Raw genomic sequence first — 121896 nt, 5'->3', positions numbered from 1 at the left:
TCTTGCACGGTACCAATATTGTGGTGAAAAATAACAATCGATATCCTCCTTCATTCTGTTAATTTCTGAGAAATTGTAAAAATAACCTCGTGGACTCGACAAACATTAAAACTAATCTCGCCTCGCCTTTATGGTTGGACTGTACATGGCTTCAGGTGATGTACGAGCTCAGCTGTCAGGGGTGACTTGGGGCAGGACAATACGTACTGCTGTTTATCTTGTCAGTTGCAGCTTGCTAGTGTGCAAACACAATTTGAACCCATAACGGAACTTTCTCCATGTGATGCATGCATAGGACAGATGGGATGACAGGCAAAATCGCATATATATTCTAGACTCCCTGGGATCTCCTCTGCCCCTCGTGGGGTATCACCACATATACACCTATCAGTATTCCTGTTGTTCGAAGGGATTTATTTTTAAATTTTAGCTCACCTGACTGAAATAGTTGGTCCAAAACTGCTGAAAGTTCGATTGATGACCAATCTGTTAAAGAGTCTGTTTACCCGATTTCAGTATGTCCGTTAAAACCCATATTGAAAAGCCTTTTTTGTGTCCATAACTCGGCTTCTGAGAGGCAAACTGTAATCATAATGGCATATTGTGGGTTCATGTGTCAGCAGTTGGACACTACACACATGGTACGTATTTTGCGAGGTTTTCATTTTTTATTCGATCTTCGCATTTATTCTTAAATATTCTTGAATGCATTTTGGCTTTGGAACCATCATGTCCCTAATGGGCAAGTGAAGCTAAAAGTTCAGTTTTTTCGTCAAATGAAGGCAACTGAATTTGACTTGCCATATGGTTACCACATCCTATGTATCGTATCATCGTGATTTAAAGTTGTTTTGAGTATTTGTTAGACACGTTTTTAAAATTTCAACGCTGTTTGTATTTGTAAGTGTTAACTGCATATCAACGTGCTATAAGTGGCATAACACTAGGCGTTATCGTATTTCTACTGGAGGATACAAATCTTTAAATGTTAACTTTTGAATCATACCCCCTGCGGCTCAGAGCCGATGTATGAAGAGAGGCAATGATCAGTAGCCATGGTGACAGCGGCAAGGCTCCCCATCAAATCTGAGACACAATGGATGGTAAACTGTGTCAGAATAGGAAACCAGGCGGGTGAACAAACCTAATTTCAGTGCTTTGAACGTGATTAGTGCGGGTGACAGAATTAGGACCATTTATTAGTACAATAAAGAGCGTATTAAAAATTTGCATAACAAACTGCATCTTATGAAATAGGTTACTAAGTCAAGTGATCGAGTGAGCGAGTGAGTATGGTTTTACGCCGCTTTTAGTAATATTCCAGCAATATCACGGCGGGTCTAGTAATTGAACTATATTTTAGTATATTGTATTATGATTGTGGTGGGGTGGTCTGAAATATGTATCAGTAACTGGTTTAAAACGTGAATTTCTTTCTGTGAAAGTTTACTTTCATAAAACTTTTTGTCACGACATCCAGAATATCCAGTGAAATGTTATTAAATACTGGACTGTATTATTTCAAGTGTTTTTTATCGCTGGAAAACTGTTTAAAGGGATAAGGGGAACCGTGTTTGACCGGTGCTGACTGAACAGTTGGTAATGTTAATGGTAAAGAATTCTAAATATTTATTCAACGGATTTCTTTACACCCAATCCACAAGAGATCCAAACCTTCGAATACTTTCATGTATTACAAAGTGTTATTGTATGAATATGCAGACGCAACTGGGCTCTTCAAAAACGTTGAATTGCATGTATACGAGTGTGAGATTGTGTTAAACCCAGATGTATACATATACGCTTGTGAGTGAGTGAGTTGGGTTTAACGCCGAATTTAACACTCAGTATTCTTGTTTTATCACGGCGTGTCACCTTAATGTGCACGGAAAGCCAGACGTGATGCAGGTCTCAGAGGGATACCACTGGTCAAATTTCTACTATTATTCAAAGCGCCGCAACGCGACAATTGGCCAAAATTTGACGTTGTCGCATTGCCGAGCTTTGGTTAATTTTGACACATTTTTTCAGTTGTTTAAGGGCGACCACGCGACAATGCGGCAACGCGACAATGTCCCTTCTAGGATTCCATACTAAACTGTATATATAACTAAATATAAAAACGTGTAGCTGTTGGTGTCATATTTGGTTATTACTGAAATGCAAACTAAGCGCCCCGCGAGTATTGTTGACGTTGATGTAGTACATCCCATATCATCTTCTTCCTGTGCTTCATCCCTTACCTAATTCATGTATGACGTGAAAAAAAGAATATCTTCAAAATATTATACAGTTCAGTGTTAATACAACGATAAAAATGCAAAAATCATATGAAGACAAATGACAAGTACTCTGAAAAGTGACGCAAATGTTTTATAGTCCCACATGGTGCCCATTTTGATTTAGTTAGGCAAAATGTATGGTTACTCTCACCGACATATGTCCAATGCATGATCGACATGTGGTAATAATAATAACAATAATAATAATAATAATAATAATAATAATAATCGACCACTGCATCGAGTTTATGTGCAGTGTGTTGAGAAGATCAGCAATCTTGCAGAGTCCTTCGCTTGGATGAAGTCATCTGGCCTGAAAAGTGAAACAGAAGGCTTTGCTGCTCAGGACCAGTCACTTCCAACTCGAAACCGTGAATCCAAATGTGAATATGAAATGTAGATTATGTAATGAATTTAATGAGACTGTCCAACACATTGTGAGTGGATGCCCAGCTTTGGCGCAGACACAGTATCTTAAGCGACATGATGGGGTGGCTCGATCATTTTATTACCGTCTTCGCCATGCTTGTGGTTTTGACACAGAGGTCCATCCATGGTACGACTCGGAATATGTAGAATGCGTCATGGTAAATGATAAATACAAAATCCTTTTGAATAGGCCCGTATACAGCCTCAGACATATACAGGCCAACAAACCTCTTTGATAAATCCAATGAAATCATTTATGTCATTGAATTTTCTGTCCCTTTTGACACTAATGTGATTGACAAAATTGAGGAAAAACATGGCAAATATGCAGACCTCGCTTTCGAAATGTCACGCTTGCATCCCAAGTACCAAGTTGTCCGACTCCCCATGGTTCTCTGTGCCTTAGGTGTGGTACATCCCAATCTGCTGACTGACATCGGGGGACTACCTAGGTTGTTTGCTACCAGGAATACAGCCCTTCTGACAATCTGGGTAATGCAAAAGGCTGCAGTGTTGGGGAATCTTCACATTCTCCGAAAAGTTCTGGGTGGGTTTGACTCGATCGGCACTGCTTCCTGGGAGAAGTCCCATTCTCTGTCTGGGCTGCGTGTTTAGGGGCAAGGGTCCTGAGCTGATGATGAGCCTAATCAGCCTGACTGTGCCAGGATCACATAAACTCTGTTGCATTTTGTATTTTTATCCATAAATGATAATAATGCACTTACACAGTACCTGACTTCCAACGTTGGTTCCTCAGCGGCGCTACACAATATCCTTACCCCGTTCAATGGTAAGTATACACAGAATTTCATTCTCAGCTCCCTGGGGGGTATGCAACCCGACTGCCTATGTGGGACCTGAAGCTTAACGGTCGCATTGTCATTTCATCACTGCCGGGTGGTGAGAGGCATATTTCGAGCAAAGTTGCGTGCCTAAGGAGAGACCATATAAACGTGTGTATTAAGACCTTTTGGCTTCAGATCAGTCCTTCCTATTGTCATTTGCAAGGGGTTACAAAAGCCTTTTTATTCGTAAGCTAAAGGGTCCTCTGTCCCGGGTTTGAAATCAGGCGTTAACATCCACATCCGATATCCAGCACAACTGACCACGCGTTACCTGCTTAAAGAAACGTGCGCGGCGTAACCGACATGACGTTGCCCACTTACAGAAACCTGGAAGTTAATTGACAATGCATGTACATATCACAACCGTGTTTAAGATGTCTTATTTGAACACGTTACACTTGTTCCAGTTAGTTGAATTGTTAATGCCTCCTGAAGCTAACTTAGTGATTGTGTCTGTCGTCAACAGAAATGAATCAGGGGTTATATTTACAGAGTGTCTCAGACCCAGTTAGGCTCATACTCCCCAAAGTCCCGTTACACAGTCCTATATTACAAGGATATCAGCGTTATGAGTGTCGTAAGTTTGTGTGTTTGTTACTCGGCAATATCCCAACTATATGGCAGCGGCACACCAGTGATTGATATTATTCGCAACTTACCACCGGGTATGTCACCAGGTCGTAATACCAGTCTAGTCACGGTCTGGTGTCCGCACCACTTCCCTATCCCTCAGTTGTCCGGCTTCCGTCACCATTCGGCAAAATCCGGCGGTCGGCCTTCTCCGGTGACTTTACGTTCATTGTAGGAGAATTAGTGACCCGGAATTTATATTCTGTTGCAGTTTAGTTGCATTCTTTTATCATGTATTGATTTCATAAATATTATCTCGAAAGGTTTGTAAACTTATTCATGTATTGAGAATGTTTTTGTAACTTTGACTTTCACGCTGAGGCGCGATTATCTTGAACTTGTTGATATTTCTGGTGTATTTATGGTCATTGTAGCCACTTCGATGATTGAACATATCTGGTTGTAAATCTGTAGCGGTACTGTTGGATAGCTTTTGTTCAGCGCTTTATTATGTTACTTACATCTTCCGTATTGGTTTAGTAGTTAGTTTTGCTATTCGGGTTTTCCCCATGTTAGGAGACCAGGACAGGTTGTTCCCTACGACGTCCGCGCACACGTATATGCCCTAGGCGAAATCATGTGTCTTTATCGACAGGGATCGCTGGACCGTTTCCGGGTCGTCATAATACTGGGTGGTTATTCCGAACTCAGGTTTCAGTAATTACGGGCCAGGTTTTAATCTAGTACTGACTTACACTAAAACTAAAATTATTATCTAGGGTTTTTCTTACTCGATTTTTTCTCGTAATCCGTGGATAACCAACTTTCCCTCAATGTCAAGCTTAGGTCAGATACCTAGTAATTTGGGGAAATTTAGAATTTCTTTGCTCCGTTTAAGTGACTTTAGTCTTTAAGACTCGTTTGTTATTTAGGCGTTTTTTATCTATATTATTGTCCAAGAGACTTATTTTAGGGATAGACCCTCTGTGTTTACTTCTCCCTATATAACCCAATCGAGGTTTTTCCCTCGTTAGAGTGTTGAGTTAATTAAATCAGGTGTTAATTGGTCTCAGCCGACTTATTGACTGTCTATGCATCTTGTCAATATCTCGTCAAAGTGTTGATTTGGCTACACCCTTTGTATTGCGGTTCAGTCCCTTTGTGCCTACATCCCATTGTGCCTACATCCCAATTTACCCAAAAAATTAATGTAGGCAGATTGGGAACTCAGTTACATCCCTGACTTATTTGTTTGAGATACGCCTCAGGATAAATGTTTAAACTTAGTATGTCAATATCTGTTTCCCAATCAGGTTAATGTATGTCACTTCATTTATTTTAGTCCCATCACCTTGAAAAGTAACAAAAAATGATTTTGGCAAGACACTATATCACATCATGGCAAATATTCAACGAGCAGAGTATCTTACATCCAAGACAGCCGGTCAGCATGCGCAAGTGTTCCATGGTGGTTACCGTTTCCGGCTCAACGCGAGACGTCGGGTTACAAAACACTGGAAGGTCAGTGCACCACTGTTGGAGAGTTCTTCAGATCAGTATCAGAACACATCCATCCACCGGTGGAGTCAGAAGAGCAGCTACGTCTCCTTAGCAGACTGAGACAAGGTGTGCAAGCAGATGTAACACCAATCCAGTAGCATTATGAAGATGCGCAATCCGCAGTGCCTGTCCCAGCCATTAATTGCATCCTTTGCAAGAGTGAAATCAGGACTATACCGTCACAGACCACCCCAGACAATCCAGACAGCTATTGGCAGCTATTTGTGGAGTTGCAGAAGTGTATCCATATGCTGACATCCTTGGATGTTTCTTCCACTTCACCCAAGCCGTCTGAAGGAATGTAGCCGAGAGGGGCATTACTGTCGACTACAAAGATACCCCACAAGTCCAACCCCTTGTCAGGGGAGCTGCAACCATTCCCCTAATACACTTGACCAGGTTCATCACCCCTGGGTGAGTACCGGGAACTGGACAACAGGTTGATGAAACTGAAGGACCATCTCGACTCCGGAGAGAGACATCCATCCATGCAGTTCCTGGATGCCGCTGGTCACCTCAGTAACATAGGACAGTAACTTTCAATGTTATGCCTGTGGTTAATTGATTATATGTGAAAGTATTGCCAAATAATAAATATAATATTTCCGTGACTTTCATAATGTGCTATGTTTTTATTGCAAATGGTTCCTATTGTGTCTACATTGCTTCGTTGTCTCAGTATGGACTGTGATTGTAGGCACATTGGGGAGGCACATTGTTACACAGTTGCTTAGCTAATCAGCTGGCTTATTTGTTCTGGTTTAAGTAATCGGTGATCGTAAAATTGTTTGATCCTTTTTATTGTCATCTCTACTTACAACTTGCGGATAATAATAAACCTGTGAACATGTTACCACGGTTTCCTTATTACTTTATCCTTGTTTGATGCCACCCTAGTTTCTCGAACACAGCTCATTGGCATTAGGTCACGATGACGCGCAATGAACCAAGTAACCTAGCCTGATCATTAAGTCCCCTCGTACTGAAAGTATAGTATCTCGATGTGAATATAGGTTTGGGATATATGTTTGTCTTCAAATACATTAGAGTCCATCAATGGGCCAACATCACCGTTATTAAATGACGTTATAGATACATGATCATCACACGACAAGAAGCACATAATCGGACTGCAATGTCCAGTCGTGGGTCAGCCAACCTGCTTACTCGTTTTCCGAGTCCCAACTAACTAAAGAAACTCTACATTTAACCCTTAGGCAAATCACTGTAAGGCTGTCACGTGTCGTTCTACCTTACAGTCTGCTGTAGCGTGCACCTCATAAACATGCTATGCCTCAATGGTCAACCGACAATTCTCTGACTTTAACCCCAAAACAAGTGTCCCGCCAAATGACCTTCGATAATAGGTTATAACGAACTCAAAGGGATCCCTACTTTTAGTTCATTATCACCGAAGTTCGTTATAAGCATATTTGCAGCATATATAAAGCACATGGTCAGGACAAAAAAGTTCGTTATATCCGTCAGTTCGTTTAAGCGTGTTCGTTATAAACGTAATTTACTATGTACATAAATATATTTTATTTTAGCAATATTATCTATCCTTTGCTGGATAAAATAGTTTTAGTCTATCATATAGGCTGGCCATAACAAACTATCAATGTTAAAAGTCGCTTGAATAATATTTAAGATTTGCAACTGGAAAATAGTTAAGTACAATTTAATGTACTAAACGACAGAAGTTAGGGATATTTTTTTGCAGTGAAGATTGATCACGCAATTACATAAAACAACCCCCCCCCCCCACACACACACACACACACACACACAAATGCATGATCCCTAGCTGTTTTTGTTCAGTACATATATTTCTATATTTAATATCGTTTTCTTTTGACAAATCGTATTCTATATGTCTTTTCCGGAAGACACATACTTGGTTTGGGCTGCAAGGTGAGATATTACAATAAGAGGTGTCATGAAGGTGACGTCACGAAATTCAATGATCTATGCCCAACTGCTCACTCTCTTCCTTCTGAATGCCAAAGTTTTAATACATTTGTGTGTTTCTTAAGTTCTCAAGTGCTTAGAAATATGAGAATTTCAACATGTCGATGTTCTTTTGAAAGAAACACATTTGTTAGCATGTAAAAAGTCAAATCGACATTTCTACACCAAGATAGAGAATGTATGGAGAATGTATGTAAGTCTCCAAACACACGAAAAGTGGTTATCAAAAAGTTCATTGTTGGGTCAGCACGAGCAATATTTCAACAGAGGTTTGCTTTTAACGCTTGGTTTACGATAATTTGTCATCAAAATATTATTTTATCATTTCTTAATATTTAGAACAATCAAAAGCGTTTTGTTCAGATGTAATGATTCATTTTAAAAAAAACACAGTTAAATACCATCTGTATACATCGTTTAACTATCAACTTACTGTCTGGACATATGTATTCATTATAATATACATTTTTTTTATCTATGCAAAATGTCAGATTGGCCTGGTTTAAGATATTTGATAGTAAATAAAATGTCCGTTGAACGATCGACTACGGAAAACCCATTGTGAATCTTGAAAACAGCCCCGATGATGAATGCCATTTCATATTGATTTGTCTGTACTGAAACATTGAAGGATGACTCCACCAGAACGATACATATTCTTCAGTAACAAATGTATATATAAATATTAATGCTGTCCCAGAAAGACGAAATTACTCAATGTAACCTATGTATGCATCGGGCTCTTTGACATTTCACGCAATTGTAATAAATATGGATCACAAGAAACATGATACATTTTAAACAGGTAACTGCTAAAATATTACTGGTAAATGGATAACTCATTTCAACCGGAATTCCAGTGCTGTGCAGTAAGTGTATATTATTGATTGACTGACTGAACAAAATGAAGACTACAATAGCTCCCTTAACACACTTTCATATCAGAGGTAGGGGGCACAGTTCGTCAGGTTCGTCTACAGCATACTCGTGCTCGTGTGTTTTACCATAATGGGAAGCGTCGAAGACCTACAACACTTCGATCTTTCCTCCCACTTCAAAAAAGGTGAGGTGAGGTGTAATGGGGTATTACGTTGCTTTCAAGATTATTGCTCTTGTATAGCGACGTGCGAGATCGTATGTGTTTGAGGCTGCCTGTACTAGTCCGGACTAATGCCGATCTGATCGTACTAGTCCCCTGAGATACCATGCCGCAGTTTAACTTGAATACCCACTCAGACGCAGTATCGACCTGTCCTTGTTATAGACCCTTAATGCCGAGCGCCAGGCAGGGTAACAAGTACCATCTTTAAACGTCTGTTGGTATGACATGGCCAGGGATCGAACCTCGGAACTTCCAGACCACGGAAGTCACTTGGAAGATAGACTGTCATGTGTGCTCACGTAAACAGCGTTCGGACTCCGGGCGAACTCTCAGGGCGAACGCTCTACCACCATAGTGCCAGCCCGCTGAGATACCTTGCCGCAGTTTAACATGAATACCCCACTCAGACGCAGTATACTGACTACGAGCCGATCAGTCCTTGTTTTAGCACCGTAATGCCGAGAGCAAGGCAGGGTAACAACAAGTACCATCTTTCAACGTTTTCTGATGTGACGCGGCTGGGGATCGAAGCCCCGACGCTCCACTCTCCGGGCAGATGCTCTACCACTAACCCCACATCAAGCTGACACGACATTATATGACTGAAATAATGTTCAAAGCGATGTTAAACCAACTTACGTCAATGTCTGAACGCAACATAAACACTATTACACTATTTCCGCGTAGTAACGAAGCCGAGAAAAAGGTTAGCCAAGTGTTATAAGGCGCGACAGCTCGTAGTCCAGGTACGTCAATTAACTGCAAAGATCATGTGACCTTGGGTTCGAGCCCTATAATCTCAATGATTGTGATTATGGTTAGTGAGCACCATAACCGTTTATTCACCGAGGAGGCAAACGTTACTTGGCGATGACCTCGCCCATAAAGCTGCCACGCTGTCAGAAAGCGTCAACACCAACTTTCTCACTAACGTTACAGCATCGGGACATCGTCGTGAGCATCATGATGTAGTGGGTGTTGCATAAACTTTTATGACTTAAACGTTCAGTTCGTAAGTTATTAAGACCTGAATATAAAACTGACCCAATTGGACATTTTGTTTCTCCTGGTGGCCCGAACGAGTCATTTGGTAACCGAATATTGAAAGTCTTAAAAAGCGTAATGTTACGCTAATGGTGGAACTAAACACATAATCACCGTCTAGATGGAAGGACACTAAAGCCACTCCAGTAAATAGTTTACAATGTACCACGCGCCGTGTTAATATCTCGCGCTAATAAAGCATCTACATAGCCTCGACTCCATCAAAGTAGTCTGGTGTTCCTGAAACACATCATATCGGCTACGTATCATCAGTTTGATACGAAAGTGCTGAATCATTACAAATTGCCAGCGTTGTCAGTGATATAGGATTTAAGGCGTCATGCGGCCCGTAAAAACACGCTCTCATCTGTGCCCGACCATTACTGAACCGAATATTGGCCCTCAACCAGCCTCCTACTGCGGCAATGACGCTCAACTCGCCATAAGCAGACTCTCATACCACTGCAGCCGGGATGTATTCTGCGTCTTTCACGGGATTGTGTTTGCTTGGCAAATACCGCCGAGAAGTTAACAATGGGACAACGTGATTAAAGTGTGAAGGCGAAACCAGGAAGTTGGAGAGTTTTACAAGGGAGGCAATTCATGAGTGAAAGGGTATGACCCCTTACTCTGATCGCTGCACCCCGCGATCGATTTTCCAATGATCTAAGCAAATCGTACGATGTGATCAGAGTTTGTGAAGTTTAAGTGCACTGTCCGCTGGCCAGGAAGAAATAATATGCTTCCTAAACTTGGGCTTGCTTGATACTGCACTAATAAATTGAAAGGATAGATCGTTTATGCGGTTTTCCCTGATCATTTAGTCAATAAATCGTGGCAATCGTAGCTCAGATGAAAGTCATTACTCAACGCCTTGTCCAATCAGATATCGAGCAGTTTTTCCATCTAGTAGAAATCAAATGTTGTGATTACATTCTTCAGATAAGTGTTCTGGCATTTTACACTCTTGAACAATTTGAAAGTAAAACGTTTCAAGCTTCTAATGTATTTCGGCATCCCAGATGAATGTTGTGTGTTCGATTTCTAAGGAGATGAAAGACATACATGAACATTCGCGCCTTGCAACATTTCTCATGTTTAAAGACATATTTTCTGTTTGTGCTTTTGGTAGCGAAAACAAATGTATGTATTTCATGAAGTTTGTCTTTTGCGAGCTCGAACGATGTAGTTCCAATAATAGACGAGTTGGGGTTGTCGGGATTTGTATTGGGGAGCGTATACAATTAGTGGTACAAAATTAATGCAGCCCTGCAATCATCAACATATTTTTGTTATTGATTTTGAAAGTTCATTATCTTATGCCGCCGTTGGGATTCTGAAAGGAATTATCCTGAGTACACAACTGTCTGGATCTCACTAACGGTTCAACAAATGATGTAGCTGCTCCAATAAGCCATTTGCACAAAGCAGGTGCAATTTTTTACATTATCAAAAATTGAATGTAATTTTATTGAAATCTCACGACCTTCTTAGATCAAACATTTCCGTATTGATCATATATCTCATACTAATACAAACAACTTAAAGACGCCGTGTATCTTAATTGGTTCATACATTGTAGATGGACAACCCTACACTTGTTACTAACTTATATGTTCTTAATTCTAAGCGTCTGTTTGTAGATGTTGTAACCGACTAAGCTGTATATGCAGTGAAACCTTCTCAACACAAGTGACAAAGAAACATGTTCTAATCTCATTAAAATCAGATCGCTAAACAAAGATCTGAGGACATCATCACGTCAGAACGACCTTTCATCTCACCATTCAAAGCATCGCTTACCAGATCACGAAAGTAACCGTCGGAATGTGTTTTCTTATCATGCAACCACGAAAACGTTAACACGGTGTATTCCGAACGACAATTACGGCCCGTACGACTGATTCCGTCAAAATTACCGTCTATCTCTCGCTTCCGTGGGATAAGCATATGAACGGAGGAGGCGTTGCACAGTACGTGGGATTCACTGCCATACAATCTCAACCATATATTAGACATTCCGGAATGTTCGTTTGTTCAGTTTTCAAAATTTTAATCGAGAACTGTGTCAACACATTTTTCAAGCATAGTCTGAAATGGAAGTCGCCAGGTTGAAACGAGTGCCGTAAAGCTCGAGAAAGCTGCTTTCTAATTGGCGGATGTCGACTTCTTGTTAGTCATTTCAGTAGTAGGTCAAAGCTCGCGAAAGGTCGTTCTAATGTGACCGGGGATGGGATGTCCTCAGATCTTTGTTTAGCGGCAGCGAGAACTTAGATCTGATTTTAATGAGATTGAACATGTTCGAGACATCCGTAGTTTGCGACAACCAGACAATCGTAATAAGACAGGAATGCCGACATGGATGATGTCGGGAGCACAAATGTATCGTCTTAAAAGTTATATAGAGTTAACTGGATTCAAATGAATAAGGTTGCATTGTACACTTATCAACCATCCATATTGGCTTTTTTTTATAAATGAGTTAACAAAGGATAATGCAATGGATAAAACATATCAAGAAACGCATCATCAGCACAGACGGTTTTAACTATATACTGTTGTTGCTGTCTGGCATTTGCATTTGTCATTATTAGACAATGGAACATACCATCTCTAGATTTGGGGTCATAATGTCATTTCCTTCACTGGTATTTGAGACTTTATTGCAACTAATATCGACACAGATGTATATAAATAAGACAGACGGTTATAGTTAGATACAAGGGGATAAGGCAGACGTCCAGGAGTTATGGGTTTTGGTTTAGAGATTTGTTATTCCCGACCGTTGCAGTCTCCAATAGTTTATTTACCCATGGGGGTTGAAATGTGACAAGCAAGACAACTTCGTCCGCTGTATCAAATAAATAACAGAAGCCAGCGGCGATAGTCATTAATGATGAGTTGTTTCGACATACGTTTCTCGTATTAATAAACACATCTCCAGTAAAATGTGTTGGGACGAGGTAGAACACGATACATTATCATATTCACAACTTTGTATTTCTGAAGTTTGTAAAATCAGCATGTTAGACATTCGAACCGTTGCCACACACAAATGCATGTACAAGTTGAAAAATTAGAAATCTTCCTGACAACAGCGTACGCAGTACGTTTTATAAATGGCATTAGTCCAGATGAAACACGGCAAGTGGTAAATCTCTTTATTTGACATGCTCCTGGGCCATTCGTCAGTGAAACTCACGTATGCTTTGAGCGTTGAGCGCGGTTAAAGCCCTCTTCATATTTGTATGAACTATGTTTAGGTTTATACCCCTGACGTCTACGAAACTCAGGACAACAACCTTGCAGAAAGAAGAGTGAATGAATGAGTGAGTTTGGTTTAAGGCCGCTTTAAACACTAAAGGCTTGTTGGCTCAATGTGGGAGGAAAGTCCGAAGTGATGGGTCGAAACAAGTAACATATCATTTAAAGTTCGGGGCCTATCGTTTGAATATTACACATAGAAAAATGGCGAACCTTTGATTTGTTCTTTGATCAGCTTTCAAACAGGACATGGTTCCCGAAAATATATATAGTTTCAAATGTGAAATGATGATCTGAACTTGAATTTCGTTATTCCTACACGTGTACTTTATATTCCTACCTTAAGTCTCGTGACTACCGAAAACGTGGGTCACGGAATGACCCAAGACACTTCAAGTCGTTGTTTGCATCAAAGATTTATCCCTACTTTAGCCCTAGTAACCACATGCAGATTACACACTCTGACCTAGCTGGACACACTGACCGTTGTTGCAAACATGATAACATAGCACACAAATTCATTCCATACATACAGTGAATCATTTAGAGAAATCTACCGACATGTTAAATGTTAAATGGTATCACATTATCGTCTAGCATCGACTCGTATTGTTCTCCATCTCCCCAAATCGGAATACTGTTTATCACCCCACGACTCTATTCCGCATATTAATTACTGCAATTTGCACCCGCTATCTCATTCTTAGGTGACTCATATGAGATGATATGTGTACACTGTTGGTTGACGAATGCAACATGTGACGACAGCTAGGCTGTTATCTGCCTTTCCATTGGCCCAAAGTGCAGTCACAATCACATGATTTATAAACACATGCATGAAGACAGATCAATCATTGAATAGACCGTTGTTGTGATCGCATGGCTTTAAGGGCACAGACTATAGCCCATGCTCCACTGATAGTGGGGATTTCTTGCATAATGTACCAATTACGAGTCAATATTAACTGATTCGAAAAGTCGCATGTTCAGTCAATTACCTAAGGGTGTGAAATCTTCTGTATCAAGTGTTATTGACAGAATTTCAAGGAGTTCACAATTGCTGATTTACAACCCCGTAAATTCTCAACTTATAGGCCAAAATCGATAGAGGGCATTTACAGTTTCTCGTGCTCGTCAGTTACTTCAAGACGATTAGATACGGGGTACAGGGGGTAATTAACCGAGAGAACATTACATCTATACTAACTACCCTTCGTGACCATTGCCTTAGCCTTGTCCATCCTCTGTACTTGGTTTTATGTCGGCTGGAATAACCCATTGTCAGGAATGTCAAGGAAGCTTTGATCACTTCTCAGATTTGCCTAATCCAAGGCTTTGAATAATGTCTGATTTCGGCGGATGCAGAGCATTCCTGTGAACATAATAGTAAATCATGTCTGAAAGTTTTGTCCATCTTTCTGACGATGTTTGTGTGAGTTGTGGTTTGATCCCCGATCGATAGAGGCATCAGACTGTTCGTCTCTTCACGGTAACCCTGTGAGGAGTTTCTGCAGTCCAGCCTTGTATTGTCTGGCACGGGGCAAGCTGAGATGTGACCCCATGAAGTACACAAAGAGACAGATTAACGGATGGAAATAATCGTGATTCTTCTGTGACGTCAACCCATCTGTTTCATCTTACCCTGCTATTGTCTACGTGATGAAAGTAAATAGCTTCCCTATTCAGCTACGTCGTCTCTCACATTATTTTAAACGTAACATTTATGTGGTCAATACTGCGTGGTAGATTATCCAACTGGAAATAGATGATTTGAGTGGTGTGACACTCTGGCAACCTTGTGATGGGGCATACTTTGTAATAGGCCTGTTATTCCGCCAACAGACTTTTACGTGGTAATTTACGTGCGGCCGCATAACATTTACATTGGCTGATATTTAATTTTTTTATTACAAAATTCCGGATGATGCAGATGGAAAAAATAAAATGTGCCGTTTTTCAGCATATATCTCTAGTTTATTGTGTGGTTCCTTACTTTGATAACTACTTGAATGGGCCCAGTGGGAATTCCGGGTTTAAAGTGATCATCGACAACATACGCGTGTCACAAGACGCGACTCGTGGATCGGGTCAGACTCGGTGGCGTACAATTGGTGGCTAGCATGATCGTGATTGTACCCAGGCGACGTTGCTCATGCGATCTATCACTGGCTTGTGTCGTCCAGATCTTGACATATTGCTGAGTGTGGCATTAAACAACCAACAGACAAACTTGACTGGTATTTACGTATGTTGGCAGGTATCACGCGTGACTGATGTAGAGTTAACGTCGTTCAGAACTATATTGTACTTACATCAGCATGCTTCAGTTTAATGTTAGAGGAACGACCGAACCGAAATAGACCATAAGATAAAGATCTTTACCGTTTTGGTGAAACCCAAAGATCATAATTGGAGCGAAGCTGGGATTCGAATCCTCCATCGGCGTATCCTGGCACGTCTAAGGCTCATTTCAGCGAATCAACTTGAGGCGCCTCAGATCAATGGTCCACCTACTCTCCCGAAATGTATGACAGAAAAAAGTTTGTTTAACGCTGTTTTGAACTGTATTTTCTTTATATCATATGATGACAGCTTTGTCATAATCGTCACATTGGGCACATATGGCCCAGTCGTCTAAGGCGCCGCAATTAGCTGTGCAGAGTTGCGTCCCTTTGGCACGCCAGAAACCTATGATTGTGGGTTCGAATCCCGGTTCTCCCCGATTACGTTTCTAGGTTTGTCAGCACTATACCCGTGCTCGTGGGTTTCACCGAAGTGGTACACGTCTGAGACCTGCATCACTTCGGGCTTTCCTCCCACATCAAGCTGACACGCCGGGAATAGCAGCGTTAAACCCAACTCACTCACTCACTCATTGTATACGGATCTGGAGTTGGCTGTATGTGTCATACAAATATAGAGAATTCTTGTATATGGTATGGATGTTAAAATCGCTAAATTACAAACATCTCAAACTTCAGATGCACACTTCAGTCCTTAATTGCAAAGATTGACAACGATGAATAGCCATGTGTAGATATCACAAGCACAGGGATGGTTGTTTTCAAGTTCGGTAAACCTCTCAAACTGGTTCCGTTAGTATTAAGATATCCCCATCGGCACATGGATAATATATGATCAGTACTGTACTGTTTGCGAGTGTCCAACCGTCTGTTTTCTGTATGTGCATGGGTCATGGTTACATATGTACTGATTGTCATCATCCTAAAATCGCTCACATAAAGCATAACTAAAACTAGAACTCCCCTTCACAAATCCATTTAACACAATTATGTACGTGTGTTAAGTTCCGTAGTTGTTTGTGTCAGGGGCTTGGAAAACGGAGAAAAGTACAAACACGTCCCGATTTACAGGGGAGGTGGTGAAATTGGGTTTAACGTTGCGTTCAAGATTATTGCACTTACATAGCGACGTGCATGTACGTGTGTGTTTGTGGCTGCTTGTACTAGTCCGGACTGATGCCGATTTTATAGTGCTAGCCCACTGAGATACCATGCCGCAGTTTAACTTGAATACCCACTCAGACGCAGGATACTGACACCGAGCCGACAAGTCCTTGTTTTAGACCCTTAATGCCGAGCACCAGGCAGGGTAACAAGTACCAACTTTTAACGTCTTTTGGTATGACGTGGCCAGGGATCGAACCTCGGACCTTCCGCTCTCAGGGCGAACGCTCTACCACTAGACCACGGAGGCGGTGCCGATTTACAAGCATGCCACTCTAGTAAATGATAACTTTTATTCTTAATTACATTGGTATATGATGTTAATTCAATTATGGTAGATATGTACATCTTGACAGAGGGGAACACAATGGCTATTTAATACTTGAGAAAGTAAAAGGTGAAATGCGGAAACATAATGCACCTGATTAAAGTCATCATGTAAGTTTAACCCTAGCAGTGTGTATAAAAGGTTAAGCGTCTTTGTACCAAGATATTGTTTTCAAACAATTTTCGCTATAAGCATAACACAATTTCACTGTCCTACAAGTACGTATTGCACAGTGTAGTTTTCTTACTAATATATTCTATTATTTAAATTAACAGGAAGCACTGCACAAGAACAGCACACATTAACCACACAAACGTCACCCATAGCATTTCAGTGTAAACTACTAAATTAACATGTTTCGCGAAGTATACTAATCGTAATAGCTGTCGAACAGCATGGAATTGACAATAATTACACTGAGACAGGTGGAGGTGGATGTACCTTTCTTGAATGGAACAAAATTCTTATGTCCACTTAAAGATTAGCACATTTGACAGAAGTAAACACAGATGACCCATTACATATGTCTGTCAATAACAGCCATTAACAGTGAGCAGTCACCACTGTTTTCCCAAGGGATGTTGAAGGGTCTTCTATGAAGACATACAACATTCACAACTAATTACAATTATATGTACATGTAATATGCAACCTTTTCCACGTTCTACACTTGTTTTGCAGTTTATTGTCAGTAAAATGTTTTCAAACACAATTATGAACATAAAATATACAGTTGTCTTATTGTTAACATATATTTAGCATACGAAAACGATATGCAAACACATTGCTTCAAGCAGTGAATTATTAAATATGCTGTAATCCCTTGGGTGGTGTGATTATTCAGTATTTACAACTTAAGTTAACATGTGTGATAATACAATTGATAATATATTCATATTCATAATTCAATCACAGGAAACAAATGTAACCAAACAGACGAGACATATCCGAAAACCTAAACTCACGAATAGAATTACATTGAAATGACATCAGGTATTCGCGAAACGGACAAGCATGTCCCGTTCAACTCGCAGCACCCGTCTCATGCGATACAGATACAGTTCACCATTGCTTTGTTTGAATAGGTTTTTTGTACATATAAATACTCACCAAAATGCAGTCTACGCTTCAATATTCGAATAAATGTCATAATCTAACATCGAAAATTGATTATTTTACTCTCGTGGGTAACAACAGTTTTTGAGTAAACACATGTGACGCCAACTTAGTAAGAAACAGTTCGACACAATGACCGACGAAAGTACCCACATCAATGTGTAATATATAAAGCAGTAGATATATTGTTGTGACATACACACAGGAACACACGTTTGAACAGTTTCTTGAATTTGTCTAAATTTCTAGGGTATTAAGTCAGCACATTTTTCTACTATTGATATAAAGATGAAACGACAACTACTTTGCAGATTAAACCATTTTTGTTGCTCTAAAACAATGACTTATCGGCAATATGATATGAAAGGAGCAAAGCAATTATCTACAGATTTGCCAGATATATATGCATAAAAATAACATTATTATATACTTACATTGTGTCTATCTGACATGAAGCACCGACAACCTGTTCTGATATCTGATGTACATGATTATTATATGCATAAACAACTACCGGTTTCCGTCATCACAAACATGTAACATTTATACAACTTTAACAGTTTTAACACACGTTTGTTATGTCACATATTTCACAGAGCATGATAGGTGCAGTGACTGCCACACCACTGGTACAGTACAGTTCATAATGCATTTCCATCAAAGGTCAAACAGAAAGTAATCTTCGACACAAGTGTTTGTCCTCCTGACACATGTACACGGCGCACATGACACAATGAGCGTCTTGTTATAGGTCTACACATCGTAGTCGTGGAACAAACGACGTTTCGGTGTATTCTGGTGCTGGTTCCAAGTAATGCACGTAGCTCTACAATATTGTCACATGCTTGATACATATTTGTACAGTCCTGGACACATATCAGCAAACACGTCGTTCTGTTGGTGGTGAAGCAGTAAACACGGAGCAGGATATTGGTTGTTCAAATAGGTGCTGGAAGTCGATCAGGTTGAACCGTTTAGCGATATGTTATCGTATATTTAAATGAAAGGTTCACAAGTTAAATTTAAAAATATGAATAGCTGTTCTGTACTGCTTGTGCAGCGTGAGAACCGTTCGTCTCTTTGACGGCCGAACTTGCATCATGCATGAAGTATGAATGATCCACAGCTGACACATCATCAAACACTTTGTTTTGGGGTGAGGTTACAGACATTTGAATGAGCTGTTGTCGGTTTTGTTCCTGTGAGATGCCGATTTAATGTACGACCCTGTCTTAGACGATGATGTTATGTCGTGTCTTGTTCAACGTGTTCGCACTATTTTTTAGTTGTTACGCCTTCGGAGACATGCACTATCCTTTGTAATGCGAAAGTCACATGAACGAATGATTTCATTTTGATAACACATTCGGTTGAGCGATAGCGTCTTTCTTCCATTATGCATCATTTCGTTAGCATTGACAGATGTGTGTAATCAAATACATTTCAATGAAACATCATGAAACAACGACTCCCATGTGGTACAAAAATGTCAAGATGTTGGTTATCACAAGGAATGAAATAAAGAACTGGCAGCAGGATCCAGCATTTTTCGACGCCAAGGTATGACCGGAAGTGCCTGAAACAGTCAGAATGGTTAGCTTTAGCCTGGTTTCCTACGATCAGATGTGGATGGGTTTTCCGGATGTCGAACATGCAATCACGTTAACCCCCAAACCAAACTTAGGAGAATTTTTAACACCCCACTGACTCTGACCACCCAATCCTCTTAAAGTCAATCGTCGCCGAGGATACAAGGTTATTGCTATTTTAGCATCGTCGTCGTCCCGTAAAATGGACCTTAGAGTATATCTGTTCTTGGACATCTTTATGGCTTAAATATAGTCATCATTCACCAAAACAATTGCATGATTACTAACGATCAAAGAGGAGCCTCGATGAATTAACATAAACCATAATACTATGCAGGTGATTATATGAATAATTATTAAATACTTAGTAACATCAAAAAGTAACCATTTATGCTAATAACTATCGACAAATTATTCTTTGATCGACAAAGAAAATATGTATCCACGTCTTCGGTTTCACAAAAAGTAAACCAACAAAGACACAAGCCAATATCTCCAGGCACGACTATCCCAGATACAAGTTTTTGTTTCAAAAGACAAGAGGTTCACTAACATGATCTGTGGATTCTTTAACAAATACATCAGAGTGAGCAGATGTTAATAATAATTCTACTTGAATCGGACTTCTTGCAACAATGATTGGACAAAGCGAATTTGAAACTTGAAAGAGATTTTGAAGGTACAAAAAAGAAACCAAATTTTATGACCGCTTCTTTTAAGATTACAGTTGCAGTTCGATATCTTTAGGTTAATTTGAAGGAGTTCCCTCTGGGAATAAACCTTGGCCATATGTTCTACGACTGGAAAATTATCACACGGACGACTCTTTCACGAAATAGCGAAATTGCAATAAAGTGTACAGACTAGTCTAGGGCTACCAGCTACTGCTAGGCATGGAACTACGTGACGGCTGATAGTTTGGGACAAGACAACAGCAAAACACCTACAAACAGGCAGGAAACTGCCCGTGCACAAGCCGTTGGAGACACTGCTGTGTTGCTGGGGTATAAGGGGGTCTGAATGCTGATTACCCGTGGGTATTTGGTCTGTCTGGATCTGCGTGGGTCGAGGAAGGCTATCGGGCTGAATGATGACAGTATTCCCTGGGTTGGAGTCAACCTCAGGGGGGTAGGTTCTCGTGAACTTCCAGCTGACCGTTGTAACCTCTGACATCGAGGGTGTGGTTGACGGTGTCAGTGTTGTAGTGGGCTTCTTGGGATCTAGATACTCTGAAACATACAAATCCGCCTATGTATCTGTATGTTACCAACTCTTGTAAGCCATCCACCGTCGGGTTACACATATTTCTGTTTCTGAGAGTGAGAGAAGTTGGTATTACGCTGTTAACATCATTGTGTCACACATAAAGTTCCTGAGGAGAAAGAAACCCAAACTTTTAAACCACTGACCTACCTCAAAACCCCACAAGACAGAAAAAGGATGTACTGACATGTATTGATAAGTCTAAGTCAATAATGATTTTGAGGATATGTCCAAATGGCTTCACAGATGTACAACAACACAATAAACTGTTTTGAGAAGTGTAACTAAACATTAATTTGAGGCAAGTTTAATAACATATATAAGATAAGCCTATAGAGTCCCTCCGCCAGTGCGCCCTATATCTAATAAAATGTCAACAACATTATACATAAAATGACGACAGTTATTTTACCTTTGAGAAAATGTGACTGGTGCGAGCTGTGGGCAGGATACGCTCACATTTTCGCTAACATCTTTTATCATCACCTTTTCACGGTGATTCATAAAACACATGCTCATGATACAATCTAAATCGTACAATGGTCGATCGTACAAATATATTTTCTATATGGAAAGGGTTTTGTCGTTTTTATTCATCATGCATGTTGAAAAACGTTTTTGAGAACAAGGTTTGGTTTTTTGCTTACATGCTGTACTCACAGTATGAAAACTACAGGATATTTCATTGATAAAGTATAAAGCTATTTCAATTTTAAACATTCTATTTCTAAGGCTCACCCATAAAGACGCATGAATACTCGGTTTGTTTAGAATTTGTAAATTGAATTCCTCGCATACCCTACATTGTGAATGCGTTTCACACAAATCACGTATGTAGGAGATAGACAATATGGAACTGAAATTAAATCGGCCCCACTTCGTTTCCATTTCTGAAATAACATTTTCATGCAGTATTAAGTAAGATCTGGTCAGGTGACATGTGTCAACATCGGATATTCTAGAATAAGCAAATGTCAATACATTTAATACATACTATTCTCATAGCAACGAAATCTGATGCGAGTCGTGTTTTGCATTCATGTTTCAGCTTACAAGTCTTTCCTTACTTACCATATAAGTTCATTCTTTCTTCATCTTGCCCGAGTCTATTCGATGCTTTGCAGGTGTAGTCTCCGAAATCCCTGTAATCCAAGTCCCGTATCCTTAAACTGAGGATAATCGTGTGATCTTCCTCGGCATATATTTCCACACGATATTTGAAACTATTAGTTATCTGCACACCTTCTCTAGTCCATATAGTTATCTCCTGTGGGAATGCTGTTACTATACATTCCAGGATCGTCTCCTTGCGCAGCGCTTGGCCAATTCTTTTGTTGGGTAATCTGATTTCAGGGGGAACTGAAAATATGTTCAAATAGGATTTGACCATTACTACAAATCTATGTTTCGCTGCTCTAGGTATAAAGTCAATCATGAAACTGGCTTTGTGTGAGTGATTTGTGACTGAGCAATAATAAAACTATATCAGACCGACATGTACATTAAGGAGCCTTGGCTAGACAAACGAGTGGTTGATAGTACGAGCAACAAGTCACGAAGTTAAGGGATGTTTGCTCCAGCCTGGGCTAGGCGCCTTGTACGAAATATTGAGTCAAGTGCTACGACTGGTATTGGAAAGAAATACAGGTCAAGAAGAGGGTTGGTTTTCCCTATATGGTCACTCATCGAAGTACTGTTGCTATTCAACAGATATTACATTGTGAATCTATTTCCATATTAATCTCTCTTACTACATACATTTGGTTCTAACTGGTGTCCACAGTAATTACGGCTTGAAATGAAGCCTTAGTAGAAAGGAAACGCTATACATGTACGTTACTAATGCATTGTTGTCCAGTTCTGATATTACTGAAAAAGCGATAAAAGGAAAATATAAATTGTCAGTGCAGGATAATAACTAGTCTAGAATATTCCATTTGGCGTAAAGTGCAACATAGCCGTGAAAGTTATATTAATGGACCAGTGAAAATCAGTTATGACACCAGGTGTTCGCGAAAAGGTTGAGCACGACAGTCAAACCATTCTAAGTATATTCACATATTCTCCCAAGGTGAAATTGAATGCACAACTTATCATAGCGAATCGCGCGTGCAGTTGTTACTGCTAGGGCTGACATAGTAAAGTAAGGAATGTGCCATCCATGCATATTCTTGAAACTGCTTTGGAGAGGTTTAACGTTATTCCCACCATACGTTACGCTGACAGATCGCTGTGTGGTCATGCATGAGTTTAATTAATTAACACTTTTATATTTTGAAAGCATTATCGAGTCACCTGGACTAACACCAACAAAGTGCAATTAACACCAAAAAGTAACGCGCCTTACGTTTTCGCAGGTTAGGTAACTTCTCGATAGCAAGCTGCACGTGGAAGTATAATTGCCTAGCGCAAAAAGACGTTCAGCAAGTTCGCGGAATAAAGGGCACTAACTAGGTTTCCCATCTCGTTGGCAAGAACGGGCATTCAATGGCTCTTGAAAACAGCTGTCACACACCATCTTTGTGGGAAATCATAAAAAATACGACCAAGCTATCCAGCGGCATGGAAAGTATGAAGTAAAGAAGTTCATAGTTTAGCGAAAATTTCTTCAAGAGCCACCTGATCAACATGACTGATTCCATTACAATTTTTGCTCTCTCGAAAATCCTGCATGTCTTATGAATCATAACAAGATAAGGTGATGGAAATTAAGAGCGTTTCCATTGATTATTCACAACAGAGAAATTTAAGGTAAGTTTTGCTCCCGAACATGTGCACATTGTCTCTTAAAAGTTTCTAATACTTTGTGAGTTTTACCTTAACTTCATGCATATTATCATGCTACTCATTGTCACATTAGCCACATGTGAATTCCGGATCACGATAGGTCCCCAGTACGCCATGCTTACTGTAAGAGCCGTCTAATATTGTTATGGTGTTTGAAATGTGTAACCTGGATGGTTGTTTGCCATCATTCCCGGGTAATGTGTAGTGTTGATGATGCTACCAACATCTAAGTTGCAAATCGTCGTCACGGCATTCTTGTAATTTTGTTGAATGTGGTGTAAAGCAACATTCACTCACTAACTCATTATTTCTACAACACTACATACATACGTATTGATCATGCTCACATTTAAGTTCAACTTTGTATGAGCAGCTAATGCATAGATTTGTGACCCGTGAAGATCCGGGTTAGAATTGGTTTTCAGCAATCCATGCTTGTTGTAAGAGGCGCCTAATGGGATCGGGTGGTCAGGCTCGCTGACTTGGTTGATGCATGTCATCGTATCCCAGATGCGTGGATCGATCGATATCAGTCACTGGTTTGTATGGTCCAGACTCGATTATTGACAGACCGCCGACAAAAAGCTGGAATATTGCTGAGTGCGGCGTTAAGCAACAAACAAACAATACACAAATCAAACAGCATTAATTTCCCTTCATTCTAATCCCTGAAATCAATAAACATAAAATGAACGAATTGTCTGGGACTATTTGTAATCAGTTATTATAGCTGCATATGCATATGCCGAATGAAATGGGTGTTTTAGAATGGTGCCTCCAACGGTGAATTGTTTATATGCATAAGTTATACAAATTAAATCAAATCAATGAAATACAAATTTGAACCCTGCTACGAATTGCATTCTCTTCTTTTATCGCACAATATATGAAATTCACATGAGCCTGGTAAAGTAAGAAACAAAAGTGTCAACCGCTTTCAAGCAAATGCCGTTAAAGGTGACCGTCCAGTCATTTCACAAACGATTGGGGTGCAGACTTTGTGGTACAATAACAGACGGCACTGTACAATGTTTACTGAAATACAATCTCATTAAAATCAGATCCTAGTTTTCGCTACCGTTAAACAAAGATCTGAGGACATCCCATGACAGGATAGACTGAAATAAATCCTTGTTTTGAGGCATACGCCTGATCCTGATGTTGTAGTGCTGACGTGTACTGAGAATTGTGTATTTTGGGCCATGTGTTACTGAAGGACTTCCAGTTTTTTAGTACGGCTCGGAGACTATCTTTAATTCTGATCTAGATGCTTCTGACCAAACAACGACTGATGATTCTCCTGTTGATCTTCTCAACGAAATGTGGCAAGTGCTGTGAGTTCTTGGGAACTCTTCGGGATTATTTGTGAATACGTTTGCAATTTCTGTAAGTCTCCATGTGTATCTCTAGTTAACTAGAGTCATAAACTGTGTCGCTGAATCTTCGACCAGCACAGGGCTATCAATTATGATCCTTTATTGAGTAATTTTACCGTCGAAGATCAAACTGCCGCAGCGGTTATCTCGAAGATCTCCAGACTGGTTTTCTCGACCACGGAATCACATTAGTCCGTTGTCCATGTACTAAACTACGACAATGCTTCATCACGTTTGATATACGCCCAGCATGTAATATCCGCTCGCTTGTTTTTCATCTTTTCAGAAACACATGTGGCTAAAATGACAGATCGTCTGACATAAAAGGGCTATGATTTATACACTAAAGAGATTGAAGTTTTAGTAAATTATATATTACACATATACCTGCCAGTTATAAGTTAAAAGCACGCTCAAAAAAATCAATACTACCATTACGACACCTGAGCAAAACTACTTACATTCCACTGCTACGTTGATGTGGCGATTTACGGCAGGGGGGACGCCATTGAACGCTACACATTCGTAGGTGCCGCCACAGTATCGACTGACGTTATGGATGATGAGCACTTCTCCGCTTACGCCGATTCCTGAAACATCGGAAAATAACTCACATCTCAGCGTTTGAAGTTTATGGATTAAAAGATTCGTAAAGCCTTTCCGGAATAATAGGCTCTCGGTTCACATGTGCAAAATAAATTATGGTATTTAAATAAAAATGTTTCACACAAAACGATCTATATAGAATACATCCAATTATAACTTTGAAGTTTCTTTTCGTAAAAGTTTCAGCGTATATGACTTAGAACTAGTTTCAGAAGTTGGAAATAATTTACAAGGAAATTCAAGGCTGGGAGGCTCAGCAAAATATTTCAACATGCTAGTGTGCAATAGTATCAAAGCCCTGAACATTCTGACATAACCACAAAACAAAAATTATTCAGGGGCTATATTTTAACTTACATAATTATAATGGAGATATATTAAATTGTCCTTAATCCCTTAATGCCATATTCTGCACTGCACTACTTACTAAGCCTAAACATAAAAAGTGCCGATGTTTGCCGAAAACTCAGTTGTCCATTGCCATATCGAATATTGAACAACAGTTAAACTAAAACCCCTTAACTCGGAAATTCTACCTCCATCTACGAAATTGTGAAAAGAATGTTCATTGCTCATTATAATTGCTATTACCATTATTGTATTGTTTGTCTAAATTCCGAATTCTTGCATATTGATGCCATCGACATTTTTTATGTATAGAAATGTAACTTGATATGGATGCAGAAATAATAAAATGACTTGATGAGAAAACGCAACGCAAGATATCTTACTATTAGTGCCAGGGCAGAACTCACTCTCTTTCTCAACGTCATCTTTCTCTAACGACTTGTGACGGTGCCACGTGACCGTTGGCATAGGGATACCTGTCACGTTACATACCAACGTCACTGTATCTCCCTCCCGGGCCGTGACGTCATCGGAAGACAACTTGTTAATAATTTCGGCTGGTACTGAAATTAGAATGATACGAGTTACAGACTACAGACCTACGAGCATAGGTGCCTGAAAATGGCATCGACATACCACATGCAGGTGATGTTCAAAAAGCACCTAGTAGTAGATAAATAAAATAAGTAAAATGTGCAATGGATCTAGGTACTGATGAGCCATTGTAAAGTAATTATTAAAAGTAACAGCTTTGGAATCTGTTTAGGTGACAAACAACTGAGGTGTATAGAAACATACACCAGGAAAATATCAGCACCTCTTCCTAATATATTTCCGTAAGAGACAGCCACTTTTTAAAAATCGATTCCATTATTAATTCTTTTATATGAAAGACACTTGTTTCGAATTAAAATACTCAGATTGAAATATAGATACCGAAAGCGATTATCTAATGGCAAGATTTGTTACTGTTTCCTTGCCAATAGTTATTTCTTGTTGAGTACTTGCGACCATCTGGAGAAACATGCAAAGTTCTTGTACAAACATCATGTATCTGTGGTATCTCAGATTAATGAACATGTACATACATGTGTAGATACATAGAGACTCGGGTTATGACAATAAAGTAGTGGGTGGTGTTTAACTTGTTTTCCAGGTGTATAATATAAGCGCATAAGGACCATTCATATTTAAAATTGTTCATAAAACTTTTAAACAATTGGCAATATTGTATTGTAAATATACTTGACGTTAAGATTCTTCTTCTGTATCAAAAATGTGACTGTGCTGGCCTTGGGAAAACATTATATTTTGTACAGCTATTATGTGTACCGTGCTTTCATTTTCAAGCGAAAAAAGCTGTTTTCGTGTAGTGACAAGAAAATGAACAGACGATGTGACTCTAAATACCACCGTTGTGAGGCACGGAACCCTCGACAGTATTTAAGCTGAACTTAATTCCTACTACTGCCACATGAAAACATAACCGTTATAAATCCAAAATATTGATTGTCGGTGTTTTCTGTGTATACCCATAGTGGAATTGACACATGGTCGGTGATGATTAGCAATTAAAACTGATTGACACCACTCGCGCCCTCTCAAAATGTCCAGAGTGCAAGGTAATCACCAACCTAGGGTTAACCCTAACGGACAGGGAAGCCTACACAAGACTCAAATGTAAATGACAAGTTAATGAAATTGGCTTGGAATGGCAACCTTCTCCCCATCAGCTATTCATAGGCCACAGTAGTCAAAATAAATTTTCGTTGATCGGCTCGAATTTGTACAATGACTATGCTTGAGGGTCGTGCTTCATTAATCCCGTCTCGTTGAATCTGTAAGTATGGAATAATAGTGACTGGAATTAACTTACAACTTCTCAGATCTGAATGAGATTCTTCCCTGGGATGTGTATACTGATGCATGTGGATGGACAAGTATGTTCAGGGATAGAGTGTATACATTGATTGCAAGCACTGGTATCCTTTCGTATCCTTTGTCAACACTTAAATACCCTTGAACAGCTCAAAGGAAACTAATAACCTCACTCTAAATGACTAGACAACACGGCATTAACGTTATCAAATTCGGAGAAGACAAGACGGGCGACATATCCTGCGATCAGCTTTGCATGACATGCTCTATCAATCTTCGACAGTCTTGAAGTCTTTAAGAAATGTCATCCGTCACGCGCGCTTAATGTAGTGAGTGTGTCATGTTGATAAGCTTTGTACTGAAGTCGATTTGGCTTTTACTGCTTATATGCTTACGTTCCATGGCGCCTCTGCTGGCCGTTCAGAGTTGCATACCTTAGCTGTGTCAGGATTATTTTATCTTTGCTTCAGAATTTCATATTCGCCTGTATTATTCCTAGGCTGTCGGTCCTATAAAGTTAGGCGTTTGTTTCACCAAAGTGAAACGTCTACAATCTGTGTCACTTTGGGTTCCTCTCCCGCCCACTGCACACACAGAGACACACCACATGCACACACTATTAAGCTTACACACTGTGATATATGATGATATTTAGTCCGGAGTGGTGTTCCCCAAACTTTTAACCCACTTACTCACGTGGTTGTTGAAGCCTTCACCTCAACCATCGCCTCAGTGCATGTACAATAAAAGTCTAACCAGGATCTGAAAGCTTTTCCAATCACCTACTATTCAGAGTAGGTCGGGACACTTGACAGTGGGTACTGCGTCTGGGTACAGCAGGAAATACATTTCAGTCACTGCACTTCGTGTGACATGTTACCACTTAAGACCTTAAACGCTTTTCGAGAACTACTTCTGAATAGAGTTACCGCCCAGCACCATAGACAATATTGGATAATTTACAATGACTATCAGTGAGTGAGTGATTGTGGTTTTACGCCGCTTTTAGCAATTTTCAAGCAATATCAAGGCGGGGACACCAGAAATGGGTTTCACACATTGTGCCCCTGTAGGGAATCGAACCCGGGTCTTCAGCGTGACGAGCCAACGCTTTAACCACTAATATACCCCACCGCCCCTACAATGACTATCAGGTCACTCTCACCTACTGCGTTTATGATAAACTGTTGAAGTTTTGCGAAAAGCATATCAATCCCAAATGGACAAAGTCAACTATATGATATGCCACTCAGGCATATCAGTTGTTATCTCCATATCACATGTGACCTTCTCAAATAGTAAATAGGTAAATAGTAAATGTTTTAATGCTCTCTGTGACATTCGAAGGGGTTTGTTTTATTTCATCAGCATCACATGTAAAGTGTAACGGCCAGACCCTTCTGTGCCATTTCAGAACAGAGGACGTCTGTCCTATATAATCGTTTTTAACATAATAAACATGAGAAACTCGTATTGCTTATATGAAAAAACAAATTGTAAAGTGTGTATATAGTATAAACGCATGTAAATCCCATCTGCTTTCCATATTCTGTTTATCGTTTTTTGGTAATTGGGTGAGAATAAACAATCTGTTTGACTGTCTGTCTTCCTATTGCAAAAGAATGAATTAATGGGCATACCACAATGTATCTGTTGAAAAGAAAGGATAATAACGACTTATCGAATCAAACATGCAAAGTATCCATTGCAATTTAGAGGTATGCATTTTAACAGTTCATACCATAAGCTTTGCGTCCCGTGGCTGTGTCATGATCGTTGGTTCGAATTCAAGCATGATTCCGACCGTGACGCTTGGTTTGGAATGAACTATACCGTTGCGTGTTGGTTTCACAAATGTAGTAAATGTGTGCGACCTGCGTCACTGTGTGCTTCACTTCTTCAACAAATCGACGTTAGTGGAAAGTAACTCGAACTCACTCATAGTATTTCAGGGGACAATGGTGGCCCAGTCGTCTAAAGCGCCCCATTTCCCAATTGCAGAGTTGCGTCTCTTGGGTAGACCAAAAACCTATGACTGTGGGGTCGAATCCCGTTTCGCTCAGAATATATTTTTAGGATTGTCAGCACCATACCCATGCTCGCAGGTTTCAACGAAGCGGTAAACGGCTGAAACCTGCATCACTTCGTGTTTCCTCCCACGCAAAGCTGCCACGCCATGATATAACTGAAATAATGTAATAGTTTAAATCGGCGTTAAACCCAACTCAGTCCCTCACTCATAATACAACAAAAAAAGGAACGTTCGCGAAGGAATGATCTCTTGCCCAAGGACCAATCAGTCCCTGGCTGCAGCGCCCACTACTAACTTCATTACGTACGTCGTTTTTGTCAAGAGCTGTTCACACTCCCATGCTATCAATAGAAGGTCGAGATTAAATCTGCTGTCGTGTTACTAAACATCAGTTTAATTATTGATAAGAACCCTAATTGAATCTTGCACGTACACGACATCAACAAAGAAAGTGATCAACGCCCGGTCAGTACTTACAATTCTGAACTGGGGACACTGTCATGCCACAGAGGCGAGCAAGTCGACCCTTCATGGGTGCAGGTCAAATAGTCAAAATGACTAAGCTACCGCCCTTGATGTTGTTTGTTTGTTGTTTAACGCCGCACTCAGCAATATTCCAGCCATATGATTGCGGCCTGTAAATAATCGAGTCTGGACCAGACAATCCAGTGACTGACATCATGAGCATCGATCCAAGCAATTGCATCAACAAAGTCAGCGAGCCGGACCACCCGATCCAGTTGGTCGCCTCTTACGCCAAGCACATTATATATAGTCGCCTTTTATGGCAAGCATGGGTTGCTGAAGACCTATTCTACCCCGGATTATCACGGGTCTTCCCTTGATGTGAAGTTCACTACAGAAATCATATGTCCTTATAAAATCCAGATTATGAGGAAATTTTCATTATTTTGATTTATCAATAATGACTTTCATATAGTTACGAATGTGTGAAAGTGCGAAGCTGTCCGTATTCCCTTTTGTTCCAGTTATGTTAGATTACCCAAAGACTGGGATATTTAAAGTCAGGTAACGGTTATCGATAGAGTCGAATATCTGTCTGACTAAACATGACAAATATTTCCTATAACACATACCCTGGGGTTTCACCTTTTATGTAATATTCAAGTGAGCTTGTGATTAGGATGTTGCAGTTAGAAATCGTTATAAAAGTTGGCTATCAACTACATACAGTAAACTACGTTTATAACGAACACGCTTATAACGAACTGGCGGATATAACGAACTGTTTTTGGTCCCGGCCATTTGCTGTATATATGCTGCATATATGCTATATATATGCTTATAACGAACTACGGTTATAACGAACTAAAATTTGTTGTCCCTTTGAGTTCGTTATAACCGTAGTTTACTGTACATACATTTTCATATGAATGACAATTAGACTATATCCCTTTTATTACTTACACCGTATTCATACTTAGTTATACCCTATTCCAACTCCAAATGTAGAGGTTAGGCTAAAATGTATTAACATATGCCTATATTCACCAACAGTTTCGCTTATGGTGTGACTGGAGCTTGTCTCTGACCCAAACTGATTTACTTTGGAAATGAAACTTCACAATGGACAGATGTTGAAGGTAACTGTACTTTTTTCAATAGATAAAACTTTTTTTGTGAGCTTGATTTAGTCGCCACTGGAAAGTAGAAAGAAATAAGGCTAGACATTGTAAGCTTTACAAATTAACCTTTCAGCAGGTCAAACACATCATCATTATTCAGTCATCCTTTATATAGGAAATAAAATGAATTGTTTTTTACCATTCGACAGTATACATGACACGGGTTTTAACACATGCAGATGTATTTCCATGGTAATTTATCAAAATCCGAAATACTAACCAAAGCATGATTCTAGAGGGTTGTTTCAAGGTTTGGTGGGAAGATGTGAGGTGAGTGAAATGGGCTTCAGCGTCGTGTCCAAGATTAGTTTACTGATACAGCGAAATGTGTGCGTATGCGTGTGTGTGTGCTTGCGTGCGTGCGTACGAGCATGTGTGTGTGTGTGTGTGTGTGTGTGTGTGTGTGTGTGTGTGTGTGTGTGTGTGTGTGTGTGTGTGTGTGTGTGTTCGTGTGTGTCGGCTGCGTGTACTTTTCCGGATTATTGCTGGCGTTATAGTGCTAGCCCACTGAAAAACTGAAATACCGGAAGAGCCGACCAGTCCTTGTTTTATCCAATTAATACTGAGCACCAGGCAGGGTAGCAACAAACACCAACTTTTAATGTTTTTTTGTATGACGCGGCCAAGGATCGAACCATCGATCTTCCACTCACCGGAGTTTATATAAGCATGTACCGTGAAGTACAACATATCACTTCATCTCACCTTGTACTTTAAGATTCACAGTCTTAATTTTCACTGGACTTGTATTGACCTGACAGTTGTAAATCCCCTGATCGTTGTGTCTCACAGTTCTGATATGCAAATTCCAGTCTGTAGTATAGGGCCTCTCTACGCTTAAACGTTCATCGTCAATGATCCTTCGATCTTCAAAGGTCAGAAGCGTTGACCACTGGTCAGTCCACACAACCTGAAATGACATAAGAAAACTCAATCCATAGTTACAGAATCAATGCCTGATAAAGATGATAAATATCCTTCAAGGCGTTGTTTTTGTATAGATGTTTCTCAGTTGATATTGGAAAAAAATCGTTTTGTGTTTTAGGTTACCTTCGGGGTTGTATGTATCAAAGAGATCAGTTGTTTGTCGAACGATGGATATTAGTTTTCGTCAGGTCATCTTAACCAACGCACAACATAATGTCTTGATTTCTTGATTATATAGAGGAGAGGGAGAGGGAGTGCTGTATATTTATGAAATAGTGCGTGTGTGAACGTTTGAGTTATACAATCGATCGTTCAAATTGGAAAAAAGGCGACATCCACTGTACGATTCCGACTTTTTCATCAGCATGTGTTTTATGAATCACTGATAGTGATGACACCAGGTATTCTCAAAAAACGGGTTATCGTATCAAGCCCCACCGCTGGCACTAGTCATTCACGACTTGTACATTATGTGAGGCACCGATATGGGTCATCCTGCAAACCGTTTAAACAGTGTTTCACCCCCACTTTTTATTCAGACCATTCCTAATATCGACATCCAGCGTCCACGTTTATTCTTTAATGTAAGACCCGAGACCAGATTGATATATTTCATCATTTACTGGAACACATTATTTTTTTCCACTGAAAATCTTTCCCCCCTTCTCGAATATTAAATTGTTAACCCTAACTATACTACGTTCAAATTCAGCGGTTTATGGCGCCTTGTATGAACGTTACTGAGGCAACTAAACTAATGTTCATTTCCCGAAGACGCCAGCCACTCTCGGACAACCTTGGAAACAGCACATGTACATGTTCTTCAGAGCAATATCGAACGTCACTACAGAAAATAATCCATAGATACAAGTATCAGTCCCAACTTCGGGTATAGCCTGCATAAAGTTTCAGCAAAGATTCTTCTTTGAAGACTCTTCAGCAAGCATATATAAAGAAGGTGGGGTGAGGTGAAATGGGGTTTAACGTCGCGTCCAAGATTATTGCAGTTATATAGCGACGTGCATGTACGTGTGTGTGTTTGTGTGGCTGCTTGTACTAGTCCGGACTGATGCCGATTTATTGTGCTAGCTCACTGAAATACCATGACGCAGTTTAACATGAATATCCCACTCAGACACAGTACACTGACTCCGAGCCGACCAGTCCTTGTTTTAGCCCCTTAATGCCGAGCGCCATACAGGGTAACAACAAGTACCATCTTTTAACGTCTTTTGGTATGACGCGACCGGGGATCGAACCCCGGACCTTCCGCTGTCCGGGCGGACGCTCTACCAGTAGACCACGGAGGCGGTCCAAGCATAAAGATGGACAGAGGTTAGAGTAGCTTGATCTTCACCTTGCAGGCGGACAGTGTGCTGCAAAATTTGGTGTGCAGCAAAACACATAAAGGTGAGTGATGCGGTAAGTGACCAGTCGACCCCCAATTATGAATGTGGGACTCGAGGCAAAAGAGATTATGCTTACGTGTACATGTATGAAGAGAAAAGAAACGTGACCGGTCACTGTGCACTTTACGAGACCCAAATGTCAACGTCGCCATAGAAGATACCGTCTTGATCTCATATCTCCTACGAGCCTCTCTTAACAGAAAAGGTGCTTTGTTGACACAGCATTGCACCTGCGGTTCCAACTTGATTGCTTTCCGTTACCCATGAGTCCTTGCTTGGCGCCAAACTCTAATTTCACAGGCGGTGACCTTTATTCCATAAGACGGTCATACGGTCTAACGTGCGAACGTTAATAAGAGGTAGGTCTCTCTGGATAGAATGCTATGGGGCACGTCACCGCTAGATCCTGATTTACCCGTTCTCGTGGAGTTCCATATTTACGCTTATCAAAATTAAATGCGTTGTTTCGCAAAATGTTTAGTGTAGGTGTGCCTGTTTTAATAACTGTCAACATAATATGGCTGACGGTGGCCCTATTTCCCACAAATTATAGAATTTTCTGGCGTGAGCCACTGTCGAATAATGAACATCAACAAACAGAATCCTTAAAGGGACTCAGGGCGAATTTAAGTGCAGTTCTAGACGTTGTAATAACAGTTCCGTGTGGGATATTGACATTCCAGGACGTTCCAGTTATTCCACAATACAAATACGTGGGGTCACGGGGTCCCCAGCTGTCAAATGAGCCGGAAGTCTCACGTTTCTTAGACGTGGCAGCAGCTTCGAAACCGAGATTCGTAATGATTATGACCCTTGGTTTATCAGCATCGTGGTAAGTGGTTATCTATCTACGATCGGCGTCACATTGGTTGTTCCTCCAACAATGGGGGCGGTCGGGTAGCCTAGTGGTTAAAGCGTTCGCTCGTCACGCCGAAGACCCGGGTTCGAATCCTGACATGGGTACAATGTGTGAAGCCCATTTCTGGTGTCCCCCGCCGTGATATTGCTGGAATATTGCTAAAAGCGGCGTAAAACCATACTCACTCACTCCTCCAACAATGAACTGAGACTATTTGCTATATACTTATCAACGAGGCGAAAACCCATCTAACTCAAACACTGGTGGCGACGTTCTAACTAAAATATAATCACAATTGCTACATGAAATCAATCTAATAAAACGTAAGACATACCTGATGTTGACCCAGAAATTTTACAGAACAAGGCAAAATGGCAGTAGTACCCTGCTTGACGGTGACGTTCACCATGGGAACGTCAAAGCTTGGCTCAAAGGTCACGGCGTCTGTAAAAAGGAACATATGAAGCGATGTAACACATGTTGAAACATTTTTGTTGTTGTTTCACAGCTGTCCTAATCTCCTGTTGTAAATTTCAATTACATTGGACTAACCTTTTCAATATTCAGTATGAAATTGCTGATTGAATTGTATAACGACTGTGATCATAAATAGAATTAGATAATAAAGAATAACGTAATGATCTGTTTTAGATTAGAGTCGTTGGTTGCAATAATACATGTCAGTTATATTGAGGTATAAATACATTTGTGGACGATTATGCGAATATCGAAATAAAGCTTGATGAAAAAACTGGCATGTTTATTCAAGACAATTTCCAAGCATATTTAAAGAGGGGAAGTTCAGATTTTGCACATTGCAGTGGTTTGACAATCGCATGCAAGTGAAAGGCGGAACAATTCCTTTTCAAATTTCAGTGTTTCGATCAGTGAGATATGGCTGCCAAATATATCGATTTACAACCCGCTAACTTATTACTTATTATTGGAAAGCGGTTTTGAAAATAAACAGTATTAAGTTTATATAGCATCATTTGCACGATAAAGTTGCTCTGATCACTTTGCTTATTTGTGTTTTGCAATGAGAACTCTTTATTTCTTTATAATGTTAAAACGTTTGATATTTTCTCTGAGCTCATGTTAATAGTTTATAAACGGATGGTAAAAAAAATAAAAAATAAAATATACTTATTATAGATTTTCCCCTCACTGACCTTTATTATAGTCATATATATTTTTTCGAATATTCTTTTGTCAAAGTAGGTGCTAAATAGTATAAGCTATTCGTGATGATAAAGTGTCCATAAATAGAAGACACATGACTTTTCTCGCCTAGCTTGTTGTCTAAACCTTGATCGCGGTGTACCTCTAACACTACATCCACTCAGCATAACGCCACAGATAAGAATATTAATGAATGATGATGATAATACATAGTGACGTTCCAATTTTGTAAATAATTGTTAAGTCATGACTGGTGAGGTAGGATCAAATTACCAACCGCATTTACTGAAGGACAAGGGAACTATTGTCATCTGAGCAATGATCTATGTGGCGAACACAAGGAAATCCGACGTTTCTGTTCAGGAGAGGGGCAGTCGGGTAGCCTAGTGTTTAAAGCGTTCGCATGTCACGCCGAAGACCCGGGTTCGATTCCCGACATGGATACAATGTGTAAAGCCCATTTCTGGTATCCCCCGCCGTGATATTGCTGGAATATTGCTAAAAAAGTGGCGTAAACCCATATTCACTCACTGTTAAGGAGAAGCAAGGGGCAGTGGGGTAGCCTAGAGGTTAAAGAGTTCGCTCGTCACGCCGTAGACCGGGTTCGATTCCCGACATGGATACAATGTGTGAAGCCCATTTCTGGTGTCCCCCGCCGTGATATTGCTGGAATATTGCTAAAAGCGGCGTAAAACCATACTCACGTTAAGCGTTGAGCGTTAAGTAGGGGGAGGGTCGACTTCGTCAACACCAGAGATACTCAGTCTCGAATAACAGATACCTAATAACGTAGAAAGTTAAACAGTGAAGGAAATAAGTGTAAATGAATCACTGAAATACAGTGATGACACCAGGTATGACGTTTTTAGAATAATCGTAGTTATAGTTAACAACATTTTCTGAACGGTATGCAAAAGGTTGTTACATGTATGAGACTCAATGTGTTTTAGACCCATACGGATAACACAAGGAATCCCAAAGTGTCTGTTGTGAAGCATGTGAAACGTTGAGCCATCACATTGAACGAGGGTAGAAGGGAGGGGCAGTATGCAGGCATTCCACTGCGCTTAGCCTGTAATTATGAATGATTGTGTTTGAAACCCGCAGTCATCAATGGCTTTTACGAGAACAGTTCACGATAAGAAAACAATTAATTTATACCTACAGACAATAATTGGGGAAAGAACTACTTTTGTAATCGATTAGCGGATTTCCTTAAGTGGGTATTTAGTAATAGGTGGTATTCCTTTGGGAGCAACGCGTGTGCTTATGTAAAGGGAAATCGACATGGGACATATGTACAACCTTCAATCAATGTCAGTAATACATTTCAATTCTCATTTTTTCTTTGGCAGTCACGTCATTGGCAATAACCTATGATAGTAATCAGATTCACCTTTTAATTCATTTCAAATACCGTGAGTAGGGTTTGATGGAGAGCTAGAGGAATACTTAAAGCTTCTAAGCGTCGACTACGGGTCTGCGTTTTCTTAGCCTGTATCATGGGAATTGTAAGTAATACAAAAACAATACCAGGTCGCTCGGTTATGGATTAAGTTTGGCAATGTTTTACATTTTAAATACATTTGTATTTGGGTATGATTTGAAATATTTTCCCTTCCACTCGCTGCTGATTCATTGAAAGAAATACTTAATGAGTGACATTGGAACATTGATGACATATGTAAACATGTAAATTTCACAGTGTAAGATCTTGGGATGGATTGTTGTTATTAACTGGTCCCATGGACGGTTGTGTATGTGTGGTCTATTTCTGAATGTTAGGTACAAATGTTGTCTCTTGTGTGGCATCTCCAATCAATACTGTAACATCAATGGCTTAGTGGTAAAAATATTCATTATTAATAAATGAAATCATTTTTACAATTTGATCATCGGAGGTGAAGGTCTCTTAATGAAATGCTGTTCTGTTTGTATCAATAAACAACAACATCACCACATTGAATTGTGTCTGTGATCAATGAAATACAAGTATCTATATATCCTGTTTAAACAGTTTTCGTTGGCAGCAATAACATTATTGTTTTTACGCCTGCAGTAGTTGATGGATACTCCAAAGCTTCACAAAATGACGTGAGAGATGACGAGAGAGACTTGACGAGATTTGTGTCATTCAAACTACAGGTTGCCATATTACACATTTTAGGTTTTGGCAGAGAACACCATCAGTATGTTGCATCGTTCGATGTAGATCACGCCACCATGTGTACAATTACGTCGTTGACAGAGTTTAATATCGTTCAATGCATTTTGTAATAAGGAGTAAAAAAGGTTGCTTTATCTTTTAAAATATATTCCCATTTACTCTGTGAAAAGCTGCTTGCGACTGTCACTGTTCTATCCCAGATATAAACCATCTGCCTTTAGTGTCAGAAAAGGCCAAAGAAAAGGATTACTCTCAATTTTGTTGATTTTGTGTCAATAAACTGTCATTCGAAATAATTCCTTCTGCAAAAAGCACAGCTTTCTGTCTAATAACGCGTTGATAAATGGCTCACAATTTCACTGTTTTATTGAAATGAACACATTTCGAGAAAGCGTCTTAAGGCACTTGGTAATCAAGTCAGCGTTTGTGACAAGTTGGTTTATACCTAATTCAGTCGGATTGTCTTGTCTGACGTGGGCCAAAGTTCTCACTGTGATACTTTGTCAAATGATTTTGACGAAGTATGAGTAAAATGACATTTGCATCAAATGTACTAACATGAACCATGTTGATGTCTTTGCAGGTATGCAACCGAAGTATATCATTTCCAAATGTATAAAAAATGTCCTTGCATTCATATTCCTGTTCATGTAGTTGAACACTTTGCTTCTGCAATGTGATGGTTTGGGATCTCAAACACCGAGAATGCCATACCTCTTCTTTCTTAATATCTAAAAATATTCTATTAAATATCATTACTGTCCAATTAGTTTCAAATATCTATTGTAAAGAGAAATATGAGAATATTTATTGAATGTTGTGGTAATAAGGCAAAAACAAAACTCAACAGGGATGCATTTTAGGCTTTGATCAGCAATTCAACATAAAAACAGGAATGACATCACTGTTGAATCTGTTGGGTTGCGACTGTTTAGTATGCATCATCGCAACTCATCACTAGTTTTACAATAAACATGGTATAGAGTTGTGGACTTTACTGACTCAGATTATATATATGAATAATGGATTGTAGGCATTTCTAGATCTACGAGCATGACTCATACAAATGCATATCAAATAGTTAACGTTATTATTGACTTTCCGTTATACTCGGAGAGACACAATAAATAAATTCGGCCTCAGTGAACAAAAACATGACCGATAGTATGGAGTATTTGCGTTTGTATAAAATACTTGAAAGAACCAATGTCCTTTCACTATAAGGAAGAAGCGTTGTAGAAGGACATTTGAGAGGAAGCTTGAATTGTTGATATGATGTACTTGGTGTTATTATTTGTATCCTGGCGATATGTATATGTAAGGAGAGATGGAGTGTCAGACTGGTTCGGTCTCACATGTTGGATATATGATATTCGATTCAGCTATTAATTCAACTGTATGTGTTTCAATTTTTTCACTGGTTGTCAATGTCGATACTGGACCATTTTCTCAGTGCAGAAAATGCACATCGGCTCAGTGCATTTTCTTTAGAACCGAGATAGGGATTGTGCAGCAGATTTATACTTTATGTCAGGTATGATGTATGTTACGGTACGAAAAGCCTAAATCACTGTTAACATGACTGATGGCACATGTAGTGTTACAGTAGCTGTGAAAGAACGTTGGCGTTGTTGATAGAAACTGTGCCTCATATTATCAGCACACAGAAATATAAGGGATAAAACGTGTTTGTTATTTAAACATTCACCCATATCTGACTTGTCTCTTAGATCATAGTCAGGTTACAAAATTGGTCTGGATTTTTTGTGTTGATATTTTGAGTGTTAAATATTGTTACAAAATGTGAGAGCAATATAAAATTGAATGCTCAAAACGTATTGCCTCAGGCGCCGATTTGTTACTTACAGTTAGTTTGTTACATTTAAAACATGTATGTTAGTTTCTCTGTATACTGCCATTCACACTTGAAAGCCAGCAATTCATCGAAACCGTACGGTACATAATAGTTTATCATCAAGATAATTGGATGTTTAGTGTAGTTTGTAATAAGAAATTCAATAGTGTTATGGTTTTATTTTTCACTGTCGCAATATAAATATTTCATGTCAGAATCTAATTCCCTTCTTTAGACCAACTGCCTTTATATCTAATAATGTGAGATGAAGTATTGACATCTCACATTTTATCATTGTCTCTTATTGGCCATTTATAGGCATACACATTTTGATAAGATCCCGAGTACAAGAAAAACGCGAATGGGAGGTCTCATTTGTTATATCGATAGAGAGACTTTACAAGGACAACACGACGCCACGTGAATACCCGGGCAGACAAAGCAAAATAGCTAAGTATGACATCACTTGTAGAGTCCAATACAATTAATTTCGAAAGAAGCTTTACGATCGTGTCGGATTCGTGACAAAAAGGCAAGTAAATTCAGTGTTTTTGATACATCGGATAGGCTCTGTCTATATTTGGGATCAGCAAAAGTAATTAAGTGCTGATGTCTTCGCAACAACAAAGACTATCGAGACTGGTATTTACAAGACACTCTGTGATTTCCGCAAACGTGCTTACTGTATCTCTGCTGCCTATAACTCTGAGCCCGTTGTCACAATCCCCCGATCCTTGCTCGTGCCACTGTTAGCAATGGCTAAGTCTGATCAGAATCCCGATTATGTAGAACCCCAAAGCAACGCGAATACTCATTCTCCTGTGCTTGTAGCCATCCACTGACGTTTACCGTTCGTTAGCGAACACACTGAAGAACACGGCACCATAAAAATACCAACAATATTTGCTCTTTCAATCTCAGACTTGTACAGGAGACATTATTATGATAATGCAATACTGAAGTGAACAATCACATTAAGAATTAAAGACATAGCATTTAGAAATGATAAATAAATCTATTACATACACGATCATTCATGGTAGATATGTCTTTTGTTAAGGACATATGTTCACGATATTCCTTATCTGTATTGATTGTACTGTTACGAAATAATTCATAAGCTAAAATTGCATCTTTTCTTCCCATGACAAATATATGATATACATCTCTGCCTGACACAATCTCTGGCTAGGGTTCTAGAGAGTTATTCATGCATGGTTTTGGGACTCCTAACTTCAGCCACGATAATGTTATATAATCTATTATTCATAGAATAATAGAAAAGGGTTTTACGTTACGATATTTACATGATGTTATTAGATGTTCTGATATTATTTCATTTATTCTTGGCGACACATATCTATGAAACGATGATGTCACTATCGATTATCTGTATTACTATGTTTGGGACTCGTATGCATAATTCATATGTGTTGAGTCGTTATTGAGTTATCGTTTAATGGTACGGATATTATCAAGGAGAAAGCCAGTATTCTTACGCAGTTTGTGAATGATGGTCGTTCACGCATAATATTCTAGTGTTGATATCTCGCAATGTCTCTGCAGCACATACGCAATGAAATTGACACAAGCGTTTCTGTATGCACCTTATCTGCAGACATCGCATTGACACTCGTAGTGACTAAACACAGTGTAATATTTCACTTACTTGGTTAATGGTTTAACTATATATTTTAAAACAAATGTGTTTCAATGTGATTTATTATGCAATAAATGGGTTGAAAACAAATTACAGAAATACAATTATTGAATTTGATTTTTAAAATATATACAGAAAGCATTACACTGCATTGATGGTATAATAATAATTTTATTTTACCATTTCAAGTTCCTTTTCATGGCCATTGTATTAGCAATATTATTTTAGTCGTATTCAATTATTTCTTCGAAAAGAATTGATGAAATTCGTAAACCAAATATTAAAACATTGATAGTACACATAACAACAATCGTTCAGTCCTCACTATTCAACTTTGTGAGGGATTCTTATGGCGGTATTTTTGGATTTCCCCAGCGCTTGTACTAAACCAGCACGAACTGACATTACAGATTCAATACACACATTATATGGACACGTGGAGAACAGAGTATTCTAATTGTTCTTTCGCGTCTTCCACCCCAACGCCTACCCTTACGTCCCAGTCTGCTTTGGATATACGACCCACAGAAGCCAACACTTTAGCATTCATATGTGCATGTTTTATAAACCGATCATGGTCCGATTGAGAACAAAGTTAGCTATCTCACGTTACAACGTATATGGAACATGATGAACACAATAGAGCCCAAATGTAGCATACCATATTGACTTATTTTCATATCTCTCAGACATGGGTTTGGCACAATCGCTGGTAGTCTAGGGCGGGAAAACACTAATTTGTCTCCGTAAGCACCAGACAAGGAACGCGAGGTGAAAGGCTTGCCGCCATGGTAGACATGTTCCTGTGAAACAGTATCGCACATCTTACGAAGCGGACTGAGGCCAATAGTCTACGCATTATAGGATAAATATGTCCATTTTGTTTGATGGTACATGTCATAACCCCTCCAGATATTAAAGATCGTCATGCACTTTCGGTATGGTCTGATGTTTAAAACACTATTAGGAAGATAGCGTTAGTATGAACAAGGATTTGAGATACTGTATCTATACTTTGTTTGCAGACTATTGTAGACTGATTTATTGTGCTTAAGGATGAGCTATATATTACATTGTTAATATATGTGCAATAGTATCAGAATAATGCTGGCAATTACGCCAATAACACTTGAAATGATGGTCCGAATTGTCAGGGACACACATTTGTTGATAATATCAGCATCTTTATTGCCGAGGGTGCAAATAAACCCTTCAGTCACTTTCAGTTTCTGATTAGCCAAAGGTCAAATTAACCCCATGCTAATACCAGCCATCGCATGCCATCGTGATCACATTTACACTGGAATTTCCCATCAGGGTAACATGAATTATCTTTAAGACATCCGCCGTTCTAATTGACTGATAATAGTGATAGACATGCACTGGTTATCTCATGTATCATTAGTAGCCAGTAGTCAGTGGTCAAGAAGACACAAGTCTTGTACTGGACATCGGATCAATATACATTAACGCTCACACTCAACTTGACCCCCTGGAGTGAATACTTGGACGTGGTAATCCTACGAATACTTTGACTGAGCCATAGGGTTATCTTAGATCCACTTTAAATGAATTTTTCATGTCCAGAGAATAGATACAAACACACCAAATCTGATGTACGCTCTTTGTGTAATGGACATCGTTCAAGCCTATCGGCGTTTTTACGTTTTAATTAGTTCTTGTGTTGTGAACGTTAACGTCAGAAAACGCTTGTGCACAGTTCAACTGAATACCCACCTTACGGTGAGTGACACTGGTGGACCAGCGGTCACATTCGACAGAGTTGCGTTCTTTAACGGGGCGGGCATTGCTTTTTTTTTTTCGCGGGTACCTGGTGTCAGTACTGGTTCTCAGTGATCCATTCACACAATTGTCATTGCTGTTTTGCCTTTTCGGCCCAATGGAATCCTTTTCGGCGGGTAATTTAAACTGGTTGTTCTATGGCGTTGACATTTTATGTTATTGCCAAGATCTTGTAGTCGCGGGTTCGAATCCGATATTTGTTCCGATGACGATCTCTGGCTTATCAGCACTACATCCACGCATCTACGTTTCATCACAGTGTTAAACGTCTACAACCCACGTCACCTTGGGATTTCATCTCGCATTCTGCTGACAAGCACTGACATAGTTGAAAAATTGTGACACACCAAGCCGCTCACTGGCATAAATGTATCTATCACTCTTTGTGCTACACGAGAAATGCCGTTAAATCACTTGTATTGTTGCATGTTCACAAAGTGAGCGAAACCACAAAACATGTGCAGACCAATGAATGTTTAATTCTACCTAATTAGATTTCAGTACTTAACGGCTACTTGCATCCGATAAACTACATACCACATTTGACACCAATCAATACAACACCTTGCCACTTCAAGCAAATAAGCCCCAGGAGCAGTGGATCATCACAGTTGGTTCCGGCAGTGCCAGTGCGGTGATGCCAGATCGAAATGTCCGAAGGAGAATTTATGTGACTCTTACAGTTTCCATGCGTACACCCTTCTTGGGAAAGGTTGTGGGTGTAGCCAATCCTACTCTACACTTTGTGGCACGGGTATTTCATGTCTATAGCAGGTGGAAAAAGCACGAGGTTTTTATTTCGTTCTATAATCGTGAAGTCAACCGTATATAGTGTAATTGTTTCCCTTTACAAAAACAGTTGAGTGATTCAGTACACAGGATAAGTAGAGTACATGCACCGTGAGTTGATGAAGATAGTTTCACCACTTCAACTTCATAAACCAGTTATATTATAGGTTTGGAATTTTCCTCCACATGTCTATCATGAAACCTTTTGAAATTGAAACCTTTTTCCAAACTTTTTTCAAACGTTATGGAAACCCATGAAAGCAAGTATGTTGGAGACAGACCGCGGTTCATATGAGGGGCATATCTTGGATGCTCGGCTATATGCAGTTGTGGCAACATACACATGTAGACCGCCAGGTCATCATCACCCTTTATGAGTTCTAAAGTACATCATTTGAAACGTTATAAATACTTCAGTTTAACTCCCATTCGTTTTAAAAATCGATTTCCAAAGGCTGTTATAATAGAACGATATCGCAATAAGGCATATATAATATATTTCATCGCATGAAGAAAACTATTATCTGATCTCAATATGATCGTTTTGACAGAACACGATCACGTTTCCACGCGGATTAACAATCGCAGTTTTTCTTCTCTCTGAAAATAATGATCTGTATCTCTGAGACGTTACTCTTTTAGCTGTACAGAGAATCATAACCAGTCAAAATTGATAAATGGTTGTCTCTTCAGTCGTGAAATTAATGAGTCGTGCTCATACACATGTCCAGAGTGAAATGTTAATACCAATAGCAGTAACTATGATCGACCAACCTCAAACGATACATCAAAAGTTATGTACAACTGCAGACGAAAACAGTGATCCGTTTCTCTGGTAATTGAAAAACACAAGATTTGATTGTGTCCCATGAGGAAATTGAAAGTTAGGTTTACATTACTGACAAACTACGTATCGATATTCATACAACAGTTTCTCATCCCTTATACTCCTATGTTGGTATCAACCTTTTACTCATACAGAATCATATTCTACACGTCTGTGGATGCTGCCTGGTTTTGTAGATCTAATAGATAGAAGTATTATACTAAATAAAATAGAGAGCCTGTGCTATACATAACATTATTCTAAGTTACATGGTGGTTTTGTGACAGTATAAAATGCAATCCAGGAGAAAAAAAACGAATAGACCCCTGTGTTCACTGAGAGTTATTCATCAATGTATTTTTTATTCTTTTTAAGGCATCGGCGTATTTTATCACGATTTGGCACCAATAATCTTCAACCAACAGCCATGTCTCTTTCCTGGATTGATAAAGAAATAAACAGGCACGGTAGTTCTGATTAGGTTATGTTTTTTTCTTGAATTGATTAAATGAATGTGAGGAGTTGATTAAAGGAATGTGAATACCTACAATCTCGCGGAGGTCGGGATTCACAATTTATACTTGTCATTATGCCCAGCGTAACTATTATATACCAGGGAGCATTGTCACATTGGTTTAAATCTTTGTTCGGCCTTGCCCATGAATTGGAGGTAATTTAATATACTTGTACATATATCTGTATCAATTTGCTTCTCGCAATCTTACGGGAAATAAGAAGTTTCCTTCGTCTTTCTGAAGGCGGTTTCGTTAATATTACTTTTGACATTTATCAAATGTTGAATTTAATGTGGTTCTAAACTCGTAATCTATACATCATATATGGTTTTGGCATGTGAATATTTAGCATGTGAAGATCATAATTAATAATTACTTTTGATTCATTAATGTGTTCGTAAGTTCATTGTCGTTAACTGGTATTTTATTTATCGAGGTCTTATATACATAAAAAACACCATACCCCTAATTTCAATCATCACGAACCTCAGATTCCTTGTTATCATTACTCCATTTCTCCATAAATACGATTGCCTGCTACAACGATACACCATGGTGTGAAACTAGACAACAGTTACAATCGTATTACTCTTTCCATACATTCTCTCATCGTCGTCACATGTTTCCTGATTCCCTGATGTCTCAGTGACTTGGTCATAAAACCTTTACAGACTATGACACCCTACCAGCAAACTGCATCATGCATTAAACGATTTATAAATATGAAATAAATGGAATTGTGAAATTATTCAAGAGAAACACAAATCTCTTCCTTTGAACCTGTTATAAACACTGAAGCATATGTCATTTGATTGGGCAAATGAGCGACGCATATGGGTTTATAATAATGGTTGCCATTAATCATTTTCCAAGATGGCCAGAAGGCTAAAAAGAACTTTTCACTGACTTGAATTACAGAAAACATTGGATTGCCAGATAAAGAAAGTCATCGCTTACGGGGCTGTCTTTCCAAACACCAGCGATGTCTTGAAGATTGATATTAGAACGAATCCGTTTGGAAAAATCATTTTTCACTCGACCAACTTCAAATCATGTCGCTGATCTGCCTCAAATATCAATTGATGCCTTACGAATGTTCCTGGACTTGTAACGTGATCATCTGGACAGAGGCTAAGGAGGGGGCAGGGGATTTGCCCATAGAAAAACAGTCAAGAATCCATACGTCAATGTAACGTTAGAGGACTGGCAGCACTGCAGACTCCTTTCAGATTATCGCTGTTTTCGCTTGGGTTGATGATAGATCATTGATGGATGAATACAACTACCTGTTGAGCAACTACAGCTGCAGTCACTGAAGTCAGTCTAACACACTCATCTGACTTGTAGCATTTTAAGAAGTTTTCGTTTGATGTCACTCGAATGATATTCCTTGAACATATGAATTCAAATTGGTAATATATCGTTATTATGACTCTTGGATAGTATTACGTTCTTGACTTACAAATCACATTAAGCACACACATCTCTTGGTAGAGAATTAATGATGTTGATTTTATTTAGACATCCTTGTAGATCGATGAGGGATTCCTTTGTGAAATATGTTATCAGTTAGTCTCAGTTCCAGCTGACATGAAATCATGTAGTGGTGAATCATTTCATCTTGCGACGACGAAGGATATCTGATAGTAACGGCACAGGTACAAGATGGGTTGCATGGTTCATGTAGGTGTATAGTTCGCCTGTTGTAGAACTGTCACAAAACATTGGAGCATCAAGACCCGGAAGAGTGAGTAAACATCATCAACGAACCCGGATCTTCGGTGTGCCGAACTTACGCTACCACCACTAAGCTAGCCCCCGGAAATGAACGAGTAAGTGTTAGAATAGACTTTATCACTTTAAAAAAATGTATACAGTAATTGGTTTCGTATTTCAATGCGACTGAAATCTTATCGAGATTCGACCCTTGAATATTAAAATGATAAGAGAAGTTTGTAATTTTTGGGCCATGTCTTCTTTCCTCACGTAACCAATTAGTTTTACAGGGGCACTTTTAATGAGGGCCGAAAGATGCGTTATGACCAACAACAGTATATTCCTTATTAACTAACATACATTTCTTATTTATCTATTTATGAATCCTTTCGTGATCCTGTGATCGAAGGTATCACAATTCATTGGGCAGAATGCTGCCCATCGTCTGGCTAGGTGGTGTTGCTTGTGGGTTCGAATCCAAGATTCTCCACGGTTATTATCCGTGGTCTGTCAGCTTCTGGACTCTCTGGTTTTCCGTCAATACTAACCTGTCAGTCGGGCGGTCGGGTAGCCTAGTGGTAACAGCGTTCGCTTAGGTTCGACGTGGGTACAATGTGTGAAGCCCATTCCTGGTGTTCCCCGCCGTGATATTGCTGGAATATTGCTAAAAGCGGCGTAAGACCGCACTCACTTGATACAACTAGATAAGGTTCAAAACGGTTCAAGCCTCACTTTGTCGTAACACTTTGTATGTTCAGTGGAAGGCATCTGCATAACGTACGAGCGATGACTGAAAAGAACTGATCCTAACTACAAAGGATGTCTAATACACATTCTAACGAATCGCGTGTGTTAAGTACAATACTTTCCATGCTTACGTGTTTGAACCAAATACACAACCAGACAATATTTCTGCAGGCATCAAAGTGACTAGGTATTAGGCACATACAGGCATGACGGTTCCATCATCATTCCCAGGATACATATTAAAGGTTAACGTATACATAGTCACGAGCCCATACCCTCCCAAGTGAGGTATTAAAGGAATTAGCTAATTGTTCGTTCACTGTACTTGCACCGGAGGATAAATGTTCACAATAAATCAACCAGTGGTTAACGTGAGAAACCTTCAATAGAAACCACACACACACACTGAAAAAATGCAAATTTGGAATTTGATTACGACATGTGAATATACGCGTATACATTAAAACTAAACATGTTGAGTCTTTTCCTTTACATGTTATGATTTGTATATCCCAGTATTCCACATTTATCACCTATGGTAAACCCGTGTTTCACATGCACAATATGCACCTTCCGTGTATTGTAAGAGTCAACAAAACATTGCGAGAGGACGCAACGGGTAAGCGTGTAGCTATCTGACGTGGAGGCCTTCAGTTCTGACATGTGGTCCGTTGCTCTTACTGTCGACGATTCGTTGGTCTTCCCCGGGGTCATGATCAATTTCCTACAGTTATATCTCTGTACATTGCTGTCTGTAGCGTAAAGCAAGATCTGCTCACGCACTCAATACATTGAAACGCATATGCCGTCCATAGAATATTAACATGACAACTGCAACAGCATTCGATGCAAAGGAAAATACCATCACTAATGATTCATTACAGCGATTACACACAACCAGGAGTTCGCGAATAGGTTTAAGAGGTCCTTCCATCTATGTGAAACTCCATGCGTACTGTTTTTCTCTCGGGAATATTCTGTTTGTTTGTTTGTTTGGTGTTTAACGCCGAACTCAGCTATATTCAAGCTATATGACGTCGGTCTGTAAACATTCGAGTCTGGACTAGACAATCCAGTGATTGAAATCATGAGCATCGATCCACCTAATTGGGATTGATGACATGCATCAACCAAGTCAGCGAGCCTGACCACCCGATCCCGTTAGTCGCCTCTTACGACAAGAATAGTCGCCTTTAACGGCAAACGGGACTTGCTGAAGACCTATTCTTTTCCAGATCGGGTCGTTTGGAAATATAAACTTTTATAGCTGCATGTTCAGATTATGAGCTATGAGGAATTACGAAGATGTAAGAACATACACAGCATAACGTTGTTGATTGCTTGAATGCTGATTGCCATCTTAAAGATACGGCATGGGGCATAAGAAATTAATAATAACAACTAGGAGTTGCACAATTTCAAATGAAATGTCACTCAAAAAGCCAATGTGGTAAATCGCAGGAAATCGTTGTGGTAAGTGGCATTACACGTCTGCTTTGTGTTAACCACAACAAACTTTACAGTTTTCCCCGGTATCTCGAACCTAGCGGTATCCTGACATTGGAGATAATGAGGTTTGGAGAGCTAGACAGATCAACACAACACCGGTATTCGATAACAAATTGAAATTATATTATGCATTTCGAAAGCAATGATCAAAAATAATTACAAATGACAAATTGTGTTCATGAAGTACATGTATGATTGACAACACAACGTGTACAAGCATATACTTTAATGAGACACTCTTGTAATTCGGTGTGGGGATTCCTTTTTGGAATATGAAGGAAAAAGCGTTTCTGTTGCCAATTAGTAGCAATTCCTGTTGACGTGAAATACCTCTATCATGTGAATCTTTCGATGACGAAGGATGCATGGCAGTAACGCCACGGGAACAGGATTGATTATATCATTACTTTGTAGGACGCATGCCGTGAACACCTGTTTTCGAACTGTCACTTTGATCTCGGCATGAGCACCTGGAAGAGTGAGTATCATTTTACGCACTGCTCTTAACCAAATGTCCTAGTAATAGGACGGCGGGGACAAAAAAGAATGGGTTTTACGGTTTTCGGCGTAACGAACGAACTCTACAGCCACTTAGCTGATCTTGATTTCTCTCGATCAAGAATCACACAAGAGGAATTGTTATAACTTTTCAAATGAAACTAATCATTTCCCGATATGACAATATGAAAACTGCAACATGACAAAATGGTTCAACAGACTGCAACGTGAAATCCCATTACAAATAATCAGAATGACCACACACACCACATTTTATGCATGTCCGGTGCAGATCCTAACATTTTCATCAGACGTGTCCCGATGCAAATACTAGCACCTTAATCAGGCATGTCCCGATGTAAACTGAGCATCTTTATCGGGCATGTCCCGATGTAAACTGAGCATCTTTATCAGGTATGTCATGATGTAAACTCAGCATTTTTATCAGGCATGTCCCGATGTAAACTCAGCATCTTTATCAGGCATGTTCCGATGTAAATCGAGCATCTTTATCAGGCATGTCCTGATGCAAATACTAGCATCTTTATCAGGCGTGTCCCGATGCAAATATCGGCACCTTAATCCAGCATGTCCCGATGTAAATCGAGCATCTTTATCAGGCATGTCCCGATGCAAATACTAGCACCTTAATCTGGCATGTCCCGATGTAAACTGAGCATCTTTATCTGGCATGTCCCGATGTAAACTGAGCATCTTTGTCAGGCATGTCCCAATGTAAACTGAGCGCCTATATCAGGCATGTCCCGATGCAAATACTAGCATCTTTATCAGGCGTGTCCCGATGCAAATATCGGCACCTTAATCAAGCATGTCCCGATATAAATCGAGCATCTTTATCAGGCATGTCCCGATGTAAACCGAGCATCTTTATCATGCATGTCCCGATGTAAATCGAGCATCTTTATCAGGCATGTCCCGATGTAAACTGGGCATCTTTGTCATGCATGTCCCGATGTAAACTGAGCATCTTTATCATGCATGTCCCGATGTAAACTGAGCATCTTTGTCAGGCATGTCCCGATGTAAACTGGGCATCTTTGTCATGCATGTCCCGATGTAAACTGAGCATCTTTGTCATGCATGTCCCGATGTAAACTGAGCGCCTATATCAGGCATGTCCCGATGCAAATACTAGCATCTTTATCAGGCGTGTCCCGATGCAAATATCGGCACCTTAATCAAGCATGTCCCGATGTAAATCGAGCATCTTTATCAGGCATGTCCCGATGTAAACTCAGCATCTTTATCATGCATGTCCCGATGTAAACCGAGCATCTTTATCATGCATGTCCCGATGTAAATCGAGCATCTTTATCAGGCATGTCCCGATGTAAACTGGGCATCTTTGTCATGCATGTCCCGATGTAAACTGAGCATCTTTATCATGCATGTCCCGATGTAAACTGAGCATCTTTGTCAGGCATGTCCCGATGTAAACTGGGCATCTTTGTCATGCATGTCCCGATGTAAACTGAGCATCTTTATCTGGCATGTCCCGATGTAAACTGAGCATCTTTATCTGGCATGTCCCGATGTAAACTGAGCATCTTTATCAGGCATGTCCCGATGTAAATCGAGCATCTTTATCAGGCATGTTCCGGGGTGGGTACTTGTAGATTAATCAAGCATGTTCTGTTACAAATGCTAGCTATATAGCACCTTTATCATACATGTCCGGTGCACATACTAGCATCTTTATCAGACATCTTACGGTGCAGATACGTGTATGTTCCGGTGTGGTTAGTAGAACATATATATGTCAAGCATGCCCGGTGTGAGTACTACCACATTTATCAAGCAGACACTAGCAACTTTATCCGGCATGTTCCAGTGCAGATTCGCAACAAATTAAAAACAGTTGTCGTCTATGCAATTGCTTGTTTTCATAATTAAATTGTTCTGTTCATAGTTGAACATTATTATTGAACACAGTCCCTTGAGACCGTATGGAAAAACATGTACAAGTGCCGAGGGTACTGTTAGTAATCGTACAGGATATAGATCTATATCAACATATGTCGAAGTGACTCTCTCACAAAGCTGGCACTAAATAGTAAAATAACATTATAACTTGGCTATTCGATGTTTGTGACCGGACTCCGTCATTGTCAGATGTGCTTTTTAATACCAGAGAAATGTCAATGTCGTGACAAACAATATGGAGAATGGACATTAGCGCAAGATTCAGATATGCACAAAAGTATTTGATCATTAAATGAAATAAAAGAAGCGAGACGTAAATAATTATCTTTTCATCACGCCTAAAATATTACTAGCCGTGGCATAATTTCGGTTGACGTGAAGGGATACCAAGCCTTTGCAAAATGCGTGCGTCCTACAGACATGAAACAGACTATGGTCGTTGGTTCGAATTCCAGTTAATATTTCTATGTTTGTCAACACCATATCCATGCTCACCAAAGAAGTGAATATCTAAAACCCACCACTTCAGTCTTTGCTTCCACATCACGCTGACACCTAGTAGTGTAACTGAAATACTGACTGCTTCAAACTCATTCACCCCATTTAGTAAATATCTTCGTTTCAGATTTGTATTTGTGAATATTCATTACACTGTCACATAATAATTACTCAGAATCTGCTTACAACATACATGTAGCTCACACAATAAAGACCACTATAGTACTAAGGAATTCCTCATCTCTGACGATTTCAAAGTTTGCGCATTACAGCGAATATCACCACGACGTGGTGAATTTCCTAAGTTCAGTTTGTGGCATTAGCACAGCAGCGTGACTGAAATTCACAACTTCAGCTGCTTTGTCTGCCTGGAAGACTGGCGGATCATCTCTCGATATCATAAAATGATTGGTGCGGACGAATGGTTCCACTCGCAATTAACTTGATATAGCTTCTGGTCAAACAAGCACGCACGGACGATGAAAACTGGACAGTGAAATAGAAATGAAGTGAAATCAGAATCCCATGTACAAAATATCGCTGATATCAGGAGCAGTGCTCACATGTAATTTAATCAAGTATGACTCACAGAGGGTTACATTCCATTCATTAGCATGTCGCCCACTAACGCCGATAGGACGAAAAGTAATTGAGTGATGTAAATAGACTCACGTTATGAACTGTTTTATGCGTTAAAGCCTCTTTACGATGCAATAATTAATGACTGCCGTGTCCATTTGGACATGCAACACGTAACAATGGCTTCATGGCGTACATACAAGGATGCCTACATTTACCGTTATCGTGTCATTTACCGTTATCGTGTCACCGTCATTGTACATTTATCATATTATGTTTTCATAATTAAAATTTACCGATATATGCAGTTATATGATCGTTTGTGATGACTTAACAATAGTTTTACTCATTTCGAAATATCATTGTAATACATATTAAGCATATGCACTGGTCTGTTTTGAGAATATGAAACTTTTCACAAGTTAGCCATTTTAAAAATCTGGATGATTTAATCGAACTGTCCGAACCCCCCCCCCCCCCCCAACACACACACACACTTTAGTACAAGAGGCATTCAGGGTAATGATTTAGAATGAATGATAGTATCTAACGCTCTTATATATTTTAACCACATGTAGATCGAACATTCGTCTATAAGAAAAGGTCATACCTTGATTATGTACATGGTTAAAAATCTGCGCATTTACGTAAATCCCTATAACGTGCAGCAACAGCTCATTGATGACGTCATACAGCGCTTTGACAATATGACACGAGGTTAAAAGTGAAGTCATACTTCAGAATACGTTGCGGGGCTACTCTCATTCACGTTTGCGACATATGTCGTGTAATGGGAACAATTCACCTTTTGTTTTATATGTCACTCTGTATCTCTGACTAATGCTTTTCAGGTTATGATTCTCGGCAACATTTTTGTGATTCTTTGAATTAACATATGTCGTTAACTCACATCCGATACACGACAGTTCGAGTTGCGCATTGAACAGACATATGAAAACCAATATTATATGAGTCTGTCATCACATTATAGTGTCAAACAAAGTTTAAAACCTCCTTGACTTTTTGTATCTTTAGAAAACTTAAAATTCAATTGCTCATATACAGTAGACTACGTTTATAACGAACACGCTTATAAGGAACTGGTCTTTTTGCCCCTGCTATTTGCTGTTTATATGTTGTATATATGCCTATAACGAACTACGATTATACCGAACAAAAATTAGTGGTCCCTTTGAGTTCGTTATAACCGTAGTTTACTGAATTATGTACAATGTGTTGAATTACAATCCTTACTGTTTCAGTTTCTCATGAAATATTGGTCTATAATTGGTAAACATTCTATGTTATTCCATTTTGCGTATCGAAGGCCCAAATTGATTATTTCATGCCAAGTAAATGTTATATTTCCCCAAAACCAAATCTAGAGGGAGGAATAACGTGTATCCGTCCATTGAGCCGGTGTTTGGATATAGGGTGAGTCACGGCGATCTCACTCACTCCACTTCAACACGGATCACTTAAAAGGCAAAACGTTATAAGTTTCAAGAACCTATTACCAACGTCGAGGGTTCACCGTCCACGGAAATAATGGAGACGAGCAGTACAACGGTGGAAGGAGATTGTAGAAGTAATGGAAACAAGTCTTCCTTCTCAATATTCTAAATTCCTCGTGGAAGGAAATGACAGACTCGGTGCCAAATTCCACAAATCAATAGGCATCTACTTTGGCTAATCTTGGTTGCGACCGAGGGACTGACATTGGTAATATAAATCGGTAACTGGACGTCTGTTTTGTGAAAGGCAACTGTAATTTCGTTAATCTGACTGGGATCGATACGCGGGTTTCCCATATGTTTAGAGCGCCCTCTTGACAGTGACTTGTCGGGCCCCTGAGAGAGAAAAACGTGCTCTGGCCAATATGGGGCCTCTATCCAGTGACCTCTCATCGAGCCCTGGGCACAATGTCGGAGAAAATTAGATGTATTCCCTTACTGTGTCATCAGATGCTGTGATTATCTAGCGGTTTCCATGTCATTAATCCGCCAGGAAGTCCCAAGTAATAGTTGCTTTTGGTTACGGCTTTTGTAATGAAGACAATAAGGATACCAATCGCACCATCGGAATCTCATATGATCTTAGTAATAATAAAAACATAAACACCAAAATGGACCAGAAATTGGAGGATGTGATGCAAAGTCTTTGAATAATAATAGCGCATACACATCCTCTTGCAAACCAATGTTTCGTGAACAGTGCCTCAACAGAACCAATTCCACTCCATCGCCAGTTTAATCAAAAACTACTGGTATTATTCTATTCGTTAGCACTTTGGTATTAACTTGACATCTATTATATTTCTCAATTAAAGGCAAGACGCACGTAGCATGCATAAATCATGCATAAAGCCTTAGTAAAAACGTGTACCAAGGCATCTTTTAGTTTTCAATGTACAATTACACGTTGTTCTGTATAAATCAGGATGTAGATATAATGTACATGGGCAACTGAGAATCTCCATCTATGGCAGGTACCAAACTAAGGAAATGTGAAATTATCTTCCAGAATTTCCTGCACCCCAACACCAATGTTTGCAACCGTGTGACGCAGACGTTCAAGATAGCAATTTATTGCTCATAGAAAAGGCATAAATCACCGGACTAGCGACATTTTAAAACAATTGAATTTATCAGAAACACTGACTGCTAAATTCAGATATTACCCACTAATCACACATGGCGGAACAAGCGGCAATTACATGGTGAATAAAGCGACCAGTGTACGTAGATTTGTCACCCCGTGCCAATCACAAATGTAACTTATGATTGGTTTATTGAAAACTGCCGTGTTATCAGTGATGAGCCGTCTATCCCTGGGCGAGGTAACCGACAGTCAGGGGGTGATACGGAAGGTCAACACGGAGAACTAGATAATCAGGTAATTATACTCCTATTTACACGTAATTGAGCAATGTGAATTGCGGCAGCTGACTTGCTGTAATTGCGTCTTGACCAGAAATGGCTAACAACAGTAAACCAATGAGCTCGGTTCGCTTAATTGGTCAAGTGGAATAAATGAGCAGTTGTGATGTCGTATAAGCCATGAATTGCTCTATTAGGAATCCAACAGTTGTCAAGGGGGTTAGAGATTTGCCAATCCCGAAGAAAAAATGTTTAGGTAGGCATTCTTTATTACAGATCAATAACCTAATTTGGTTTCAGCAGGGATATAGTATGACCATCATGAATCATATTCTAATGTGATACCAAATGGGTATCTGATGAAAGTACTGATCATGACGCCAAGGACTACCCATTTGAGATATAAACGCTGGCGTGTATCACACATAACCACCCATTACTATTAACATTTCATAAGCGTCCAAACTCGTGAAGATCCTGGTTTGGATATGTCTTGAGCAACCCTTTTTTGTTGACATTGTTTGTTGTAAGAGGCAACTAACGGGGTCGTTCATCAATTGCGTAAATCGATGGCCATGATGTCAATCACTGGATTGTTTTGTCCAGACTCGATTATTTACAGACCCCCGTCAAATAGCTGGAATATTGCTGAGTGCGGCGTTGAAAACAAACAAACAGAATCAGAGGTGTTCAAATGAGCCGTCAACCATCAACAATGAGCACAAAATGATGGAACTAAACTAAATTATTTGCCCTCATGCTGTCTAACATAGTATCGTGGTAGAAGAATAGTGGGTGAGTATAGTTTTACGCCGCTGTTAGCAATGTTCCAGCAACATCAGGAGGGAGGACACCAGAAATGGGTTTCACATATTTTACCCATAGGGGAAGCACTTCTCACTGGTTCTTATCACGAAGCAAGTTATCTGCTATCTTTTTACATAATTTGTGTAGCACTTCGCACTCTTTTGAAAGTGAAAACATTTCAACATGTATGTTCTTATCACCAGGCAGCTGCACTAAGTGATCTTTTATCTTATATGGCACATGTAGCACTTCGCACTGACTTGAAAGTGAAGTCATTTTACATTTATGTTCTTATCACAAGACAGTTATATTCTTTCCCCGTATATTACATATAAAACACTTCTCCCTGGCTTGAAAATGAAAACATTTCTACATTTATGTTCTTATGACGAGGCAATTACACTAAGTAATATCCCATGTGAACGTTTGCACTCAGCCATGTGTACGTACCTACCACGAGACACTATTATTATTTTACTCAGTTATCATTTCATATCACCTTGAAAGTGAAACCAATATATCTGTGGCACGCCTTAAAAAATAAAGGTATCAATTCAATCTGTAATGTATCAAATATAGGATGCAGTATGTGTGAAGATGTTAACACATTCAACTGCAGCATCACCAAAAGCACTGCATCTAAATTGGAACATGGAGTTACTAATGATCTATGAAATTATAATTTGCCAAAGTGCTATTTCTGTTGGAATCTTATAACAATGGCAATCGGAAGTAATCCCATGCAGCCGAACTGTGGAGACTTTCTCCAATTTCCAATTAACTTGAATTTCACGCTGTGCGTGGAACCTTCTGACAACATATAATATATATATAACAAAAAGACGACTTATCGTATTACTCGATCATCATTATAACGTCACCTGCTTAAAATAAAATATAATCGGGAGGAACACGAGGAGACTGGTGTAATTTGTTATGTGGCTGATGGATGAATGACGTGTGCCAAGGTCATAGATACGAACTTCTATGTAAAGAGTAACCAGTAAATATGCTACTGTAAAAGAAGTTTGGTTCCGTGCTGCTATCACTGTTAAGTATAGAACCTGTATTGTGAAATTTTATGCACGGGCAAAAAAAACAACTCATTGGCATGGACACATATTTTCACGGATTAAATCCAACCAACAAAGTTTACTTTGACCAAATATCAATTTTCTTGAATTCCATTAGCGTGATTACCAGTAGTTGTAGACGTCAGTGTTCCCCCAGTGTTGAGGGATGAAGTATATGCTGGCGGAGGAGGATTTGCGGGACATATCCTATGATATCCTGATTGTTACAGTGCATACTCCTACCTCATCATATTTGTACCTACCGTGTGTGAGCCGACTTACATGATTTCGGAGGAACGGGTGGATCAGTAAGCTCCGGCGATGTGAATCTCTTGCAGAATTACTCCGCATAGATGTGCAAGTACCGCCAATATTGGGTTCGGGACACCAAACATTATGAATATGACAATTGGTCTGTTAGAACCATGCACGTACAGTGTATTTGTGGATTTCTATGTAACGATAAGATTTACATTTGTTTGTATTAATTATTTTTCACCAACAGGAGCTTCGCTATGAGATGACTTACATACCGTTCAAAGCGACGAAGAAATTCAGTTATTCACTGATACCATTTCGAGTTGGGGCGTTGGGGTAGCCCAGTGGTTAAGGCGTTTGCTTATCACGTCGAAGTCCCCCGTACCGCTCGAATATTGCTAAAAGCGGCCTAAAACCATACTCATTGCAATAAGCACGTTTCTACAGTAAGGACGTGTAGTTATTGATGTACTGGGACTCGGTCGTAATGACTGTATAAATGATAAGGGACAGGCGGGTGACTGGACAGACTGTGGGCGACGCCCGAGGTCTCATATTACTTGCCAACACATCAACCCTTGTCAAGATCGACACTGAAAGCAAGGTCGGGTGCATTCAAGCAAGTTGGCCTTAACCCAACCCAACGTGCACATGTACGTAAAGTCGGAGACAGTCAAAGCCACTGATTCATATATGTCTGTATCAAACAAGTTACCTATCAAATATCGTACAATAATAATAACTCGAAGGCGGAAAGGTCCAGAGCGTCAAGATCATGTCTAGAGCATATTCCCAACTGAAGATTGACATGCGGGTTTTTTCCAAGTCGCAAAACTCATTGACAAGTATTACAAAACAAAAATATCACATATTGGGTACAGGGTAGTGTCCTTTATGTATACTAAACGTTCCGAACAGAAATGGTTCGCAAAGCAGGGTTTTCGGACGAACGGGGTGAGAACAAATGGTGTTTCACTGCAGTCGAAATTCATTAGGTTTTTTCGATGTTAATGAAAATTAGCATGGACTATTTGTGGAGCACACACACGGCGTGACGCCTGTGTACCGAGGAAAGACCTGGTGAGAGGTCTTGCTGAGGCCGGAAGACCGGCATTTCCCCTTCAGTAAGACCGGGAATCATCTCAGTCAGAACTCCTGCAGAAGAAGGTACTTGACTTGCAGTTCCCCAAGGCCTTACAAGAAAGATACGTATATTGGTGACAACAATAGGATAATGGCACATAGCTCGTTTGCGTGAAGCTCCTACAATGTAGTTCGGATTTCCTGTGTTAACACATAAATTGTGTTGTGGCATTGACACCTGATACGTACCCAAATGTCACTGTCCAACCCTACAATAACACACGTAGAATTCTAAATAGCATCGCCATTAACCTGTGAGTGACCATTATCTGCATTACTACTTAACGAAACACACACACACTACGAGTTAGTAACAAGGTGTTGCCCTCTGACATCTGACAGCCAACTTCTATACACCAGCCATGTGGCCATGCCCTTGAGTTGATAAAGGGATTAGTTATAGTGAAGGCATACTTCAATACAAAGGAGGCATACGTCTGAGGTCACGTGCATGGGTCGTTCTTCATGACAGGGTGGGGCTGTTGAGAAACGACCTCTTCAGATGGCATTTGTCGAGGTTACTTCCTGTGCAGATATCCATCCCCAAATCCACAGTGTGTCCAATTGTTGAAAGTACCCATACCACTCATCAAGCCCCGTGACCCTGGTAGGATATCTCAAATATCTAAATTGCAGTGTCTTACCTAGGTAATATACATATCGAAATTGAGGGGTGAAATAGAAGCATGTCCTTCGGAACCTACATATGCCCTTAAGATAACCATGATTATTTGTTTGTTGGTTAACGCCGCTGTCAGCAATATTCTTTATGACGGCGGTCTGTAAATAATCGAGTCTGTACAAGACAATCCAGTGATTGACATCATGAGCATCAATCTACGCAATAGAGATACGATGACATACATCAACCAACCGCCGTCATGTAACTTGAATAATGCTGAGTGGGGCATTAAGAAACAAACAAAAACTGAAAAATAAAACAAAGACAGTGTAAAATGTGTATTGTACGAACAGCTGTGCTATATATATTTTTAACAGTAAATACGAGGACAACTTCTTGTACTTTCAGTGACAAATTACAGAAAATTTGTCGGCAGCTACACGTATGTGGACACAGCGTCAGACATTTCAACAAATCCACTGACACTTAGTTCCGATGACATTTCAATAAGATAATCGGTATACAATTACGCAAAATGTTTTGTCGACACACATCCATAAAATGTTCTCGCTCATGGGAAATCGCTTGCACTTAGTGTGATGAGAAAAATCGATATAGGTATTTCATCTTTTGGTCTCGGGTGTGAAATTCGTATATGCAAATTAATATGGTGCTCCTAAACAATCGATTTGGTCAAATCGTCTTTCAGTTCCACATGTCTGGCAAACATGCAGCCCATTGTTGAAAAGTAGTGACGTTAAGATTCAATTATATGGTTGCTCTGGGTACATTTGAGGAATAAAATGAATAGCGATACTCATTTTCTTCAGGCTCATCCTTGAATAGAGTAATATAGTGATTTAATGGGTTACTTGGCACATACCGTATTTGCCATAATACCATGTCATATGTACCATAATAGCAAAGCAATTACAAGATGAAATTAAAGAACTCTCCCTTCATTAACTGCACAGCATGTTATTCATTTTTCTAATTAGAACCTTAACTTAGTAGATATTTATCAATAATATATATAATTAATTTCATTGCTGTATAAGTACTTCGTTTGTTTTCCATGTACATCCAATGAAGTCTGTTAGAATCGGGGTATTGATAATACGGACCCAGTATACAAAAATAAATCGAAACCTTAAATGAAGAAGCACTAGCATCTGTAGGTATCAACACGCAAAACATATTATCGTCTCATATACAATTCGTGGAAACGTGCTTCTCCCGAGTTGGAGGTTTCTGTCATATTAGATCGAGCAGATTTCTTTCACATTCGTATTAGCGTCAGTATGAGGCTACATTGGAGCTTTTGTCGTGAAGATTCTGCACACAAACACAAAGCAGGTGAATTGATTAGGTTCACCATGGGAGACATCCTCTGGCTACATCTCTATGATGTATATAGTGTCTGCATATTGTTACACATGTCGTGGATTGATTTTTCTTGAAGTGTACATGGATATGTGTAGTTGCACAGCGTGATGAATGAATCTTGTATGGATAGTTTTGTATCCGCTGTGCAAAGTTATGCCACTTAGCTGTCAGAATCCGCTAATGATGGTTTCGAATGTTAAACATACTTCAGTGATCTTTGGTACAAGGAATGGCTGAAAAGTTCTGAGTGAGTGTTCAACGCCGCTTTTAACAGTATTCCAGTTATATCACGGCGGGTCAGCTTAATGTGGGAGGAAAGCCCCATTTGATGCAGGTCTCAGACGTTTACCACTTCCGTGAAACCCACGAGCACGGGTATCGTGCTGACAAACCTAGAAACATAATCGGGGCGAACCGGGATTCGAACCCACAGCCATGCTTATCAGGCTGCATTTGAAACAAATACGCAACCAGGCAGCATATTTCTTCAGGTATCAACGTGAGTGGGTATTTCCGTTTGATGAAAATGGACAATTTAACTACTGTCATCAAGTACTCCGAACTGAAACAGCCTTCCGTGAGGACTTGGTGTCAGCTTTAGGGGATAATGCTCCTTTCTTTGCCACTGTTGAGAGGTGGGCAGCGGGGTTCAAGAGATGTAGCCTCGAAGATGATCCAAGATCCTGAAAAGCTTGACCTGCCACCACTAAGGAGAATGACCACGCGTCACATAGCCAATACAGTATGTACCTCACATGGGAGAGTTGAGAGTATTCTGAGAAAATAATCGGGCACGACAAGGGTTTGAGCACCTAGTTCAAACATCTCAAGGTGAGAATTTACGCCGTTTTGAATCAGAGACAGCTGAATTTGTTGGGCGATTTGTAACCATGTCGGACTCTTAGGTTCACTGCTGTCAACCTGAAACTATACAACAGTCAACGAAGTAGAAACCCCAAACGTATCCTCCAAAGAAAACGGCAAAGTATGTTCCAGCAATTGGCAAGGTGATGGCTTCGGTTTTTTTGGATTCCAAGGGAATTCTACTGGTGGATTACCTCCGAAAGGTCAGACCTTAAAAGATGATTATTATGCTAATCTGCTAAAGCAGCGGCGTGAGAATATCAAGGCTAAACGTCGTGAAAACCTCACTAAAGGTGTCTTGTTCCACCGAGACAATGAATCTATGCACACGTCTGTTATCGCAATGGCTGCAATGAATGATTGTGGTATGGCTTTGAACTCATTGAACATCCTCAGTATTCACCAGATATGGCACCTACAGATTTCCACCTTTTCCCAAACTTCCCAACAAAGTACTGTACGGCAAAGACTGTGTACAACAGAGTTGACAGAAGCGGGTGGACCTCAGAGGGGAATATGTTGCACAACCAACTCCAGTCCATCATGAAACCTTTCAGCCATCTTCTTAAGTCTATGATTCAATTCAAACTTGTTTTGTTAATTTCCATGTGTCTCATCGATAAGCCGACTGTATTTAAAAAAATATATTACTGTTTGCTTTTTCAAATATACGTCAGACCTTGAAAACACAATCACATAATGCAACACCTCGGTGTTACTTTCCATTGTAAATTTGATACCTCTAAAGAAACATTCTGAATCACTGGTATTTATTTTTTATTTTAAATGACAAATTGTTGGGCATGATAAGTACATGAAGGTCGATGTGACCTGAGAGCTTCTGTTTTCCTCCAAATCATTAAAACACGGCCCCCAAAATTGGTCCCCATCATTTCACATCTTCTTGATGAGGGAAATATTGTCATAAATCTGATGACTACAACTTAGAAGAAACGTGAACATTACAGTATTATAAGCATCTTAATCAAAATATCTAATATTATATTATGGTAAATGTTGTTTTACGTTTGTGACCTATGACAAATACCACATGACATTTGAAATGCCATTTTCCGGGAAGAAAGAAAAGCACTGAAGTGCATATTCATATAATGTGTTATCAAATGCCATGTGCATTTCATTGAGAGAATGAGTCATGTTTTGAACAACTGCGTTGTTTTTTCAGATATGAAAATTTGCCTGAAAACTCGAAATTATCCAATCACATGACGTCATACATTTTTTGCTGATATATTGAAATAGTAATATCTGAAGAGCCAACCACATCAAATGTGGGCAAGGTGGCACATCGACACACAGCGAAATAAGGGTCAGTTATTACGCTTATAGATTAAGCTATATTACTGTCAAGTACATTGTAAATGCTTCTGTACCACCATTTCAGTCGATAACATGAATACGGCGTACGAGGTCTGAGAGGACAGGTATGCTTTATGGCCAGCTACCACAAACAGATGTAAGAAAAGAACACTCTTGACATTGTTATGAAAATGCATTTGGAATTCAGCAGCTGGCATTGTTTTCTTTGCATAAACACAAAGTGTACGGCACAGAGATCTTTCTGAAATCATAATCCAAGACCGGAAGAAACACGTGGCCGAAATTCGTCACACTGACACTCGCCTTCTTCACACATCAGTAGTAGAACACGCATCTCGTAAAACAAACACTTAATTGAGCTAACAGTTCATTACCTTTTGTTAACAAAGTCTATACACTCAAACTGTTTTGAGACGGCTGCTTTGTGGTTATCTTTACATGTCTAAATGTTGTGATTTTAGAGGCTTTCGGAGAGCTCTTTAATAACACTGGAATATGAGTGATATATATAAAAAAGAAATATATGTTGAAGACAATGTTATATACGCTGGATCAATTGTACGGAGGTGGGGGCATGCATTCAACATTTCGATTTGTTTCAAACTGTATAGTTGAATCGCGATAATATATGTTTCATAATGAAATTATAGCAAATCATTATATTGTACATGAGTGTGTATGTAGGGGTTTCTCGTGTTTCCAGAGAAGGTTATAAGTGATGGTTGCTCTGAAATAGTTCTTATGTCCTCATCAACCATAAATGTTGATACTCATGTACCTTTAGTGTATTCCTGAACTATGAAATTTATCCAAACCTGAAATGATTATCTTCCAAACAGAAAGACGTTTCTAAAATGTTGCTCATTTCTTAAGTTTTTTTCTTAAAAGTGTTAATATTTAAGTGAGGGATCCTTCCATAGGTCATAGGTCATAAAAACATTCAATATTAAGGACGGATCGTAAATGTGTATTTTCTAACATATGTGGAAACATATTATAATTATTATTATGTACATAGACCATTTTGTTTGAAGTATGTGAGGTTGATCAATACGAGTGAGTGAGTGAGTGAGTGATTGAGTGAGTGAGTATGGTTTTACGCTGATTTTAGCAATATTCCAGCAATATCACGGCGGGGGACACCAGTAATGGGCTTCACACATTGCACCCATGTCGGGAATCGAACCCAGGTCTTCGGCGTGACGAGCGAACGCTTTAACCACTAGGCTACCCGACCGCCCCCTGATCAATACGAAGACGTCGTAGAGAAAATATGTTCATGAGTGGCGATCCTACCCACGTCACAACACTTGTGATCAATACTACTTCTGAACTACAACTATAACGGATTTATTGGAATAACTGGTTGAAGAGTATGTTAAGGATACTTTACCTTGCATCACACTTAAATGTCATTGACGTCGTCACTAGTGTACTCATTACGCCTACGTGTTTCTCTGTTTGTTTCAATGACGTATCCGTTACTAATTCGGAATGAAAATAATGAAGGACAGGGAAATATATAGCATGGCGGCTTACAATAAGACATGATGCGAAGACGCCCTGGACTATATCAGTGTGTCATGGGGATTTTGTGTTCGGCTAAAATAGTATGTATATAAAAGACAATTGACGTAAAACGCCGCCTTGCGTCATGTATTTTTTTTTCTACGTCAGACCATTTATTCACGCGCTGAGTGCCTTACTTGATGTACACGTATATATATACAATATACTCTCATATCAGTATGGTGTCTAGTCTCTATTGGTGGATGCATTGCTAATTCCTAGTAAAAAAATGTGATATACGTTTCAGTAGCTCTGTTACACCAGTCTATGCTATTTCACCCTAAAGCATGAATAAAGGATTATTCGGTTATTGATGACTCGGGCCTACATTAATGCCTAAATACCGAAGACCATTTCATGGTAAGGAACTGTGATTCATAATGTTGAAATACAAAAATCTAATGAATAACCTTTACATACAAATAAATAGTTTATTTACAAAGTACACAAGGCGGAAAAATGATTTCGTTATAAACTGACGTCCAAAAGAAACTTTACCAACTGAAAATATAAATTTCAAAGGATAATTTTTTTTCGATGAAGTCTATCTAAAACACATAACCTAAATACAACAATAGTGCATGCAGAAAATGTTAATCTTCTGTTACATGTTTGCGAGATAACACGCGAAAAAGTGAAAAACACGTGCACCACAGACAACTGCAAATGCACGTGCGGGTAAGGGTATAAAACGATTGCAACGGCAAGTTAGACATCCACAGTGATAAAAAACCACAAAAGAAATGCCACGACTCACAGTCGAACAACGTGAACGAGCCTTTGGTATGGTACAGATGGGAACCACCCACGCCCATTTGCACGAACCTTCGGTTGCTCCCGTGTTGCCGTTACCAACTTGATGCAACGTTACAGCCGCTGACAGGCCAAGAACAGGCAGACCCAGGGCGACCACGCCCCATGATGACCGGTACTTGCGTACCTTGCACCTCCGAAATCGCTTCCTGACAGTGACGTCATCGGCGACAAATACCTTAGGTCACATGGTTAGTCGACAGACAGTGGCCAGGAGACTCAGGGCTCATGGAATCAGGGCTTTTAGACCATACAGAGGACAGCTATTGACAGCGCAACATCGTCGTCTGCGATTCAGATGGGCCCGGACTGTACGACGTTGGCAACGACGTGACTGGCAGAGGGTTGTCTTCACTGACGAAAGTCGATTCTGTATGTTTAGGGCTGATGAAAGACAACATGTTTACCGCAAAAGGAATGAACTAACGGCGGCGTGTTGCGTGCAGGAGGTCGTACAATATGGTGGAGGGAGTGTTATGGTGTGGGGAGGGATCTGTGGGCAGGAGAGGACACCGCTGGTCATCGTTGACGAAAACTTGACAGCTCAGCGTTACATGGATAACATTCTTCGTCCAGTTGTCCTACCATTTCTCCAACAGCAGCCACGTGGTGTCATTTATCAGCATGACAACGCTAGAGCCCATACAGCCAGAATTGTCACTAACGTCAACGGCCTGCCGTGGCCTGCACGCTCACCCGACATGTCCCCCATAGAACACCTCTGGGACTTGATGGATCGTCGTGTTCGACAACGACCACACTCTCGAGCCAACCGGCAAGAATTGATCTTGGCCCTCCAAGAAGAATGGCGTCAAATCCCACGTGACCTCATCAGACGACTGACTTTTTCTGTGCGTCGAAGAGTTTTTGCGTGTATTGAGGCATTTGGTGGTCACACACGCTACTATTGACTTGTTATTGAACGTGAGCGATTGTTTATGTACTCTGCCTATTGTCCATGATTCTGAAAGCTCGAGTTTTGTACCGAAACCCAAATTTGGGGGGCTCTGACGTCATTCTCGGTCGCGGTATGATTGTCATTTTCAGTGTTGATTATGTTGATATATTGATCTTCTCAATTCACTTTACTTCATGCATGTATGTTTTGCTGTTTTTGAGCAAGAGTGATTTCAAACTCTGGTAAAGTTTCTTTTGGACGTCAGTTTATTTTCATTGATAATGAAACCAGCCTGCATATAATCATCTCTATTGACCAGGATGAACAGCGTAAAATTAAAGAAACCTGTCTGTCTGTTACATTTCCCAAGAGACCCGTCTCTGATGTGACCTTTATTATTTAACAAATCCCCGGATTCTGTGCAGATGTTTCCAAGAATGACCCATAAACAAGGTCTGGAGAGTTTAAAATTATGGTCTTACATGTATCTAATTAATCAGTATATCAACGTTGCACCCCGTATAACATATAGGCTTTGAATGTGCACGCCAGTTTCTAGACCAGATATATGTAAACATATATATGTGTATTTTTAACTATATGTTTCGAACGTAGATTACAATAAATGTAATTCCAATAAATAAAAGCCCTAAAAGGATTCCATAATCATAAGAAATATCTGCCAAAAGCAGAGTCGATACTAAGATTACGCCTCTACCATGAGCATGTGTCTATAAATCACTATCAAAAAGTGATGATACCAGGTGTTCGTGAAGAGGTTAGCGTATTCTTGCCCCACCGGCGTCCGTCACAAACACATGCAAATGCAAGCCAATTCTTCACCTGACAAAACCTCGGAACATATGGTAAAGTCAAAATAGGAAATAGCATCGGACATCATTTTTGTCACTGATACGTCAAAATTGGAAATGTCCTCCACATGTCAACCATAAAACGTTTTACTGAGGCTTTCAATGTTGTAAACATTGATCAAACAACTGGTTATATTTATCTCTCCATTCTGCCATCCAGAACTAAACAACGCGTATTCTTGGTAATAGTGCCTCAGTGTTGAATACTGAAGCGGAGATGGAGTCGAATTTCAGTGGGGAGGATGATCGAATTCAAGGATCAATGATGATCAGTTTTGATGTTAGCGTTAATGTCACATCGTCAGCCCACATTTGTCACCAAAATACATATCTTACTTCAACATTAGACCCGTGAAGATCCGGGGTAGAATAGGTCTTCAACAACCCATGCTTGCCGAAAAGGCGACTATGTTTGTCGTAAAAGGCGACTGACGGGATCGGGTGGTCAGGCTCGCTGACTTGGTTGATGCATGTCATCGATCCAAATTGCGTGGATCGATGCTCGTGATATTAATCACTGAATTGTCTGGTCCGTACTCGATTATTTACAAATTTACATTGAGAATGTGAAGCGATGAAGCAACACCACTATTATGACGTTATAATGTTCTACAGATAAGAAGTACAATCATTGTGAAGAGGCAGATATGACGTCACATAGGGCCAATGTGCTGACATTGTTGAACTTCATAAAACACTTTGTTAATAGTTGCTGGTCGGATATTTGTGTAAGCTCAGCGTATATTATCGTATATACGGGGACTGTTTTTATCGTTGTGTATCTCATAATTATAACTGGAATAGTTAGCTCTGTGTATACAATGAAATGAAAGCAACAACACCATTGCCTAAATCAAAAGGCACCTCAAACGAGTCCGTTGTACGACCATTAGTGGTGGCACCAGGTGTTCGCGAAACAATGAGCGTATCCTGCCCACCCGTGGCACGAGTCACACACACATGCATACAAAGTCAAATCAAGTGTTTACCTGCTGCAGAACCAGATATTTTTAAATAAGGACTATGATCCTGATTATATTTTTAAGAAATATACCTTGCAAGGATGTAATTTATATGGCAGACAATTTATGTTGTACATGTGTATACATTGTATATGTAATCATTATATATGTGTGCACTATCAACAGCAGTGTTTACCGTAGATGGTTTTAGCGATCCCAATGACGAAGATACAATGCACTTCTTTTCTTCAATTATTAATTACAGCAACATCAGAAGCTCAATAAAGAATAGTACTACCAGCAGAGTTTGCCTTTAATATATTTTTCATTGGCATGATCTGAAACAAATAATATTTTAATATGATCAGTTCTTCCATTTTGTTGTCTGATAGATTCTCAGACCAAACGAAATAGACAAAATTTAGACAGTTTGATCAACTACTGATGCAACCCTTCTAGCTGTAAACCTTGCATTGTATGTGTGTAATGAATAGGAATGTTTCTGTGTACTAATATAATAATAAGTTTTGTATTGCCATGGAGAGGATTTAACATAAGCAAGTTGACAAATAAATGTTCCTGTAAATTACTGGATTCCGAAAGTCCATGGTACATATATGCCATAATTACCGCTGAGAAAACTTTTGTTATGTGTGTGTATGCAAAGGTTATCAATGTTCATAGGGTACAGGATAGGGTCTTGTAGTAAAGTATACATATTGGTTAGACCCTTGTTTGGAGTAGCACATGATTGTGTTATGCACAGATAACATGTATACTATGTTTTTTTCGTGTAAACATGAAGTGTATACGTTGTCATATATGACAATATGAATACTTATTACTATAGATATATCTGTGTTCAATATATAATATCATATAACATGCATAGTGTCTAAAGCGCATATAAAAACGTAATGATTTATAAGTTGAATCGATAAATGATGAAATGACAGTATTTCAGCAGATATTTCTTATCAATATGGAAAGGGTTTTGTCGCTTATATTAAGGGTAATGATTCGGGGTATGTAACATTTGAAGATGACCGACAAGGAATCTTGCCTGATTTGTGTATTCCAATCTATCTTATCAACTTGCACAAAGAAACATTAATTATACATCAGTTGAAGCGTAAAAGATATAGGACTAGCAATATGCATCATAAAAAATAATAGGGTCAGGACACACAGACAGACAGACAGATTTATTTGTTTAAGGCCATTTGACCCATTGTACAAAATACATTTACATTATATATATCTAAGAGTTACCTGATTGATACTTTTTTGTGTGTTGAGAACACGTACATCAGAAATTTTGCAAGATTTATCATTGTATCGTTGTTGGATAGTTGACAGTGATTGACAGTCTAAACAAAAATAATTATGATTAACAGTCTTTGGGATATACATTTCCTGCCGACTTGCATAAAGAGGACAGTTGTATATAACATGAAGTTCATCCTCAATTACATGACAGTGTTACACAAGACGGCATCATCCTCAATATTAGCAACACCCCTACGTATAAGTTGAATACCAAGAGTATTCTGTCCACATCTGAATTTGTTTATTGGACTTCTATATTCACAATGCTTAATATGTGAAAAATATTTCTCACAAACGATATAAGATTATTGCAGTTTATAGAATGAGATGGTCTTGCTGCCTAGAGATGCATGCCAATCTTGAAACGAACAATCTTTAACTCTTTCGCTGAACATATGTACAAATAATTCTGCAGTGCCAACACTTTTGAATATGACCGACAATGTATCTTGTCTCATTGGTGCTGGTATTTCAATCTTTCATACTGACTTGCAAAAGAAAATATTAGTCAAAATAAGGAAATTCATGTGACGTGATTTAAGTCGACGACATGTCATATTTTGAAATGGTCCTTCCTGTCGATGCACCGTTAACCTGTTTAAGCTTCCGTACGTAACCGGATGCTGTACGTGAGCTCAAACAACATTTAAAAGAGAACAGTATTACATCAGCATCGTCAGAACTTGCTTTGAAATAAATAAAAAGCATTGACATGAACATACACTGGAGCATAAAATATATATCTTGGCATCAAAGACATTTTAACCATTTGAAAGTGGTGAGAGATTGATTTAAACTAAAGTTTATATCATCCTCTATCCCTATCAAATGCTTTGTTCAGTTGAAGATATGGGTTATTCTTCTATGCGTTGGTACAGTGCTGATAAAGTTGACAACCTAAATACAATCCATTCAGGGCAAATATTCAGCTTTTGTGTTTCTTCAGAAGAGATATTCGGACAATACGCTTCTGTTGTCTGTGACGTGGTATTTATTTATAAATCGTCATTACAGTTTGATGATGATTATGAGTGAGGGAGTTTAGGTCACCCGGCTTGGAACAGTATTTCAGTTATATCACGGCATGTCAGCTTGGTGCCTGAGGTTATTTCAGGTCCAAGAGGTTTACCACTTTGGTAGAACCCACGAGCACGGGTTCGGTGCTAACAAACCTAGACACATAACCAGGGCGAACCAAGATTCGAACCCGAGGTTATGTTTCTGGCATGCCCAAGAGTTACAATTCTGTACAGCGAATTGTGGCGCCTTAGATGACTGAGCCACCCGTACTCTCCTGACGAAACTAACTGAATGATCATGCTATTAGTTAGTATAAATACCGAAATACTGTGACAGCCTAACATTATCTGAGCTACAGAAATACAACTACAGACATGTGACCAACACTAGCTGAGCAGTCAACTTTCCGAGATATATATACCATAGGACATGTCCAACATTCGCACCTGATGACTCATCTTCGTAAATCTGTTTGTTATATTCCCTTCCTGCGATCGCTACCTTCCTTTGCATGTATATATATTGTCAGAGTATCTGTAGTTCTTCTTTGCAGAAGCTATGAGAACTCTTGAACTGACAATGGATGGTTATATTATATACTCATCGAATAAGTTCATTAATCTATTTCAGGGGTTTTTGTTAAGTGAAGACTGAGCACACAACATAAAAAGATATCCCCAGAGGTATTCATGATCCCTATCTTTCATAGAATAGTATTTCATGTACAAGAGTGCGCAGTGCAAAAAATAGCGACTGGTGAATGACTGCGTTCTTTATTTTGCGTACATGTGCATGTGTGATCTGTGATATGAGACTCAAAATGATTGCTTCTACAGCCACCAGCCAAAGGTACATGTATGTGTGTACAGTGAGGCTGTACGCCACGATTCGTTAATCCAGATATGCATGTACAACTTCATTGCGAACGGGACTGTCCTGATTAATTAGGTTTCACTGTACACACATCCACGCTTCCTTGAGAACCTCTGCACATTGCACACAATTGGGACAGAAGAACAGAATCGGCAAAACGTATCATGGTAATTCACTTGCTGACTCCTGATCAGTCTTACGAACGTCAGTGCCAATGAAAACAGCGTATACTACTGAGATTAAATATCCATGTGTGATACACTATACTGGAAGGAACAGATACTTGGACGATTTTATATACGCAGGATCAAGGGGTACAAGTGTATTCAAAGGCCCAGACTCCATACCATTGAAAAGATCAACGTTTGTACTAGGTGACACTGAAAAGGGCACCATGATGTCACATCGACAGTATGGTTTGTACGATCAATGCTCGACGCTCTGCGGAGTCCCATGTTTGTAATGTCAATGTTCAGTGTCCAGTAATGTCATTCATTACAAGGGTAAGCGGCTGGCCGCAGGTGGTCAAGGAGCTTAGGCCCATAATAATACTGCCCAATGGCCGTTAGCGTACAATTCGCACTGTGCTATAATTTCCCTCGTGTCTGTGTGTCTGCATGAACAGGCAACGTCTTTAGAACCGTGGATTTCCCTAATAAAGGAAATCCATTAATTAGATATTCCTCCAAGTGAGACTACAAGTGTTAAACAATGTTTTTCACAGCATTCTGTATTAACAGGGAGGACTCAGGGGCGAGGTAATTTGCACTAACGGATTAGGTGAAGTGAATTATATCAATATACACCTAGACTTTGGTTAATAGTCCAGGTTTGCATAGCGACGACTGCAATAATTAGATTGCAACTACTAGGTCGCAATACTTCCATAGGGTCTAATTTGAACCCTAAGTATGAACGTTCTCGATGTGCGAGATTCACGGAGATGTGATTTTTTTATCGACGTTCATCATGACACACGTGAATGCATGTCGCTACATAAGTACATCTCCCAGTGCCTTTGGTTTGGTACCTCCCAATCTGTTGACTGACACTGGGAGAGTACCCGGGTTCGCTGCCAGGAATACAGCTCTTTTGACACACTGGGTAATGCAGAAGGCTGCATTGGGGAGTCGTCACAATCTCCGAAAGGTGGTTGGTGGATTCGTCTAGGCAGTGCTTCCTAGAAGTCCCATCAGCTGCGTGTTGAGGAGACAAACAGCTCTGAGATGATGATGAGCCTAACCAGCCTGACTGTACCACGATCACCCAAACCCCCTTTGCTGCATTTATTTATTTTATTTAATTTGTGTAAGAAGAAGAAGAAGGAGAAGAAGAAATGTCCATCGTAAATTCCGACAATAGTAGATACATACATTCCTTATACACCATATTGGTTACTTGAAATGTAAGAAACTAATAAGACATAGCCTAACTTTACAGAACAATTATTGGATGAATGCCCCTTTCAAGGTCATGTTACCCATCCGGTAGGTTATGGAGGCTTTTAACCGTAAACGCTATATGTGAATGCATGTGGTATTTATTAACTTAATGACAGATTCAGGTGATGTCTTAATAAAACACGTGGTCATAACATACCTCGTCTAACGCCCAAAACGAGACACGCGCTGAGGTAGAGCATGAGGGCATCAACGTAAGACAACGGCAGGTTGAATGACAGGATAAGTAACATTAAAATATGACTGAACATCAAACCATGGCCTTAATGAGGTTTGTATGATAGATTTCTTTTTCAAATTAGCTTTGTGAGAGTAGTTAAAAGTGCTCTGGAGTCTTAACCGTAATGTATATGTTCAAGTCGATCAATAGATGGCCGAGAAAAATACAGTAATAAGAATAATATCGACCCGATGGTGAATAAGGTAAGTTTGTTAGCAACATGAATATTTCTCTTCCAAAAGGCCAAGACCACATATGCAGAACGTCTCATTAGAGAAACAAACCAACATCAGTCGAAAAAGATTATTACTACATATATTATTCAGAACACTGGGGGTAAATGTTATATTCACTTTACTGCCAAGAAACATTGCCTTCTGATCTTTCTTAAGATTTATTTTTTAAGACTAAAGAATTTCTAAATTTAGTATGCTAAATGTAGCGAGTTTGTTCTTATTGTGAAATGTTCAAGAAGATCAGAACGTATTGTTTGAATTATGTTGGAGCAATGACATCTCTTTGGATTTTCGATTCTGGGTGTAACGGAAATATTTGATAACTGGACGTGCTCCTTACAAGCTCAGTCAAACTACGTGTTTGACTACATGAGGTTATTCAATTGAGAGTGATTACTACCGATCATCTTCGTGTTTGATACACTATACGTATATCCTTGGTTCATTATTACTGTGTATCCATTTCTGAAAATGTACATATACATTATTTATGATAACTTTCAACATCAACATCAAATTTCAAAATCATTATGAGTGTGTTGTTCCGCAATTTGATAGATGATTTGTGTCGATGGCGTGGAATTGTAATCGTTTTCACTACATTGGGTATTCACGTAAAATGTTATCTTCCACAGATTCAGAACAATCTATTTTATCCAATGTCGCTATCATGTTGCAGTGACATTTTGACAAGGTATATTTTACCAGTTGTTATTAGCAATGTGCAAGATTAGTATCATATATCAATTATGCCATGGAAAGTTTCTATTCAACACATATTTCATTACACAGTTGGGTGTCGCTGATTTTGTGGCAATTATATCACCTCAATCCGCATAATGTTCTTTTGTGTAAAGAAGACATCGGCAAATAAACTATTGAATATCACATGTAAACTATACAATCGTAACTTCATTTATTTACGACAATAAAGCGTTTCTTCAACTTGCCGGACTCTCAAGCCGAAATAGCATTATGCGAGTCAGGACCAGATAACCTAGAGATTGATATTGTGAGCAACAATCCATAGCGTAGAGTTACGATGACTCGCAAATCAACAAGTCGCCCCTTCAAGCTTTTCGATGCTGGAAGGCCAACCCGTACTTCCCGTCCAAACCGTTATGATGCCATTTATCATATTACACTTTGGAAATTACATACACACTCGTTCTTCATTTGTATTTATCGAAACTCTTGTGTTTTGTCAACACTTTATTGTTTTGTAGCAACATGAATAATTTTAACATACTAATAAGGCTCATTTCATAAAACCGTTCAAAATACTTTCATCTATGTCGTGGAATTGCTAAAGTGACGTACAAAATATATCATTTCAAGTTCTACGTGGTTCAAGACGCTACAAACATATGTTGTGATATATTTAGAATCCGTATTCTTCAAGTGGCAAACAATTCCACACATATTCTGTTACATTTGGCTTATTCTGTTATCTATTGGATTACTTGTTGCTTGTGCATTTACAGGATAACCGTCATAATACACATAACATCGATCGCCTATTTCCTAAAAACTTCATTGCCATACTGTCATACTGCGCATAATCAATGCGTTATCACACGATGTTAAGTAGTTCAATTGAAATTGAATCATAGCGTATCACATTTATATATTCCACGTTCCTATTTGTCTGAGAATCGTTAACAAGTGAAAGCCAATAGTAACAGAATTCGAGTCTTTCTAGTACGAAATAAGAACTTTCAACAAAGACTTAATTAATCTAAACTTGACGCCTATTATTTTCCTAACAGGTGACACAGCTCCCAGGTGGCATGTAGCCCAGATTACATTGTTGACATGGGTTTCGAGTATTCCCCTTTAATAAACACTGGCATTGGCAGAAGATAGAACCATTCGATTATCGTCCAGCCTTTATAAGAACAAATATGCCTTTTAGACGCACACAAGTGTGTTAATATTTACAAAAGGCTAACTGTGACACCGGACGGACAGGTGTAAACAGATTAATTATAGAACACCGTTGTGAGGTGCTTTGTGTTTAAAATCATAGCAATATTCTCAATTATCCCCGATGGACGTTTGGTGAATAAATAAAAGAGTGTTTGGTTCTGGCGGATCTGTTACGGTTATCATTATATTATTATCCCAAACATAATCCGGTGTTTGAAAGTCTAAACGACTTATGTCCTGTGTATATCCAAACGCCCATTTTTTTATCACCTGCTTAGATTTTATCTCTGCAGATGTTGTTCAGATATCAATGATAGTACAGGATGGAATACAATATTCCTCTGTGTAAATGAAACAGGGCTTTATTAAAATGTCAGCTGATAAATCATAAATATATAATCGCTGTATGATGACACTGCTCACAAAACGATCGCAGTATAGCTCACTTAGTGCAGTAGAGGAAATGTGATATATAGGAAATGAACGAGTTTTTTTTCAACATTCTCCTTGTTGGAAATGTAAAACTGTATGATGTTTTGTTGACTTTTCCAGTGTGGACATAATTATCTACCTACGAAATAATTTAACATTTATAAAAATTGTCACCCCTCTCATTCCGTCACGGGTGCCATTAATATTTATTACTATTCTCCGGTTATATTCCCAATAGGAAATTGAAACAACAGGGCGGCCCGATGAAACAATTACAAAAAACGAAAGTTTAATTGAGCTTCAGACACCGGCAAACCTGATATTAAACATATTATAGCAAGTCTGGGTAACGTTTACACAACCCTTTAGCCACGGAAATGGTATCGATGGTCGTTTGAATCAACACATTAAATATACTTACCTAGCCCCAAGAAGTTGATAATCAACAGGAGACTACCAGTTATATCCAAATTGAGCAACAACCATGGGAACATTATGACTTGCTTTGTGTCCGTCAACTTGGTCGATAGAATAAACTGATTCAGGGGGACACAGTTGCACGTGCACCTATCACTACAAGCAAATTGGTGTCCCAAAGCATGATGCAAGTCCAGCGAAATAGTTCCGTGCCCTCAACACGGGGGTAACAGAAATAAAATTACATATGACTCGGGTGTTAGCTTTGTTCCCGCCCTTTTAACTCCACGAGGAACTATCGTCTGCTATTCGCACGAGCGCACGCGCGCCTCTTCTCCACCACACCGGAAACAAACATCCAATCAGCGCGTGTCAATTTCACGGAAACTCCAGAGTATTGACTGAGTTGTGAAAGGGCCTTCAAGAGTACAGCGATAGACCGACTCTTGGGAAGGCTGAGGCTTTCTATCCTCCTTAGCATGGTATTATACCATTCAGACAGTTGTTGGACAAATTGTATTTATAAATCTGAATTATATAATCATGTCATCAAAACCCGGTTTGGAGGGGATAATCTTTTACCAGATTCATGATAGATTCAGCAAAAATTACAAAGATTAATTTGCTTTTCAAGAAACATAATCAATAGTTGTAAATGGTTCTGTCTGCAGTGCTCTGGGTCTAGTGGCTTAGCTGGTAGCCGTGTTAGAAGTTCCAACAGGTTAGGTCTGGCAACTTTGTAATTGGAGGTGACCGAGGCTTCTAATAAAAGCCCGCTCGCGTTTAGGGCCTCCCGCCTCGGAGTTCAGCACATGATTTCTGGCAGCAAGGGCGACGAAGTCAAGATTAAGAGAATGAGAAATGACTTCTTGTTAGTTCTCCAGCATTGATCTGTGGAGACTTGCGCTCGTTCCTCAACCTTATATATCAGTAGTGACTTATTGACAAAATGCCATCTAATGTTGCGCGGACGCGAAATAGTATATTGCACTACGGTAGCAAGGAGGAGCAGATTTATCCTTTCTTTGGCGAACAATCGCGCCTTATGCATTTCCTCGTGCGCCTATTTCAATTTCCATCCCTGGGAACTGTCACTCGCTTCATCAAATATCTTGGGCTAATTTTCTTATTCTGTTACAATAAATGATTGATGAAAGCAAAGGGAAATAAAAAGTCATGACCCTTATTACCGAAGTCTCGTCTTGTGGCATATGATTTGTAAAGCCGTATGCTTGATGCAAGCACAAGCTGTAGCAATACAATAGTAAGGCTACCCCAGTGTCTGTCTACAAGCATTGATTCCGCCTCATTGTGATGTCTCGTCCCTTTGAGAGAACTCCGTGATATGTTACAAGTTGTAAGAACAATAGCCAGTACTCGGTATGCCTGTATCTGGATGTAGCCTAGATTGGTGGCAGCCTCACTGATAGTGTCGGGGTCCACGGCTCACATCGCCAATGGTTTGTCTCAGAATGTGCCAGAGCCCTCCGCTAACGGCCCGGAATCCAAACACAGTTCATTAAGTTAGTCCCATATATTTGATTAGGCAGATCCTTGTATTCTCGTCCCGTCTACGGAACAGAACCACTATAACCGATTTCCTTGGGAAGCATGTTTGCATTACATGTTTGCATATGAAACGCCAAGATTGTATATGTAAAGGTCTGCAGCCCAGAGCTTGTAAATGTGTCGTCCCAATGTCATTAAAGTGGTTTATTCATGCATACATGACCCCGTTAGACCGGAAACTCATCTTTTGCAGTTTTCTCAAAAAGATGGGGTTTTTTTTAAAAAGGGCTGCCACATTACTTTATACTCATCGTATATTCATAGCGTTTGACGTATTTATATTTGAAATGACAAACCGAACACATTCTAATCCGGTTCACTTTGTGTGTGATTGCGTGCGTGCGTGCGTGCGAGCGTGCGTGCGTGCTTGCGTCCGTGCGTGCGTGCGTGCGTGCGTGCGTGCGTGCGTGCATGTGGCTCTCGTACCAGTCCAGAAAAATGACGATTCTATTGTGATAGCCCACTGAAATACCATACCGCAGTTTAACACGAATACTCACACTCAGTATATTAACTCCGAGCCGGCCAGTCCTTGTTTAAGCGATTTGATGCCGATACAGGCAGGGTAACAACAAGTACCATCTTTTAACCTCTTTTGGAATGACGCAGTCGGGGTTCGAACCCCGGACCTCCGGCTCTCCGGACGCTCTACGAGCATTGAGGCGGTGTCCACCAGTTCAGTGATTACCAAGCACTATTTCAATTCAAATCAAGATCCACTGTACAATGAGTGAGTGAGTGTGGTTTCACGCAGCGTTTATCAATATTCCAACAATAGAAACCAGAAATTGGCTTCACACATTTACCCATATCGGGAATCGAACCCGGGTCTTCGGCGTGACGAGCGTACGCTTTAACCACTAGGCTACCCGACCGCCCCCACTGTACAATGAAGTGTCAACTGTACGATTCCGACTGTATCATGAGCATGTGTTATGAATCACTATCCCAAAGAGATTATACCAGGTGTTTGCGAAAGGTGAGCGTGTCCAACCCCAATGGTGGCACCCATCACAAACACATGCTAAGGCAAGTCAATGTTATCTGAAAAACAACACGGACACTATTGTACAACTCGACATGAGGAATATTGATCATTGATGCACCAAGTTATATCACAGGGTGTCAGTTTAATATGGGAGGAAAGTAATTACGATGCAGGTCTTAGACGTTCACCACTTGGGTGAAACCCACGAGCACGGGTAAGGTGCTGACAAACCTAGAAACAATCGGGGCGAACCAGGATTCGAACCGACAACCACAGGCCTCTGGCGTGTCCAAGGGACGCATCTCTCTAAAATAAATTAACAACAGCACCACAAAGGCCTTAAATGTTGTAACCAGGTTCAAACAAATTTTTAGCAAGAGTTAAGTTAGATTTGCCTGTAATATGTATCGCGGATACAAAACTTCGGATATGAGGAAGTTGGATACGCTTTAACTGCAATGCGTTAAAGGTACATGTAACTCCGGATGTAAGAAACTGTCGGTTATAGAGTAATTTTAAGCTGGCTGTGGGGAACAATATTCTGAATTGTTTGGGGGCACTGGTGGCCCAGTGGTCTAAGGCGCCGCGATTCGCCGTGCAGAGTTGCGTCCCTTGGGCACGCCAGAAACCTATGATTTTGGATTCGAATCCAGGTTCGCCCCGATTATGTTTCTGGGTTTGTCAGCACCATACCCGTGCTCGTGGGTTTCACCAAAGTGGTAAAAGTCCGAGACCTGCATCACTTGGGGCTTTCGTCACACACTAAGCTGACACGCCGTGATATGACTGGAATACTGTTGAAAGCGGCGTTGATCACACTCACTCAGAACTTTTCAGCCATTCCTTGTACCAAAGATCACTGAAGTATGTTTAACATTCGAAACCATCATTAGCGGATTCCTACAGCTAAGTGGCATAACTTTGCACAGCACTCACACACTCACTGAATTATTTATTACCAGCATTATGCTACATTTTACTACGGATATAAAGAGTTCGGCTATATGGTAAGTTTTCTACATAATGCTTTGCCATTAATATTTTATATGTACATTCAGCTCGGGCCCCGCGCCTCCCCGTTGTCCAGTTTGCGTACCAGGAACCTATGGACGTCATGGGTTCGAATCCCAGCTTGGCCCTGATTAGACCCTTGCTTTATCAGCACCATACCTGTGTTTTGGGTTTCACCAATTTTGTTCCCAGGACGATACGGGTTAGAATTGGTCTTCTGCAACCCATGCTTGTCGTGAGCAAACAGTCGACTATGTCTGTCATTTCCATTATCATTGTTCATGCGCTATCCGTAACGGTATGGTTTGACACAGAAATTATTAGTCATGACTCGTCATGATTCACTTTGATTTGTACGTCGATTTCGAGCAATACCCAAGCCACAACCACAGCGGAGTACACATAAATCATCACGCATTAAACTGCCTCCTCTGTGTTGCAAAACGAACAAATGTCTTAACGTTTTTTCTTTACTTATAAGCAGCAGAATCTCTGGTCTTGTACACACAGGCGTAATTCAAAATTAACATAACGTTTTTAGTTTTTACTAAATCAGTAGGTGCGCTTTCGTATGACTGGGTTTTCCATCACTTGATTGTCTGGTTTGCTCACATGCCACAGACGCATGACAGGATTACTGCGTGCACACATTAATTTAATATGCAAACTGTGTGAATGACTGGTGCTACCGGTTGGGCAGGTCATGTTTACCCTTTTCGCAAAGACTTAATTTTCAGTGACCAATTCATGATCAAATTCACGGCTATTTCCCTTTTGCCGCTAATGTAACCTGTTTTGTTGGATAAGCAAGGATGGTTATTCTCTTGTTTTGACGTTTTATATTTATAAAATGTTACATGCTTCTCGAATCCCCGTTTTAACCACAAGGCTACCCCAACCCCAAATAGGCGACACAAGAGTCCTGCTCCCACACAGGTACATACTAATTAATAAACGTGGTTGGTTTCTGTTATAGCGGTGTTTTTTTCTATTTAATGTTGTATATATTATCACTTGAGCTTCGTATTTAGCTATCAAAGAATCGTATAACCCTTATAGGAATTGGAAATATTTCTTTGATCTTTCTTCGTCCACAATCACAATATTCATCATTAACGTATTCAGATAGAAAAGTCTTTATAATCATTTAGGAATGGAACTTTGGGTACTTGACGTTTAAGATCTTAGGTGGGTCATCTGTTGACACACAACAAATGGTCCCTCTACAGGCTTTTGGAATCATTTGTGTCAATGATAATACATTATGTTGCCAGATAAACGATACATCCTTATTAGCGGGAATGTCAAGCATCCTATTTTTATCAAATATGAATTTGAATGAGATTTCAAGAAGCGTTAAGTTAGTGAGATAACAATAATGAGAACTAAATACCCGACAAAAGACACAATAACGGACAATGAGTATTCTTAGAATAAATCATTTATTCCATTACGTGAGATACTTATGCAAAAAAGGAATTTATTAGAACAACCTGATGGTTAAGCCCTGCACTTTCGTGAACAGATTATATCAATTCATCTATATTTTAAGCTCAACGTCATCGGTCAGAGTTCTGAGGTTTGTGGGTTCCATAATATGCTTGCCTAGCGATGTGGTTATATTAGAAGAAACGGGTGCTACTTCAGGGATGATTTTTTGAAGGCTTATTTGATTGCGTTTGTCAAGTCCCAATGGTAACTTATGTACTTTCACAGGCAGATTGTCGTTGAATTGTCACAACAGTAATGCAGCAATTCAGGCAAAAAAAAATAATGATGGGTAGCTTACATAATTTTGATACTTACACTGATTTTTCATATAAAGTCTTCTTTAAAATAGTTGATACAAAAACAGTTACTCTTTTTCTTTTATATGGATCTATCCAAGGACTTAAATATACATGTATCTACTTACAAAATGGTCATCGCACGTTTTAAGTTCAGAAAAATGCAGTTAGTACAAGCTTTTAAAGACAAATATTTCCCCAGATCAACATTTGTTTGATATCAGTTATATTACATTTAGAATAGCCCTAGCACATTTTGATTCAAGTCCCATACACTTTGGTTTGAAGTAGACAGACATAGAAACATAGAGAATTAAGTTTCATTTTCGATAATCCAAATACATACTTATGCATATAAGAATACAATTGTTCCCAATAAGACCTAACAAAAGTACCAATTTTAATTATGTAACCTTCATACACTAATTGTTTGATCAAAGAATTTGGTATTCATGACATATCAAATATTCCTTCATGTAAGGCCAGTGTGTTAACTGAGGAAGCTCCATAAAAATCCGTGCAAAGGGACAAACAAATGTACCACAAAAGCCTTGTCTTAAAAAAATAACCATATTCCTAAATACAATCAAGGAAGGTCTTTTTTTGTTCACAGAAAGTATTTGAGACAAGTGGGATTGATACCATGTGGATTCTAAATAATTCAAAGAATTTGCTCGAAGTTTTTTAATCGCAGAAAAGAACCATGTTCAATTCTGTCAAACCATTTGATATTTCAACTTTGTACAGCTCTGTCGCACAAGACAAACTTAAGGAAAAACCTCATTCTTTGAACGTAACATACACCATTTTGTCTCATGTCTTTTTTCAGGTGAACAATTAATTTGCCTTTGCATATATTTGCGACTGGTGCCATCGGTGGGGCAGGGTACGGTGTTTAAAGTGATTCACAGTCTGAATCGTACACTGGACTTTGATCTTAGCACAGATTTCTTATTATTATGGATGGGGTTTTGTCGCTCTTATTGTTATACACTGAAATTATATCTGAAGTCAAAGATTATATTTTGCTTTAGTTCGGATGAAACAAATAATATTCATAATCTGTTGGGGAGCTAAAGGATTCTTTTAAATCTCAGTACAAATTACATAAGTATCTGATCCAGAACAAACCTATGCATACCAGCATGCCATATTGCACAAAACCAGGTGTCGTGTTTCCTCCCTTCTTTCAACAACAAACCTTTATTCTCGGAATCAATTTTCTGGGAGATAACATTTAATGAATAAATTACCTCCTGGAAACCAGTTATATTTGATCAATATTATCAGGAAAAATAAGTATCAGTTTATTTCAACCTAGGGCCTCGAAAGAAAAGGTCATCTTAAATATGAGGCATTTGTCCCGTTGGTTTATCTGCACGTCGATATTGTTCTGCATCATGGTCGTCCATGTTGATATTAAATGTACGTTTGCTTTTTCAAAACTATCGGCCCCGTTTCATATGAGTAATATGAATGTGTCATTACACTCATTCACTCTGACAATTAAGAACAAATTGACCTAAGCTTGTTCACAATGAACAATTACGATTGTTGGTGCAACCGTTAATGAAGCTGAGGAAGGTATGAAATGAACGTTAATACTTCAGTATAAATTCATGTCGAGTTATCCGTATTCAACAAGCGGCGTGTCGGAATTAGAGCATAAAACCAATAAGAATTCTTCCGGAACAATACATTATAGTACTTGGTAAGGCCATCATTGAACACAGGCAGCCTTACATGACATCACATGTGCTTGTGGAGTTGACGCGTTTTCATTGCATTGGATTTTAGTTTGTTTGTTTGTATTCCAACTATATCAGGGCAGCCTGTACTTAGTTTGGACCAGGAAATCAGAAGACCGATAATATAGGCAACGCTCCACGCCTTTGGGCTATGATGATACGCATTGTACCATTCGCAGGATCCCCACACAGATTGGAGGGTGGGTGGGCCGAGTTTTTTATAATACCATTCCCATCAATGAAGTTTTGTCATAGCTATTTTAATGAAATTTCGTCCAGTTTTACATGCTTGAAGAAATATTATTTCTGTTATGGCCGATTAATGTTCACTTGATATTTATCGATCTTACCTTCTAATTTGGTTATAAAATTCTTAGTCAAAGTCCGTGAAATGTAAAATATGCAACAGTTTTTGTTGTTCTCTTTATGCCATCCGCGTATGAGTCCAAAAAATAAGTAGCCGGACTTGAACAGCGTATGAATAAACGTAAATGGCTTCACCGCGTCCATGAATATTTAATTTTAATCACCTCCGTTCGTGGAATGACATTTGTTTGGATAATGACCTTATTCAACACATACAGAGAAACAAATGCATTTATCAATCACTGAACAACCAACTTAAACATATAGATATAAGGGTTTGTGATTTTGTGCATGACGCAAAGGTCACAAATATAGCCGGACAACGCGACGTAGTCAGTGGATGGGTGCCGTCTTTCGACAAGTTTGACCTTTAAGAATCTCAGTTCCGTCTTACACTGAAATTTTACTGTTTGCACCTGTCAAGACGCAATGAATGATTACCCGGTAGGAAGAAATTTGCGATTTGTATACAAATAATCTTAGTCTCACAAATGGATATGACATCACAGATAAACATACATTTAGCGCGGTTAAATCTACAGGTAACCTAGCTCTACATTGAAAACACAGTATGTTTATCTCCTAAATATCACTGAGTAAACGAGGAAGGTTTTGGAGCCATTCTTGTGGTACCCCAACATGTCATGTTTAGCATTGATAAAACCCACTTTCGTTGATATGGTCTTGACAAACAAGGAACCCTGTTCGGTAGACTCAAGGGTCAGAACTCAAACCAGCGGATGTTCACAACTGAGGGAGCTTTTGTCAACAGACATACATGATGTGTATCTGCATAAAAACGTGCATTCGTGATAAAATCCCTAACACTAAAAGCGGTTCAAACAAATCAGTATTTGACACGGTGAAATACAACTTGAGGTAATTCAGAAGGGCCTTCATTATGACAAGGTATATACTTATGACAGGTTCACAGATATATTGTTTTGGTTGTAGACGTTGCATGTGGAACGAACGAAATGATAAATCATTGACTTCTTCATTCCGCATTGGAATGTAATATCTTAGATTTAAGTTTAGCAACAGAAAAATATTGAATTCACTACTTCGAATCTTTATGCCCCCCTGCAATGAAGAAAATGTAGAAATGAGGTTCAGAAGGCAGCTTGGTATAATGTTGTTTCATGTAGGGCTGCTTGTGTTCAATGGTGACTTTCTCAGGTGGTATAATGTTGTTTCATGTAGGGCTGCTTGTGTTCAATGGAGACATTCCCAGGTGGAATACTGTTGTTTCATGTAGGGCTGCTTGTGTTCAATGGTGGCTTTCCTAGGTGGTATAATGTAGTTTCATGTAGGGCTGCTTGTGTTCAATGGAGACATTCCCAGGTGGAATACTGTTGTTTCATGTAGGGCTGCCTGTGTTCAATGGTGACTTTCCCAGGTGATGTAATGCAGTTTCGTGTAGTGCTGCCCGGGTTTGATTATGGCTTTCCTAAGTGGTATAATTTAGTGTCATGTAGTGCTGCCCGTGTTTCGTGATGGCTTTCCCAAGTGGCATAATGTAGTTTCATGTAGGACTGCCCGTGTTCAATGGTGACATTCCCAGGTGGTGTAATGTAGTTTCATGTAGGGCTGCCCGTGTTCAGTGGTAACATTCCCAGGTGTGTAATGTAGTTTCATGTAGGGCTGCCCGTGTTCAGTGGTGACATTCCCAGGTGGTGTAATGTAGTTTCATGTAGGGCTGCCCGTGTTCAGTAGTGACATTCCCAGGTGGTGTAATGTAGTTTCATGTAGGGCTGCCCGTGTTCGATGGTGACATTCCCTGGTGGTGTAATGTAGTTTCAGGCAGGGCTGCCCGCGTTCAGTAGTGACATTCCCTGGTGGTGTGATGTAGTTTCTTGTAGGTCTGCCTGTGTTCAATGGTGGCATTCCCAAGTGGTATAACGTAGTTTCGTGGAGGGCTGCCCGCGTTCAGTGGTGACATTCTTTATGGAAATAACGTAGTTTCATGTAGGTCTGTCCGTGTTCAATGGCGATCTTCCAAAGTGAGATAACGTTGTTAGGTGCAGCGCTTCCTGTGTTCAATGGTGACATTCATAAGTGGAATATTATAGTTTCATGTAGGGCTGCCCATGTTCAATGGTGACATTACCAGGTGGAATAATGTTGTCTCATGTAGAGCTGCCTGTGTTCAATGGTAACATTCCCAAGTGGAAATAACGTTATTTCATGTAGGGTTGCCCATGTTAAATTGTGACATTCCCGAGTGGAATAACGTAGTTTCATATAGGACCGTGTTCAATGGTGAGCCTTCCAAGTGGTATATGGTAATGTCAGGCAGGACTGCCAATGTTCAATTGTGATATTCTCAAGTACTATAATGTCATATAGGACTACCGGTGTTCAATGATGGCTTTCCCTAGCGCCACAACGTAGTTTCATGTAGAACAGCCCGTGTTCAGTTGTGACAATTCCAATTGCTATAATGTTGTTTCATTCAGTGCTACACGTCCTCGTTGAAAGGCAACAATACAACAATTATCCCAAATTAGATTTTTCGTGAAGAGTTGAACAAGGATCCGTCGAAGTATACGATACGATACTGGTCGTGTTAAATGATGACATAGTTTTATGTGATACTGATCAAGAGCATTTTGAATAATAATTCGCCAAGGTATCCGATGTAATGGTGTTCGTATTGACACACGATGCTGAGGCAACAAATGGTCGTTGTTTTTTGTTTGGTTTGTTATTTTACGTAGCACTCAGCAATATCCTAGCTATATGACGGCGGTCTGTACATAATCGAGTCTGGACTAGACAATCCAGTGATTGATATCATGAGCATCGATCCACGCAATTGGGATTGATGACATGCTTCAACCAAGTCAGCGAGCCCGACCCCGTTAGTCCCATGTTACGACAAGCATAGTCGCCTTTTACGGCGAGAATAGGTTGCTGAAGTCCTATTCTTTCCTGGTCTTCGTGGGTACAATATATGGTAACACTGTTCGGTACGACAGTTCGGAAAATTGCCTGAAAGCTTTTGCACGATTGCTTCATGTGGCATTAAATTACCCAGTAGTTATAATGGCACAATATCGTCTACACAATTGCCTTATTTGTATGAAAACAAACACCTCTAAAGTTACTTAGGTATATTCATGCATTTCCTTTCATAACACGTCGCAAATTAATCGCTAAACGCCTTGGGTCATAATCGCTTTCAAAATTACTTCTTTGGTGGTACATGTATTTGAAACATTTAATATTTCTCTCAACTTTACATGAAATGTGAGCTTGATAACTATCTGGCATTTGACGACATTTACAAAAGTGTTATTGTTGTTCTTCCAAATTACATCAAATTCGTGCTTCGCTGATGTATTAAAATTGACCCCCATTGTGTTGCAAAACGAACATATTTCTTAAGTGTTACTCTTTACCTGCAAATTCAAAATAAACATATCGTTATTAGTTTCAACAAAATCAGAAAACGTGCTATTGCCTGATCACTGGATCATGGATTGTCTGGTCCATGGATTGTTTACAGTCCGCCGTCATATGGTAGTACAATGTACTGCCGTGCGGCGTTAGGCAACAAACAAACACTTACTTTTTTATGCAAACTGTGTGATGTGAGTGGCAGATGTCTTAGCTTATGACGTGCTTGTAACCCCAACTGTCGCTGACCCAAGTAAGAACACAAATCATTAGAGTCAAACCGTGCAAACCCCATCTCAAAAATGATTTTAGCCAAGACACTCCTGTGCAGTAGCCACTAATTGCTGTTTGATGAAGACTATGCGTTAAACTGTATGTGTGATCACAATCGATACATGATTAGATGTTTTTGTATGTTATTTCTGGCCTGTTGTCTTTATAGATAAGGTCGGTCGTTATTGATCTTAACTGATTAAGAAGGGTCTTCTCGGTATGTCATTGCGCTTTGGATATGGTCTTCGGTTGTTTTTTCTCATTCACAGGTCATATTCATTTCTGTCCCAAATATTTCTCATCCAGGGTGGGGCAGACATAAATGGGTGGGCGTGTGAAATGACTTACCCTGTGATGTTAGGTAAGTCATTTTTACGTCTCCATTCTAGGTGTGTCCGTTCCTTGAATCTGTAACAGAGTGTGTGTATCCGCCCGAACACGTGTTTGTCGATTATGATAAATTCTATACCTGACAAGCAGGTACAGTTGTGTGCATACGATCAATGGTAAATAGCATTACCAACTTTTCCATTCATTCTGATTTTATAGGATAATTAGACTTGAAGCTGATATGACAATGCGTAAACGTAATTTGAAAAAAAAACATGAACACAAATCACATCATCCAAATTGTATTTTTCAAATATGACAAACTGAAATTTGGATCCAATTTTGCATGTAAAATGAGGCATTTTATAAAACGACTTTGTTTGCTCGAGTGATATTGATTTCTAAAAAAGCACGTCATTTTGCCTCAATCTCAAGTTTTGCAGTAAAATCCATGTTACTGCTCTGTTCTTGACCGATGAAACTAAAATCTTACAAATGTTTCATTATATAGATTACTCGTTTACAAAAGCTGATAGTAAACATATTTCAATTGCAACGCATGCAATAACATAAGGCATTGGCTAGCGGACTTTATAGCGTTATCTGGTCATGTGTGAAGCAGAAACCATGGATTTGAAATGTTTTAGCAGAATATTGATCTACTGGGCTGTCTTGACATCTGTATTCAGAATTATGTGTTAGAAAACTAAGTTTCCCTTCGCCAAATTTTCTTTGTGGATGAATAACTGCGGTATTGTCAGAGAAGAAGGAAAGAAAGTTTGGGGATCAATCACCCAGATTAAACTAGCATGCACGGTATTTTGAGCCATTTTACTTGCCAATAACGTTCATTTGTTTGGGTCTCAGTTTCGCACGTTGGTTCGCGGTGGTATTAAGATCTCTGTTCTAAATAGTAGCTTCCAGCGCCGAAAAACGTCGATCGTCAATTTATGGAGAAACGCAGAGTTGACAGTTTGATTTCAAATTAATTAGGAATTCGATGCAGAAAAACATCTAACGATACCACGTTTCGGGACATGACTTTTTCTGAATTATATGAAGCATTAAATTAAGTTTCATGTAACTTGGTTTCAAAGTGTTAGTGTTATGAAAGCAACGGTAGGAGGAAAGCATTGGCCACTCGCAGCGAATTGTAATCTAGTTTGGTTACCGCTCATGCACAGTAATACCAAACATACGTAATTCCTCCTTACAAGTCGACTGATATACAATCATCTACAGCACAGTTGCAAAAGATTGAAAAATAGTAAATATACAAAAGTCTCGAGTAAATGTCAATACTAGTAAAAAATCTGATTGCCGAAGTAATTGCTTGAAATATATACTTTTCAAAAAAAAGATATTACATCAAGTTCCAAGGGCATATATTTTACTTTGAAAGGCAGTATCACAAAGAACAATAACAAATACATTGTCTGAGGTCATAAGCGAATCATGTCTCTAATAAGACTGATACCTTGATCACAAAATGAAACGGCAATGATAATGAACAGCACGAGGTGGTGTCAGATTGTTAATACCGGGTATGTCCACCATGAGCGTCTATCATTGCCTGACGTCTCCTACCCATAGAAGCAATGAGATGTTGCACTGTGCGTGGTGGGATATTCTGCCATTCCTGGTGTAGGACCTGGGACAGTTCTTGGAGTGTTCCTGGAGGTGGAAAACGTTGTCGAACTCGCCTGTCAAGAACATCCCACAAATGTTCAATCGGTGAGAGATCTGGTGATCGGGCAGGCCAGGGTAGCACATTGATGTTTTTCTTTGCAGGTACTCCTGACACATACGTGCAATGTGCGGTCTGGCATTATCATGCTGGAAAATCCCTCCATGACGGTGCAGAAATGGCACAACGTGACGTTGCAAGATCTCATCCCTGTATCGTACGCCTGTCATTGCACCTGCAACTTGCACTAGATCTGTTCGGCCATTGTGAGTGATACCGGCCCACACCATCACACTTCCGCCACCAAAACGGTCGGCCTGTTGCACACAGTTAGCAGCGTAACGTTCATTACGCCTCCTGTAAACCCTGGCTCTTCCATCAGCCCTGTTAAGTATGAAACGGGACTCGTCACTGAAGAGAACTGTTCTCCACCATGCACGTGGTCGAACACGATGACGATTACTCCACTGAAGGCGTTCAGCGTAATGACGTGGGGTCACGACGTTGCGTCTAACAGGCCTACGTGCTCGGATTCCTGCTTCTCTCAATCGGTTGCGAACTGTCTGATCGGAGATGCGTCTCAACCCAGGTATGCTGTTTACTGTTTGAGAAGCTCTTCTAAAGCGGTCGCGAAGATGCTGAAGTCGGATGTAGCGATCTTGTACAGGGGTGGTAACTCTTGGTCTGCCTGCTCTAGGTCGATCATTAACACTTCTTGTCGTTGAGTACCGTATCCATAGCCTGTTGATGGTTGCGCGGGACACATTCATGGCTGTGGCAACAGTTTGTTGAGTCTGTCCTGCCTCCAGACGGCCTATTGCGTTGTGACGTTGCGCTTGAGTCAGACGTGGCATTCTTTCATCAAGCAATACAGACAAACAGGTGAAGTGACGGGATTGAAAACCCTGCAGCTTTATACCCCTTTGTCACACACTGACTGCACGTGCAACGGAGTCAAGTTCAGTTGCACGTGCAAACATTGGGCACGTGTGGATCATTTTGTCGACCGTGTCTCGTAAGTGATTCGTTTGGGCGACATGTTCTTTCTTTTGAGTACCACTGTGCAGGAAATGCCTCGCTTTCTAATTATGCATCATATTTTCCACATTTTATTCACTCACAATAATTTTGGACTGATTTTTCTGAATGTAACATTTCTTTTTTTGAAGAGTATATGATAATTTGATTCGAGCATCTGGAAAATACAGTAACCAAATACGAGGTGTCCGTACTGTGAAATTGTGATGTTACTGCCAACAAAACGGCCTAGTTGCGCTTTGGGTGTTTTTGCTGCCTGTTTTAAATCAAATTTTTAAATATGTGTCCTTTAAGTATGAATTCGTCAACAGACGGCTCTCAAGACTTGCATTTGCTGTTGGTTATGGGAGCCTATTCTATGCAGAAATCCATACGTACAGGGTTGGCCTAATTAAGAAATCATTCAAGGAAAATATTTATGATATTATATATTACCAATTGAAGTATTATTACATTTTCTGCAAATACCCTTGCGATGTTTGGACAAAAAATACTCTTTATGATTCAGTCCGTTTTCATTTTGTGTTACACACAAGTTGTTGTATGTTTCTGTGTTGACGACTTTTTAATATTTATAGGTAAAATAATACACCTGTCATACTGTTATTACTAACTGCTTTTGACGTGTCCCAACGCTTATTTGATGACTGACTTGGATATGCGACATTACTGTTTATATGTCCGACGGCGGTCTGTGTGATCTCTGAACAGTGGAGTAAACGTGAAACAAATAACAGTGCATAAGATAAGATAAGACTTTATTATCTCAAAGAAAATTCATATTGCACAGTTGATTATTAAAAATATGACATTAAAATATGTACATCAGAAATTAAGACACTGTATAACCTCAGGTCTGTTCAGGTTGGCTGATTCGTTGGTGTTGGTACAAAGGATGTACATTTGCACATGACATGTATACACTGGGTGAGCATAACAAATTACAGACAGGATACACAAACAATGTACTTCTCTTCCCACGAATGGTTCTTGAAGACTCATTACAGATACGAGAAGCTGAATAACCAACCAATCGCTTGGTGTAACTACATGTAATAGTTCAATAGAAGCTCTTTTTAGGTAGAATATTACATTTTACATTATTGCATTGCCAGTAATTTACTGACTGCTCTGCTTGGGGTCAATTGAAAGGCGATTAACATTTTGCAGCCGACCACTTTGCAGCCAAACGCATTCAATGTATTGTCCATGTACACACCGGGTGACACATTAATTATTCTGTGACAATTGTCGTTTCGAGACCATTCGAAGAAGGCTCATCGTCATATTAGCAATATTGTTAATTGCGTTTTGTTTTTTTATCGGTGTGAGATGATGACAAAATCTGTAAAACATGAGAGTGATGATTAAATCGTGCGTTAGACAACAGGACGATGGAACAGCATGTATTGTCTGAGCATCGATCCATCTGATTTTTCTAACATTATGTCGCGCAGGGAACTTGTATCTACTTTCCGAACAATATCGAAGGGTAACGAGAACTATTGCGTTCTTTTATTCATTATGAAGATGTGTTCTATGTAAAGGTTTACCGAATTAGGTCACGGCCTCTGAACAGCGCATCTGCGAAATTAGGAAGAAACATCACGATGGAGCTCCATAGACAAGTGTTGGAAAAGACACGGAACATTGACACGGGATGTGGCTTTCCAGATACATGTTCAAGACACACAAAAAAGAGAACAAAGGAGTGTCGGTCATCAATTTCAATACCGTAGTTAACCAAGTATAAACATAATAAGAATGTACATGCATGTTGAGATGGTTCATACGTCAACTTAAAATGTACATACATAACAGATTGAACATATCAATACATATACTGTAAACTACGGTTATAAAGAACTCAAAGGGACCACTCATTTTAGTTCGTTATAACCGTAGTTTGTGATAGTGAGTGAGTTGGGTTTGATGCCGCTTTTAACAGTATTCCAGTTATATCGCGGCGTAGTTCGGAAAAAGAATATATAGCACATATACAGCAAATGGCAGGGGAAAACCAGTTCGTTATATCCGTCTGTTCGTTATAAGCGTGTTCGTTATAAACATAGTTTACTGTAAGTTCATATCAATGTTCAGTGGGTTTAATTCGAGTGAAGAAGGTTGGACACATGGTCAGTGTAGTCTATGTCAGATCGTGGTTAATGAGGTCGTCCTTCAGTGAGTCACGGCGGGCGTCGTACTGGCAGTAAAACACGTCGCTCACAGGGAGGAACAGAAGGATGGCCATACAATCCCAGGATGCTGGCATTTGCGTTAGACTGCTCCCTTTGAAATAGATAGACCTCCTCGTATACGTTAGGGTCTTCCTGGCGAGCTCATTGATTTTGCGGTGCCACCCTTCAGAAATTATTGTCAGTCCAAGCGCCCAAAGTGGTTTGAGATGTCAGGATTGAACTGCCTCCTCTCGACCAACGAACTCAATCATTTTGCTATACACTGAAGACATTTCAGGATACGTCCATGCATAATAACTTTTAGTTTTAGTGTTCGGGAATGTTTGAAACTTTGTTTGATCCGACATTTCTGTGGTCTTCTGTGGTCAAGGCAAAATTTATAATCATGGATGCCACCAATATAAACTCCATGGTTCATACCATAACTGCTGATCACGAATGAACATGATTAGCAGTCAAGATAAGATGGTTCACACAAACATTGGGACGATTAGTTAACACTGCACGTCTCTTACCCTTCAGAGAATGTGTGCACCCCATACAGCATGGAACAAGGCTTCTGCCTCCCCGAGAGAAAACGCTGACACAATATTCATCGTTCATGACCTTTGAACACAAATCGCAACACCAAGAATAATCTTAGAAATAATTTGATTTGATTTAATCAAGCATTTCATGTCTGCATTCTATTGAGAACACTGAGAGATGAATGACGAACGTCTCCAACAAAACGTCAATAAGACCGATGATGAAGGAGATGTGTGAGTGTGTATTTTAGACCAGCGGTTGCCTAATCGTTTTAACACTTCCATCACAGCCGTCAGGGGTAGGCGAGATCAGATATTGGTTATGTATGTTGATTCATGGGTTTCAATCATGTCCAGGGGCGAGAAATGACCACATATATATTGAAATTGGTGCTTTGATGTACAAATCAAATGTTTAACGTAGACTCTCATCAGCTGATGATATGAAATAATTAAGAAGTCAAGCGGACTGCCCGAACAAATATCCCTTTTGCTTGCTTTGAATCCAAACATTACAGCTTCGTGGCTTAGGAAATTAAGTCAAGGGTCTTTGACAGCCCGAAATTAGCTGATCAAAAACATTTCTCTAATATTGATCGGTGGCGAAAGCACTTGAATTGATACAATATGAAAAGCTACACTTTCCTTGCCAGTTTGATTAAAGCTGCCAAATACCATGGTTGGGTTGGTCGGGAGTGCCATAACTCTGATGATGAAATAGAAAGGAGGTCTGCGGAATAAGAATCGTCTCAAGGCAGGGCCAGGGAGGCCATTGCGAGGCCAGGGACTCCTATAGATAAGCTAAGGAGCCGCCATAGGATGTCATCAAATTGACAGACCAAATGTAGTGTGCGGGGCATATCTATTGTTGTATAATATTTTTGTATTTACTTCTATTCTGATATTTTAAGCGCTCGGAAATGTCAGTAGAGGGCATCGATTATATACCTTCTTGGTAGATTGATTTCTAGCATGTTGCACAAAAGATGACGTTATCGCACTTTTGAAAGGCGTCTGTCAACGTTGAACTGGAATAACTTCATCTAACCTATGATGTGAACAGTGGACAGTTGTTTTCCTTGCGGTTCAAACCAAGAGCATTTTAAATGACACATCATTCAGGTACTAGACATCATAGCAATTTAAGAATATATCAGTTCAAGTTAGCAGCACGTTAGAAAGTTATGAATCACACATGATGGACAATTTAAACTTTCGTTAGGAATACTTGTTTTTCGTTTCTGTCTGTATTGTATTTTTTTACATCATCTATGTCAGATTGTTGGCGGATATTTATATATGTTGATACATGCTAATGATGATAAGGAATAGGAGAATGTACAGTTATAGCGGTCACACTTTAAGTCCTGTGTTATTCAGCTTTGTTTATATATTAAACGAAGCAGCATCGTCATCGTTTCAGATCAGATATTTCAAAATGAGCAGGAATTAATCTTCTCCGCTTCAGACAATTTCAAAATTCGTACTGGAGTTGTTTCCCTGGCATATGTGCTGCAGGGGTACACCAGAGGTTGCATTTGTTTGCCTGCATGTTTAAAGGTACATTCCACTTTCAAGGGCTCAAGGGTAATGTTTCATGAGTGAAAATTTAACTGCGAGCAGTAGTTCATTGTTGAGTGTGTGGAAGGGGGTTCATGGCGTACTATCAATCCCTAAAACGTTGACCAGACCAGACCGTGGTTGATAGTTTGAATAACGATCCACGTCCTAACGGTACGATGGCATAATCAGCAAGTTGTAATGTAACTAGCCATGAATCAATAAAAAATCGATTTGATCATTTCTAGCACCCGAACGCCATGTATCGACGTTTATGACAACAAACACGTGGCATTGGATATGTACATGTAATAGTATATTCAGACAGGGCATCTCTGGGCTCACTGAGAAAGGACCGTCTTTAACTACGCCACTGATAAAGTTATCACTGCCTCCGACTGCTCACAGTGTAGTGATGACGCTGACGTATTGCTGAGTTATCCTGAAAATATAGTGAAGGGTAATGCGTGTTGTGAATCACTGCTCTTATTTAAGATCAATGAGTGATGAACATGAGAAAATATTGAACATATAAAAAAAATATCCGTACATCAAAAATATATATTTTATACGGAAATGGTATATGTGGAAACGATACTAGTTAATTGTATTTGGTTCTATTCCGGACAATTCACTGAAATTGATTTTAGCGCAAAGGGTTTTTGAAAAATTAACAGGGACGTTGACAAGACTGTTTTTATTGATTACCAATGATATGTACAACGGTAAGAGAGCAGATAACAATTAGACTAGAAGTAAAACATGTCAGACGAAGCAAAAACTAAGAGAAAAGTCGATAGAATCAGTTACAAATACAATTGTAGACGTCCTTGATTGAATTCGCCTGGCGGTGGCACGCTCAACCACACTGGTACATTTCATTCCACGGTTCTAAACCGACTGACAAAAACATGGCGATCCTCTTACTCCAAACTAATGAAAATTCCGACTACCAATATCCCAGATTACGATTAAATTAAATTCGCTGGAAGAATCCTGCATTCATACGCTTTTCCCTTACGTTCGCTTTTCCCATAACTCATCCCTAGCCTTTTTGTTTAGTGACATGCAAAAATAGATAATACCCGAGTTATCTCCCCCAATTGGCACTCTCCTCTCCAATGGCCGCCCTATAAACAATCATTATCACGGTAATCGGGCAATGCAGTGAATGGCAAAGAGCGCATTCTCTGTATTTTGTCGGGCATCAAGCGACTCCGGGCCGGAATGCCGGTTAGCAATGGTCATAACCCGAGGCGGATGGTTAGGATGGACTCACAGTTGATATAGTAGCAAGGGATTAGGGTTTATGTGCGTCTTGTGAAGAAATCTCACCCTCGCAAAGCGGCGTGAATGAGGCCATGGGGATATGAATATTGTCAACTAGTTTTGCCTTTTATTACTTACACTTCAACGCCAGAGAAATTTCCTTTTTGACATTTCTCTCAGTGATGATTTGTATTCCTCTTTACTGACACCTAGCTTAGGCAAACTGGCAGCTGTTATTGAATATCATCTAATCAAGGATACAATAAATAATACAAAGTATTACTCTTAGGGGAATAGTAATCAATTCGAATATTTTAGCAAAACCTTTGTGGGAAAATGGCACTTTTGAATAACAGATATTGTTCAGTTAAGCGTTATTAAATATGAACGCATACGTGACAAGTTACAATAGCCAAATGCTATTGATAGTCACACCGTGTTTCTTTTAGTGGCAATCAGGTGCTCGCGTTATTCAAGTCAATCCAGTGATTAAAAGACACAAAAACAAAAGGAATTTAAGGTGGCGTAGATTATTCCAATTGTCATTGTCTCCGTGAAGAAGTTGAAAAGAACAACTATCAAATTATATAGACGGATGACGATGATAGAAGTACGTTCAGGGTTTTGTTCATACGATATTACTTACTTATTATTGACAGAAGAATGTTTAAACGATGGTACGCACACATGTACGAAACGAAGCTTTGTTTTCGAATGGGTACAGAACTAAAAATGTGATTGAGAGGAGATAAGATACACTGGCTGGAATCGAGGATGCATACATGTCCGTGATAGCATCGTTAACTTATGGGGTATCCATGGATACACTGTAGCCAGAAACGCGTCTGATGATACATTGTATATAAAGGAACCAACAACTACTGCAAACAATGGTTTCTGTTCTAACACTGTATGTGGTCTCTGTTTTAACACTGTATGTGGTATCTGTTGTAACGCCGAATGTGATCTCTGTTGTAACACTGTAGGTGGTATCTGTTGTAACTCCGAATGTGATCTCTGTTGTAACACTGTATTTGATATTTGTTGTAACACCGAATGTGATCTCTGTTGTAACACTGTATGTGGTCTCTGTTGTAACACCGAATGTGATCTCTGTTGAAACACTCTATGTGGTCTCTGCTGAAACACTGTATGTGGTCTCTGTTGTAACGCCAAATGTGATCTCTGTTGTAACACTGTATGTGGTATCTGTTGTAACACTGTATGTGATATTTGTTGTAACACCGAATGTGATTTCTGTTGTAACACTGTGTGTGGTCATTGCTGTAACACTGTATGTGTTATCTACGGTAACATTGTATACGGTCTTTGCTGTAACACTGAGTATATGGTCTCTGTTGAAACCCTGTTTTAAGTGTTCTGCGTTCGACATTGTGAGGTCATATGTACACTCTTAACTATCATCTTTGATATGTGAAATTTTGTATTGTTTTGACTATTGTTCTGAAAATAAAACATAATAAACTAGAACCTTTTTAAATAAGTTTTTGTTTCTTCGGTCTCCACATTTGTATGCAGATACTACATCCCTAGTGAAATAATACTTGAATTTCATCGCCATTGCAGCAATATCTCTGGGGGATTTATCGACAGTACAGAGCACTGCGCTGCCCTGGGGAACTCGTGTTGTTTGGTTATAATGATGCATGAGTTATCTGAAAGATAACTAAATTGAATGCATTATTCTTTGATATACTTTGCAGTTTGATATTGATCAAAAAGGAAATATCTCATGCGCTTTCAACCATTACTGATGAAAAAGAAAAGGATTGTCAGTACATACAGAACGTGTACCTGAGACAATATCTAGCAACTTGTGGGTGCTTGCTTGCTTGTTGGGATTAAGGTGATATAGTAAATTAGGATTTCAGATTTAGAGTGAATGTTGTTTTACGACTCAGCACGTCGTCAGTTGTATTATGGCGGCCTGTTATTGATATAGTCTAGGCCTTGCGCACCAGACAAGAGTGAAATACTGAGGCACAACTTGCATGGGAATCCTCAAGGTGTGAATTTGATGACTTAACAGCTCGCCCGTGTTTTTGAATAATATCGGATCTCTGTTGAAGCTGACGTCAAGGCACACAATGATCGGAGGAGGGATGATTCATTACCATGGTCGAATCCACAGGTGACAGGAATCTTGGCACGAAGTTGTTCATCTATGCATTGTTCTACATCTGTTTTGGGAACCAAACCTTAGGTCTGTCCAACCGAAACTTTACAGTTACTTTACTTCAGTGACAGATATGAACATATCGTCCATTGCGAATACTATAGAACACATCTAGCATTGTGATCACAATAGAAGACATCTAGCATTACGATCACTATAGAAGACATCTAGCACTACGATCACTATAGAAGACATCTAGCACTACGATCACTATAGAAGATATGTGCATTACGATCACTATAGAAGATATGTGCATTACGATCACTATAGAAGCTATGTGCATTTCGATCACTATAGAAGATATGTGTATTACGATCACTATAGGAGATATGTACATTACGATCGCTATAGAAGATATGTGCATTACGATCGCTATAGAAGATATGTGCATTACGATCACTATAGAATATATGTGCTTTACGATCGTTATAGAAGATATGTGCATTACGATCGCTATAGAAGATATGTGCATTACGATCACTATAGAATGTATGTACATTACGATCGCTTTAGAAGATATGTGCATTACGATCGCTATAGAAGATATGTGCATTACGATCGCTATAGAAGATATGTGCATTACGATCACTATAGAAGATATGTACATTACGATCGCTATAGAAGATATGTGCATTACGATCGCTATAGAAGATATCTGCATTACGATCACTATAGAAGATATGTGCATTACGATCGCTATAGAAGATATGTGCATTTCGATCGCTATAGAAGATATGTGCATTACGATCGCTACAGACGATATGTGCATTACGATCGCTATAGGAGATATGTGCATTACGATCGCTATGGAAGATATGTGCATTTCGATCGCTATAGAAGATATGTGCATTTCGATCGCTATGGAAGATATGTGCATTACGATCGCTATAGAAGATGTGCATTACGATCACTGTAGGATACATCTACATAACAATCCAAATAGAATGCATTTGTTATACGAACGCTATAGAATACATCTTGCATTACGAACACTGCAGAATACATCTGGAATGGCGATCACTGTAGAATACATCTGGAATGGCGATCACTGTAGAATACATCTGCATTACAATCCAAATAGAATGCATTTGTAATACGAACGCTATAGAATACATCTTGCATTACGAACACTGCAGAATACATCTGGAATGGCGATCACTGTAGAATACATCTGGAATGGCGATCACTGTAGAATACATCTGCATTACAATCCAAATAGAATATATCCGCATTACGATCACTGTGGGATACATCTGCATAAGGAAGCCAATATAATACATCTCTGTCACTACAGAATACATCTTGCAGAATGACTACTATAGAATACATCTTGCATTACGATCACTGTAGAATACATTTGCATTGCAATTCAAATAGAATTCATCTGCATTACGAAAATTTAGAATGTTTATCCGCCTATTCAATTCAATCATTCAAGGCAGAAACGTGTAGCATGTAGTGGCAACTAAATCACCTCCCCAGCACCACATTCTAAATGACTTGTATAATTGAAAATCGAAATTAGCATATCAATCTCTACCCTCGAGGACATGTCTCACGTTATCTGATACCAGTGTCAACCTACATAAGTTTCTCGTAATTGCACAGCAAACCTGACGAGAGACTTGCAGATTTTAGCCAAAGGCTTTAGTGCTTTCAAACAGTGTGAATAGTTCCCTTATGTTTTCTTGGCAAAAAATCAAACGGGATAATTTGATCTCCTGGCGAACAAGTTCGAGAATAAGACTTGAAATCTACACTTACAAAACTGTGAACTTAGTGTCCCGTGAAATTGATCCCGAATCGAAAAGGGTAACATAATAATGTTATCGGAGAATTTGTTTTTATTCAGTGAAAATCGTACAGATATTATTCATGGCGACTTAATGGAATTTAAACAAGGTGTGTGATAAAGGCATTGCGAAATGAAAGTGACATTTGATGCACGGCCTGATTTGATCTTGAACAATACGACTTTGGTCTTTGTCTTTGTATCTTTTCTTCTTGTCAGGAGAGACAGTATACAACCGTCATCTTTCAATTCGAATCGATCTTACAATGTGAACTCCTGCTTCTGAAACAAAGACGCTGTCTTTTGCTATAGAAGACATAGCGTACATCGGGGCACACATGTGTGAAACTCATTCCTGTCGATATGGTAACGTACATATACTCCCCTACTCACTCACTCATCCACCCACTCACTCACCTAAAAAGAGATTGAGTAGTTAACTTGTTTCACGAAAGACACGTACGATTTCTATTTCCACAAATATACAGTTCAATGTTCGCGGCCAATAGAATAATATGGATAATTTATTAAGCAAAGCGGCGTTAAAACATAGTGCCCGCATTACAAAGTACTTCATTTTCAACATCTCCATCGATCTCATGATCAAGCACATCTAAATAATAAAACAACACTGTGTTAGGGAAATAGGTCAGTTTGAGTACTGACATAATGCACGATAAATATATGACATAAATTTTCCTCCCTGTAAATAATAACTCACTTAAAAATAAACATGTAAAATCTTTAGTTTAAGAGGTGGGTGGGTGGGTGGGGCAGCCCACAGAGTGGAGAGGGTCAGCCATGAGCGCACACAGGAGTGTATCCTTGCGCCATTCCACGTTATGACAATATAATCCATGTCGCTGATTACTTTCGGTTTAACATCTCCACCAATCTCAAGCACATGTAAATAATGAAACAGTTGGGGGAATAGGTCAGTTTTATTACTGGCATAAAACAAAATAAATACACCACATAAAATGTATTCCAAACTCCCACACGCTGCCATAACCATACCCTTGGCAAAACTCAGCTCACACAGACACAGCTCACTCCTGATACCCATGGAGCGTTCAAACGAATTGGACTTCCAACCGCCGCGTTATTTGATTAGTCATGGTGACACACCTGGACCGAAGGCGAACGTGCATCTGCCTCTCCTGAACGGATGTCCACTATAATCAACAGGGTGATATCGACAAATACCCAACACCATCTTCAATGCCTTCACATAGGTTAAGTGATTGACCTTTTATTATATACTTCAGTGTGAAAGACTTAGTTTTCCGAAGTTAAGAAAAGTGATGTCTTCATTGCAGTGGACATAACACATGATATTTCACTGCAGTCAGCATAACACTTTGACGGAACTATTGTCATTATCGTATGTGTCTAGCACAAAAACGTTGACGTCCTTTTACGCTAGTTCCACATTGAAAAGACAAAATAATGACAGATGGTCTTTTATGGAGATAATATCACTTCTTGACGTTTGTTAATCTCTCGAAAATGTTTCGTTATAAACTGGAGTTTGCTTAATATTTAACTCATCAATTTTCGCGACCCACAATATTTTTGGATACGTTTGTTTATATTTTTAAAGATTTTGCAAACACAAAACTACCTTTTAAGTCGCAAATACAGGGTTGGTGGGGGATGGTGGTGAACCGTCCCTGTGGGTTAGGTAGGGAGAATTTAGGTTTCAAGGTTTTACATTTGTAATGAAATAATTAAATTTTCAGGAAGACAACTTCACAAAAAGTATATGATAAATAGGACATTCCATGCGTCTCGTGAAATGTCACGTTCCATTCATCTTCTGGCTACCCCACTCGTGAAAATAGCTCCTTTCCACCGTCACTCAGTGAGAGAAACATGATATTTCACTCGACACATGGAATGTCCTATCTATTATATACTTTTTGTGAAGTTGTCTTCCTGAAAATTAAATTATTTAATTATTATCCTCTATATTTTCGTCTCTGTAAGTGAACAGGTGATGACATTATGAAGTCGCTCTGCATATCACACAACCTCTTGAGAGCGGACACTAGACATAGTGGCGATCCGTGTAATGCAAACATGGGTAGTGATAGTTTCCCCAGCCCGAACTAAATTGTCTTTTTGTGTGACGCACAGTTATCTCTTCACAGTTAGCGCACCATTCTACATAGCCTATGCACAGCCGGTTTCTATTCGTATCTGTTTCAAAACTGTGCTGAAGCAAGGTTGACTTTCTGAAGAAGGTGAAGAATACTGTCACACATGCAGGTCTAAAAGGCTACATTAAAGTGACAGATCATGTCCAGTCTCTGATATATTCCAACTAGGATCTGCATGGTGATGGGGAGCTTCTGCATTGGTGGTTTTCCTTTCGATCGGAAAACCCTTTTCTTGACCAGGGCGAATGACTAGTCACATAGTGGGTTGTCAAGCCTAGGCTCCAGATGGAGAAATTTCACAACGTTGAGATTGTCAGGTATACTGTTTGCACTAATTGACCTGGCGAGGAAAGGACAGTACCGAAGTAACGTTGACCCACTTACTGGCACCGGTGAAAGAGCCAAGTGAAAGCAGAATCGGAAGTAGATCTTTACCAAAGATGTTTAGGTCTTCTTAGTGGACATGGCATATGCTGACCTCTTGTAATGGCCACCTCACTGTCTAGGTGCTGGAATTCTGTGCTCACTGGTCCTGTAGCAATAGGTGTCAGTTGAATTCTGTACATCGTTAACAGCCAGAAGAATCTACGAAGTATACACATGATCATTGTGTTGGAAGATGTACCCTTATTCATTCATTACGTTGTTGTAGTGTTGTCTGTGTATACAACAATGTGTCGATGGCCCCATCTCGACGCCCAACGCTCCGCCGAGACGCCACCAGTAGCCAATTCTTTTCTATTGATATGCACATCGCTTAAATTGTTGATATCTTTTCGCCACGCCGGGAAGGACCAATCGCCATGAAACGCACTGCCGCCGCTAGTTTCGCACGCATCAGTTGACAATGCATAATATGACATGGGTTCCCCTTGAATTGCGAAGGTAGTCCCGTTAAAGGCCCCACAGAACTCCACCATCGAATATCTTCCCTCGCTTGAGATCCGAAAGTCGCGTGATGGTATTTACGTCTTACGTTTACGTCAGTAGTACACAAGTCAGTCAAGCGCCCGAGGAACGATCGCCTGCCGCCACGTGTTGCACGTTTACCAATCAAACTGATCAAGTAACACTTTGTTGTCTTCGTGTCTCCAATGTAATGTAACCAATGCTGTAATTCAATCAGTCTGTCTTGAGGAAACCTCAGAGTATCATACAAGCGTTTAATTTCGCTTCCAAGGAACCATATGATCTGAGTAGGGGGCACATACTTATCATTGTCAATCATAAACCCAAGACTTTTGAGTGAGTTCTTTTAGGCACCATGCAGCTATTTACACCCCGATTTAGTTGCAGCTATGATCAGGAGGTCATCGAGATACACAAGAGCGAGAGCCAGGTCCCTTACGATTCAGTATATTGGTTATACAAGAGTTAAAACTCTGACATGTTTCTGGGCTGTAGCCTAGTATCTACCAAATACATTACACGATTCTGCCCCTCGAACTTCCATTTTCAGCCGAGAGCATCATAACAGTCTGGGTGGACCGGGACACTGCGGCATGTTTAAGGTCAATCTGTGCCATATATCCGTTTCTAGGACACAATTTTACGGCTTGTCTGTGTTATCAAAAGTCATGTTATTGGTACACACTTAGTCATTGACACTTTCTCCAGCATTCCTGCTGCAGTCGTGGATCCGACGTATATCGTTACAATCAGACTTGGGCACAGCTCTCAGTCTACTGACGATCGTAGGCTTCTCGTATATTAGATCGTTTTCAGCCTCAAGTTCGCTGAGAATCTGTTGTGCCATCTTAGAAGCATTGTCAACACATACATGAGATTTGGAATTTTGACAATCTATGTTTTTTAAAGTTCAACACGAGGATCTGTTATCCTGAAACCGCTAGTAATACCTGTTAGTATAAAGCCTCGATTACAGTCTCCCTCTAGCTCTTCCTACCACCTGTCAATGGCACTGGTCAGAGGGCTTGGCTATCGTTGCTATTTGCGGCTACCAAACCGTAGGGTTGGTCAGATGTCGCTGCATGGTCATGAGCATGTTCCGGATGGATACCTTGGCAATATATACACACATGAGCAAATCTGCATTTTGTAAAACGACAACCTGCATGGTTTTGAATGTATAAGCACTCTTCTCCGCCATAAGTTGAAAGGATAGGTCTCCTGTTCTGATCACGGGTTGTTATAACCAAAGAAAAGAGCATAGTATAATTGTCAATGTCAGACCAGTTAAGAACAATCTATTTGATTTCTCCTGTATATATGCTCAAATAGCATGACTGATGGTATCGTGTGCTGTAGCAAATAATCACCGGTGTATGAGGTATAATTAAGGTAATCAAGGATATCTGGTTGACCAAATTTCTTATCCTTAATCAATTGACTCAGGATCTTAGCGTTAGCGGAGACCCACTGAACTGCTGTTACCCCTTCTGGCTTAAGTTTAGAGCGTGGTGAATTTCTGAGTGCTGAGTGGCCTCCTGACCCTGAAAGATCTAGGGCATCTTCATTATCTTCAACAACTCTTTTAGGCTAAGTTACAAAGTATTGTATATAAAGGGGTTTGTCACCTGTATGCAAGACGGTATTACATCCCTCAACACCGCCTGCAGTATGTCTCTCAGCATTGAGGAGCCAATTGAGCCGAGGAGGCTGTTCAACTCTGGCCAGGTCATTCGTAGTGCTGTATTTCTCCCTGTTGGACTCCCTGCTGTCTCCCTGTTGTCCAGTGAAGCAGACAGAGTGGAGGGAGCACATAGGCGTGTTTTCTTGCGCCACCCCACAAAAAAAAAATCACTGAAGCTGATTATTGTAAGTAATAAAATTTACTGAACAGGTTTGGTTATTCTCACCTTATTGAAAATATTGCAAATGAGTCGAGTGAGTGCATGTAGTTCAACGTCACTGTCAGCAAGGATCTACCTGTTTCAAGGCGGTCTACCAGTAATCTGGAACCGGCAATCTAATGGATGACTATATGGGCAACGACCAAAGCCATTTGGGTAGCTGACACATAAATCGTCAAGTCACGAGGCAATACAACGACATGAAAACTCATATTTCCCCAAAAAAATCTTTGACTACAAGTCACCCGAATGAAATGCGTATAAGGTGTGTTAACATCGATCATGTATCTCTCATTTTCAACGTGAAGCCAAAAACAAGTGATGTTTTTATTCATGTGGATTCTTAATAAAGATTACGAATAAAACTAAGTGATGGGAGTTGCAAATATCAAGAATATTTTCACCGACACAATCTCAAAGAAAACAGCGAGTAGTTTTCTTGTGCTGACAAAAACTGAGCATTTTGGTCAAAGGAAACGGCTTCTATTGACCAATAAGCGTCGCAAAATGTTATCGAAATGTAGGTAACACTGTTGCAAATATGAACACATTATTTACGAGCATAATGTCAACGACTTGCCAGAAATCCCACATTTGATAGAAAGCTAGAGCACACAGTCTGTGTTTCAAGTAAAATGTAGTTAAATGTATCGAAATTGTCGTTATGATTGAACTAGTTTCTTTAGGTAATTGAACGTGGATTTTAAGTGAGCTTATGTCCGTCGTTCCTTCGTCTAAAACTTTTCCAGTTTGTCATGTCTCAAACCACAATGGATATGTACATGTAGCATACGGATGATCACATCGTAGAATTCCAGTGATATCATTAACATTGCTGGCAGGGCAGAAATATTGAAAATGGCGTTTTTGCATGTATTATTAAGAAATTCGATTACTATCAAATTTTTGACAGGACCTTTGCAACTGAAAATGTGTGGATCTCATTTACGAAATCTCCGAATAGCCTTCACAGATCTACAAATTTCTCAGATTTTTTTTTTAAATGTCCCCCACGGCAACCATATGGGAAATGCAGTTTTGACATACGACACTTCACTCATGTTTTTTCTGCGTGTACTAGTTTTATATCTTTTAAACTTTTTATTTGCAGGTCTTTGAAAGGCATTGAGAAGTGATACACATAAGGAAGAGACTATTGTCTATTACTAATCACCTATCAGCCCCAATCATCTGTTGGCTTACCTTGTTAGTTTCTCCCCTTTGTTATTTTCCACCTTTTGTTATCTTATTATTCTGTTGTCCTTACCTGTACCTATATATGTTCTCTGCCTCATGACATTCATTCACCTGATGAAGGAGTAAGCATATACTCCGAAACGTTGTGTTCCTCATAATAAAGAAGTTGACATACATATATTCTCTTCCTATTATTTGCAGTCTATATTTGGCATAGATCAAGATTCATACATGAATGTGTATACATTGTACTCCAATAATTACTATCGGTCCTAACATTTGCCCTCTAATGCTCATATGTTGCAGCTCCCTTATCACTACTGTCATGAAGATGTTGACACTGTATGTGCCTACTGATCCCACCTGTACCATTCAAATTGTTCATAGACGTCAGAGCAGCTTGTCTGCCACGGTAATCTTATACAAATGTCCTAACATTCAGAATATAGGGGTTATGTAGCATACAGAGAACATGATCGTTGTCTTACCCTTTTTTAATCTTTCTTTGGGTCTCATTTTCATTCCCTTCGTGATATTAATGAAACAACTTGATTACTCAACCTTAGTGTGAGCTACAGAGCTACTGGCGTTTTCTTTTCAATACGTACAAGCGTTCATATGTTGGTACATGTAATGTACCTACCCACATCTTGTTTCACAGATGAATTGTTTAATCTTAAATTATATGCAAGAATTCGGGTCGGTGCATTCTCGCCTTCGTTTACTTGCTCACTTCTGTAAACAGCATCGAATTGTCAGTTTATGTTCCCGAATTCAGATTGTTTAAAAGGTTGCGGCACAATAGGCATATAATTGCACTATGTATAATAATACATATCTGAATCTGAATATCAAACAGTGTCACTTCACAAGAGCCCGAGGAGGTCCTTGTACTTTCAATGTTATCCCAAAGCAACCTTTTCAGGTCTTCAGATTTTTTTGTATTTACGATTTTTAAGAAATATAATTACAATGAAATATGGAAGGTTGGGCAACATTTCACGGACATTGTACTTTCCCATATATCCATTGGTTCACTGTATATGTAAAACTCGTTCTTTGCCTTAGTATGTTTGTCTGGGATCTACATGTCCAAAGCATAATGTTTTCTCAAACTTAAACTTGTGAATATTACTTACCTCCCACACTGCGACTACAAGACTGGTACCTATCGTAGGATATAAGTAATTTGTTTATAGAATGATTGAATTAGCGTTCAAAGAGGTATTAAGCTAAACTATATCAGTTATATCACGGCGTCTCAGTGTGTCAGCCTTAGAGGATTACCACTTTGGTGGACACGGCATTGTGCTGACGAACCCAGAAACACAGTCAGATTAAATCTGGGATTCATCATCTGGGATCTGGGCTGACCATAGGTTTCTGGCACGCCTCAGAACAGGCGTCGAGGATGCCCCAGTGCAAACAACGCCCCCAAATCCGTTTATACCAGAGTATGTTCTGTTCAGTATGATCTATAATGTAATGTACATGTTATCTCGAATAGTACTTAACGCCAATACAACGACTGAAGGTCTTGCTGTGCTACAGCGAAGACAGGACATTGGTAATATTTTGCAGCAAAATGTACATATTCGTTCTGGCGTGTTTAAAGTCTTATACCTCGTCGATGCGTCGTAGTCGTTTGTCTTATTTAATTCGGACTCTCGTGTTTCGTCATTCAATGCAGAAACGTCTAGCATGTAGTGACAACTGAAACACCACCCCAGCACCACATTCTAAATGATTCACCAATTTTCCCCATTGGTATAATTGAAAATCGAAATTAGCTTATCAATCTTTACCCTCGAGGCCACCGTTGACTCGTGTAATGTGATACCAAGGTCAATTTACATAGGTTTCTAGCAATTGCGCAACAAACCTGACGAGAGACTTGCAGATTTTAGCCAAAGGCTTTAGTGCTTTCAAACAGTGTGAAGAGTTCCTTTATGTTTTCTTGGCACAAAATCAAGCGAGATAATTTGATCCCCTGGCGAACAAGTTCGGGAATAAGACCTGAAATGTACACTTCATCGGTTGACACAAAAGTGTGGACTTGGTGTTCTGTGAAATTGATCCCGATTCGAAAAGGGTAATATGATAATGTTATTGAAGAATTATTCATTGAAAGTCGTAAATGTAGTGTTCATGTCGAAAATTTGAACTTGCATGTCTGTGTGAAAACAGACATAATTATGAAAAGGATATTTGATGCACGACCTGATATAAACTTAAAATATACGTCATTGGTATTTGTATTTTGTCTTTGTGTCAGGATAAACAGCATCCACATGTACAACCGTCAGCTTTCAATTCGAATTGATCTTAAAATGATAACTTCAGAATATGATACAATGACACTATCGTTTGCTTAAAGATGATACTGTCTACATTGGAACATTAAGGTAGCTAATTGGATACCACAATTTAGAATGAAATCTATCCGTTGTATCATCTGCCCAAATATGGCTGGTACAATTCCGAAAGAGACTTACTCCCTTGTGTTTAAGTGTTCGTCAACAACCCCATTTCCACACGCGTACACCACCTGCATATCAGAACGGATGTTTGTCAAATGAAATTGTTATAATTATATATAGTATGTTTGTGAAAAGGTCTGACGACAAACTCCTTAATCACAACTTGTATATTTCACCCATTTCCCATCTTAAACCTACCGGAAAATATTGTGTCGAAAAGAAAACACCACCTACACCATGTTACCTGATATTAATTAACAGAGGGGTATTTGTGCAGAATTGTCCTGCGTTGAGGTATAGGTATAGCATTGAGGAACGACCGAAGGTCTTCGCGAATAGTGAGGGAGTAAGATAGTCTACTTACATTGTCCCCGATCAAACTTTTAATAAACAAGTCTAAGTCAAGTGGAACAATTTCAGATGGGCTGATTATTCTGTAAAATGCAAGCTCTGGGTCTGTATTTGAGTGCGGGTTCTGAATGAGGGAGGAAAATGTTTCAACAATACCAAGAATCAATCTCTCATTGTGCCCACGTGAAAGGTCGAACTCAGATTCTCGATATGACACGGTTTATGTTGGTTGGTTGGTTGGTTTGTTGTTTAACGCCGCACTCAGCAATATTCCAGCTGTATGACGGCGGTCTGTAAATAATCGAGTCTGGACCAGACAATCCAGTGATTAACATCATGAGCATCGATCCACGCAATTGGGATCGATGACATGCATGAACCAAGTCAGCGAGCCTGACCTCCTGATCCCGTTAGTCTTTTACGACAAGCATAGTCACCTTTAGAATAGGTATTCAGCAACCCATACTTGCCGCTGAATACCTATTCTACCCCGGAATCTCCACAGGTCGACAAGGTTTATGTGGCAGTAGAGACTGTCGTAAATATATTTAGTAAATGTTGGTGGCAGCCAGTAATTGAAGGACTGGTAAAATGTCGACTGCTGTCACGGACAGATTTCAGCGGCACTGGAGTTATCCGCCTTTGTAAAAATAACTCAAACATGGCAGACATTATCGTTCGAGAAGTATCGGGACGATGCAGTTTCTTTATGCTGACTGTACCTGTGTATGAACGTCAAGAGGGCGTTTAGAGTGCGGATTGTATACAAGAGTACCTATTCGGAAACACTGACTTCCTGCAAGCTTCCAACACTAATCTGGATTCAAGATCGGAGACAGGCCTGTTTCAAGACAATCCAAATAGTGACAACATTTTCTACATTCGTAAATGCGCTCACATTATTCTTGGGCCTGTTACTTATTGCTGTTGCCGATTATATGACCCATTGTATTACATTTTGTGATTGTAAGCCTACAACTTTGTGTTTCAATATATTTTATTGATTAATAATTTATTCTTGCATGACCATTTTCCGAATGTACAATATTGTTCTATACGTACCGATTACTGGGTCATCGTTTGCGTTTTGATTTGGATATCGCCTCATAGCACAAGCGCAATTCGTAACGTATGGGCACCCATGGACCACGCAAATAAGAGGTGTCCCATAACCTTCTTATTTGTGTCGAAATCATCCTCGTGAATGAGTGAATACTATGAAACGCCGAATACAGTCATAATCAAACTATTTCAGGGCAGCATGTAAATAATCTGGTTTGGACCAATCTTGACCATCGGGCACGTTGACACATAATTAGAAAGGTCGCACATTACCACTCTATCCTCATTCTTCGGAGGCCTTATCTCGAATGGATTTTGTATGCCCATATTACTCCCAAAATGTGACCGACTTCTTGACAAGCCAAGAGTAGAGCGGATCAATGTCGCTAATCAGTCCCAAAGGAAATAGAAAAAGCAAGGTGTGCTAACGTCGATCATTCATCATTCATTTTCAACGCGAGGGCACAGAAAAATGTTGAAATCATAATTTTGTTCATGTTTATCTTAAACGAATCGCGACACGACCCGTGGTGTTCTTCACAATAAGGACATTAGGCTGTAGAATGTGATGTGGGCTGCACATTGTAACGAATTATTACACCCAGACATAAATCCTAAAGAAATTACTCAGGGAGTACACATGGAGTTTTCTGGTGTTGCAACACTGAACGTTTTGATCAAAGGGAAAGCTAAATAGAGCCACAACCATTGCCAAATTTGACTGTAATGTAGGAACAATTTTTCGTATAATTTGTCATTAGATGTATGCATATTGTTCGTCTTGTTGACAAATGTTCAGAAAAGTGTTCTGGATATCTACTAGATCTGACAATTTCAACATGATTGTGCCGCCCACGTGCATGCTTCTCTCTCTCTCTCTCTCTCTCTCTCTCTCTCTCTCTCTCTCTCTCTCTCTCTCTGTGTGTGTGTGTGTGTCTGCTTGTACTAGTCCGGACGGTTTTAAAGTGCTAGACCACTGAATACCACGGATGCCCCACTCAGACAAAGCATACTCCGAGCCGACCTGTCCTTGTTTTAATGGGAAACAACATGTACAATTACATGTTTTGCTTTTATATTCCCGACCTTCCGCTATCGACGCCCTATTCACTTGACCAGAGGTGGTCAGCATACCTCTGAATACACAAGGCGCACGTGTATATGTATGTAGCCGCAACTTTGAATGGATTATCACAGCAGCAATTGTGATTTCTATGAGATGATCGTTATACATGACAGCAATATTTTGCATGTATGATGTTTTACATGTAGGTAATATCGACATTTCGCAAGGGACTTCCCGATTTAAACATTGTGCATTGATGTCACTTACGACAATAGCAGTCACAGAAATCCTATGTGATTTTAAATAAGATCTTGATCTCCATGGCAGCTAAATTGAAAATGACATTTTTACAAACTACAATGTTGTCTCCTTTTTATAAATGTATCTCTAAATATCTTAAGATGCAGTCAACTTGCGCTGTATGAACATCTCTGTTGTATTCACTTGAAAGCAACCTTGCTCCCAAACCTTTGATAAGATTATAGACAGGACCGTTATGTTGAATATTCAACATTCAAGAATGCAATTTCGCCTTTTACCCATTGACATTTGCAAGTGTAATTATAAAATATGATGTAGAAGGTAATATCGACAGGGCCAAAGCTGAAACTAGTGAATATGATTTCACACAAGACTTCCTGCTCACTGTTATAATTCCGATCAAACCTTAAACATGTCCATCACAACAACCATATTTAAAACATCATTTTCACCCACTACAATGTACTCACCTTTTTCTACTGATATCATTATAATATATATCATAACAGTCATACCTATTGTTTTATTCTTCTTGCTTCCTTTTGAACCAATGCTTTCTCATCAATTGATCTATAGTTTGACTCCTCCACTGAAGCAAAATGGAATTATGAAATTAAAATAATGCATATCTGATCATATGTAGCATTTTTGTCCAATTGAAATGGGAGCCCATAGATTGTAATCTATTTTCATATTGAACATCGTTATGGTCGATTATTATTATAATAAAACTACTCAGTCATTTTTGTTATGTTGCCAGTTATAGGTTTATCTGTATGTTTATTGACACAATGAGTTTATATAACTCTATAACCCTCGAATCCGCTTTTTATTATTTTCAAAACTCAGCGACGATATTACTAACCATTGTTTATCTTAAGAAATGTATCCACTTTAGTATAAATACGTTGATGAATGCGCATTCGGGTGAGCCACATAGCCGCAAGCATCAAGCATGGTCACTTTTCACAAACACGAGGAAGTCAATATTATAAGCACTTGACAGACGAGTGTGGGGCAGGAAGTGCCTAGTGGTTGCTTCATCTCGCCAACTCAATAATGTCTCTGCGAAATGGGCAGTTTCAACCATACACACATGGTTGTGACACGTGACGTGGTGGAATGGTCACAATAACCCATGTAATTCTATCACTTTCCTCAACTTTGACCCCGTCATAATTACATTTCCCACTTGTTTAAGGATCGCTTAGAATGATTCACTAAATAAATGTATCGCCTGTTACCACTTCAACTCCCACATGGTCTGAACGACAAGAGCTTAAACCTGTTGACTCAATTACAGTGACGCTTGGTGATAAAAGTACCCCAAACATTAGCTGAACTTTAAATGTGAATGCAACACCTAACATGTGGTCCACGTGTATTGATGTTGTGCATACACATTGACAATTATATCATTTCCGAACACAAATGAAATAGCTATTGATGTTCATGTGCATATCAAAAGATATACCATTTGTGTCGATACTGAAAAAAAGTTCGGACTCGTGAATATGTTTTGTGATATTGTTTTTTTATGAAATTGTGTGCACAGGCCTCACTACAAAACATATCCCCAAAATATTCATGGTACCTATCTTTTGTGTTTATTATATACACACCATGCATATTAAAATAGCAATAACGAAATTATTAGTCACTACCTAACTAAATGATCACTGGGGGTGGGTGGGGGGTGTTGTTGTCGCAAACCCTATGACATTTAGATTGCAACCGTTTTCAAACCGAATACCCATCTTAATCAATTAAATTATGAACCTATCAAATATGTATAAATATATCTTTCCAGTCAGTATGTCACACTTACTTAATGGATTGTTAATACTAAGATCATTCGAAAGAAAGGCCAAGGGCATCAGTCGAGCCAGAAGGGAAATGTGTTTTAAAATCAGGATTTTCCCTAAATGCAGCACCAGGTGTAATTCAGTCGATGTAGAAACTCAAAATTCATGAGAATTTAAATGTAATCAGTCGTGGCATATATGTTTCTTAAAAAATAAATTACCCTGTCGTAAAGAAAAATAAGTCTACGCCAGTTCTGAATACGTTAAAGGATGATTTTCTTCAGCGCCCCAAGACGAACAAAACATTCCCTTTTTTTCCCTAGAACAACTTTCACAGAATCTGCTAATCCATGCATCGATCTTTATCAAACGTCAAATCTTTAAACCCAGGATATTGAAAAGTGGCAATCGTGCGGAGACGAGATTAGCCACTAAACTCCGTCAACACTGCCCCAACGGCAGCGGTAACCAGAACACGGCCAACCGTAAAAGAAGCAGCGTTTCACGAAAGGCTGTAAAACAGCGGCATTCAAACATTCAGTGTAACATATAGAAATTACAGAGCCAGATTCAATTTCTTTTTGGAAATGCAATAAAAAGCCCAATTGGGAACTAGAGCACCACAGATGCTTCCTAACAGGCGACACTTTGATCCTGTTTCCATTGTTATGCCACGAAAGGAAGGCCATTGGCTGAACATATAATAGCCATTTTGGACAATTTGGGTTGTCTTTGATTTCATTTGCATGTTATCATTCTATCTTACGTGGTGGTGTTTGTATGGGTACCTAATTATGAACAGCCTATGATGGTTTCTGGCAGTGCAAGGCATGGGAACAATTTTCGTCATTAGTTAAGCAGTTCAATACACAAAAATGTCAATGTGTCAAAGTAGTTATGCTGGTAGCCGAGGCGAGGCGAAGATGTTTATATCATTATTTGGAATGTCTAAGATATTTATTACAAGACGTTATCCGTTGTTTGTTAGTGTGTTCACAGTTTTATCTTCCTGGATCTCCCTCTAAGTAAAGATCAGCTCCCCGAGAGCTAATAGTCAAGTAAAATGAGATAAGGTAATTACAGTATGTGTGACCTGGCGATGTTGACCGTTGTAAATACTGTCAAATTCGGGTCTGTGTGTTCCTTTTTTAACTTACACACCCACCACCTCTCGTGATCCTATTATGCATACTGTCACTCTTGCACCATACGATGAAAAACCACCAGGATACAAAATAGCATCTTACTCTACAAATAATTTCTGGCAAGCACACACGTTGCCACATCTTTGATGCAACCCTTGCCCAAGAAAACCGTCCGACATGAGTGTGCCCGTGTTGGCAGTGTTGATATCGACCTTCATGATCCAATTTAGTCGTTCTGTACATCTTGATGACAACCATACACAAACAATACAAATGTGTCAATGGCATTTTATGATAATTCAGCTATTTGAAGTGGATCCTTCCCTAAAATATACTATAGCTGTTGTTGAAATGGACCACTCACACAAGGGAAACATTATCATTCTTAACCAACAGATAATGGTAAATATAGTTTCACCAGTTTTGTCCTGATGAAAATCAACCTTACGCCAATAGATACGACGATGAGATATTGGTATGGATCTGTTTAAAAAATCACGCCGTTGCGTAAGAAGCTCCTGTGGTGAAAGTGATTTGTATCTACGTTTTAAATCAGAGACAAAAGTACCCATATTGCTTCTGACTGCTTAAAGTATCAACATATACGCCGCTACTTATACAGTATATTTTGAAACTGAATTATTGATTTCCTAGACAACTGATTTAGCATGATTTGGCTACGACATGCTTAATCATAAAATGAGCACGTCAAACCAGATTGAGGATGAGGACACTCTCCATGGGTTGCCACCATAAGTACATATACTCCAGACAAGAGCGCGTTCATCTCGCACGCTCCTTCTTCCTTTCCCTTTCAGAGCCTATTTGTCCGCGGGCCACTATTACCTTCTGGTGTGCCCGTGATACTACCAGGGCGCCGCCGAACACATTGATGTCATGAATTCGGAGACTGAGGCTACATAAAACAGGAGAACAAATTAGGGGTATGGTTTGATCACAACTCAATTGGTCGTAGGGATGACGAGGCTTGGGGGGTTATCGATTGATATCGTCCTGTTCTCTTTGGCGTTGACCCGTTGTGTTTTCCCTCCCTCTCCACATTCTGCCAAGGGGGTCAATAAAGCGATTTGTTGCCCCCTAGTTCAAATACTCCCAAGTGAATTTAAACCAACTGTTGGGACACTTTCATTATGAAGGGTTTTCAAGAGATTGGTATTTCCCGCTCTTGTCTGTGATGCTGAGGGTTCAAATTTTGACTCCAGGCAAAATTCCAGCGAAGTCTGAGAATGGGATGCAGGGACCAATATGTTCGACGTGCAAATCAAATCAGTTGATTTGGTTGACAATTTTCAAACGTTCTGATTCTAATCTACAGCAAGATGCTTTCAGATTCTATCCAGCTATGTTTGCAAGACAAAGACGTTGAACCGATAGGTGTTGAATGATAACATAAGACTATGAGTCCATGAGGATAACATTTGATATCCTTTTTCTTATAAAAGGATTCATTCACACAGTCTCTTTCCTAAAGCCTGTCCATATATGGTGCGATAAATAATCGGCAGGTACTTCACAATCTGTCACAAGTATGTTGGTATGTTTATACATATACATTATACATTACAAATCCATTTAAATGAGGGCGTTTGTAAATAATCGAACCTTGACCACACAATCCAGTGATTGACAACATGAGCATCGTCCCACGTAATTGAGATACGATGAGATACCATCGTTATTGGTTATTATGCTGCCATCGAAAAAGTACATACCTCATACTTCAAACGTTTTTGGGGTACTGGTAAATATGCCTCAATTAAAGCAATTCTTGGTGAAACTGGATGCTGCAATATGTTTGTGCATAGCGAAGTAAGAGTAGATAAATACTGGATAAAGTTACTAATAATGTAAGAATGTAGATATCCTCTTCAATGTTATAAATTGTTAAAGCAGTTGGATGATAAAGGTAAACAAAACTGGGTTTCTCCGGAATAAGAAATCTATTATTTACATGTGGTTTTTCTTTTGTGTGGATTGCACAGCATATTGGAAACATTCAAATATTTATGGGAATATTTAAGCAGCGAGTGAAAGATATATTTGCACAAAACTGGAACGAAACTGTTTCGTCTTCGCATTATCTTAGCAATTATAGTAAACTAAAGACACATCTTCAACAAGAAATGTATTTATCTGTCTTACCAGACAAGTCATTAATAAGATCGTTTTGTAAATTTAGAATCTCATGACATAATTTTAATGTATACATGTGTCGTAAATCGAAAGATATTGATTCTGTTAACAGTGTTTGTATCAATTGTGATAGAGGTGAAATTGAAGATGAATTCCATGTCTGTAACACGTATTCTAAGTTAAGATCTTCATATCTCCCCTTCTTGAATAATGACACTAAATCTGAAATGTTAATGATCATTATTATCAACTCACAAAATAAACATGTTATCTTTTCTGTGGCTACTTATATAAAGCATGTTGGTTTTTCCTATCAGATTCAAGAAGATGTAATTTCTGTATATGCATGTGACATTATATTATGTGTTAGTATCAGTTGTACTTCAGGTCATATGGCCATAATACTGAATAAAGCCTAATGCCTGCCTGTCTGTCTGTCTGTCTGTCTGTCTATCTGAGATACCATCAACCAAGTCACTAAGTATGACCATGTATCTAGCTTGTCGCCTTTTACAACATGCATAGGCTTCTAGGGACCGGCATTCTTACCCGGAACTCTCACTGGTGTTGTACCTAATACCACAATAATACTCCAGCAAAGTATATTTCCAATTTATTTGTTACATATTATTTGTAAATAATGTACTCTTGTCAAATAATGTTCGACATTTGGAGAAAAACTTTTAGGATTATGCCATCTTTTGATTCAATGATTTCAGCTCCGAGTTCTTCAACGTATTCATTTAAGCAGGTTAATGGGAAATGTTCTTAATTCCAAAACCGACAGTTAACAGGCATAATAGGTCGTATAACAACGCGAGCCGTTACAAGAAGAAAGAAAACCAGTGACAGATTCCTGCGACACAAACAGTTGGGATGAATTATATGGTCTTGTTGGTTCCAACCTGTCAAATATCTAAAGCATATAAAGATCGAATGTCGGAAAAATTAGATGAAATTCAACAAAATGTGCAATACCATGGGAAAAAAACTACCATGTGGACTCAGGTTCTATCTGGGAGATTTTACTGCTTCTAGTTTTAATGTCTGGTACCGGAGACAGGAATTGGCGCCTTCTTTCAAATTGACCAAAGATTGCTGGCTACTGACGCACTCAAACACAAAGGCTATTGTTCGGCCAGCAGAACAAGAAAATGTAATCATTGCAAATGGAGGAATATCACAATCTTGACTTTGGGATCTGAAAAAGGACTGGGGCAATTTAAAAAGTATGGCAAACGGATTGGGATAAACCAACTCGTTAAAAATGCAAAGTACACTGGTTTCTACGACTTTTTTTAATAGTATGTTTTCGATCACTATTTTACTTTTTCGGCGAAACGCTTGCTTCAAATGTCTCACGTGGATTGAACTTATTTCAGAATGTTCATGTAAATATAGGTAATGAGATAAAAAGGCATTGCAGCAGTTTTGAAAATGGAAAAACGCAATATCCACACGCGGAAGTTATATATGTCATTAATTAATGCTGAAAAGAAACGTGATCGCGGATTTTATACTTTTCATATTTTGTGGATAATGATTCTGCATAAATCCAAATATTCCGCTCTGGGTAGCTAGCATTATTGTATTCTTCGAAGGAACGCCTCTTATCAAAGAATACAAATCAAAGTAATGATTAGACCTTTACGTGATGTTCGCGTGCATTTTTGTTGGTTTCATTTCGCTCTTAAAAATACCAATATTCAGGAGTTCATTCTCATAGCTATTGCTCATGACCGATAACCTGCTTTCAAAATACGAAACTGATTCCAGTTGTAAGATTGTGTTGACTTCCGGTGAAATCACACTAAACCATTCTATTTACAAATTTGTTGCTTTGCCTTTCGAACAAATTGGTTTCTTCTTTAAAATCCCTATTAGTCATAACAATATAAAACGGAATTTTCCGAAATGAACAAAACTGGTGATATCGGCGGTCACGTCTCCATCTAACTCCTAACAGCGTCAAGCCATGGCTTGTCTCGGTAAAATCCTCCGCTGCCCAAACTCAACGCAGCGCGCTGAATAGGGATATCATTTTCTGCGAGATTTACGGCGCTGTTTCTATCCTGCTTGATCTTAATGCTTCGAGACTAATTCATTCATTTCGACAACTCACTGTTTCATGATGGCTTTAAACGCAGGCAAATGAAACAGTAATATTCCCTTTGGAGCCACCGCAGTGACTGCCGGTCCCACATCATGTATTGACTTACCAACAGCCAAAGGAAACTTACAACAGAATACGTGTTTAGATAGAACTGTAGAAGGTGTATGCATCTGACTAATGATGAATATATGTACAATGATATGGAATATGTATTATTAATCGCAAATACATGGATACGCTGTCTGTTCCATTTTGACGTGCATGTGTAGTAATTTAAATCTTCGAATCACATAAAACGATGTATTGTGTAAAGTCTCGTTCGGGAATAAATACGATTTTTATCATTGTCCAAAAATCTAACTGTGTCATACATAAAGGAAATAAATATTATATAAAATAGATGAATACTTCTTATGTTCCTCTTCCTGCATATGTCATGACACTTAAGATATTCATAGTAGCATTCTCATTCAAGCATTCGTGACTTTGTGCATGTGTTTGTAACGAACAGCATACGCTATCTTTTTCATAAACACCTGGTATCACCATTATTTGATAGTGATTCATGATCATAAACGCATGACGTTGTTTTTTGGTTTGTTGCTGTTAAAATACTGACGCATAGCATAGCGGTAGTGATTTATTTAGAAAGATACCAGTGTGACGCAGGTGAATGCAGCCAAGCCTCCTAGATATAAGACAACTAAATCTACTCGGTCATAAAATACTAGAGTGCTATAATTGGTTTTGTCTTGAACTCACTAATACTCGTAAAACCAAACCGTTTTTTCATCCCTTGAAACCGTTTGCAGCTTGGCAAAGATCAGCCTCAAGGTAATATGACATTTTAGTCCCATTCTTTCGCTGGAATATTTCCAACGTCCCTCCAACTGGCGGGATGGGTCTCAATGCCAAGCCGTCATCTTATTGATAAATATTTTATGAGTTTTTATAGATTTAGTCTTTTTTCCCAAACTTGTTAACGCATTTGTTGGCAGTATTCATCTCACGGTACCAATACACAATCTGAAACGACGTGTACTTGAACGGTCTAGCTACAACTTCCTATGACTAAAAGTTCCCAACGTGAGGCTTGGTCCCATTCCTCTGGCTCAGTGATTGATATTGTTCTGGTGTTTACGTGTTTAGCATTGGGATTATGTGTTCCTGCAGTACGCAACGGAGAATAAGAATATTAATCAACTATGGATCATTGGGCCTATCAGATTTGAGAATTAATCCATCAGTTAGATCGGTCAAGCAGAAAGCCAATGTCCAAAGGAACAATTAGTTACCGCTGTGATTTGTGGTCAGTATGGTCTAGCCGCACTGGACCAAGTGATGATATTTGAACTCTGTGACCTATCTTTGTCTTTAGGACTCCAAGAATGCAGTAGAACTGAATATCTTCTTTTATGAATGGAGGACGGTTGGTTGTGAATCATCCCTGTTGAGGCGCTGTTGAATTTCTGGACCCGGGGGAAACATTGTATAAGGGCTAATCATCGTGCATTCAATCTTATGATTTGAGCTAGGATTAGGGTTACACGCTGAATCAATCATTTAAGAAAGAACACTCACCTCCCAGTATGTCAAACAAGGTTATTCAAATACATAGGGCAATCTCAGATCCAGTCGTCGGCTCTGGCTGCATCTTCTGTCAATCGTATATGCACGGCTCTCTCTAGCGCAGACACAGCATCAAGGTATATATTCTCTCTCCCCTCTCATTTAAAGTAACGTGAAGGTAGCCAAAGAGTTACTTTGATCACGTCACAGTTCCGGGTTCTGTTCTCCACATGGGTGCACTGGATAAAGCCTAGTTCTGATTTTCGTATTTTGTTGACATATTGCTTTAAAATGGTGTATCACTATACACCCCCCATTCACTCACTCACTGAAGTACCGTGTGTGAATCGTAAGGTAATCACGCATACATGTAAACATTTTGTTTGTCAGAAATCGTGTGAAGTATCCTACATGTATTTTCGCGGTTCAAGCCATCAGTTTGGTTTGGATAACTATGGCTGTAACTTATAATTACAACTGGATAATATCCTTACAATATATCTTTGCAACTAATGCCAGGTACTTCCCGATTATTATCTTAAGTTCGTCAGGAACTCAACTGTGAGAATCACCAGAGTGGTAAACGCTTACGACGAAGGCAATTTTGGTTCCATTAAAAAACAAACAAATACTAAACCCACTCTGGTATAACTAACCTCACTCACTCATTCACTGATCTTTAAGCTAATGGGTTTGAATTAATGTCCTTGAAATCTATTTCCTCTCCGGTCGCTGTAGTTAATCGTTTCTATTTTCTAATATTATTACTTTCAAAATCCTGTCTGTTTTAAACCCTTCATCTGTCAAGCGCTTCATCTGTCAAGCGCTATAGAACACCATTTCAAATAGACTGGTTTTCCAAACAATTACACAATTATGAAACAGTTTCTTTTCCTTCAACTTTCCCTTCAGAGTAAATCCTAATTTCACAGACGTGAGTTTTTTGCTCCATCAATCTATATGTTATAATGACTTTCCTCCCAGCTGTGAGTTTTTTCACGATGTTCATGTGTGTTAAAGCGTATTCATCATTGTCAACCAGGTCCTGGCAAGCTAGCAAGCTGGCGCTCCGTTTAAACATTAAAATTAATTCAATTTTCCGAATATATAAATATGTTAATATTGTTTTTCGCAAATTATGTGTAAGGCAACAAGTTATGTGTAGTATAGGTTTGTTTTGTTTGATGTTTAACGCCGCACTCAGCAATATCCCGGTTAAATTCCGGCGGTCTGTAACTAATCGAGTCTGGACCAGACAATCCAATGATTGACATCACGATCTATGCAATTTGGATACGATGATATGCAATCAACCAGTTCAGCGAGCCTGACCACCCGATCCCGTTAGTCGCCTCTTCCAAGCATAGTCTCATTTTAGGGCAAGCATGGGTTACTGCAGACCTATTCTAACATATAACGTACAATGTATGTTATGACATTTATAGCGAAACATATTCAGGAAAATAAAAATATTGTCATTTTGTGAAAATATGAAAATGCTAGTGAGTGAGTGAATTGCGTTAACGCCGCTTTGACCAGTATTCAAGTCATATCACGGTGTGTCAGCTTGATGGAAGAAAGGCCGAA

The 121896-nt window shown here is 39.4% G+C and overlaps 1 protein-coding gene across 3 annotated transcripts; it reads right to left on the bottom strand.

The window, feature by feature from the left end:
* Window positions 1-16819: 16819 nt before the first annotated feature.
* Window positions 16820-76794, bottom strand: LOC124131336 (lachesin-like). Of its 3 annotated transcripts, none has more exons than XM_046494550.2 (8): window positions 76394-76794; window positions 35033-35142; window positions 32209-32413; window positions 26331-26510; window positions 25455-25583; window positions 21902-22189; window positions 20515-20796; window positions 16820-19554 (listed from the first exon to the last, which is right to left on the bottom strand). In XM_046494550.2, the coding sequence occupies exons 1-8, from the start codon at window positions 76464-76466 to the stop codon at window positions 19433-19435; spliced, it is 1389 nt and encodes a 462-aa protein (XP_046350506.1). In that variant the 5' UTR covers window positions 76467-76794; the 3' UTR covers window positions 16820-19432. The 3 variants fall into 3 exon arrangements, with proteins under 3 accessions (XP_046350506.1, XP_046350508.1, XP_046350507.1); XM_046494552.2 differs by having other exon boundaries at window positions 20599-20796; XM_046494551.2 differs by having other exon boundaries at window positions 26355-26510.
* Window positions 76795-121896: the final 45102 nt, after the last annotated feature.

This window comes from Haliotis rufescens, unplaced genomic scaffold (genome assembly GCF_023055435.1).
Source record: "Haliotis rufescens isolate VD_foot unplaced genomic scaffold, xgHalRufe1.0.p SCAF_1, whole genome shotgun sequence".
In the NCBI taxonomy this organism is placed as follows: domain Eukaryota; kingdom Metazoa; phylum Mollusca; class Gastropoda; order Lepetellida; family Haliotidae; genus Haliotis; species Haliotis rufescens.
The sequence above is the reverse complement of the archived record's forward strand: the minus strand, read 5'-3'. Positions and strand labels throughout refer to the sequence as shown.

Bases quoted from the DNA above. Each gene is read 5' to 3' on its own strand.
- LOC124131336 (XM_046494550.2), bottom strand. From the start codon at position 76,466: ATGTTCCCATGGTTGTTGCTCAATTTGGATATAACTGGTAGTCTCCTG. The intron at 25,584-26,330 runs GTAAGATATCTT...CCGATGTTTCAG, and splicing joins GTTCTGCCCTGGCACTAATA to GAATCGGCGTAAGCGGAGAA. The intron at 22,190-25,454 runs GTAAGTAGTTTT...ACATATTTTCAG, and splicing joins CATCAACGTAGCAGTGGAAT to TTCCCCCTGAAATCAGATTA.